The following is a 144,179-nucleotide window of genomic DNA, read 5'->3' as shown; positions in this document are numbered from 1 at the left end:
TTACACGACTTACAGTCCTGGTGTAATTGATGTTATGTAGATTCTACACCAGTCTGGAGACGTGAAACACGTTTAGACCAACAGTATGGTTTCTATAGTAACGCACACCCTGCGTATTCTTAGCTGAAAAACAAAACGATAAAAAACGTAAGTGTTCAATATTTATGGAAGGAGTCTCCAGTGTGAGTGTTTTATAACAGCGACATTTTAACCCTAATACCCAGAGTGCGCACTTGTGTGGAGTCCTGAGGGCGCGGGGAGCCTATCCCAGGAAATCACACACACACACACACACACACACACCATGGAGAAGCTGGAAACACCACTCAGCCGACAGTGCAAACTTCACTCACACACACACACACACACACTCCACACACACTCCTCACCCCGAGACGGGACTCGAACCCTGAACCCTGGAGGTCCATTTAATAATCCTATCACAGCTGTGAGTCGACGTCGGTGGGGTAATGGTGAGAAATTAAACCGTAAACTGATAAAAACAAACACATTTTAGGACCTGCTTTCCTAAAAGAGGTTGTTGTGGGCGGAGCTTGTGGCTGCACTTAAACAATTACGCAGCTGCTGAACATCAGGCGAAGGAGCAGCCGAGGTCATGTGTGTACAGCACTTAGCACTTAGCATCAATGGTTCCCAGACGTCGCAGGGATCTGATGGGTTTGAACAGATACCATACGGCTAGACTCGTATCTCTCCCTCACACACACACACACACACACACACACACACACATATACATAAAGGACCCCTGGGCTGCTTTTAGAGACAGTGTGGGAGTCAGAAATTTCTGTAAGTCTTTGATCCTGTCTGAACCCCCAGGGAGAGGGAGAGAGAGAGAGAGAGAGAGAGAGCGCTCGTTAAATGGGAATTTAATGCCTATTATCTCTCTAATCGCACCTCGCTGTCTGTGCACGGGACAGATTTACTCAGGCGTCGCTATTCACTAAAGAGTCTTTGTGAGTTTTCAGTGAGCGGAGAATAAACACTACAGCCAGGGCTACTTAAAAAAAAAAAAGAAGAAAAGACGGGTTCAATCACTACTAGGTATAAAATAAGACAAATAAAGCAGAGGTTTCGTAATTTGTGATAAATAATGTGATGAATGAGAGACACGTGATCATCATTACAGTGGATTTGTCACTGCTCGAGTCCCCTTGACTACAGCGTGCTCAGGACGCGGCTCCGCCAAATATCAGAGCTAACGGACGACAGCAGCGATGTTCTGGTTCTCCGACGATCATCATGCACAAGTTGACAAACGGTTTTGACATTTTCGGGGGTCGAGCTCATCAAAGGTTCTCCTGACCTCTCATATTTCTCCCCATGTGTTTTAGCACACTGACTTATGAAGGTCGGTGCTCCCTTGTGCTGCCATCCGCTGGCGTGTTATAGAACTAGTCTCAAACCTTTTTGATACCAGCTCGTATCAATAATATTAGACATTGTACGCACTAGACACTCTAATCTTCTCTTTGTGTCAAATGGCGTCTTGCAAATCAACTTCAAACACCTGCTACATGTTCATGGAGGGAAGGCAAATCACACAGTTATTTATAGGAGACAATATTACCGCTTCGGATGATACGCACTAATGTGGTAACGTAACGTAACGTTAGGCAGAAATGTAGCGACGTAGAACGAACAGAACTTTTGCTGTAGTGAAGTAAAAGTAAAACGTGGCTAAGAATAAAACTACTCTAAGTACCGAAATCAGTGACCTCCAACCTCTGGTGCGGCTGAATGGAATAAAATGAAACAGAATCTGATTCAGCCCGTGATTCACAGATCTAACGCAGTGGGATTAGAACCGACCCAAGAACGCCTGCAGGAAGAGCTCAGGATCGGGAGGTTCGAAACTGTTTGGTTTAAAACTTGAAGCTGAAATTTTTTACTCTGTAAAAACTCTTAACGATCGGTGCAGTCATCTTAATTAATATCTAATTTTAGAATCCAAGTATGACTAAGACAAACACACACACACACACACACGAATGTGTAATAAACGATCTTTCAACATGAATGGATGGATCCAAGTGGGAAAAATGCTGAAACCAGCACAGAATTCTGAGTTTGGAGAGCGTAGAGTAGATCCACGCCAAGGCACAAAGAGAGAAATAAAAAATAAAAAAATAGGGAAGGAGAGACAGAGAGAGAGAGAGACGAGGGAGAGAGACAGGGGAGAGAGAGAGACAGGTGAGAGAGAGAGAGAGAGACAGACAGAGACAGGGGAGAGAGAAACAGAGAGAGAAAGAGACAGGGGAAGAGAGAGAGACAGAGAGAGAAAGACAGAGACAGGGGAAGAGAGAGAGAGACAGGGGGAGAGAGAGACAAAGACAGGAGAAAGAGAAACAGAGAGAAAGAGAGACAGAGACAGGGAATAGAGAGACCAAGGGAGAGACAGGGGGAGAGAGAGACAGAGGGAGAGACAGGGGGGAAAGAGAGAGAGAGACAGATAGAGAAAGACAGGGGAGAGAGAGACAGGGGGAGATAGAGACAGAGAGAGAGAGACAGGGGAAGAGAGAGACATAGAGAGATAGACAGAGAGAGAGACAGGGAAAGAGAGAGACAGAGAGAGAGAGACAGAGAGAAAGAGGGGAGAGAGACAGAGAGAGAGACAGAGGAGAGAGAGAGAGAGACAGAGTGACAGGGGGAGAGAGAGACAGAGAGAGAGAGAGACAGGGAGAGAGAAACGGGGAGAGAAACAGGGGGAGAGAGAGACAGATAGAGAGACAGGGGGAGAGAGACGGGGGAGAGAGACAGAGGAGAGAGAGACAGGGGAGAGAGACAGGGGAGAGAGAGACAGGGGAGAGAGAGACAGAGAGAGAGAGAGAGAGAGAGAGACAGGGGGAGAGAGAGAGAGACAGGGGGAGAGAGAGACAGGAGAGAGAGACAGGGGAGAGAGAGACAGGGGGAGAGAGAGACAGAGGGGAGAGAGAGACAGGGGGAGAGAGAGACAGAGACAGAGAGAGAGAGAGAGACAGGGGGAGAGAGAGACAGGACAGAGAGACAGGGGGAGAGACAGACAGAGAGAGAGAGACAGAGAGAGAGAGACAGAGAGAGAGAGAGAGAGACAGGGGGAGAGACAGACAGAGAGAGAGAGACAGAGAGAGAGAGAGACAGGGGAGAGAGAGACAGGACAGAGAGGCAGGGGGAGAGAGAGAGAGAGAGAGACAGACAGGGAGTGAGAGACAGGGGGAGAGAGAGAGAGAGTAGCTGAGTCTGATACTCTGGTGTTCCTGTCTGATTAAACCCTCTGCCCCTCACACACGCGGCGTTCCGGAGAACGATGAGAATATTCCTGAAATGAAATTCTGTGAGATAAAAATCACGAGCGGATTTCTCAACGTTTTTGGCGGCGAGGGAAAACAAAAGAGACTTTTTTTTCTGTGCGTCGGGAGCGAGCGGAGATTGACAGATATGGCGGCCGACCAAGAAGGAGTGGGAGGAGAGAAAGAAACAGAAAGAAAGGCCAGATTAAGGAATATAAGAAGGAAAACAAACGACAAAGCAGCACTCAGAAAAGAAAGAAAGAATGTGAGAAAGAGAGACAGGAAGTCGTTCAATCATCCTGTTACATTAGCGCTCGTCCCACAGGCCCACTAAAGGGAGAATATAACCCAATTAGGGCCGAGCTGAGGGTCCCGCCGCACCGCGCCGCTCTGAGGGACAACAAAGATTAATGGAGTGGTGAAAGACAGTGTCACACGGGCCAGGAAAACAAAAGCGGGAGAGAATTACGGGACGCAGGAGCGGAGAGGAGGATCCTGGACATGTCCACAAGGTCACTGCGCTAATGGAGCGCACATGCTGGGGGAGGGGCGGAGAGGTAAAAAAATTCAAACACATAAAAAAAGAAAGAAAAAGAGGAAGAGGTGTCACGCTGAAGAAGGTTTCTCGCTCTGGATCACCAAACACACGCCATCACCGCGGCGTACGGCGCTCGCTAGGCAAGTGCAACACTTCACACCGCACAGATGTGTGAAACGCGACACCTCGTCCGTGCCGCGAAGCGTGAGGGAGGTGTCGCTCGCTCCAGCTCACGGAGCCCCGATTTACACTCCTGTGTGTGTGTGTGTGTGTGTGTGTGTGTGATGTACGGCGTTCACTGACGCAAACAAGTTTTGAACGTATCTGACGTAGCTTCTCTCTCATCGACATGAACGCGTGACTACGTCTGATCTGCACGCTTTGGATCACTTCTGCTCTTCTGTAGGACGGAGCGTAAACCCATGAAGACCTGGTTGAAGGAGATTTTCAGGAAGGTTTCCGGTTCCTTAAAGGTTCCTAAGTGAAAAACCCCAGATGAAGCGTCAGGATAAGGAACATGAACCTGTTGCTGTCTCGGGATCCTGGGGCGAAGCGCCGTGGTGTGGGTGTGGAGCCAGCGACGTCCTGTAGAGATCGCAATCTCACTCTTTCATTGTAAACTAAGGCCCGTGGGCTGCTCCAGTATAAATGTGTAATATTAATATTAATTTAAACGTCAGAACAATGTTTATATCCAGTCTGTATTTTAGAGTCATGGTGCTCGTTATTCTTAAACGTTATTTCCAGTTTATTTGTTTTGGACATTTCAAGGTTTTAATTAAAGGCGCAGTCAAACTAGTTGAGAAGTGATAAAGGGATAAACTCTGGGTTGTGGTTTCTAAATTAAACCAACTAAACTTATTTTTTTGTTTTTTTACGTAACATTACACATACGTAACATTTTCGTTTTGTTTAATGTGAAGGAAAAAACAAAACCCTTCTTTTATTTCCCTAATGTGACATCACATAGGAAGAGCTCCTCCCCCAGCATGTGGCTAATCTCTGATGTTCCCTGGAGGGGGCGTGGCTCAGTGGGAGCTCATTTACATAGACGTTAAAACTTAAGTACGGTGAAGTTTAAGTAGCTGGATGGTCACAAACTTAATTAATAGACTTGTTAGATTTGGAGGCAAGAAACATGGACGATGATGTGGAGTAAAGCTGTCCATGAGACACCATCTCACACACACACACACACACACACACACACAGCTCAAGATCTTCGATGAGCCGAGATGTAACTGGAGATCACTCATGTCTACACTACAGGAGCTCGAACCCCGGGTCAGAAGGAACCAGCTGTCAGATACTCGGCTTGACCTGACGTCCCCGCGGTGAAGGAAGCGCTCCCAGAATGCACTGCTCGCTTTAGAATTCCAGAGGTGATCCAGCTGTGTCTGTTTGCTAAACACTGTCTGTCCCTGTGATTCTGAGTGACAGGAGGAGATAAACTCACAGTGAGGAGACCACAGGCACTCGTCCACACCTGCGTACTTCACACACACACACACACACACACACACACACAAACGGGGTAAATATTTGTATGCAGGATGGGGTTCGGATCTCGGCCACACACTTGAGTGTTTTTCAGCGAGATCACAGGATGGAAATGAGGCGTGTAGCGATCGTTCTGCCAACTTCCTCTCAAAACCAAACACACACACACACACATATACAGATCTTTAGCGAGACGTGACATCATCGAGTGTCCTCACACACTTGAAAACACGAATACACACCAGGACCTGACGTTAAGTCACGTGGAATCTGAAGTTAAAAGATGAAATTCGTCTTAATATACAGCGACACCCTGAGCGTGACGGGACGACTGATAGTGTGTGTGTGTGTGTGTGTGTGTGTGTGTGTGTGTAAGCGCTCATCCGGCAGCAGCTTGCTCTCTACAGGCTTTAGAGAGGATTATAAGGGCTGCTTTTAACAGCTAGGCAGAATTTGCTGGTCTGAACCCTGAACCCTGAACCCTGAACCCGTATCCAGGAAAGCTGTAGAGATCGGTCCGTGCGACTCGAACCGCTCTTTCTCACCTCGCCCACGTGTCATCCTGTGGGACAGTGAGAAACACACCAGGGTTCGGGTCAAACACACACTCCAGTGTAACAGCAAGTGTGTAACAGGGCTGCTGTCTGTGTCTCAAAGGGAACCTTCAGAACCTTTAAGAGTCTTTTCAAATGATAAACCAGCGCGAAGGTTCGAGTGAAAGCAGGTCCTTAGTCGGGACTTCTGGTGGACAATGGGGACGGCGAGGACGAGAGAGAGCGAGTCAGTGAGTCACAGGAAAGAGGAAGTGAGTGTCAGACACACAATGACAGTAAGATGGATGTGAGACTTGTTTTGTATGCTAATGTGTGTGTGTGTGTGTGTGTGTGTGTGTGTGTGAGAGAGAGAGAATGTGAATGGACAGGAGGAATGGTGGGAGAGGATTCTGACTCGTCACTGATGAAGCTGCAGCTGAAGTAAAAACATCTCTGAGGTTCTGGAGCGTCTACGATTACCGTAAAAGCAAGAAGAATGAATACGACTAATCACAGTCAGAAACACACACACACACACACACACACACACACACACACAAAAGTCTCTGATCTCTCTTTGAGCTGCAAGCTATAAAAAATAGATTAGCTGTACACAACACACACACACACACAACACACACACACACACACACACACACACACACTCAGACACACATTTCTAATTTATTACTCACTTTTCCAAGACAATGACTAATTAACATTATTAATTATTATGCATATAAAATACTGTATATTATATACTAATATCTATATAATAATAATCTATAAAACCTGTATCGTATTAAATCACAAAACATTTGAGTTGTTTTTTTTTATAACGAGCGAAATCTCCTGAAGCAGCGTTATTTTAATTTAACATTAACGTTAAAATTTAAACATTAAAATTTTACATTTTTAACATTAAAAAATTATAAATGCTACAGCTTTAACTGGTTAATTTTCTTTTTTGTTTTTCAGAAGAAAACTAACGAATTTAGCTAAAGTTAATATTTTAAAACAAGACAGTTTGTTAGAAATCCAAAGTATCATAAAGTGTTTTATTATATAAATGTGTTCAGATATTCCACATGTATTATATTCTAAAACTCCATCAAATCAGATTCCTGATGTGTATCAATTATTAGTTATTAAAAGGCACTGTGGTTTTTAAACACTAAAAAAAAAAAATCAGTCATTTCATTAACTTTAACTTTAGTTTTCATAGACTTCCAATCACGCATCATGAAGATGTCTGGGGCTCTCAGCTCGGCTCTTTTGTTTCAAACCAGTCTATGCTGCAAAGATTTCGACATTAAGATGGATCGTATGTCGATTGCGATGTTTTTCAGGACAGCATCAGATCCTTTCGTGCTGATTTTAAGATTTATTTTAGCTGAAATATTCTGCCAAGACCTGGCAACCTGAGCGCAGCTATAAGGTCTGAGTGAAAGCAGATCCTTCCTCAGGGGTTTGTGTGTGCTGGAGTGAGATGCCTGCGTTCTCACCTGCCTCCAGAACACATCGGGGATCAATATACACACATTTACTAAACACACACACACACACACACACACACACTAGAAAACAGGTTCTTCAGATGATTACGATGGTTGACAGGCTGCAGGAGACATGTTGAAAGATTCTAATCACTGCTTTTACTTAATTCATCATCATCATCATCATCATCATCATCATCATCTACACAAGTAAATCACCCCGCTCAGCACAGCTCTGGAATCCTACAGTGATCAGTAAGATGTGGACACGTTATACACACTTCCTTTAAGTATAATTTCTCAGAGCCTCTGATTATTTTCACATAAACACGCAGTATTTATGAGCAGTGTAAACCCTAAGACACAATATCAAATGATATGATTATGATTTATCACAAAACACTAATCTGATATTTGATGATACAGTTTATATGATCCACATGTGACTCAGTTTACTCGGAATCTGAAGCAGGCCTACTGATGGAGTAGTAAATGATTAGATAAGATAAGATAAATCTTTATTCATCCGGAGGGAAACTGCAGTTCTGCAGCAGCTCAGACAAAAACACAGACTTAAACACAGACACTTAGGGTCGGGACAAACCGAAAGTCATTTACTGAACAAACTAGCCAAGTGAAAAGAATCTAAGGCGAATGTCAGGACTGCACAAGATACATTTAATATTCGGGAGTAACTATTAGATCGTTTTAGGGATGATATTACCGGATCTGAACCAAAATGTAAATGTTCAATCTAAATGTTTAACTAAAAATGTTGAACAGAAGTGAAGTTATGAGTAGTTTTTGCACCAGATTATAAACCTGCAAGTTTTTGACAGTGTACTGTGCATGTGTTAATCTGTGGGCGCGTCTTAAATCGACTGCTGGACAGAATTTACTGAATCTCCTGCAGTTCCTTAGATCTCTGTCTAAAGTTTAATCTGCACCATCAGTGAATCTAAATGTGGAGTAAAAGTGATGTTATGAACAGTTATGTGTGGGATTTAATAATCTACTGTAAAATAATCTACTAATGCGCTACTGTCTCAATGTAAACAAACACCTGCACCAATAGATATTAATTAGAAAAGATAAAGTGAATATTTTGACTGGGATTAGTTCATATTTTCACTTTGGCTGAAATAACAGCGCTGAAGTGGTATAAGTGAATTTTAACACGCTGGAGTGGTTTTAAGACAAAAAAAAAATACATCTTTATCTGATCTGATCATTTTGTAAAATGACATTTTTTAATAAATGAAGGGTTTGATGGTATTTGCAGACAGACACACCTGGGCTTCAACCTGGAATAATTATAACATCACTGATTACATACAGGCTGATCAGATTAATTATAGCTTTAACCTTTTAACTATTTCCACAAACACTCTTCACTAGTGAAAGGTATTTAAATTGTTACAGAAAAATCATCTGTTTACTAAAACAATCTGTTCCACATAAATAAATATCACAAAAATACAAAACTTTAACTTTGTTTCCTTAGGAGTAACTGTTCCTATATTACAGTAGTTATGTGGGTTAATTGCGGTAATGAATTAATTGGATATAATCACACACAGGGTTAATTGGGTATGAATTGGCTTCACACACACACACACACACACACACACACGTCAGGTGTAACAGCAGTAAGTGTGAGGTGGAGTGTACTGGATGTCGTACCTCTTGCTCGGGTCTCGGCTGACTGAGGTCCCGGTGTGGTGTGTGTACAGTCCCGGGCCCCAGGTCCCCGTCACACCGCACACACCACACAGCAGCAGCAGCAGCACGAGCGCGCGGCGGGAAGCGCACCAGCGGAGCGCGGGAACCGAGTCTGTGCGGCACGCGCTCATCACGGCGATCGCTCTCTCTCTCTCTCACACACACACACACACACACACCGGAACTGTTTCCCACACGGACTGTTCTTTCCCCCTTTTTGCTCTTTGTTTTAAACCCCGAGTTCAGACTGAGGGAAGAAAAACGAGAAGAGAAACAATAAAGTAACAGAGAGAAACAGAGAGAGAAACAGAGAGAAAGAGAGAGAGAAACAGAGAGAAACAGAGAGAGAAACAGGGAGGCGGCGAGTTTCGGCCCAAAATCCCCGAGAAAAGAAGCGAAAACGTGTGAAAGTTCCAGCAGCTCCTTCAGTTCTCACATCACCGGGACTTTAACACCAGGAGGGAGGCAGGACAGCAGCTTTATAGCGGCCGCTCAGTGTGTGTGTGTGTGTGTGTGTGTGAGAGAGAGAGAGAGAGAGAGAGAGAGAGTGTGTGAGAAAGAGTGTGTGAGTGAGAGGGAGAGAGGGAAAGTGTGTGTGTGAGAGAGAGAGTGTGTGTGAGAGAGAGAGAGAGAGAGAGAGTGTGTGTGAAAAAGAGTGTGTGAGTGAGAGGGAGAGAGAGTGTGTGAGTGAGAGGGAGAGAGGGAAAGTGTGTGTGTGTGTGAGAGAGAGAGAAAGGGTGTGTGTGTAAGAGAGAGAGTGTGTGTGTGCGTGTGTGTAAGAGAGGGAGAGTGTGTGTGTGTAAGAGAGAGTGTGTGTGTGTAAGAGTGGCCAAACACTCACACTTTTCTGACACTTTGCAATTGTGAGAATATCTAGCTGGTCCCCACAAGGACAACTTTTAGAATAAAAAGGTTTTTTTTAAATAAAAAATTAAAAAGAATAAAATTAATATTTCTCACCAGTTCTTAAGGTTACAATTTGATTCATGTAAAATATGGTATTAATAATAGGTTGGTAGGTCCTTATATATGTACATATGTAAAGAGGGGACTAAACAATTACTGACATTTTGGACTTTTATGAGGACATCTAGCTGCTTCCCACAGGGACAACTTTTAGAAAAAAAGATTAATAAATAAACAAAAATAAGTTTTTTTATATAAAACAATCAAAAAGAATGAAATAAATATTTCCCACAAATTATTAAGTTTAAGATTTTTTGTTCCTTAGCTGGCATTGGCACAAGGTTGCCCGCTGAGTCGATACACTGCTGTAGGTGACGGTGGATCTCAAATTTTGTTCACAAGCCTCTTCCAAGCTCACCATGAGGGGACTAGACTGTGGATCAAGTTTAAGGTTAGGTTAAGGGTTGATTTATGTGTAATGTGGCATTATTTACTAATAATCTTTACTAGGTCACAAGCATGTTAAGACGTGTGTGTGTGTGTGTGTGTCCTGGTGGGGACCAAACAATCAACCTTATCTGACACTTTGGGGTTTGTAAGGACATCTGGCTGGTCCCCACAAGGACACCTTTTAGAACAAAAAAAGCTTTTATATGAAAAATTTTTTAAAAGAATGAAAGAAATACTTTCTACCAATTATTAAGTTTAAGGTTTGATTTATGTGATGTACAGTATTTATTAATAGTAGGTTTAGTGTGTGTGTGTGTGTGTGTGTGTGTGTGTGTGTGTGTGATTCGTCAGCCAACGCCATTCCTTCACACGGCTTCTTCTCTAATCACCCACACACCCACACACACACACACACACACACACACACACACACACACAGTCCCCAGACTGCACAACTCCCCCACTAACACAATGTTAAATCACAGCACCGCAAACCTGCTGCCATGGCTGTGTTCCAAAAGCTGCAGTAAAGCGAGTCACACTCGTGTTTGGATCAATGTAGTTACACACAGTTATGTTGTACTACAGTTAGAGCGCTATATAAATGGCATTTAAACTCACTCAACAAAAACATTTGTAATGTATAACCTGTAAATAAATATATTGTATGCTGTATGTATTTGCATTAAAAAAATGTATTTAACATCTTGTCATATTGTCAGTGAAGCAGAGTTACTGTTTCTGATTATTAAACGTTGCATAGTTATTTTATTCCTCTTACATATACTAAAGTAATGCTAAATTAATTATTAGACATCACATCAGACATTTCATTCATGTAGAATTTCATGTTGGAGTGAGTGAGTAACTTACATAATAGCAGTTATAAAATAGTCGTTTCCTTACCAGCCTCTCTTTCATTTTCTTTCTTTAAGCAGAAACAAAACGATTATAAACTTCTTTTGTCCTGAAAATGTCAGAAAACATAAAATTACTGTTTTACGTCAGACTGTTACAGAGCGCTGCCACAGGAGACTCTTTCCATAAAACACTTGGACATCCCTGTGAATGAGCTGTTACTATAGAAACGATATGGGATTGGAATTAATAGAAAGCTGCACTAATGTCAGAGCTGCCACTATAGAAAATTATTCAACACCTTCTAAACAATCAGAAACCAGAGTTTAGCAGTGCTGCAGGAAACACAGGTTTGGGAATTTCTGTTACTGTAACTTTTATTTTTACATCTAGCTACATGGCTAAACAGATTTTCTAGCAATAATGTGATATATCAACTATAAACATATAGAATATAAAATGTTATCGCAATATAGTATACAACTATACGTCTCATCATTAAAAATTCTAATAAAAATACAGTTTTATATATATATATATATATATAACTAGAAATTTATATGAAAATTTATATATTTATGAAAGAAAATTCCAGATGTTTCTCCATCTTTCACAGGAAGTCCAACTCACCTGTTTTCAGCTTAAACTGCTCAGACTGACTGAAACGAACGAGGTTCAAGAATAAAGAACGAGTAAAATCCTAATCTGTTCCAATGATGACATCGAGCCTAAAATACGGCCCTGTTGATTCCCGAGCTGATACACACACGGGAGTCGGGCTGAGTGAAACATGCTGTTCGGTCTCAGAGCACGCCTCGAGTTTGATGGATAAACGACACAGTTTCTTTCCAAATTTAATCCGAGCGCTTATTTATGGACCTGTGTGGGTCGTTTAAAACAATTTTTCGCTGTTAAGGCTAACAATTTGGTTTATTGGGGTTCAGTTCTCAAAGGAGCAGAGAAATGCAATATACTCGTCAATCCACACTAAATCTGTAAAGCGACTCTGAATAGAAGAGATTAAATTCCTAACAACAAACAATTACAGCGTTACATCTTTATAACCGCTGAATGGCCCCCTGTAAAGCACACCTGAGTCAATGAACCTTAATGATTAGGTGTTGAAACAGGTCATAAAAACACTAATGGTTCTGGGAGAAGGTGTGTGTGTGTGTGTGTGTGGGTGTGTGTTGGGTGGGGGGGGGGGGGGGGGGGTTGTCTAACCTGCGAGTGAGCAAACGGTGTCTTATTAGTTCACCTGTGTGTGTGTGTGTGTGTGTGTGTGTGTGTTGATAGAACTGTGAAATCATTATTGTGTGAGTAGTTTGTGGAATGCAAAATTTTGGAAGACTGAATCATCAAACAAACATGTCAAATCGGAGAAATATGAAAAGTTGTCCTTTCGCCACTTGATTGAGTTCGTTGAGTCACACTACAGCCAGTCCAAGTCTCTTATTTACAAATGTGAGAAATACAGATGTGGTGAGCAAACAGCACAAATCCTAGTGTTTCCTGACTAGCAGGAGGGGCTCAGGGCTGGTTGGTCTCATGATTTCATGATGAGTCCTTTTAAACACAGAATCCTTAATCCACAGTTGGTCTTGAACTGTGTCAGTGCCAGTATCAGTTCCCCAAGAAACAAAAGATACATATTTGTAGAAAATAGGAATTCTTCTATTTCTTGCACATTTTTATGATTTTTTTAAATATTTAAATAAATGCGCATTTGGGAAAAACAATATGGTAACTTTACCTTGATTTGCACCATAACTTTGACAACAATAAAACATTTTAAAAAAATTGACCAAAGTAAAATATAGGTCTTGAATCCTATCTCTTGAATATCAAAATCATAGCTACAAAAAAAAACATTAAACTGGTTATAGTCTTTCTTTCACATGTCAAGCAAAATTTTGAACACACATATTGCTATATTTATTCATGTTTAAACGTTGGATTTTTTTTTGTTTGTTTATTTCTTTGTTTTAACGAAGAAGCTCTTTCATCACTAATTGTAATAAGGGTTAAATCCATAAAAGACAAGAATCTATAAACAAGAACAGGTTTCCTATTGAGCGAGGTTCCTCTAAACATTTCTTCCTCAAGCACCCCTTTTCCACCAAGGCAGTGGATCCAGTGGCCAACTTCGAACCAGTTCTTTGTTTTCAGACAGCCAGAAAAAAATAGTCCCATGGCAGCACTAACACTTTGATCGGCCAGAACAAAGAACCTCCTCCGTCAGGGGCTTTTGTCGCCGACATCTTTAAAAAATGGACTCAATATGCAACAGTATGAGCAGCTTAAATGCTTTCTAGTAATGATAAAGCCAGGAGAACTCCTCACAAAGCCATGTTGAAGTTCACCAGTGTTGTTGTTGTGCTTGCTGATAGGATTTTTTTTCTGCTAGCATTTTCTTCTTTTTTTTTTGCCACTAGCATTACTGCGAAAGTAGAAATATACACAGACGTATACAGTGATGTAATGACGTGACTGTTAGGTCTCAGGAGGTTCGCTATTAAACCGTCACTAGCACCAGACATGAACTAGCACCTGGTTCACTTTGGTGGAAAAGGGGTAATGATGTCTTGGAGAGATTTTCCTTGCCACTGTACAAAACTTTTTACTAATTTTTTCAATTTATATCCAGATGTTGTATTTCTGTACAGCTGCTCGTGTCAGTGTCCGCTGTTAAAAGCCCCACACAAAGAAAATTTTATTGCGTTAAATTAAATAATGAAATTTATAAACGTGTGTTTATAAACAGCTCTGTTAGCATTATTTTTTTTTTAGATCTTTGCTGGTTTCACGTCCAGACTGCAGACGACACGTGATAGACAGACATATAGACGAGTTTCCAGGCTGTAACATGTTGCTTAACTGTAAAATATTGCCTGTATTTGGTTGAATTGTATTGTATACATACGGTGTTTTTTCACTCTTTCCTCTGTTAAACGTGGAGTTTAGACAGAGAGAGAGAGAGACATGAGAAGTGTCTCTCTTGTGCCCAGTGAATAAAGTGTCCTGAAGGGTTTCTGAGCAAACACTCTGGAAAACCACATCACTGTGGTCCAACTCCAAGTTAAACACCTGCCCCTGCAGGCAGTCTAACCCGCCGAAGCTCTGTCTGCGCTCGTCTGACCGCTCTCTCTCTCTCTCTCTCTGGAGCTACAAATAAAACTTTAGTACCTCGTCTGGTGAGAAGAACAGCCGGATATCAGATGCCTGCACTGGGGAAAAATTTAATTTGTAAACATACAGACACAGATGTATAGTACATTTAACACACTTTTCGTTTTTATCTTGTTGTTGACTGCTGACTGCCCTTCCTGACGCAACCCTCCCATTGTATCCGGGCTTGGGACCAGCACTGCATCCAGTGGTTGGGGTTTGGCCACTGGCTGAGAATCAAACCCGGGCCTTCCAAATGGCAGGCGGAACACCTAGCACTGAGCTTTTAAATAGTGCATATACAAAATTTGAAAGCTACATGATTGCTAAATGAATAATTTGAATTGTTAGCTAGCTCACGCTCGTCCCAGTCGCTTAGCGACACTCTCTCGGAACTTCACACTGAGGGTCTTGTGTATTTGCCTTCCAACATTTTTCCAACGTTTCACTTAAAGGTATTAGGAATAAAAAAAACAACAACTTTCTAATCTTATCCCCAGTGTGTCTTTGAGTGATTTCGTCCGTGCAGTTTAATGAATAGTCCCATTGACTCGAGTTCGTCTGTGCGTAACAGAGTCGACCGCAGACCCTCATGACCAGGTAATAAAGGGTGCATGTGATCCTTGCACCTCGGCCCAGCAGTGCCAGTCGTTCTGAGCCAATCGAGGAAGAGGACGAGGAAATAGAGGCAGAGGGATGGAAGTGATGGGTGGATAATAATGTCCTGGGGGACTTGTGACATTTCAAGGTTCTTAGGTGCCAAGCCGAGTGCCAAATCCCTTTCTCTGGCGACTTATGATAATCTGAGGATCATTCCTGTCGAGCTGTGTGTCACCCCTCAGGTCCAGTTCCTCACTCGAGCACTCGCTGATCATTGTCTCCTCAGAGTTCACTGCGTCTTTGTGCCGCCGTTTCATTATCCCCGCCTTTCCTATTGAGTTACAGCTATAGCTTTTCTTTATAGCCTCATAAGCTGCTTGTGTACACTCACATATTTGCCCCGGTGACCTCCTCGGGGGCAGATTCAGGAGAGAGGAGGGAGGGTCACTAGGGCACTCGTTAGGCACTTGCTGGCACGTCTCCCCTCGTGTATAAATCAGCGTGGTGGGATTAGAGGAAACAGAGAGTGTTTGTAGTGAAATAAAGCCCCGACCCGACTGCTTCGACATGTGCAGATTGGAGCGTTTTTCTTTTTTTTGTTTTAACTTGGTAGCTAAAAGGAGCTAAGATTTGTCTCATAATTAGACCTTCCGAAGGCGACGGGTCGTTTGTCTACCTCGTTATTTCTGGGGGGTGTTGAATTGGCAGCTAATTTATCTCTCTAAAGCTACAGAATGACTTTGTTCGTCTGCCACGAACACAAAAGGCACCTTCTAAACTATATTAGTTATAAAGTCAACAAGAACAAAGAACAAACTGTTAAAACTGTTAAAAAAAAGATAAATAAATAATACATTTCCTGTAAGGAGTCTCCAGTTCCAGCTTGTTGTGACAGTTGGCGGTAACGGCGTAGCCTCATCAGGACAGAAGAGTTTACACTTCCTTGACCGTTAAAGAGTTTACACTTCCTTGACCGTTAACGTGACAAGCTGAGCTTATTAGTTTTGTCCTATTAGGGAATGAGCCTTTATAGCTGCTATAACATAAGAGGGAACATAAAAAAAACGACAGTGAGTCCAGGTTCATCATATCACCACTGCACTGTTGATTGAGTTCAGCACCACATGAAGCTGTGTGGGTCACGTGACTGAGTGAAAGGAGAAAACTGAAGGTGGACTTAAACCTCAGCTAAACAAAAGAAAAAATCAGAACATCTCCAGAAGTCAGAAACGCTAAAAAAAAGAAATTTTTTTTTTTGTTTTTTTACTGCTCTGTTCCTCAATAATAGATACGGATGGGAATTTTTCCACAGACTCCAAGCGCACAAGCTCCTGCAGTCAGGAAATATATTTTAAGTTCTATATGAACGTCCTGGATTCCTCCAGTGACCCGCGGGTTGTGCTTGAGCAAGCCGAAATATGGCAGATTCAAGTACAAACATATGGCCATCAAGCATAAATTACACAAACGCTCTCCGATTTAAAGTGCAACTCGAACAGCAGGTTCTTATGGGTCATGAGATCCATGGCACGCACACACACACACACACACACACACACATACACACAATACCGCTCTTATGGCTGACTGATGTTTCCTTTCTTTTCTGCAGGAAATGTGTAGCTGGAGAATACTCCCTTCAGGGGCAGAGGGAGAGAGAGAGAGTGTGATATATGTGGGAAGATTTGTAACTTATAATAAAAAATGCTTTGATTGTCTCACTTGCAGCCAATCGGGTTGCAAAGTCTTGACTTTTGGTCCGCATGAAACATTGGGAACTTTACCAAAGGTTTATTTTACAGCATCGTCAGGCTCCTCGTCTACCAGTTTCACTTGTAGTTGATAACGGTTCATGGAAGACACCTCACACACACACACACACATATACAAACTGACCAGCATAACATTAAACCTATTGATTTCCCCTTTTGCCACCAAAACAGCTCTGAGCCGGCAAGACCCGGACTGGACTAGCCCTCTGAAGGTGTGTGTGTGTGTGTGTGTGTGTGGTATCTGGTATCGATCGGATTGAGATCTCTAGAATGTGGAGGCGGAGTCAACACCTCAAACTCCTTGTCATGTTCCTCAAACCGTTCCTGAGCAGTGTGTGCAGTGTGTCGAAGCACATTATCCTGCTGAAAGACACCATTGCTATCAGGGAACACCATCTCCATGGTGGGAGAGTCAGAGTAACATCCACATAAATGGCAACCAAGGATTCCCAGGAGAACATCACCCAGCGCATCACACTGCCTCCACCAGCTCAACTTCTTCCCATAGGGCATCCTGGTGCCAAATCTTCCAAGGTAAACAACACATACACACATACACACCTGGCCGTCCACATGATGTAAAAGGACCAGGACACCTTCGTCCATTGCTCCGTGGTCCAGTGCTGATGTTCCCATGCTCATGTCAGTAGTGGACAGGGGTCAGCATTGGTACTCTGATAGCCAGAATTATTATTTTCAACTATTTGTACTTACAATAGCTCCTCCTAGAGAATTTTGTTAGGTCCTGACCAATAAGACCTGCTGTTTGGCGCTGTAACGAGGTAATCAATGCTGTTCACTTCACTGTAAGTGGTTTCAATGTTATGGCTGATCGGTGTATTCATACACTTTCTGAGTGAAACACAATCTGCAGAAATAATTTAAGGATTGTAATTAAAAGAACACAAAGCAGGCCCTCTGTTCCCTCGGAGCGTGGTCATCTCCCTCTGATCTCGGAGGTCTCGCTGAAATGTCATGTGGAATCAAGCACACAGAGGACTTAATAAAGAGCTCTGTCTTGGGAGATTGAACATAGGAGATGCTGGACAGGCCCGAGTTCTGGCTCACGTTCAGAATGAGAACCGCAGCTAGGACAGGCGCTTGTTTTTGACGCCACCGACTGGTGAGACACTGACGGTGCATGTGGCAAACGTTTAAAGTTCATCCACAAACTGATATCACAGACTTATTAGGTATTATTATTAAACACAAATTAAGGTGCTTGACTATAAATGAAAAAGTCCAGCCTAGGAAGTGTGTAGTTCTACACTGGAGAGAAGGCTGGAGAAAAAGTTTGCTGATATAAATCAGAAATCGGTGGAAATGTTCAAACACTACTTGGGGAGGAAATGGTTAGCATTTATTTATTTGTTTGTTTATTTTTCTATAACAGCTGCTTTATTCTAGTCTGTGGGCTTAGAGCCTATCACAGGAGACCTAGGCGGGGTACACACTGGGCAGGGTGCAAATCCATCGCAGGGCACACACACACACTCACACCCGCTCATTCACACTACGGGCAACTTGAGAAAGCAAAGATTATTAACCTGCATGTCTTTGGACTGTGGGAGGAAACCGGAGTACCCGGAGGAAACCCACCAAGCACTGGGAGAACATGCAAACTCCACACACGTGTGTGTGTGTGTGTGTGTGTGTGTGTGTGTGTGTGGAGAGAAGGCTAGCTTTTGAAAAGTTCATGCCTTGACACATGAGCACCTGGCTGTGTGTCCACTCCCCAGAGACAACAACGACATCTAAACGGTTATTCTAAAGAGAATTTACAGCTCGTCATTTATTACAACCTACCACCATCTAGTGGCCAGAAATGACCAATAAAAGGAAATAACTAAATGTAATGTAAGTCATGAACAAATTAAACAGTGAAGTCAGTGTCATTTAACTACATAAATGATTGTTGTGATGTGAGTGCAAAAGTATGTACGCTTTAAATAATGGTCTTGAAAATAAAGAAATGTTTGTAAAGTTTAATAGCGTTTATGCTTATCTGCAATATACAGTATGTAGTTTCCACCAGAAATTCCATTAAACACAAATCGATTAATGCAATTCCGTAAAGCAGGAAAATTGATTAAAAAATACAATGAGGTCTGGGAATTGTTTTGTTTTATAGTAGCTCAATAAGTTATATTTTCCAGTTTTCAGTACCATTGTTAAACTGTAACTTTTTTAAAACTTTGTTAAATGTTAAATAGTTTAAACTTTGATATGTTTTGACCCCAGCTTCCTAACTGGGAAATCATTTCACTGGTCTGTAAAATACACATATAACATATTATTGAATCTAGGTAGAACAAAGTAGACTTAGATGGGACAAATAGCTTTCTGTGTTTGCGCTGTTTCTTACAACCAACCGCTTCATATCACTGTGCATAAAAGTGTTTATGTAGTCTTTACTGACAGCTCTTTACATGTTCTTGTTTTTTCACCTATTTTTAGAAATGGATGACAAACCAACATTCGTCTCCCTGTCTGGGTCCTCCCAAAGCAATCTTCATGCCAGCCCTCGAGCTGTTCGTGTGGTCAGAGAGGCAATAAACCACCCCAGTGCTGTAAGAGATGTGGACAGGGATGTTGATGATAACCAGCTGGTGGGCTTTGATGTGTACAGCTCCTGTATTGCTTCAGCCGGCACAACCGCAACCTCATTAGCTGCTGTTTCATTATCTCTATCGACTCAGAGAAAGAGAAAGGCCACGTCAAGTACATGTCTGTTTGACCCAGATAATAGTTTTTAACAAATAGGAAACAGTAACTGAAGAGACTTTTATTGTGCCTATAGGTTCCTTGGGGGATGTTTCAGGTGAGCGTCTGTTTTAAACAGCTCTGTACCTTCTGCTTCATCTACTTTACTTAAGATAAGGTAAAATAAGTGTGGTATATTAAAGTTCTGTTTCTGTTCTGCTTTTCCTTCATCTTTTGTGGCAGAGAAATCCTTTTACTCCTCTACTTCCCGTGATCCTCCTGCTTCCAAACTGGCTGCCCCACGAGCTACGGTTTGTCTTCTGCTAATCATTCTTTGATACCTAACCGTTGGTGAGCTAAAAAAACTTGTCTGATTCATATAAGAAGAAAAAGTATTGTGTTGTTTCAGATCCTCCTGCCTGAAACCTGGAGGAAAAACCTTCCTCCAGAGCAGCATGAGTGGATCTTTTTGTGAGGGACGGATCAGGGATGCCGGACCTGGCTCAGGGGGTGCGGGTGGTTGTACCTCCCACCTGGTCCACTGCCAGTTTACAAACAGGGTACCCCTACCTCTAACACTGTTTTCCAGCAGCCCTTCTTCTTCTGGGCGCCATGCTCCATATGGAAGTACCAGCTCAAGTGTCAAGACTGTGGGCATAAACTGATGCCCTGCGGCATCTACAAAACCTTCCGCAAAGTCTTGGAAATAGACGACTGGTACCTCATGGCCACTGAACACCTGGAGTGAATTATATTATATAAAGAGTCCACTCGGCACTCTTCCCCAATAATGTGACTTTTACACTTCCATTAAGTTATAACACTCCCAATGTGAAAAATGCACTTTCTTCCACAGCTGTGTGAAAAAGGTAGCCGCCTGGTCAGGATGTGTGAGGAAACAGCTGGACATTGACCACCAGCAAATCTTGCCAGCAGTTCTGACTTACATGTATGCGTCACACAGTGACCAGTGTAGTTACTGTCACATTCATCAGCAACGTATCACTGTTTAGATGCGTGGCGTCCGTTTAACGGTACAAGTGGCTTTGTGCTGCAGGTTGTCGTACGACGTGAAGCTTCTGGGTCAAATAATGGGGCCAGATCTGGGCAGAAGCATTAAGGACCTTCACTCTTTTTTCATCAAGCTGCACACAAAAAAGTGGAAAAGGCGCATAACATGCTTTGTGAATACCTGCTTGCGGTCTGCAGTCAAAGGAGACCAGCTACCTACTCTTCTACCGATGCCAAAGATGGAGCCAGTACCCAGTATCGCCTAGCTGCCCTTCAGCAGGATTGCTGAGCTGAGAGCAAAGGTGACATCGACCTTTGGCTCCATTCTGAAGATGGGCTCTAACAAGAAGTTAAGATGTTTTGACTCAACAACGCTCAGTGCATAACCATTGTGGCAACGAGCTGGGTGAGGTGCTGATGACTGTCTTGATTGAAGCTGAGTGTTACAGGCTGGTGGACATAGCAAGGGGTCTGCAGGAGCGGCATCAACGAGCTGGGAGAGACCCTCTACTGGTCCTCTCTGTGTACAGGGGCTGCTGCAGGAGGGATGTGGGGATCTGCACTGCAGCTGATCTGTTCCACACGTGGCCAAAGTTGTCAGTCAGACTCGACACCTGGCTATTTATCAGCAGACTAGCGGTGGGTGTGACATCAGAAGGCCACCGTGTCTACAGTACCTGGACTTCATTTACTGTCTGTCCAACTGCATCTTCGAGTGGGACTCAGAGGACATCTCCCACTTGAAGATGACCAATGAGTTGGAACAATCCAGAAGGAGGGGCATTGCCCAATTTAGGGAGGAGTCCAGGCACTGTTGCCGCCACACACGCGAGGTGTAGGAGACTAAACGTCTCATTGATGGGCTGTTGGAGGCTTTCATGGGGGCCACTGACACTATGAACATCCTGAACCAGAACCGGATAAAGGAGACCTAGAGGACCCAGAGGACACATGAGGCCTGTATTCAGGTACAACTGCTTTCTTTCTATCTGTAGCTACAGTAAATCTACAAGTTTCCATAGAACTAAAATCCTAAGATGTTAACAACAAAGGTCCATAATCCCTAAAATATTCCTCTCATCATAGCTTCAAGGATCCATTGGGTTTAGAACTGTATACCAGGACCAGCCAGGTGACCAAGGATGAACAAAGGAGTGCACAGGCAGGACCAGGACCTTTTCAAGATAGTGAGAGGAGGAAGAACTGAACTATTTTCTGTGGGATCACACTGATTGAAAGCTTTTCACAGCCACTGGAGTACACGGGTAAGAAAACCAATTAGGAGAGGGGGATAAAGTAGGACACTCTATTGCTTTAGTCTGAGGGATAATTAGACTTTCATGTATAAACCAAAAAGACAGGGAAATGTCACTCGATTTAGTGGTTCAGTGGTTCCTCTGTTAGGACAGATGGACATAGACCAAATATGGACCAAAAATGTCTCATCCACTGTTTTAATCAGGACAGGTTTTGATTGTTGTTAAATAACACGAAAAATCATCAGCATCTCCTGATCATTTATCATTTTCTCCAGAAAAGCTGATCGGGGTCTGCTACCTGACGCCCAGACCGGCCATAAACTTCAGGACTTCTCAGATGACCAGGTTGAGCCCGATGGCAATGAGGAGCCAACCTCCGTGTGGGAGGAGGAGGAAGAGGAGCTGATGACAGACAACTTGGAAGAGGGCATTGACTGGGTATTTGACAATATCTTCCTCGATAGTTTGGATTTGCCTCAGCAGCCGCCACCTCAGTCATTGCGTTCTAGCCAGACTAATGGAGTCAGCAGCTCCGCGGTTTGTACTGTCCAATTTTTTTTTATAATCTGGTTTTAATTGTTTGATCAGTAAGTTATGATCTGATGTGTGACTTCCATTACCTTGTGCAGATCCATAGTGAGGCAGCACAAACCCTTCTGCCAGTGAGGGAGAGACCAGGGGCGACCCAGCCTGCTCCCAGCAATGAACAGTCACCACTGAATGAAGAGGAGGACAAGGAGGAGAAACCCACTACTTGGCCATCCTGGACTTCTGCTGCTTCAATTCCCTCTTTGAGGACACCTTCAACTCCCTCCTCGAGGACACGCTACCAGTTAAGGAAGAGGTGAAGGAGGAGATTCACATCGATTTGCAATGCTGGGGTTCTGGCAATGCCATGTCTGCTGCCACCACCTTCTTCTTCGAGGACCTGTCACTTCTTAAGCAAGAGTTGGAAGACAAATCCCACTGCTTGTCCATCCTAGGCTTCTGTTGATGTCATCAATCCTGGCGGAGCTGGGACTCAAACCGCCTATCTTCCAATCGTATCTTAGAGCCTCAACACACTGAGCCACCACTACCCCAGCCTGACTGCCCAGCAGAGAGGACCAGGTTGAATCAGCAGGTAAGGCATACTTATTTCCACCTGTTTGAGCTTAATTGGTTAATTAATCAGTTAATTAGTAAGTGTCTGCAAGAGAGAGATCCATTGTCCTGAGAGAGCTCAGCTGAGACAGTAATGTGGTGGTGGTGTGTGGTGTGTGTGTGTGTGTGTATACGCATGAGTGAGTGAGGATAAAATTACTGAAAGTAAAAGGCAAATAAAAACATCCGGAGATCGCTAGTTCGATTCCCGGGTGATGCTGTACCCTCTAGAGAGCCTACAGAGAGCTGATTGGCCGAGCTCTCTCAGAGGAGAGGGACCTCTCGTACTTAGTGCTCCATTAATCACAGCTCTGCGCCAATCTGGGGAGTCAGTGAGCTCATGCAAGAGTAAAGAGCGTGTAGCGCTGTTCTCCGAGTGTGTTACGCCGCCCCTAATGGTGCGTGAATTAGCAGTTCGAAAAGATGCGGTCGGCTGGCGTCACGTGGTTCGGGGGAAACGTTGGTCGGGTCTCCCGACTGAGTGGTAGTAGTAGCCTTAATGTGGGAGCCCCCTAGCGACGGGGAGGAATTGGACACGACTAAATTAGGGAAACCCACCCTCGCCAAAAAAAAAAAAAAAGGTTTTTGTCAAATTAACCTGGTTCCAACACGGCTCTCCACCAAACTACAGGGGTGCTTAATACGCTCCAAATCCATTTAGTGACCAATGTCATTATTAAAACTCAAATGTCCTGACACTTAACCAACCCAAATCTCTATACAAATAGAAGAGGTAACTACTCATTTCTGTTTCCTGTACATGCTGCGTCGGTATAATTAGGATTCTTCCTGAACGTTATCCTTCATCAAAACAAGATTAGGTTATTGACCCTTCACCTTGTGCAGAGAAATATTTCGGTATAATTTCCAGCTTCAGACACAAATGAGTAGCGGTGAATCCCACGCTCCATGCTTGCTGTCTTGCTGTGCGATCTTATATCTGTTATATCTTTTCTGTTCCCAGGTACAAAAGTATTCATACCCTTTGAACTTTTCCCCCACATTTCTTTCCACACTTTATAATTACAGTATGTGCCACTTTGTGTTGGTCTATCACATAAAATAAAATAAGAATTTTAAAAAAAATACATTTACTTGTGGTTGTATCATGACAGAATATGGAAAAGTTCAGGGGGTATAAAAACTTTTGCAAGGCACTGTAAACTGTAATAAACAGATTCTAAAAAAAAGTGATGGCACCCATCATTTCTTTAGAATATAAATCTTAAAGCTTTTAGTCTTATTTCTCCAGCATTTGAAAGTATCGTGTTTTTGTTTTGCAAAAATTACAAAATTAACCATCAAGAGAAGAAAACAAATCCCAATATGAAACAGATAAATAAAATCAACATTTTGGTCACATTTATTTTTTATTTTTAATCATAATTTATTTCTTACAGTGTGTCATTCTTCTGTTTAAGCCCACCCCAGTGCTCGGTGTTAGGGAAAAGTTCAGATAGAACGGAAAAACAGAGACTCGCTCCGTTTAGGATGCGTTTAAAATTATTTTAGTTACATATCTTTTGCGTTTCTTTCACGTGGCAATTCATATATCGCCTCACCTGACTGTGAGATTTTTAAAAATATTTTTTACATTTGAGATGGTAAAATGTTAACATTCCACTATAATCCTACAGGTGGCGCGCAAAACTATTCACACACTGACAGGCAGCACAGCATCCTGTGTGGTAGGAAAGGATTATTTGTTAATTTTGTTCAGAAGTGTAACAGAATCTAAAAAAATAATAACATATCTCATAAATTATGAGATGTTTATAAAATTGTGATACAAACACAATCGGCATAGAAACTTCATAATCGGCATCGTGATAAGATGATATCGACAGGTCCTGGTGATTCCCCTCTCTTGTGTTTGGTGGGTTTATGTTTAAAAAGAAAACCCAGTGATGAAGAGAAGCTCAGTCAGCATTGAGACAGAGACACACTCCCTGTAGGACCCAGTGAGAATGGTGTTTGGTGGTGAAAAGGTCGGCTTCGAAAACCAGGCCGACGCCCATGGCGTTCCTCCTCATGGACGTTGTGTAGACCGGCGTTCTCAGTGTGTTCTGGAGAAGACACATCAAAAAAGGTGTTAACATGTGCGGTGAAACTCAGCAACTAAATCATAATCGACTTCTTTTTTTTTCTCCCTGATTTTCTCCCTAATTTGGTCGTGTCCAATTTCTCCCCGTCACTAGGGGGCCCCCACATTAAGGCTACTACGACCACTTAGTCGGGAGGGCCGAAGACTATCACGTGTTTCCTCCGAACCACGTGACACCAGCCAACTGAATATTTTCGAGCTCACAGACGCCCCTGATTGGCTGTAGAGCCGTGATTCATGTGGGAGCACGAAGTACCTCTCATCCCTCCCCTCTAAAGAGCTCGGCCAATCAGCTCTCTCTAGACCTCCGGCTGCGAGAGGTTACAGCATCACCCGGGAATCGAACTCGCGATCTCCGAATGATAGGACGAGCACTTTACCACTGCGCCACTCGGAGGTCTAATCGACTTCTTCTGGAGGCTTGTGAGCGGAGCTTTGGTATGAGTTCAGTTAGTGATGTCACTATTAAAGTTCAACAATACTGCAGTGCAAATTACGATTAAATGATACAATGGAACATTTCAAGGACTTTTTTACTCACAGAGTAAATGTGCACTAATGCTGCGGTGGACTGAGAACAAACTCGTAAACTCAGGAGACACTCGTCAAGCCAGAGTTCAGCAAGTAAGACCAAATCAACATCAGCATCAGCAGGGAGCTTTACAGGACTTACTCCTTATACAGACTTGTGTATCTTTTAGATCAATCAGCATCGAGACACATTGACCTGTTAAACCTGTAGTACTGCAGGAGGAGGTTTATAAGGTTTATAAGGTGTTTATAGGCTGTTGTGTCGCTCTTACCTGCAGTTTAAGGCGATGAGCCTCGATGGGGATCACCTTGAGGATAGGAAGCGACACCACCAGGGATTTGGGTTTGCTGCGCACCAGACAGGCCTGCCCTATTTCCCAGTCTGCTCCTTCCAGATACAGACCACATACATAACAACCTAACACACACACACACATACATGCATTAGTACATAGTCAGTGTGTAACTGTATATTATATTCCGATCATGTGTTATACCAGTTTACTTCCCACGTTTGATTTATCTGTATTAAAATCTATCGTCTGTCCTGTGAGTCCCAGTATCATCCAAAGCTTTTAGTAACTATGCGTCTGGTTATGTGTGTGTGTGTGTGTGTGTGTGTGTGTGTGTGTGTGTTCTCTCACCCTGATCCGGCCTCTCCGTCACCTCCTCCTCGTTCTTGTACTGAGTGACCTGTGTGTACAGAGTGGAGCGGTCCAGCGGCCAGCCGTTTTTCCTGCATGTGGACTGAACCAGCGCCGTCAGGTACGACTCGGGGATGTGTAACCCTGACAGCCACATCACTACGGGCTCATCTTTATCCACCTACACATCACACACACACATTAAACACAGTTTGAAATCTTGCATGGCTGCCACCTCACCCACCCACGCCCAGTGGCTTAGGGACATCATGTCCTGTTTGTCCCTGGAGAGGATTCATTACTAAATATATAATTCAGGTTTGGAATTTTACCACATTTGGGTTTTTTTTTTTCTTTTCCACCATCTTTATTTTTCTCTTTTTAATATTTTATTCCTCTTTCTTTGTGTACAAAACCCAGACTTCCAGCTCCATGTTTTTCTTTCTTGTTTTCTTCTCGATTTTTCTTATAGAATATACAAATGTAACCTTAGTTCCTCCACACACTATATATTTTTTTTTATTATTTTAAGTTTTACTGCATTAATATGTTATTTATTATGAGTGTACTGTATATATTATAAGGTATTTATTTATGTGTTTTTAATTTAGAATTGAAAATCACTCACTCATTGTCATTACCGCTTTATCATTTTATAATAATTATCTTTATTATTCAGGGTCACGGGGGCGGAGCCTATCCCAGAAGGATTAGGGCACGAGGCGGGGTACATCCTGGACAGGGCACCAATTCATCGCAGGGCACACACACATACATACACACACTCACACACTCATTCACACACTATGGGCAATTCGGGACGACAATTAGCTTAACCTACATGTCTTTGACCTGTGGGAGAAAACCGGAAACCCACCAAGCACGGGGAGAACATGCAAACTCCATGTACACAGAGACGGGAATCTAACCCCGACCCTGGAGGTGCGAGGCGACAGTGCTAACCACTACACCACCGTGCTGCCGGATTGATTATTATTTCATTATAATTTACAGCTCATTATTATTTTGTCTGTATTCCTGCATGTGTGACATTTGATTTTTTTGGTAGTGTTGCTCATGTTAAGAGGAACTAGGAGGAAAATCCCGGTCTTCCAGGGGGACAGGTGAGAGTGTGACACGGTGTAAGAGAAGCACATGGAGAAAGTTTATATATCGTCCTGCCGTTTGGCTGAATAAAATAAGTTGTTGAAACTCAACTGTAGCCGCTTATTACCCACAGAGAGCCAGAGAGACTGGAGAAGTTAGTAGAACGTTGGGTTACACAAGTGTGAATTGAAACGCACACTACACGTTTACTTTGTATGTTATTTCTCTCGTTAAAAATTTGTAAAAATATTGTTGCATGTTGCTCAACTGTGTGGCTAATTTACAACTAAACTTAACACATCAAATAATATATATTTTTTCTTATTATATTTAACATAAGTGATCTGTGAAGCCAAAATTCATACCACGTGCAATTTAAGCATCATAAAGAAAAAGTTCAGCTAAAACTAATCTGAACACGTTTTCTGCGTGAGCTTTTTGAAAAGCTCAGAGGCAGACTGGGATGAGAATCGAGTCGTACCCATGAGCTATACTGATCGTAACGTCTTCTGAAGTGGATCATCCAGTTGCCCAGAGATTTGAGGGTGTCCGGGGCAAGTTTCCTCCAGATAGCTGGGATCTGACCGTTGAACAGCGCTCGGGCCACTTCGTCCAGCTCGCTGCTCATCCCCACCTCACCGGCTAGTGCCTGAGACACACACACACACACACACACACACACACACACACCAAGATTAGAACACTTAACCACCATCTCAGACATTTCAGTCTGGTATCTATTGTATTTTTCTCTCTCTGTCTCTCTCTCTTACCCTCTGCAGTTCGGCGAGTGAGCGACTCATGCGTACGATGAGTCTGTTGAAGCGCTCCAGTTCCTGCAGCAGCACCACGGTGGTGGGCGACACTTCCAGGCCAAACTTCTTCCGGATCACGTCCAGGTCGAACGGCTTGGGCAGCTTGTTCTGGATGTCTCGAGCCACCTGCGAGATGTACTCGTCTCTGCTGATTCCACCACCAGTGTCACCTGCACCAGAGAAACACACACACACACACACACACACTCCGTCCTTTACAAAGATCCTAAATAACCAAAACTAGTTTTGTCTAATTAATCAAAGCATTAAACTAAAAAGCGAACAGCTACGAGATAAATTATTTAAAAACAACAACCTTAAAAAACTGAAAATGTTATTCCCCAAGGGTCCATATTGGGCCCTATGTTGTTTTCTTTGTATATGCTCCCTTTGAGGGAAAATTTTAAAAAGCACAACATCTTCTTTCATTGTTATGTGGATGATGTACAAATTTATTTGCCTTTCAAAATAAATGACAAAGCTTCATTTTTGTCGTTACATAACTGCCAGAGAGATTTAAAAATATGGTTGGATCAGAACTTTCTTTGTCTTAACGAAAATAAGACTGAGATTGTTATGTTTGGTCGTCCTGGTGATCTGGGTGCTTGTGTAGATGCACTTGATGATTAAGGAATGTATATTCATCCAGGAATCTCGGTGTGATTTTTGATGGTGCTTTTAAATTTGATAAACAGATTAGTTTTGTTATAAAAGCCAGTTTTTTTTAACTGAGACTGTTGGCGAAACTCAAGCCCAACCATCCGTGTAAGGAGTTTAAAAGTGTAATTCATGCTTTTATAATGTCAAGACTGGACTGTTGTAACTCTTGATATGTAGGATTGGATCAGTCATCTCTTCAGTGTTTGCAGTTGGTTCAGAATGCAGCTGCTCGGCTCTTAACTGGGACTAGAAAGCGTGAGATTCCCCCTGTTTTAGCTCCACTACACTGGTCTCCTGTCCGTTTCAGGATTGAGTTTAAGATTTTGTTATTTGTTTTTAAGATTTTAAATAGGTTGGCGCCTGTATATTTATCAGAGCTTTTACATATCCGCACTCCCGTTAAAGCACTCAGGTCGTCTAATCAGGTGCTCCTGGATGTTCCGAAGGCCAGATTGGAAAATAAAGGTGAGCGAGCTTTATTTTTCTTAGAGTGTTGAAATTTTTAAGTCATTACTTAGGACACACTTATATTATTTGGCTTTTATTTTTTACTGAGTTGAGATATTGAGACATTTTGACAACTTTTTTAGTGTGATCTTCTTCTTTGGCATTGTGAAGCACTTTGGTCAACCACGGTTGTTTTTTTAAATGTGCCATATAAATAAACTAAACTAAATAAGTATGAGACTGTGAACTTATGTATGTCTTTTACAAGAGCCAACAGTAAAGCACAACAGAATCACTGTCTCACTGTTACTTCTGGTTCTGCAGGTGCTACGACAGTTAGCGTGTGGATGTACGTACCTGTTTGCGGCTGGAGCTCTATGAGATGCGTCCACATGTCCCGGGCGGCCTGAGTGTAGTACCCGATCTCGGCGTTGGGGTGAAGCCCGAACACCTCCGGCGTGTTCGCGAGAGGAAGGGACTCGATTTCGTCTGCAATACACACGCAGAGCTTCAGTTTCTGAAAGCATGTGAATGATTTTATTATTTCTGAAGTACCAGTTGCCTTCTACAAACCGGCGTAGACCTCCTTTGGTCCGTCCGACGGGATTTTATAATCGACTTCGTCGTTGTGGAAGAAGTGAAAAGGCTGGTAGGTGTCGAAGATGAAATCTCCCAGATACTCGTCCATGTAGACAGTCAGGATCCTGCGATCGAAGCTGTCGATCACCCTGCCACCGTACATCACCTGGGTCGAGGTCATGTTTATTCGTCAGAAAATAAACAAATTCACGTAATAACTTAAAAAATGGTGGAAAATTCCAGCACAGTAACAGAAATGCATTTAAATCAGGCGAAAATAACGATTTCATCAATATACAAATAAAACAAAGCCTTCATTACACATCCCTATCTCTGTAAAAATAAAAATAAAAGTGTTGCATAATTCTAATTTGCATACTGCACCCTGATAGGCTCTAATATTTTATGATGCAATAACAGTTTTTAGGTTTTGCCCAGGCTGAGGTCCGTATATACAGTATACACATGTATATAGGTAAATTATTATTATTATTTTGCAAAATAAACCCACCGTCGCTATGAACTTTTTTTAATAGGTAGAAATGACAATGACATATTTAATGCTTTAGATCTTCTGGAGCACTTTCTTATCCAATTTAAAGCATGATGTCACAAACATAATAATAAAACAAAGAAAAGAGAGTTCATTGGGGGAAAAAAAAACAGTCCAAATGTGGAAAAAGAAGAGAAAGGAAACCCATGTACAGTGTAAATAAACACACATAATTCTACATCCTATAAACATACACACATACACATGCAGATATAAATTAGATTTTTATACTATGATGCGTTACTGTATATTACGCCCTAGATGTGATATCATGTCCTGTTTATTTCAGTAGTGCCTCACCTCTCCGATCAGGTACTTGAGACTGCCCCATGGGATCATCTCGTCACCTTGAGCGTGAGCTTTGGTCAGGTAGGTGTTCAGGATCTCCAGACACACCTGAAAAAAAAACAAAAAACAATAAGCATGAACTGCACGAAACCTACTGTATGATCAGTCTGCTATTTTCAAATCATTTTTAAAAAGTTGAAACGTTAAACGCTCTGCCTCGTGTGTTTACCTGGAAGTCAGACTCGTTGAAGTCGTACGCGATGTTCCAGCCAATCTTGCCGTACTTGCGTCTCTCCTGCACCACGGCGTGGAAGAAGGCCAGCACGTAGACCAGGCTGCGGAAGGCCGGGTGAGGGCAGCTCGTCAGCGTCTCCGGCGGGATCTTAAAGTACGTGGCTCTCATGTTCAGCTTCAGCCCGTTCGGGGGCTCCGTCACCACCTGAAATGTACAGGTTTAATTTGCGCTGTAATTTTCAAATTGAAGCAGCTTTACAGATTTCAGATTTACATCCCTAATGAACAATGTGTAATGGAATCTCTAATTAAATATGTCTGCTAGAACAATATTAAAAACACCAGAACATGAGCGAGCACTGTTTAAATATCACAATAGCGGTGTAATGGACCTTGAGGGATTTCTGCAGGATGCCGATGGGGAAGTCTCTGATGGGGTCAGTGGTGAGCCACAGCCGGAAGTCTGGGTGAGGATTCGTGATTCTCTCCAGAGATTTCTCCAGCTCCTTCAGCCACTTCACTAACAGATGACAGTTCTGGAGCATCAGCCACTGACCTCTGTACACCGCCGTCTCTAGAAGCTGCAGTGCAACCTGGGAAACGGAGAAGAAATGTAAAGTAACCCACTTACAAACTTAGAAAGTTACCATTCTGTCAGAGTCAGTCCCTATTACATTATTATATTTCTGTAAGTGTGTGTGTGTGTGTGTACCATCTCCTGTCCTTGTCCCATGGCGAGGAACTTAAGCTTGTTGGTCCCGAACCCGGAGCGCTCAGCCAGCTTCATCAGATCGGTGGCAGGCTCACAGCCGGGACTCAGGATAAACACGATGGGGGAGTTCGGAGTGCTCTGCTCAAATATCGCCTCGAAACTGATCACTGGAGGCTGCACGAACCTGAAACACAGAGAGACAAAATAGAATTAAAACAAAGTCAATATTTATATAGAATACAATTACAGTGAAACCTCGGATTGCGAGTAACGCGGTTTACGAGTGTTCTGTAAGACGAGCAAAGATTTTTAATACATTTTGACAAGTCTTGGTTTACGAGTACCGAGTATCATGTATCACGCATGCGCTTCTTGTTTTGACGCTGAGCATCACGTGATCACAACTGAGCCAATGGTTTTGGTCTCTCTTGCACTGCGGAATTGTGGGTAATCGTCTCCCCTGCGCATCTCTTACTGGTATAATCAACATCCGTGTACGCGTGTACTGTTTACTATAACACTGTGACCGTGTGTGTGTGTGCGCGTGTAAAACATATTTTATTTTGTGTCTGTATGCGTGTGTGTACAGTACTCTATCTCTCTGCTCTACACAGAAACACTGCTCTGTCACGATTCTTTTTAAAGGTAAAGTGCAGGTTAATTTGTTTTATTTTTATTTTACAGCAGTGATTCCGTTAGTGTGTCGCTTAATCGAGTGTCTTTAGATAGAGTTTATTTTTTGTGTTTAGTGTTTCCGTTGTGTGTGTGAAAAGAGTGGAAGAAGAGAAACTGTAAGACGAAAGGGAGATTTACACACACACACACACACACACACACACAGCGCCTGTGCACACAAACAGAAACACTTATCTGTCAGGATTTTTTTTATTAAAGGTAAAGTTCAGGTTAATGTGTTTTATTTTTACTTTATATTTTGTATTAATAATTTGTATATATTATTTTTTTTTCGGGCTGTAGAATGAATAATTTGACTTTCCATTATTTCTTATCGTATAAGTCTATTTGATTCACTGTATTTTAATTTTTATCCATTCCGGAGTTCTTAAGGTGAAATTTGGCATTGTGAAACGCATTGTTTCATAGGAAATAATGTAAATGCAAATATTAGCATTATATTAAATATTAGCAATATTACCTATTTACAACACTATAATCATATTTTTTCATATAAAAACAATAAAAACATTACAAAAGACATGTAAATAAAGTAAAATATAAAATTAACAGACATTAAACCTCACTTAACTTTATGATTTTTTTAGGTAGCGGCCATTTTTAAAAACCAAACTGAAAGCGGCTCCCTTTTCTTCTTGCTACCGTATTTGCTAACATTCTTGGGACCCGTGGTGCTGATGTAAGACCCATGGATCTTACACAAAATGCAAAAAAAATCCACACTTCGCTTAGCTTTACACTGTCAGAGTGACACTTTCATCTTACTTCTCTCCCATGGTGATGGTGACGTAGTCGCTGACGGCGCGGTACACTCGGTCCACCCTGAAGCAGCGCAGAAGCAGAAGTTTCTGGAAATCTGTCAGACTGTCTCCGTACTTCATGGGGAACTGTGCCTGCTCTGGGGCATCCATGTCATACCACTGATAAAACAAAAGGGGAAACACACTGTCGAGTCACCAGCTGCAACATCTGTCTGTGTGTAAGTGTGTGTGTGTGAGAGATTAACATCAAACCCACATCCTTCCATTCCGTCGGATTCTTCTCGATGTCGGCGATCAGTGAGCCGAACTCTGTTAGGAAAAGTTCAGTCAGACGCACGATATCCTCCCAGCCCTGATCCGGCAGCCACGCGCACGGCTTCTTCCTCTTACTCTTCTCAAGCGAGAGGTTCCCTACGTCATGCGGAAAGACGAAGAGTTATTGGTGATCACATCCTCTCCAGAGTACGGATAGATCGCATGAGCTTTGTCAGTGTGTCACCTTTAAGGAAGAAGTCGAGCTCTTCCTGAGGGACACGACCCTCCGCCTGCTCGATCTTCACGGTCATGTTGAAGGAGAAGAGCAGCTTGTGTCTTTCAAACAGACCTGGAAAGTAAAAATTAAATAACAGTGACAACTTTTTACTTTCATATGGTAACACAGTGAACCTTGAATGGATAAGTATGCAGAAGGTGTTTACCGGTGCAGCCGTAATTGTAGATGTTGAGTGTGAGTGTGTTCATGATGTTTTCCAGCCTATTGCTCAGGACACAGTCTGGAAGAGATTTACGCAGTGAGAAGTCAAACACCTCGAGGAAGGAGGCGAGAGAGTACTGGTACATGCTGTTCACAAGCGCCATCTCAGCCAGGGTGAAGAACAGGATGGCGCCGCGTTTAGCCGCCGGACGGTAGCCATCGCGCAGTTTATCGATGTCTGCTGATGTGTGTTCGGCCTGCTTTAGTTTCTCAAACACCTGGTGGGATCACATAAATAAATGAATATGCTGCTCTAACTGTTTGGCTGTTTTCGCTTTCCCACATCACACCCAAATTGCATTTACGGTAATGAAGAAAAGCTCAGCTCACTTCGTGTTTGTGGTTTAATCGCACTGTGTTTTACTAGCATGAAATTATGTTTTCCCCCCCGAGAGTTCAAGCATGTGATGAGGTCGTACCTCGCCGGCTTTGGATTTGGTTTCATCGAGTGTGTGGACGAGCTCGACGTTGTCCAGCATGTTGCCCGTGGACGTGGTGAGCTCTCGGAGAAGAGAGTCCTCCAGGTCCTTGAGCAGACTTTTGTTTCTGCTCGTCTCCTGGATCAGACGCTCCCTCTGTTCCTCCAGCTCCTTTCGCTCGAAGGCCACGATGACACTCAGCAGCTGGTCCTCCAGACCCTTTAGTGTAACTGATCACACACAAACCATAACACAATCACAACGCAAGTCAGAAAAATACATTAACGTAATAAACTGACTGAGCGACTCATTAAGCTGTATTTAGAATTAATCTCTGGATTAGACACATCGATATTCAGACTTTTAATAAAACCTACAGACTTAAGGACTATTTAGGGGTTACGTGAGAGTGAAGCACGTAGGGGTGAAGTTTATCGCTCTCTCTCTTTCTCTTACCAGTGTAGTTGATGACCATGGCTTTCCCAAACACCGCTGGTGAGTATCTGGGATTTGCCAGTTTGGTGTTGAGGTAGAGTTTAAAGTTGGGGTCATATTCGACCTCCTTGTCTCCCAGCACGATGACCTGCCGTCCCTCGGCTCCTTTTACATTCTTCTCCAGGACGTTGTCGATGACAGGGTCGATGTACTCATCCACGTCTTGAAACAGGAAAGGAAGTCCAAATTTGATGGCCATCTCCAACTGCTTCAGGAAATCTGGATCGTTAAAGGAGGAGATCTGCGAATAGAAATGTTTTTTTTATTGGCACCAAAAACCATCACTGCTAAAGCTAATTACTCAGACATGAAAAAAAGCACAGAAGTCGCTGATGTTCCAGTTGGTTTCTTTGTGTGGCAATGTAATCGGTTCTTTGTTCACTTGATCACACACACATCTACAGACAGACAGACAGAAACTCCGTCCCATACCCTCACCCTCGGCATATGAGTGCGTCCTCTTTTGCTGGGGCATAGGGTCTGTTCACGTGCACATCGAGCAACAGATTCTCTCCATCCTGGAGATATACAGCGGTACCTCGGCATCTGAACACCCAAACTTGCGAATTTTCGCCTTAAAAACTAAAATTTTGTAAGAAATTTGTCTCTGCACATTTCCGGCATACAAGATACAGGAGCCGTTCAAAACCTGTTTTGTCAGTAAAAAGCCAAGCGAAGTGAGTTTACATTTTAATTTTTTTGCATTTTGTGTAAGATTTAGTAAAGATGCAGCACCACGGGTCCCGAGAATGTTATTAGGGACGGTAGCAAGAAGAAAAAAAAGCCGTTTTGGTTTTTAAAGCAGTCGGTGCAGAGAGGAATCATAAATTAAGGTTAAATGAGGTTTAATGTCTATTTATTTCATAGTTTACTTCATTGACATATCTTTTTTAAATGTTTTAATTGTTTTTATATGCCAAAGTATGATTATAGTGTTGGAAATTGGTAATATTGGTAATATTTTTGTGTGACTGGAACGGATTATCTGCATTTACATTATTTCTTATGAGACAATGCGTTTTGTGATATGAAATTTCGCCTTAAGAACGGATTCAATTCGTATCCCAAGGTACCGTTGTATCCATTGATCCAGCTCAATTGCGACTTGCTCAAGGGTTCAACAACAACGGCAGCCCCGGCAGCGCCCGGGGGCTCAAACCAGGGACCTCCTGATCAGCAGTCCAACACCCATGCCCACGCTCTTGCTGAGTGAGCCTTGATTTAATGCTAACAACCAAGATAACCTACTTTATTTTTAACACTATTAAATTTTCAAACTATTATTTTTTAACAAACGAACAAAAAAAAATCTACTTTTAGGTTTTTATGGAAGCTACAGTATAAGTTAACTGATTTATATCAGCGGAAAACTATTAAATTAAGTAAAATACGAACACTATTAGATCTATCTTAAAATCCCACACAGCAGCATGATGTCTCTCTTAGGAACGTTACCAGACCTTCAGGTTATTTTTCTCCTCCTTCTTCTTGATCCAGTTCAGCGCTTGCTGTTGAGGGTCGATGCACATAGGGAAGCGGCTGGCTCTCGTGGTCAGGATGCCGTTCTGCACCGACAGCTCATCCGGAGGGAGACCTTCTGACCCCCATCTACAGCCACACAAACACGACGGTGGTTTAGACCCAGAAAACAGAAAAGTTTTTTTTTAATTCTCTGTAACATCTCATACGTACCTGCTGATCTCGACCTCGTCGGTAAGCAGATTCTCGAGTCGGAAGGGTTGGCTCATAGGGATGCCCCTCTCCAGTACGTCCTTCTGCCACACCGCGTACACCATCTCGTCTCGGAAGTCCCAGCTGAAGGCTCCCTCGTAGCTCAGGAAGGCGGCGCAGCACAGGCAGTCCCCGAGCAGACGCACTCGCCTCTCCTTCAGCTCCACCAGGTCCTCGGTCCAGCTGCAGGAAAACAAATTTTCTCACTGAATACTTGTTTCAATGAAGCAGAGTTACAGCACGTCCTGAAGTGTTGAGTTCCTCTCAGACTGATTATTTATTACTTTTCTTCACGTTACAGCACCTGTAAACACCTCACCGCACTCTCTTTTCTGAGCTGCTGCTAGAGAAAATTAATCAACACTTTTTTCATTTCTTCCTAATCAGAATCCAGGATTCAAAAGCACTGTGCAGGACGTGCATGTAGCGGACATCTTTTTTAAAATGTAAGATTGTTTCTGACCGTTTGTTCTCCGATCCGAGTCCCGAGATGAGTTTGTCGGCGGCGATGAGTCTCCGCTCCATGAGTTCAGCCTCTGTTTGCAGCTGCTGCTTCTCCGTCATGGCGTCGTTGTATTTCTGCCCCAAAGCGCCCAGCTCTGTCTGGATCTGCTGAAGCTCTTTCTGGATCAGTTCCAGCTCGCGCTTGCTCTGGAAGAAGTTCTTCTCCAAATTAGCCACCTGGAAAAAAGGTCAGTGTTAATTGCCGTAGGACAAAACTGCAAAACTCGCGAAATAAAACATGCATAATATATCTACTAATCTACATCCAGAGCCATCCGCAAGCAAGTGATGGAAAAGGCTTTTCTCGATATTTCAGTATAGTTTGCAGTAAAGCTGTAGCAGAAACATAGAAGTTGGTTAAACCTTCTGTCTCTTGGGTTTAATCTCTCGGGCCACGTCGCAGTAACCCGTGACAGCCTCAACGAATTTCAGCATTCCCGAGCCGGCCTTGCTGATGGCCTGCATCTCCTCGAATGATGTGTTCAGGGACTTCAGGAAGCCTGACGAGAAGAGGAGACACCATGAAGAGTGTTTGTCATCATAACAGTTGCTGTTAGAGGAAAATGATCAACTTTGGGTAACATTTTCGTCACATTTCCAGCTTTCGTGACATTTCAACAGCATGACACAGAGTGCTTTATAGAATGTTACAAACCTCCAGTAACAACACAAATGTTTTCAGTCACCTCCTCTTCATGGTGTGTACTTTCACCTTCATGCTTTTTAAAAATAATCAGGGAAATTGAGTTTGCTTTGTATCGCAGCACGTCTCACCTCGGACCGTTTTGACCTGCCCTGTGCTGATGGCGTCGCAGTCCATCTCCATGAGCGAGCGCAGGAAGTTAGCCTCTGACATCATGGCCTTAGCCGTCTTCCAGCTGATATCTTTGTACCCGCGCAGGACCAGGATGCACTCACACACCGACTGCACCTGCTTCGGGGGCTTGGCGAAGGATCTGCACAACACGGGCCAGGAGACAGGAAATATTCAGACGAGTCTCGACTATGAGACCCTCATAAGACTCAGTGTGATGTTCGAGTCTTTTCAGTGATTCGCGTCATCTCGGCTTGGACTCACCTGATCTCAGTGACGTCGGACTTGTCCAGATTCTGCAGAGCGGTGCGAGCTGCTTCCAGCGCGGGCATAGCTTCCTCCAGAGACTTCTCGGCATCGGCTTTCTCCACAGAGATCACTTTATTCTGCTCTGCGATCTCCATGGCCTTCTTCTCAGCCAGCACCTTCTTCTCCTCAGCTTCATTAAGAACACACGAGTTAGCATGATCCTAATTACACCCAATATCTAATATATATATAATAATTTCAGATTCAGGATAAAAATCTTGGTGTTTTCTGTATGTTGACACTGACCAACTTTGGTGTTGGTTGTGATCTCCTCAAGCAAGATCTCGCAAGCGGACGACTTCTCGGCCAAAACCACTTTCTGTTCGGCTAGCTTCTCGTTGAGCTCGGCAAGCTGCACACTGGCCTCCTCCAATTTATCCAAACCTCCTTCCAGACGCTTACACAGGGCTATAGTGCGCACAGACACAAACACACACACACAGAAAGATTTAGCACACAGCAGAAAGTTTTAAACCCAAAGCTGTGGGCTCGAGCTACCTTTAAAGGGGAATGTTTTTTTTACAAGAATAAATTACATGTCTAAAACTGAATAATCCGTTTCCTCGAACCCGTTTGTCAGGCATTACTTTATTTTTTAAGTAAGTGATTATTTTAAAATTGTGATTAATCATGATAAATCAGAGATTATGACTGTAATTAACTAGATTACCATTTTTAATCGATTGACAGTACGGATTTAAACACACACACACGTGTAAGCTGTGTACTCACCGAGGATGTACTTGTCCTTGTCCTGCAGTAGGTTCGAGTAGGTGCTGATGAAGTCCAGGTAGTTTTTAGGGGTGACGAAGTTACTGCGCCGCAGCTTCTGCTGGAAAAGCTTGCTGTACACACCCACCGAGTTGTGCACCATACACACGTGACCTATCACCTCCTCGGTATGGGCTTTGGGTATCATCGGGCTCTCGCCTGGAACACAAGACGGACACGATGAAAAGATAATCCCATACTGATAACCCTCTACAGGTCATGCTGTACAATCACTCTTTTGTCAATTCTCTCCACTGGGGTTCTACTGAGGGTGAGTCAAAAATCATTTGCACTTTGGCTAAATTTTAGAAAAGACAAATACATATTTTTTTGACATAATCTCCTTGTTTTTCGAGATATACATTGTTCGTCTGTTCCCAAGCTTTCGTATTCCCTCATTAAAAATTGTTTACGGCTGAGCTGCGAGTCACAAATGCACTGCGGTCTTCATTTCTTCATCAGAAGTGAATCTCCGTCCTCGTAGTTCTGCTTTCAGGAGACCGAACAGGTGGAAGTCTGATAGAGCGAGATGAGGACTATAAAGAGGATGCTTTAACACCTCAGACTGTCGACAGTGTTTGCCGGAGATCAGGGCGCCCTCGTTACCGGTCCTCTGTGCTTAATCTGAAGTTTAGTCTTCAGCTCTTCAATAAGCATCTCACTGTAACGAGCACTGTTGATTGTTGAACCTTTTTCATGGTGATATTCCAATACTTCTGGCCCTTGAGAAACCTTTTTCTCATTCGGTGATGGGGTTTCCTTCAACACCGTTTACTTAGTGATGAATCTGTGTCTCATCACCAGTAATGATTCTCTTTAAGAAACTTTCACCTTCCACAGAGTATCACACTGTGTTCACAGATATCCAAACACTTCTGTTTATTCTCTTCCGTGGGTTGTTTTAGGCAGGTACACCACACAAATCACTGTATGCTACTCTTCTTTGCTTTGCTCTTCCGTGCAAGTCACACTGGGGCATTTTTTGAATGTTACAAATAAACTGATCTAACACATGACTGGGGCGCTGATGAGACAGAAGTTTTATTATAACTGGTGTGCGGATAAATTTTGACCCACCCTAGTAATATCAAATAAACCACTCCCTATTGTGCAATTATAGAAAAATAAGCAGCGTTGGTATGGTAACAGTAACTGTATACTCATAAATCTTTTTATAGATGTTAAAGACTTACCCAAGAAAGACTCTGCGACTGCATGTAGAGCCTGAGGAGGCCACGGGAGGAACCAATCAATACCGGTATTATTCACCAGGCCTGAACAACAAACACACACAATCATTAAGATGTTCAGTCACTCTGTTACATAAATGCGGGACAACAGGAGTCAGGAAAACGTCTCTCCTAAGACGATAAAGTGAACAGGTGATACCACAAGTGTTCAGGAATAAAAGTCTTTACAGGCCTTAGAGGATCATAAATTAAAGGGAAAGTACACATTTATATTATGTTACTTTCATAGACTACAGCTTTCGAACATCGGATTGGGACAACTGAGGCATCTGGATCAATGGAGAATGGCTTCACTGCTTTCTATTCACCGATGGCATCATCCTGTTTGCGTACAATGTACAGACTGCCAGGTCGATCCTTCAAGAACTTAATGACTCTAGTGAATCAACAGGAACAAAACCCAGCCATTGAAGAACAACTGATGCACCAGTGGAACAACTACACCAGCAAGCCAAACTATCAATTTTGCCAACAAATACGTTTACCTAAACCAACAAGTCACCTACAGCCACAAAATCAATGATGAGATCCGCAAACGACATAGTGGAGCGAGAAACAGCTTTAAGAACATAAGAGAAATCTACATGAAAACGAAATGTCAACTCTGAAACTCCACCTTGCAACTTGCACTTAAGTACAGCTGTGAAACATGGACTATGCGAAAAACAGAAGAGAAGAAGGAACAGGCGACGCAGAAAGCGATGAAACAGTGAATCTCGAAGACCTGACTCAGAACCAAGAAGAACAGCAAACCAAATTCAAGGAAGATGCCAGAGAGCGGAAACTCAGATGGGCTGGGCAAGTGAAACGACAAGACGACACCCGTTGGACCACTCGGGCAACAATCTAGTGGCCCAACCACAAGGACGCCTCCGGACTGCTGGAGTGTAAAAGGCGTTTGGGAAAAAACAGAAATCGTGAACCTTTCAGAAGGCGGCTGAAGGACCTCCTCCACCATAACAGTGGATGAACCGGATCTTTAGAAATCAGAAATGGAGAACATTCATGAACATACTTTTGAGTGAACCTGACCGTTTTTGTTACTTCTCTAAAATCCTGACTCGTACTAAATATTGTGTAGATTTCAGCATTGTGAATTGAGGGCGTGTAGACTTTGAGTACGTTTATCTCTTTCTTGTACACCTTCTACACCGCCTCCCTTCTTACCCGGAAAGTTCCTGCAGCGAGTCCGGAGGACGTCCCCTACAGGAGACATGCCCAGGACGATGTGCAGGTTGTTGGCGCTCTTGTTCACAAAGTACTGCCACACGCTGTCTTTGGACGGCCCCGAGCCCATCTTCATAGCCTCGTCGCGGACCTGATTCAGGATCGAGTCCTTCTCGTCATCAGGGAACAGCGCTGGAACCATTCCTGCACGCACAGAATGGTACGAGGTCACATTTCTCCATAGCGGCACATCTTAAGATTACTTCAGTCTGCTTTATCTGTGATTTATTTTTCTCTAAAGCAGCATGCATCTATAGGAAGCAATCTTCAAATCTTATTTTTCAGAAAAAATGTTTAATCGTATGGGTGTGTGATTGATTGTGTGGGTGGGTCCTTAAGACCATAGATCATAATGGGCAGATGAGCATGAAAAGATACTAGATACTATGAAAATTGATATTTGATAATATGGAATAATACTATAAATAAATTAGAGCATATCTGAGTGGACGTGTCTCTTTAAAAGCAACGAAAGCATCTTTTTGTGAACAGAATGTGGATGTGTCCTTACAGCGAAACCTTGAAGTGCGAGTAAGATTTTTAATAAATTCTGATTAACTAGCAAAAAAAAACAAAGCAAGAAAAACAAGCAAGTCTTGGTTAACGAGTACCGAGTATCATGTATCACGCATGCGCTTCTTGTTCTGACGCAGAGCATTACGTGATCACAACTGAGCCAACGTTTTTTGTCTCTCTCGTGCGCTGCGTAATTGTGGGTAATCGTCTGGGTCTTAGTGCGCGTCTCTTACTGGTACAATCAACATTCGTGCACACATTTTCTCCCTCAGCCTGTCGTTATGTGTGTGCGCGCGTAATTTAACACCGTGCTGGTTTACACATTCTCTCTCTCTCTCTCTCTCTCGCCTTTAGTGTATGTGTGTTTGTAAACCGGCATGGTGTCAAATTACGTGCATGCACACACATAACGACAGACACAAACAGCGCCTGCGCTTACTATATTTTGTATTAATAATTTTTATGTATTTCTTTTGGGCTGTGGAAGGAATAAGTTGAGTTTCCATTATTTCTTAAGGGAAAATTCGATTTGGTTTACGAGCGTTTCGGAATATAAGCCACTTCTGGAACAAATTATGCTCGTAATCCAAGGTTCCACTGTATATTTATATACAGAAGGCTCTGAGTAGGTGTGTCTTTGAACTTGTTCATGGGACTGGAATAAAGCATCTCTAAGTGGGTGTGTCTTTAAGATACTTGGGTGTGTCTTTAAGATATGGTACTGCAGATGTGTTTTTTAGTCTGTGTATGGTAATAGTAATACCTTAGTATGTTTGAGATCTTACAACCATAAATGGTAAAGTGGGCGTGACCAGGTTGCATCTCTAAATAAGCATTTGTAATATAGAAATAAAAGCAGCTCCGATTTTGTCTCTTTAAAAACATGGGTGCGCAAGTGTAAAAATAGTTTTTAAATAGTGGTCATATAAATGTTTATTGTCCAGAGGTATAACATAACGCACCTGACGTTAGCATGTTGTTGATGAGCTCCAGGAAGCCCTCCTCGGCCACATGAGCGTCGGTAAACAGGAACACGGTTTTCTTATTCTCGATGCCCAGCTTTAAGTAAAGAGTCTTTAGATCTTCACGGAAGTGAGACTCTGAGTATCCTCGACTCAACACAATCTCAAACACCTACAACCAAAAGAAAAATATAAAATAGTGTTATGTAAATAAATAGTGTAATGCTAGCAGTACTACTGTGATGCTTTAATGAGAAGAATGCATTACCTCGCATCCTGCGGTGAAAGCAGCCAGTTTGGTTAAGGACTGTTTCCCAGACCCTCCGACTCCCACTAACAGGGTGTGGCCACGGTCCATCCTGATGATGCGATGGATTCTGGTCAGGTGGTCGAGCGCGTCGTCAAAGAGCACCAGGTTCATTTTAGTCTTGGTCTCGTTGTACTCCTCGAGGATCTCCTGTAATTCAAATCCAGAACAGAACAACAGTGAAGATGATGCAGTTCCAGGTGTTTAAGAACCAGAGGTATACTTTAGGAGTTCACCTGATGCCAGTACCTGGAAAAGAGCCTTGCAGGCATCGTAATCCTGGATGTCCTCGTAGACTCTGGGCTCAAACTCGGAAAGGGCCGTTCTGTAGTCTCCGAACAGGATCGGGTCTCTCATCGCTGACTCCACATCAGAATTGTAATGCTCCTCTATTAGGGCTTTAATATATCCCTGGACCTGAGAACAATAATGAGCACAGATTAATAACCGAGTCTAGCTTGAATGAGATGTACACTGGTACTTCAGGCAATGTTTTAAAAATTTTGTAAGAAATTTGTCTTGGCATGCAAAGCATTTTGGCATACGAGCAGGCGAACCGAGGCGAACCGAACACCAGCTTGCAGCTACTTTGTGTGAACACGTACGTACAGGAGCAGTTCAAAACTTGTTTTGCGTCAATGGAAAACCAAAGGAAGCGAGTTTCCATATATTTTGTGGTTTTTTTTGCATTTTGTGCCAAGAGTTAGTCAAGACGTAGCACCAAGAGTTAGTCAAGAATGTAATCAAAGACGGTAGCAAGAAGAAAAGGGAGCCGATTTCAGTTTGGTTTTTAAAGCAGTCGGTGCCAAGAGGCATCATAAATTAAGGTTAAGTGAGGTTTAATGTCTATTTATTTCCTATTTTACTTAATTTACTTTTCTAAATGTTTTTATTTTTTAATATGCAAAAATATGATTATAGTGTTAGAATTGGGTAATATTGGTAATACGGGTAGTATAAGAGCACTCACGAGAGCTTTGTCGGTTTCGTTGATGAGCCTGTCGTGGAACACCCTCAGACACTCGTTCCTCCAGACCCGCACAAACTGAGAGACCGCCAGGAACCTGCAACGAGTCGTGATCAGAAACGACGAAATAAATAACAGAATGACGTTTCTGACCGAGTGACGAGTGTACGAACCTCTCTGCGTTCGTCAGGGTCAGGCCGTTATACACCCTGGACAGATCCCTCAGGTTAAAGATGTAGTGGAACTTAGAGGGAGTTGGTGGCAAGTCTTTAATGATGGAGTTGTACAAGTTCAGTGTGCAGGAGGTCAGTGTGTCACAGATGTTCTGAATATTTTCATCAAACGCCTTTGAAAAAACAACAGAATCTGTGAGATAAATAGTAGAAACAACACACTTATACAGTACACATCATGCTAATTATGTTTATTTATCAACACTTTCTGGAGAAGTAAATTATTATTTCTGCTCCTTATTCCACAGCACTGTTGAAATCTGTGGAACATTGATGGAAGGAGTCTCCAGTGTCAGAGATTAGTAACAGTCTGAGGTGAAGCTGTAACTTGAATTTTTTTACATCTTCAAAAAACTGAGAAGGTTAAGCTTGTACTTTCAATGTATGTATAAAAAAAGGATATAAAGTATAATGTGCCGTTCTAACCGTAAAATGAGTATTTGTATATTCTAAAACAAGAGGAATGAAACAGTTTGTACAGCATGAGAAGTGCAACAGCGACTGCTCGATATGAACGCATGCGTCTCTCACCCTGGTGTGGCCCTTCAGGATGGAGCAGTAGATGAGATGGAGTGATTCCTCCTCAGGAAACGGGACGTTAAACACACTGAAGAGGGAGATGAAACGAGGATCCACCTCGTTACGGCCTCCTCCTGCTTTCCCCATGGCTGCGATGAAGCCCATGTCCTTCAGCATCTTGCAGTTGAGTTCTTTGCCCCGGTCGTATATCCCGCCCCTGTCCAACAGCAGCTTCAGCAGCGCTATGGGCTGCTGCGTGCCGTAATCATCCACCTGTGAGACAAAGACACAAAAGTAATGTAATATAATATAATAGAAGGTAAAATGCATTATGTAGACAATGAGCAATCGAGATTAGGGTCCATCTGTAAAATCGCACTGGAATCAGATTTGAAGATAAAACGCTTTCGGTATTGGCACTATTTCTCTCCCAGATACATTCAGCTGCAGTGTGTTTGTGCACACTCTAGTACACCTGCAGTGACGTGCACGTATAGACTTACGCGTGGCATGTTAAGGTCATCCATAAACACCAGCAGCCTCTTGCCCATGGGAGGGCCGTAGGTGTCCTTTGTCCTTTTCTCAACGCTGGCCTCCAGGATCCTCTGGACGTCCATGGACGTGGTTCTTGATGAGAAATTGATGGTCAGAATCATCTGGAAAACCAAAAAAAAATGTCATGTTCTGAGATGGTAGAGCTGAAGATGCTTTGGGAGTGACAAGAATGGACAGGATTAGGGTACAGTATATTAGAGGTACAGTGCAGTTACTGTAGGACAGTTTGGGGACAACAGAAGGTGAATGTTAGAGGTGGAGCTGCCAGGCAGGAGGAGAAGATGGAAGCCTAAGATGAGGTTCATAGATGTGTTGAGGAAGGACATACAGGAGGTTGGAGTGACAAAGGAACATGAGGGAGACAAAGTTAGATGGAGACAAATGGAGACCCCTAACAGGAGCAGCCATGAGAAGGTGAAGAAGAGGAGGAAATCCGGTCATGTAAGGACTACGGCGTAGTGGACGATGTTTGTGTGACTTACTGTCGTGTCGGTGTCCAGATTGGCGAGGAAGTTCTGCGTGGTGGCAGTTTTCGATGTTCCAGACTCTCCAACCAGCACCACGGGCCTCTTCACCTTCACCATCTGATCCAACAGCCAGTTGGTGCGCGTGGTGTCGACGGTGGGCACTGAGAGAGACGAGTGCAGAATAGTACGGAGAATTAATTATAAACCAAAAATGTCTGGCTGTGCCAAACCATCACTTAAAGCAAAACCAAGTGAAACACAGAAGGAACCAAAAACATTATGATAAACACCCGTTAAAACTGAGACTTTAATTTTACCGAGAATGTCGATGAATTTCATGTCAGGGTTGTGGTTGTATCTGGGGACCAGCGCCCTCCAGGGAGTCCACTTCTTTGTGCTCGGATTGAAGTGATAGTCATAGAGAGTTGGCAGAAAACCTGATATATACAGACAGATACTGAATAAGACAGAAGTGCAATATTTAATCTATACAGAATAGAGCCAAGATAAAAGTATTGTGTTTAGAAAGTTTTTCTAAGCTATTTCACTCACCTTCCTTCCTTTCATTTGGCCCTTATTTTATTAATTTCCTTTTCTCTACATTTTCTTTTCCTTCACGTTTGTGATTCTTCGTCTTTTATTTTCAATTTCATAATCTATTTTTTTATAGATTTATTCCTTCATTCTTTCTTTTCCTCTGTCTTCCCAAGTAATCTTTTCCTCAAATTTCAGCTTTTTCCTGATTTATACAGCGATTTATCCCACTGCATACTAACATCGACCTCATAAATTTTGGCCTTTAGAACTGAAATTTTTCATGAAATTTGCCTTGGCACGTGAAGCATTTTCAGCATACGGGTGAACGACTCGAGCCGAACTGAATGCCGGCTAAGTTGTGGTTACGTTTAAAACTTATTTGCATTAGTGGAAAGCCAACCGAAGCGAGTTTACATATTTTTTGTGGGCTTTTTTTTACATTTTGTGTAAGATTTACAGTAGTGAAGATACAGCACCATAGATGTCAAGAAGGTTATCAAGGATGGAAGCAAGAAGAAAAGGGAGCCAGTTTCAGTTTGGTTTTTAAAGCAGCCAGTGCCAAGGGGAATCATAAATAAAGGTTAAGTGAGGTTTAATCTTTATTCATTCTTTTCTAAATGTTTTGTTTGTTTTTACATGCAAAAATGTTATTATAGTGTTGGAAATTGGTAATATTGGTAATATTCTCAGGTGGCTGGAACAGATTATCTGTATTTACATTATTTTCTATGGGACAATGTGTTTCACAATACAAAATTTCACCTTAAGAATTCGCCCCCAGAACGGATTAAATTCATATTTTAAATTACCACTGTATTAGCTTTTTCAAAATGGCATTTTATATTTATTTTCAAGTTTTTTTTACTGTTTTACTTTTCTGGAAATAATTACACACCATAAAACACAGAACACAAAAGGTATATTTTCCAAAATTACCAGGTAGGTCTCCAGGGCCGGCGAGCGGTGTCTCAGTGTGGACAGAGGTGAGGTTGGACAGCCTCTTAATAAAGTCATCAAATTTCTTGCGGCCGCTCTCTAACAGCGTAGCTCCAAGCGAGCAGTACAGAGCCTCAAGAAAGAAACTCTCCAGCTCGTCGAAGGAGTACTCTTCCAGTTCTAGCAAAGCGTCCAACACTGTCGACAACTGCACCACCTGTGGAGGACCATCGAGGTAGAGCAACAATCAGCTGGGTTTAAAGGCATTTAGCATGAATTTAAATATACACAATGATCTGCTAATACATGTAAACAGCTCAGAAATAAAATTATTTGGTGAAGAATGTAATCGCCTCACCATGTTAAGATCAGTCTGTGGGACAATTGTCTTCATTTTCTCTCCTTGCCTTCCATCTACAACTCCCTCCACTATCATGTCTATGGTGCTGGGAACATATTTCTTAAAAAGCTTGTTCAGACCGTCTTGCTCCTGTGAACGGAACTGTGATTAATATCTTATAACCCAACACAGAGGAAAAAAAAGTTACAGTGCCGTTACCACATTGCCCGTCTGCCTCTTACCCTCACGGGTCTACTGTTCACCCATTTCTCCCAGTAGGGGGTGAAGCGAAGATTTTTGGGGTCCACGAACACCATTCCACTGCGAGACACGGTGGCCGGAGAGGCATACTGAAGATCCCCCACCTGAAAGCAAACACTCTGGGTAAAATCTCATCTCACTCTCATGATCGTTACGTGTTCTTATTCAAACACTTCCTACAAAAACATTAAGGACGGAATTTCAGCTGAAACTCTAACACTGCATTCATTATGAAACCCACTGACTGTCATTACCTCAAACAGGAGAGCGCAGTGATTCTGCAGACGGATCCTCTCTCCGTTAGCGAGTGTCAGCAGCTTGTTGTCGTCCATCACGGAGTTCATGTTCTCCACCCATAAAGCATCTACATCCCCATCAAACAGGATGTACCTGTGCAGGGAAATCAATGTTAAATATAGTTGCATGCAACGATGGTCAGGCTCAAGCACCTGCGCCATCACCGCCCGGGTGCGTCAGAAAGACAGTAGGCACAATGAGCACATGCATTTAAGGGGGAAGTACCAATACCATTATGACATAATATATTTTATAACTATATAGCGTATATACAGTAACTACAGAAGTTATTAGCCATTTTTTGCCATAAGTTTAAGGCCTTGCCACAGCTGAACCATTTGAGATTTTAAAAATCCCTTCACAATTTTGGATCCACAATGCCTTGAGATAATATAGGCCCAGTTTGGTGGTGATCATTTAAATCCCCTAGGAGGAGTACATCAAATTTCATTCAGTGTGTTTTGCAAACAACCCGCAATAAATGGCCTCCTGTGAAGTATAGCGAAAGGTGTTTAGCTCCATGAGATCTAAATGTGTACCGAGTTTGTAAGTGTGTATGAGCCATCTGTGACGGCCCTGGGTCACACACAGGATGATTGATAATAAAAAATAACAAATAAATAAATAAATAAATATAAAAAACAGATAATAATAGATCTTAGTTGCAAGTTCTTCTTGGCAGAATCTTTTGTGCTAATAGCAAATTATTTGCTATGGTTGTTTAGAGTTGTAACAAAATGAAAATATTTTTACAATTTATAAATATTTATAATTTATAAAATCATTATCTATATTTATAAAATCATATTGTGATAATATCATATTGACCGATCTCCACCGATCCCATAAAAAATGACAAATTTTAAATACTAATACAACAAAAAAAAGAAAAAGAAAAAACAGACTAACGTGCTGATATACGTATAAGAAGATGATAAGGATTAAAACAAATTCTGCCTTTTATTATCAATCTTCTTCGTTAACGTTTGCAGAAACTGAACTTTACCTTCTCTCCCTTTTGTCTGTAGGTTTGTTAATGTCCCGAAAGATGTTGGACAGAATACCGTCGGTCCAGTCTCGAGTGTCGGGATCCAGAATGCCGTAGAGCTCGATCACGCTCATGGCTTTAGGGTTCAGTGTGTACAGTTTGGTTGTGAGCCCCAGCCTGCATGGCACACGGACAGAATAAGCATTTTTTAGACATTCGAAAAGAAAATACTTACTACAAGGTATGTAGACTGACATTTATGAGACACAGACCTAGTCTGGGCTTGGCACAGAGTATTAATAATCACGGATTTGCCCCCTCCTGTGGGTCCCACCACCATGGTAGTGTGTCTGGTCATCATGGTCTCGTACATCTGGACCACTTTATCCACCTGCAGCCAACAACGAATAAAAAAACAATAAACTCATCAGTGCAATTCAACAATAATAATTATAGTCATTCATAAAGAACAATCTCCTGTGAGATAACTTTACATGGAGGTACCTGATTGGGCAGAAGAATGTATTTATTCTCGTTCAGAGTGGCCTCTACAGAATCGTTGAAGTCGGGGTAGCGCACACGTGGGCAGTCCAGTCCTGGGAACAGGTCTGAGATCAGTCCCAGGAACAAAGGAACATCCTCAAAGACAAATTTTGGCAGGTTCATGTCTCTTAGAGCTCTCATCAGCACCACATCCTGAGATAGAAAGAGAGAAAGATGGAGAGAGACACAGAGAAGCAGGGGGTGAATATGTATATGTGTTAGGTACAATTTAGCATAAAGTTTTAAAGGAAGTGAGATGTTCTGTTTGGGAAGCACAAGTGTCACCTCGCTGAGGTCAGCAGATCCTCTCTTCAGCTCTCCCGCCATTACTAATACAGATTTGAGCGCTCGCAGCCCGAAATCATAGTGAGACTGTTTGGACAGCTGTTCTCGTGCCAGCTTATACAGCACCGTCATCTTCTTCGCCAGCACCTGCGAGAAAACCACACTGAAGGAATCAGATCGACCTTTACATTCGCTTGGGTAATCTGATCACGTTTACATGCACATAGTAATCAGACATGTTTCCAAGTCCAAGTAAACCTCGGATTGCGAGTAACGCGGTTTGCGAGCGTTCCGCAACACGGGCAAAGTTTTTTAAATAAATTTTGACTTGGAAAACGAACAAATCTTGGTTTACGACCACCGAGTATCATGTATGACACATGCGCTTCTTGTTTTGACGCCGAGCGTCACGTGATCACAACCAAGCCAACAGTTTTTCTCTTTCTTGTGCTGCAGAATTGTGGTTAATCGTCACCCATTCTGGGTCTTAGTGCGCGTTTTTACTGGTATAATCAACATCTGTGTGCACGTGTACTGTTTACTATAACACTGTGACCACGTGTGTGTATAACATTTTATTTTGTATCTGTATGCGTGTGTGTACAGCGCGCGTGTAAAGCAAAAGCAAGTCTCATTAGAGAGGTTAAAGATCCATTTTCTCTCTGTATTAGCCTGCTCTTTGTGTCTGTGTGCGTGCGCCGTTGGACACCGTGCCTCACACACACACACACACACACACACCCCTCCTACTTTCGCCTTCACACACACACACACACACACACTCTTTCTCTCTGCTCTACACAGAAACACTGCTCTGTCGCGATTCTTTTCGAAGGTAAAGTTTAGGTTCATTTGTTTTATTTTTACTTTACAGCAGTGATTCCGTTAGAGTGTCGCTTAATCGAGTGTCATTGGAGAGATTTCTTGTTTATTTTTCCAATAAAATAGTGTTTCCGTTGTGTGCGCGTGTGTGTGAAAAGAGTGGAGGAAGGGTAACTGTGTAAGACGAGAGAGGGGAGAGGGGAGCTTACTTTAGTTTCACACACACACACACAGCGCCTGCGCGCACAAACGGAAACACTAATCTGTCTGAATTTATTTTGGGGTTTTTTTTTAAAGGTAAAGTACAGGGTAATTTGTTTTTACTTTATATTTTGTATTAATTATTTTATATATATATATTTTTTTATTTTTATTTTATTTTATAATACTTATTTCTTTGGGCTGTGGAACGAATAATCTAAGGTTCCATTATTTCTTATGGGGGAATTAAATTTGGTTTACGAGTGTTTTGAATACGAGCCTGCTTCCGTAACGAATCATGCTCGTAATCCAAGGTTCCACTGTATGCAGTGTTTTTTCAGGGGACATCACTCAGTATTCGGGACAAACTTTTGTATAATATACCAGACCCTGAGATGATCACCTTGGCCAGGAGGAAGCCCTCTGAGAACAGCATGATCTCGCAGATCAGCTGGAGGTCAGGGACGATGGCCACCACTGGTCGGAACAGGGCCTTCACCGACTCGGGCAACTCGGTTCGGCCTGCGTAGCCCGGGTTCATGGTGATGAAGATCCCCATTCGTGCATCCAGACTGATCTCCTGACCTCCAAACTGGAAACAAGTCAAGATCCGGTAAATAAGCACAGGATTACAATTAAAACCCTGTGGCTCTGAAAGATTTAAAAATGGAAAGATGATGTCACTTACGTGGAACCTCTTGAGCTGTAGCATGAGGGCGTTGCGGATAGTGTGGATCTGGGAGGAGATGACGGACAGCACAGAGGCTTCGATGCGGTTGAACTCGTCGAAGCAGCCCCAGGCTCCACATTGAGCCAAGCCAGAGAAAATCTTCCCAACCGCCTAGAGAGGAAAAGCAAGCATGTAGCTCATTATCTTCTTAAAACTTTTAGATATAGCTTTATGAAGTGTTTATTTTTCCTTATTTGGTCTTGTCAATTCCAGTCTTTCTCTCCCTGTGACTTATTTCGAACTCTGACGTATACATGTATCACTATTATTTATTAGAAACTCTGTCTAATATAATTTTCGTCTAAAAATATAAGCCTGTGTAAAATGTTTAAAGTGTGAAACTTACCATGTAGTCCATCCCCTCCCCGCAGTTAGTGACCACACAGAGCAGACCCAAAGCCTTGGCCAGGTCTTTAGTGGATTCGGTTTTTCCTGTACCTGCAGGTCCTGCTGGTGCTCCGCCAAGGTACATGGAGAGCGCCTAAAGACACAGTTACACATTAGACTCACTTCATCTTCATTTGTTTTGTGTGTGTGTGTGTGTGTGTATATACCTGTGTGAGTGTGAGGTAGATGCGGTCGGTGAGGGGGGTGATGACCAGCCTGCCGTTCAGACCCATGTACTCGTATCCATAGGAGAACTGAGCCGAACACTGATTGACGAACAGATCGTCTCCTTCTTTGAGCCAATAAAATCTCAGCTGACTCTCCCACTCGAACTCACGCACGTCTGTGATACTGCAGGACCACGAAACCGTCGATCAAGATAGGGAAAAAATCTCACCCAGTATCTACACTGCTACATCTCATTACATAACGATGTCCTACCTGTCCCTGACAAAGCTGTCCACGATGTCTCTGGCGTGGACGTCTATGATTAGCACGGTGTTGAGTTTGCGGCGGTCGTTCCTCGATAAAGGCTGCGTGATGCGCTTGACCAGGTCATCAATCTGCCCGTGCATCTTCTTGGCGTAATTTTTGAGGGCCTGCTTGTCTCCTGCCTGCACCTTGAAGAAAACGTCCTCTACCTCCCACGTCCACCACACCTGGTTTCCGGCCAGCACGACCATGCCCTGGTAGTCCAGCATCCAGTCCACCCTGAGGTACAAGCAACAACACAAAAGGTTTACGTTTGCCCCAAATGTGACTTCTGTAATAAAAAAAAACCTACTTTTTTAATGGCAAGTTGTTTTTAACTTAGAAGGGTGGGTTAAAAGTCCAAATTTAACGTTTACTAGTAAAAATGTAATAATAGGTATAATTTCTATTTGTAGAAGTTACTTTAATATACTGTACACTATATTGGCAAAATTATTGGCTTTCCTGCCTTCGCAAGCGTATAAACTTGAGTAACATCCAACATAATCCATGGGGTTTAATACGATGCCGCCCTTTGAAGCTATAACAGCTTCAGCTCTTCTGTGAAGGCTTTCCACAGGGTTTAGGAGTGTGTTTATGGGAATTTTTGACCGTTTTTCCAGAAGTACATTTGTGAGTTCGGACAGTGATACTGGACGAGAAGTCCTGGCCCGCAGTCTCCGCTCTAATTCATTCTAAAGGTGTTCTATCGGATAAAGGTCAGGACGGTCAAGTTCTTCCACACCAAACTCGCTCACCCATGTCTTCATGGACCTTGCTATGTGCACTGGTGCCCAGTATGTTATAACAGGAAGGGGTCGTCCCCAAAATGTTCCCACAAAGTTGGAAGTATGAAATTGTCCAAAATGTCTTGGTGTGCCAAAGTATTAAGAGTTCCTTTTACTGAAACTAAGAGCCCGCGACCAACTCCTGAAAACCAACCACACACCAGATCCAACAAGACTGAGCACCGCAACCAGATAAGACACCTTTGGGATGAATTAGGGCGGAGACTGCAAGCCAGGCCTTCTCGTCCAACATCAGTGTCCTGACCTCACACATGCGCTTCTGGAAAAATGGTTAGAACACACTCCTAAACCTTGTGGAAAGCCTTTGCAGAGGAGTTAAAGCTGTTATAGCTGCAAAGGGATTAAACCCCACGGATTGGATATTACTCAAGTTCATATGCAGTTGAAAGCAGGTGAGGCAATATCTGAAACTCACTTATGTTAATGTTGAATTAATGTTGTATTATAAAATGCCATAATCTGTCATAAACTAGTTTATCATGCATTTCTTATTTCAACACTGGACATTGATAATACAGTACAAATAACCTGAGTATTTTAAAATTGTCATTCATCATGATAGCTACAGTTAATTACAGACTATGACTGGGATTAACTACATTCAATTCTTTAATCAATTAACAGGATTATCTCTTGTTTGTGTGTTCACATTTGTAGCGATCTTTTTCATTTTATTAAAGCACAATGTTTTGTTTTCTGTTATCAAGAAAAAATGCAAGTGATCCCAATTAAATTTTTTCAGCATTTAGTAAATAATAGTGATATAACTTGTATTGATATAATCTGATATAACCAGTGATATAACTAATATTTATAGAAATATAAAAGTCAGTAATTTTGCAACTGGATGTGTACCGCACCAAGACCACCGTTTTCAACAAAATAAAATAGTCAGTGTGACCTTGACTTGTTCTTTTCGTAGTTGAACACGGCCTCCTTGGTGATGAGCCTGTTGGTCCTCCTCATCTCCAGCAGAACAGTCGTCATCCATTCCTCCACTCGTCCTTCGGTTGGGATGGACTGCCTGAACTCCATCGCCTCTCCTTCTGCAGACACCATGGCGCCTACCACCGACTCTCCGCTTGTCCCCGCGTCAAAGCGCAATGAGGCGATATTGTCGTACATCTGCAGGATGAAACCAGAGTTATTTGTCTTTACAATTCTTGTTTACAGCTGAACTTTCACTCAAGGGGTGAAACACACGCCATTGCAACGTTTTTCGCGAAGATTTTGGGGGCTCGCTCATATTTATCCCACACAAAACTACAGCAATGTGATGATGTTCCTAAAAATTCCACACCCAAACGCTGTCCCCCTACCTTGATCATGTGCTCCTGGACGCAGGTCGGCTCGCTGCTGCCCAGGATGCTGAGCAGCTCGTCGTCGGAAATGAAAAAGAACCTGGGGAAGGCGTTCCGTTTGGAGTCCAGGTAGTCGTTCAGACTCTTCTGGCAGCGCTCCAAACCCTCGCTCAGGTTCTGCAGGTCCGACAGCCGATTCGGTACCAGACAGCACTTCTTAATACTCAGGTCCTTCATCGTTTCTGACATGATCTGATAGCAAACATGACACATAAGCAATCTTATAACTTATTCCTCGTCTTTTACACTAAATGATGCCTGAATCAATGGGTGTTTAGTATATTCATAAAAAAGCAAAAACTAAACAAATAAAATGTAAAAACAGTTTACCTTTTGAAACACTCCGTCAATATCGTCAAATTTCCTGGCCTCCTCGGGCAGCTGAGAGCGAATGTCACCTCCAATAAAGATGCTCTCCAAGTACATCCACTTCCTCTGGACCACTATCCACACCTGGACAGTTTGAGATTATACATCAGTGAAAGAACTTACATTAAATATTATTTGCATCATTAACAATAAAGCTGTACTTTTACAGACAGAATTAAAGAATAAATCTGGCATTAAAGATACATGAACTATATAATTTGGTATTAGGGAAAAACAACAGTAAAATTTACACAATGAAAAAAATATACAATTTTAATTCTAAAAAAGATTATTATAAGGATAATAATTATTTGAACATTTAAATAAAATAGTAAAAAATGGAAAAATTGCAATTTACAATTTACTAAAAGGACTTACTATCAGAAATATGATTCATTTAGTCAAATCTGCACAAAAAAAAAATTCTTGGCATGTGAAATATTCAACTCTGTCTATAATTTTTTAAAATAAGTTTACAACAAAGAATTACACAATTATTAAGCTTATTTCTAGACAAAAACTGAAAATTCTCTTCTTGTTTCGGCTGATAATTTGCTTTTTTCAAGAAATAAATTCCAAAAAACCATTAAAATTATCGTTAATAGACCAAAACATACTACACTTGCAATTTTACTGACTACCTTAATGATTTTATATTTCTTTGTTGTAAACTTATTTTAACAATGTATAGATATATTTGGCTGAGTTGAAGAATATTTGACTTGCTAAGATGCAGAGCTGCTGTGTCCTGACCTCGATGACCTCGCTGATGAGCGACAGGTTCTTCTCCCACTCCTGGATGACGGGCAGGAACGGCCCGACGAAGCGGCTCCCCGCCATGCTCTGCAGGTTCATGGCGTTATCGTCCAGGTTCTGCAGGATCTCGTCGACGGAACCCAGGATGAAACCTCGCTCCTGCATGCCTTTGACGTACCGCTGCATGGTGAACTTCATGTTTTCCCACGTGCTCACCACATCCTTCACACCCTGTAGAAAACAAATACAGAGAAAAAGAAAAACAAATCTTTAAGATCCACAGATCTTAGACAGAAGCTTAGACAGGATCTGGGTGTGTCGAAACTTCTAGACCTTCTCTATGCTCAGCTCTTTGACGGCTGTGGTGACGATCTCTCCGATGACGTCAGCGTATTTGTGGAGCTCCATGGCGAACATGTTCTCCAGCGTGAAGGTGCCCGTGGTCATATCAAAGCTAGTTCCTGTTTGCACCATCAGCTCGTTCCAGTGCCTGAGACAAACAAACAGTATTAAAGTCAACACTAAGATTAACATCTAGAAGTACTAACCTTTTCAAAATATTCTGCAGGTCTAACCTCTCTCTCAGAGCCTCGTTCTTCAGGTCCACCAGCAGCGGCAGAGAGTCTTTGAACTCTTTCAGATGTCCCTCCAGGAATACGGCCACCGAAAGTGCTCTCGCGTCTCTAGGAAGCTTTCTGAGGTCCTTAATAAAACCGTCTATGCCGTCCTGAAGGAGCTGGATGTCCAGGTCCACCCACAGGGTCTGAGACCACTTTGCCTTAGCAGCCTGAAAAAAAAAAAACCATGCACAAGTTTAATCCGATTCTTTCAAAGTACGAATGTACAGACGGTTGTGCAGGATGGACCGACTGACCTTCTGTTCTTCGTAGATTTGATAGATCCGCCTCAGACCCCGCATGTCCTGCTGGATTTTCAACAGTTCTGGGTACGAGGTGATGGGAAGGTCAAACAGTTTCTCAGCGTTGACCAGCTCCTGACGGCCCGCGTCTATCTTAGCCAGATCTGCCTCATAAGCATTCATAACAGCCAGGCCTGAAGAGGCAGGAAAAGAGGCAGAATTAATGTTAGTTTACACAAGATTTCATAGATAATAAAGATATAAAGATGAGACACAGAAAAACACTCTGGAGAGGTCTCTGGTTGACCTACTAAGGCGCTAATTCACATATTTTTTACAGGTCAGTGGTTTATACTCTGTTCTAAAAGATGCATTAAGTACAGTAAAGTAAAGACTTTTCCCCTGAAGTGACAACCTAAACCAAAGCTTTTTGGAGATTTTTTGCATTATTGCACATTTAACTTTGTAAAGTTTTTACTATTAATTGTAACACCTGCGGTTCATCAGTGTAAACTATTGCATGCAATCTCTAGTGCTTAACTACATTGCATTGACTCTCTTTACTGTTTTGGGCCAAAAAAAAAACCTTTACAAAATTCCTGAAAATGCGTGAGTACCTTTCTCCATGTTGTCTCCGACAGCTCCTGGTCCATGCATGCTAAAACTCTCAGCAAAGACGGACAGCTCCTGTTTATAGTCCTCTATCTGTTTCAGGGTGATCTGACCGGATACAAGTTCATAGATTAGAATGAATAATCTTACAACTCTATAACCAGTGCCGTACAATGTTTACTCTATTTATAGTCATGATAATACAGCCGGGGGCCAAAAGTTTTGCGAATGACACAAATACAAGTTCTCACCCAGTCTGCTGCTTCAGTATTTTTACAGTAGATCTTTCTGAAAGATGTTACTTTTGTACACTGAAGTATAATTACTACATTTTTGTAGTATAAATATTAAAGCATAAATGTTAAAGGCTTTTATTAACAAATACATTAAGTTCATGCGTAGAGTCAATATTTGCAGTGTTGATCTTCTTTATCAAGACCTCAGTGAAAAATTTAATTTTTGTACAGAATCATATAAACACTATTTTTCGTTTTTTTAAAATATGCATACACATTTATATTTTTATCAGATAAAAAAAAAACACACTGGCTAAATAGAATTTCATCCCCTTTTATGTCTGTAGTGTCTGTAACTTTTGATTTCAAATACTTCAATGATCTTAACTGTTATTCAGATAAAACTTGGCCAATTTGAACAGACATAAAACTGAAAAACTGTATTATTCTAAAATGCAAGATTGTTATTGTAACATGAATTTGACATGGTTACGGACACTACAGATTTTTTGGGGGTGTTAAACTCCTGAATTTGACACTTAATGCTTTAATTTAAGCAAGATTTTTTACAGGCCATGTGGTCCCAGAAGTTCACAGCAATTTTAGTATCAATACTTAATAAAAAAATGTACAAATGTACTACTCTCCAATAGCTGAAGTTAGCAACTGGAATATTTTTTTCAAGGAAACAAGATGTTTTGTTTCCAGAGCCACTTAGTTATGACGTCATCATGCTTGAGAAGGCATTGTTCGTCACCAAACTGTTCTTGGATGGTTGTTGCTTGTGAAAGATGTTTTTGTACCGTTCTTTGTTCATGTGTTCTTAGGCTAAAAAGGATCGACACTGCAAATACTATTCAAAATAGACTCTTTGCATTAACTTGATTGTCAATAAAAGACTTTGACTCTTATGAAAAGCTTGTAATTATACTTAAAACACTAAGGTCTAAAAACACTAAAGCAGCAGACTAAAAAATTTATATTTGTGTCATTCTCAAAACTTTTGGCCCCCGGCTGTGCAGGATTATTTCAGAGAGCTCACTTTGGTGAAGGTCTTCTTGACTTTGCCCAGGGAGCGATCCACACGTTGGGCCTCAGTGGACAAATCTTTCCACAGAGTCTGGATGTTCGCTACCAGCTGCAGTTCTTCCTCTGCAACCTGTGTGGTAAATAAATCTGATCAATGCAGCATCTTTTTTATTTTAAACAAACAATTATCTCTAGATGAGAATCGGTGAAGCTCACTTTTAATTTATACAAGGCCAGGGTCCTGTATCTCTCCTGGATGTCGCTGTTTCTCATCTCCACGCTCAGAGACATGTCCCGGATGTTGGAGATGATGGTGAGGATGAACTTAAGGTTTTCCAATGTGTCAGGAGCTCTCTCCAGGTTTTCGGACATTTGCTGTTCAGCAGTGAAAAAAATGCTCTTATTAAACCTAGTCAGGTTTAATTCAGTTTAAGTCAAGACCATTTACTTAGTGAGTGTTTTCTAGTTCATCAGAAAGCTCTTGAAGTGTCCTGAATTGCACACTATTGTACTAAACAATGCAATGTGTTACTGGACGTAGCCTGTGATAACTCAAACTAAATCATTCACCTGGAACTCGTTGCGCATGGCGTGTAACTCCTCCCGAGCCGAGTCGTTTAAGAGCTTGCCCAGCGTAGCGATCCAGGTCTGAGTGATCTCCAGGATGGTGCACTTCAGCGGCCTCTGGTTCAACCTGATGATGTGAACATCCTTCACCTGTTGCTGCTGTTCCACATCCTGAAGGAGCTGCAAATAATACTGCAGCTTATCCTCATAAGCCACGCATGACGGCTTCGTTGCGGCGAAGTTCTCCAGCTCGGTAGCCGCGTCAGTTTTCCACAGAGGCTGGTAGGAGATCCAACGATGCAGATAGTGGGCGACGGAGCTGAGAAGCTGCTGTGTGCTCTGGGATATGGCCATGGCGCACTCATCCACTTCGGGCAGCTGGGACACGTCGCTGAAGAAACTGAAGACGATGGGCTCTTCCTTACCGTCCACGATCTGCGGAGGACACTCGATACAGGTGCCATGCATCCAGCGGACGAAATGCTACAGGGTTCAGAGTTAATGGAATTATGTGCATAATAAGGCCAATCGATTAAAAGTTTGATTCTAGTTTATCACTGTCATAGTCTATAATTAATCATGATTAATCACAATTTTAAAATACTCAGATTTTACTTCTATCATAAATGTGCAATGTTGGAATAAAGAAATGTGTGACAAACTGGTTAGAGGAAACAGTTAATTCAGTTTTATAATATCTCAAACACTAACATTTAACAAAAGTTCAATCACAATCTTTTGAATGGGACCATCGCTGCATGCAATGGCTGGGTCGTATGGGGTCTGGCAACCCACTGATGGGAAGGGCTCCAATCCGGATCCTCAGATCCAAAAATCAACAACCTGGGGCCTTAGCCATCAGAGCCACCGCTCCCACAGCTTACATTTAATCTGTTCTTGTGACAATAGCTCTCCTTAAATGAGGCTCAAGCACACAGCTTTGGTTTTATCCAAACTTCCATGGCCGTTAAACGCGCTGTTATTTCACACAGCCGGATAACGTGCAGCGATTATGGGAGGCCATTAGGGTCAAACTTAGTCACATGATTCATTTGCGTTAAAGAATCAAATTGTGTTAAAATGTCTGGATTAATCACGTGTTAACGAGCCCTAAATAATAATAATATTAATAATTAACAGCTGAGAAGAGCTGAGAGATTACCTTGGTGCTCTCCACACAGTCCTTTACACACTGCATGATCAGCTTGTGCACTTCACTTTTGCTGGGCTGCAGCACGATATGAGCAGCTGAGAAGACGGCCTCGACCTCAAACAGCGGGGTCGACCCCAGCAGCGCGGAGTTAAACTCCTGCAGGTTCCTTGAAACACACACACACACACACACACACACAAACAACAGTATTATTATCCTTGTACATAATTCTACTTTGGAAATTCCACTTTCTAGGAACATAGTTAATGTCATTAACATCAGGCTCACTTTAAAAACATGCAACAAACTTCAAAAAAATTAAAAAAATTAACAATGTTGAAATCAATTATAAAATCTATGTAATATAGCTGATATAACCTTCTTAGTGTGTGAGTTCATAATCATACTAACCATAAAATATAATAATAGTAAGGAAATTAAATTTTATGAATTGAAATAAAAATTAACATGACATAAGAAAAGCAAACTTAGAAAATTCAGTCACATCGGACTGAACTATTGCTAAAATGGTACAGGTGTTTAGTGTGTAACTACAGGTACTGTAAATACAGTTTGTTCCCTACTTATGAATGAGTTCTGTTCCGGAAACGCGCGTTCATAAGTCGGATTTGTTCTTAAGTCTGACAAAGTTAGTCTTATACGGCCTAGCCATGAATATACAATGTAAAGCATACTAATCCACTTGACTAAATCTATTAAATAAATCTTACACATGTAAAATGTAACAGTGTTGTCTCTGCGCCTTTAAATCATGAGGGGAATCCCGGACACCATTTTATCTCAGAGCCGTTTTCCACTGTATTGGACTGTGAATTCTGTCTCATTGAGAATTTTTCCAAATTAGAATTATTCGCCATCAAGACAGCTTTACGGGACAGACATTTTCTATCATTAACCCCTACATACTCTCCAGATAAACGAGGAGCCATACAGTAGTATCTCACTCACCAGACAAAACAATGCAACAGACAGACGGACAGATAACCTGAGATACTCTAAACTCTAAACTAATTCAATGAAACTGACATGACTTTTCACACTATTCTGTTTAAGCGACATGTAAAAATATAATCTTTTAAATAACAAATTTATCCTTCAGTACTCACCTCAGCACCATCTTGGTGAGAGAGTCAAACACCCTGCGCTCCCAGTAAGCGTAGTACTGGGCCATGTGCTCAGCCTTGTTGCTGCTGGTTTGCACAGTCAGACACTCCATCTTGGTGAGCAGAGGCGTGATGGCCAAGTATCTCTTACTCAGCAGGAGAACATCTTTGGCTCGTTGTTTTTCCACCATGTCGCAGAACTCTTTCAGTCCTTTAAACCGAAAACACCCTTCAGTCTTTTGACCACAAACACCTGCTCGATCATATCTGTTGATGAAGGTTAAGCGTGAATGATAGTGTGAGCGACTCATTACCTGGCAGTTCTCCTGCACTTTCTGTCACAGGGGATTTAAACAGGTTGACTGACTCGAAGGCCTGAAGGCTGGCCTCGATGTCCTTTTCTTCGTCCTGAATTTGGTTCAGCAGGGACCCGAAATGTGAGATGGCGCTTTTGGCTTTGATGATGAAGTCTGGTAAGCCTGCAGCAGGATGTGGAGGATAAAAAAAAACGCCTCTCTGTGGCTACGTACACATTTTTGTGATTCTTCTGATCAGATCTATAACAACATTTATGAATGTGACAGATGGACCGGATCCGAGCGTAAACTCTCACTCGAACCTGTGAAGAAGCTCGCCAAAGTGACTTGAGTTTGAATCGACCAGATAAGCTAAAGATTAGCTTAATGAGATACACCTTATTACATTCTTATTACATTAATGCACATGAGGGGAGGTAATGATGTGACTGAAGTTACCCAGAGAGGTCAAGGTTACTCGTTTAGCTCCAATGGACATCACAGTCTGCAGTTCCTGTAACAGCGGGGCCATCAGGATGAACTCTGCGTCCTTCAGGCGCTCCATCTCAGATTGGTAGTGTTCTGTTAAGTACTTTAGTTCGTCCAGGTGTCTATAGGAAAAACATGCTCAGTGTAATAAAGACTTATAAACCAATGACTAATTATTACATATACAGTAAGGACAGGGCGGAAAACATTGATAAAATTATGGGCATCTAACAATTAAAGCACCTCCGCAAGTTAAATAATTAGCATAAAAAAACGATCAGTGGTGGCATTGGACTATACTGATTGCAAAGTTCCAGGTTCCAATCACAGGACCACCAAGGTTCTGGCCCTTGAGTGAGGCCCCTAACCCCTCAACTGCTCAGATGCATAATTAGATATAAAGGAGACTTAGGGCATGAAGCGTGGTACATCCTGGACAGGGTGCCAATCCATTGCACACACACACACATACACACTCATTTACACACTACGGGCAATTTGGAAACTCCAATTAGCATAACCTGCATATCTTTTGTCTGTGGGAGGAAACCGGAGTACCCAGAGGAAACCCACCAAGCACGGGGAGAACATGCAAACTCCATGCACACGGAGACAGGATTTGAACCCGGACCCTGGAGATGCGAGCCGACGGTACTAACCACTATACCATTATGTATATAATGTATACAGCATCACCATGTTCAAGCTAAAAAATCAATAAACAAAGCAAAATGATTTGCCCTTTCTCGCTCTCACTAAAAACTCATTCTATGACTCTGCAGAAGATAATAGAGAATTTTTGCACATTTTGTTTAAAAAGTCCTACCTCAAGAGCTTCTCCTGGAGCACAACCACTCGTCTGATCTGTTCAGGTATAGTGTAGCCCTGCTGCTCAAAGACCCGCGTCTCAGTGAAGAGCATCTCCAGCTCCCAGCCGAAGTTCACCCTGAACCTCAACCTCCTCGCCTGGTCCAGGTCCTAAAACACCAAAATACAGTCACACCACAGCGCCAAACTCGTCATTTATTCAACAGTCGTGCAGACTAAATAAACATTTATTTCCTGTTCAGTTTGTGTTGACGACAGCGACATGTGCATTTCCATTAAGGAAAGCACTAAGCTTACAAAGACGTTAAAGGGAATTTCGTAAACACACATACACATTTATATTTTTATCTTTTTATCATATAAAGAAACACATTTGATAAATCTCGTGCCTTTTTATGTTTGTAGTGTCCGTAACTTTTTTTTATTCAAATCTTTCAATGAACTTAACCTCCATTCAGTTGAAACTTGCGCAATGTAGATTTCACATGAAAATATATAAGCCTAAAAAAGTGAATTATGCTAAAGGGAAAAATAGTTAAGCTATTGTAATCTGAATGTGACATGGTTACGGACACTACAGAATCGTTGCTTATTAAGCTTTTACCAAAAAACTATAGTCATATGCTTCGCGAACTCGCGATCCCCGAAAGTCGTATCTATTTCAGCAAGTCATATAGTGGTTGCATCAAACTGTCAGGCGGTGGTGCTGCACGTAATCCTGCTCCTCAATCCAGTCGACATGCAGGAAGAGCACGCTTCATCTCATGCACTTGGACTGGATAACCAATCTGTGGGTCTGTGAGGTTCGTACCTCCGGCTGCATGGCGTCTGCGGCGATTTCCTCAGAGCCGTCCAACATGAGCAGGACTTTTCTCTTCATGAGCTCGTCCAGCATCTGCATCATATCCTCGCTCCAGCATTGGTGTTTACCAATCTCATAGTCTCGCATGCTCTGGCCCACTTCCAGATACTTAGCTTTTGCCTGTCACACACACACACACACCAGGTGTAAGCTTATTAATATTGTAGAAACAGACACAAAATACAAACCATGTTTATGGGTTCAGCTTACAGCCATGCCCTGTTCGCTCTCCAGCATGTCCGGCATCTTCTGGAAGTGTAGGAAGGTCTGTTTTATCTTGAGGAACAGAAAGTGAACCCAGGAGATCGCCCCTGTCACAGGGGACTGGTCCTTATTCAGGGGCGGATTGTCTTTGTTCTCGACAAACATTGTGTTTATGAGGTCCACCTAAAAATGTTAAACCAGTAAGAACAAGGTTAAAACTTCGGATCATAATGGCTCGACTTCTTACGTTGCAACAAGTATAGTCAATATCTGAGACAGGAGGTCTAAGGAGGAAGTGCTGGATCGTGTGCATCGCTTATCTAGCTAGGTTTGTTTTGGGGAAATCTACAAAACCAAACTTTCTCACTTTTGTTGTTTTTATACAAAACACAGTATTGGTGCTATTTTTTTTTTATGGTATACAGATGTATTACAGAAATATTTTTATGTAATACAGAACATATTTGTGCCAAAGAAGCTACTGTACTTCATAGGTTTATGCAACATGGAAGCAACCAATATTTTTTTCCTAAATTTTTTTTTAAGCTGCTAACTTTTAGAGAGATGATTTTATATGTGCCCCAAAAATAGCAATTTTTTCAGCATTATACTATCTCACTTCAAACAATAATCATTTAAAATGCTAATTATTTATATTTCTTCATGGATTCTAAGAAACTTATCATCTGTAAAAGTTCTTACATAGATCAAAGCATTCCGTGCAAAATATGATTTCTTTCTTCAAAAAAATCTGTAGTGTCTGTAACCATGTTAAATTCCTGTTGCAATAGCTTAACAATTTAGCATTTTAGGATAGTACACTTTTTCACCTTTATGTCTTTTCATGTGAAATCTAAATTGGCTCTAAATCTGAATCTAAATCTGATTTGTATTTAAAAAGTTACAGAAACTAAAATATATAAGGGCATGAAATTGTATTTAGCGAATGTGTTACTTTTTATCGGATAGAAATATAAATGTGTATGCATATTTACAAAAGAACGAAGAATAGACACTTTTTAGCACGATACCATGTTGTTGCCGAGTGCATTTATATGTGTGATACATGACACGCATTTGATGCCTTTAAAGCCAGATGTTTCAGATGTTTCCGCACCTCTCTGCAGTACTGGGTCAGAATGTCACTGAACTTCATCATCAACTGGTTGTTGAGCGCTTCTCTGGAGCGGACGTGCTTGAAATTCATCAGCATGTCGAAGGCCACAGAGGCCGAGCGCAGGTTCTTGAAGGACTGGTTGATGAAGAGAATGGCTTCACCTTCAATAGCCTGGAACAGCAGGGAGGCAACAAGGTGATGCGAGCAGAAACAAAAAGACGGATCCGTTCATACGGAAAAACTAATCATGACCTTACCTGAACGCTCCTCTGGAAGTTCTCGATGACCTTTTTCCAATCTTCCTTCTTGTGAATGTCGAAGGGGTCAAAGTCCAGCTCCTCGATGGGCACCACCAGGCTGTCCACCCTCCGCATCACGTCGTCAACACGCTCGGGCTGGCCTGTTACTTCCTTCATCTCTGCCCCAAAGATTTTAGGAAAGTCTTCCAGGGTCTGTCGGTTCAGAAGATTAACACTCCAAGGTCAAGGAAGGAAATTAATTGACATATTTTGATTAAAAAAATTACGTGCATTCGATATACAGCTCAAGTTGGTTAACAGTTGTATGATGCTAAACTGCCAGTCTTATTAGGTAGCTATAAATTGTCACTTTAAGAATCATAGAACAGTTAAATTAATGTTTATTTCAAGCTGATCGAACCTGCAGGAGGTCGTACAAGTCCTGACAGACTGAAGCCATGTAGTCTGTCTTCTCAAAGAGCCTTTGGCGGTCGAACTCCCAGCGCGATTCCCTGTCAGATTTTTCGATAGCTTCTCGAACAGCAAAGTAGGTGGACTTCCAGTGCTCTAGAACATTTTTGGCATCTACAACTTTGTTCTTGGCCGCATTACGGTCACCTCTACAGGAACAGGACATGAAGTACTTTCACTTTTTTTTAAAGAATAACAAAATAAAATAAAAATCCCATGCATGTAAAAAAAAGAATACAAAAACTAAAACTGTCTATATTGTACTGCTTCATCCACTAGGCATCTTTGCACCATCCAGAACTTATGTTTATTATTGCACTACTGTACATCCCCATATTTATTCTGTATATCTTTATTTGAGCAGTTATCATCTTGACATCTCTTATGCACTGCACAGGTTTGCCCAGTTATACTGTATATTAGAATATTTGTTGTTTGTCTTTCAGTTGTCACCATCTAAGGGTCCGGACAAGAACTTGGCACAGGTTTTACACCGGAGGCCCTTCCTGACGGATCCCTCCCATTTTATCCGGGCTTGATTAGCAACTGAGCTTGTTTAGCATTTAAGCTCTATCGTGCCAACTCACTTGAAAAGCGTGTGGATGTCTACGATATGAGCGACACGCTCATATAGCTGCCAGACGATGCGGTCCATCAGGGCCGTCATGCGCTCGTCAGTGTTGTAGTAGCTGGACATGATCCATATCATCTTCAGCCCCCTCATCAGCAGCGCAATGTTGTAATAGATCGTGTTCAAGTCCACCGACGTGGCCAGAAGCTGGTGTGAAATATAAACACGATTAACGTGAGACACATAAAACACGATTAATGCAGGAGCACTGAACATCCAAGGATCAGTTACCGTGTAACAGACCTCCTTTATAAACCCAATGATATCATTAAGGTAATTAATACAATTCCATTTCTGGAGAAAATCCAACCTTACCACTCTGACTACTGTAGATGCTAAAGTACATTTAAAAATGTTAAGCCTGTGCTAGAAAATACTTTCTGAGATTTTTTTTTTTTGTTTACAGAATTTCACAAATTGAACACTTCCAAGCCAACATAGGCAACTTATTTTAAGCGTTTTGCAGATGTTCTCCATGAATTGAAAACTCTGCTGCAACACTCCTGCATTACATTCTGACTCACCTTAAAGTACCTCTCCACGGTACTGAGGAAGCACACGTTCTCTTTGGCCTCCTTGTGAAAATTGTTCAGTTTTGTTATAGTCTCAAGTAGGTGTGGCAGGGGGACCAGGTTGGCTTGGCTCATTAACTTTAGAATTGTCTTTGTCATTGGGAGTTTGAGCTGTTCGCACAGACCACTCAGTGCATCCGCACGCCCACGCCAAAGCTCCAACTCTGCCAGTGGACCAGGGGACTGGGGATCAGAGACAAACATCAGCAGTAAATTTGTGTTTCTGAAGAAAGAATGAAGAAAGAATGAAGAAAAAAGGAAAGTGTGGTAAGGTAGAGGACCTGTGACTGCTTCTCTCTCTGCTCTCCGAGGAAGACAGTGAGCTGGGTTTGCCAGTTCATGACACACTGCTCCAGCTTTTCTACTACGTGCCAGCTGGACAGCAGGGTCTTTACATCCTGGTCCAGGTCCAGCTCAGGGATGTACAGAGTATTTGTATCTGCGGCTGAAAATTACAGAAACAACAAAACCCCAAAAATGTCCATAATTACTATACAGTATAATTACTCTCAGGACTGTAACTGAGTTGATGAAATTTTTTTAACTGACTCTGTAGCTGCTGCTGGGTTCTGTCCACAAGGTCCAGGTACTTATGGGAGTGGCTAAGGAGCTCGTCTCGAGTTGGACCTGTGCCGGTGGGTTCAGTTGGTTGTGCCTGAACTTCAGTTTCCTCCTCAGCTCTTGCATCACTGACATCAGAGCTCAGCACCTCCTGCTGTTGGCCTTCACTTGTGAGCTTTGTCTGGTCCACTGACAGCAGCGGCATGTACACCTGTCAATCAAAGCAAAATTAAAACTAACAATATAACTTGAAAGTGGCTGCCCAAAGCCCCTGACTACCTTAAGTCACTTACTATCCCCCTGTGCCCAAAGCCCCATGCTGCCTAAAGCCCCATACTGCTTAAAGTTTCTTACTGCCTAGAACCCCAGACAGCCCAAAGCCCCAAGCTGCCTAAAGCCCCTTACTGACCAAAGTCCTCTACTGATCAAAGCCCCACGACCCCTAAAGCCCCTTACTGACCAAAGCCCCTTACTGACCAAAGCCCCTTACTGACCAAAGCCCCCTACTGACCAAAGCCCCATGATCCCTAAAGCCCCATGATCCCTAAAGCCCCATGATCCCTAAAGCCCCTTACTGCCCAAAGCTCCCTACTGCCCAAAGCCCCTTACTGACCAAAGCCCCCTACTGACCAAAGCCCCATGATCCCTAAAGCCCCTTACTGCCCAAAGCCCCTTACTGCCCAAAGCCCCTTATTGCCCAAAGCCCCCTACTGACCAAAGCCCCTTACTACCTATAGCGCCTCAGTGCCCAAACCTCTTAACTACCCAAAGCCCCTGACTGCCCAAAGACCCTTACCACCTAAAGCCCCTCAGTGCCTTAAACCTCTGGCTGCCTAAGCCCCTTACTGTCCAAAGCCCCATGATCCCTAAAGCCCCTTACTACCCAAAGCCCCTGACTGCGTAAAGCCCATTTAGCTTTTATTTGCTTGTTCGTTTTATCCAGTCACTCACCTGCTGAAAGACATCTGTGAACGTCAGGAGTTGATGACGGTTCAGCATGCCGATCTCCAGCAGCTGGGGCAACAATTCATTTGCCTCGTTTATATCTGTTAGCTCAGGGATTATCTCTGAAACACACAAACAGCATTGAACTTCATTACTAATTGTTTTTATCTTTAAACCAAATGTTAAATGTTGTTTTATTATTATATTTTATTATTATTATTATTATTATTATTATTATTATTATCATCCCACTGACCATTGGTGTTCCTCAGGAAGTAGAGCACATTGGAGCTTATGAACCTCTCTGGGATTCGGTCCAGAGCCACATGCAGCTCCACATGGTACACTGTCTGTATTTCAACTCTCTGATATGGAGAACAGGAATAGCACAAGGTCCAGTAAGTAACAGATCAGCAAAGACAAAATGCTAAAATGGCTATTATTAAAAAGACATATTGGTAGATGTAGTGATTGGGATATTTAAGCAATACCACAATTGTCCCTTTAATACCCAGCAGACATTAGTGTGTGCTGTTAAACACTAGACCCAGAGAGCAAATGCAGAAAATCCAGTCTTACTGGTTCTGAGGTTCCCTGGGTGGAAGGGTCCTCCTTAGAGCACAGACCGTCCCTGCTGAGGCCTTCCGGTAACTTTGGTCTGTTTGTTATCTCTTCTGTTGGACAGGAATGGGCGGAGACAAAAGAAAAGAAACACAATATGAGAAAATAAAACTGCTTGAGAATTATGGACAATTTACAAACCTGTGTAGCTACAGTATCTCTTATTTTACTGTCACTCAGTAACCATAACAACGCTAGTATTTGGCTACAGAATCAGTATATCGTACTCTCAAGTTTATCTTACCCTCTGTAGGAGATCTCTCTCCCTCTGTGATGGGATTCTCGATCTGGGAGACAGAACTCGCCTCGGCTTCGTCCTCCTCAGGATCTGGAGGTTCCTTGGGCTTTTCTGATGAAACAATCAAATTATATCAAATTATATCAAATAAGTACTCAGGAACTTTGGGCCGAGATATAGGCCCGTTAATATTTACACAGAATGTCAAAAATAAAATCAACATATGCATCTATCTATAAAACTTAAGTGACATTTTATTAATGCATAATTCAAACTTTACAATTATGTTCTTTTAATAGTTCCATGATAATAAAGTCGGAGCACCCTGAGACACAGTGACATTTTACAAACTAGCACATGCGTGCATATTTATAAGCTTGTATTTCATTTGCATGTTTACTCTAATTTTGATACTTGGTTTCTTGTTTCACTGTTTAGTCTCGTGTACACAGGTGCTCTTGGTGAGGGTCCTACTTATTATTGATATTTAAGTTTTGTCTAGTTAATCAGACTTTGTTTTCACATCTGTTCTGTTTGTTTAATTACTGTTTAAGCTGTTGTGTGATGAGCATCGCCGCTCTGTTTTCTGTTTTGGTTATTGTTCTAGTTTAAATGTCTTAACTTCTGCAATTATGCCAGCATATAAACATACCTGACTATCAGCTAGTGCTGGCTACTGAATTACCATATTTAACTCTCTAAATCAGCTGTAAATGACTGCCTTTGTGGCTGTTTTCTCTGTCACTGTCTGTAGTTTCTTACCCTCTGTGGGAGATCTCTCTCCTTCTGAGATGGGATTCTCGATCCGGGAGACACCAGATGATCTCACTTCGTCTTCGCCCTCCTCAGAATCTGATGATTCCTTTGACTTTTCTGATGAAACAATCAGATTAAATAAGTACTCAGGGACTTTGGTCTGGGATGTAGGCGCGTATATATTTACACAATATGTAAAAGATTATATACAGTATAGTTCTTTCCCTCTTAATTATTTAATCCTGACATAAACTAAGTGTTTTTTTTAAAAAAAAAAACGTTATTATTATAAATATTACGTGAAGAATATCATAAACAATTATATATATAAGCCTTAGCCACTGCATCATCTGTAGTACAGATGTTACACATGTTTATCATGTCTGCATTGCTATGCACAAAAATCATTCGCTATTTCCAAACATACCCTAAACATTATATAAATAAATAAATAAATAAATAAATAACATTACAGAATGCCTGTAAAGAAAGCAGCATACAACAAGACAGATCAGTTTTCAGACAAAAACAAACAAACAAAAAAACCTTAATGTAGTCTCATGGGTTTTGCATGAAAACAGAAAGGAGCAGGCCAGAGGAACTCATGTTCTCCAGCACGCTCAGTAAAACCTAACAGCTGTTTCACTTACATTGCTGTGCAAAAGTCTTGGGCACATACAGAAAACATCCGCAAGTAAATATGCTTTCGAAAACATTTTCACATAAAGAAACTTCTCAATAAAGTCATTAAAGAGTAATGAAATAAACACACAAATCAATATTTAGTGCGAAAACAATTTGCTTAAAAATAGTCAGTAGTTTAAAATAAGGATGTGTGCAGTTTTGTAAGTAAAATCGACAATGTTTATTTTATTATTCTTTAGTGCTCTTTGTAGAAGTTTTTATTTTATGTTGAAATATTTTCAAAGGCATTTTTGCTTATGGTATTTTTTGTACGTGTACACAACACTGTAAGAAAAACAGCTGGTAGGTTTTACTGAGCATGCTGGAGAGTACCAGTCTTAGGTAATGGAAAAGTCTTAGGCACTGAATTATCTGTAGGACCATCCATCCATCCATCCATCCATCCATCCATCCATCTTGGAGCTTCTATAGTCCAGCTAGGTAACGTCACCATTGTATTTATTCCCATTTTTACAACTGTGGTAGGACCACCGGTCAACATTCATTCACACATGAACTCATTTCATAACATTAGGGACGATTTGGGAACGCCAGTTAACCCAATGCCTGTCTTTGGAAACTGGAGTACCCAGAGGAGACCCCCCAAGCAATCTCCATGCACACACACAGACCCGAGGTGGGAATCTAACCCGGATCCGGGAGGTGTGAGACGACCGTGCTAATGTATGTTTGTACATAATAATGCAGATATGATGAACATATATAAGAAAAATGTGTACTATAGATAACACAGCACCTACGTCTTGAGCGCAGTGTAATACCTGTAGTAATGATCAGCTCCACTTCTTCCTTGTGGATCTTCTTGTAAAACAGCAGTACTGAAGTGGACTCCTCCTCAGAGACCTGGTTTAAGAACTGGAGGATTTTCCTCTTCTCCTCTCCATCTCCGCGCCTCAGCAGCTCCTCGAAGCAGCCGGGCTCGTGCAGTTGAAGAGACGCGTGAACGCGCTCTCGGATCCACTGCAGCCGCGCGTCGTCTCGATCCGTCTCCCCCTCGCTTTCACACATGGTCCCTACAGGCAGGGGGACAGCGGCACGGCGCGGCTCACTAGCGTTCACACTGGTACACTGTTACACCACGTCAATCACAACTCAGGATACACAGGTGCTTTAATGGCATGATAAATATTTTTATTTTGCCAAAGTTTAGATGTAGAGAGTAAAAAAAATAAAAATAAAAATAGATAAATAAATGAAAAAAAGGACAGAAGATAAACAAAAGAAAACCCAGAATAGTATAAAAACAGTAATAATAAATAAATGTATATGAAATAAAAGAGTACAGAGATTTAGTTGTGATATTAAACAGAACTCACACAGTGTGTACAGACATTAAACTCACACTGGGCTCAGTTACAGCCCTGAGGGAGGATAAGGTCAGGAACCCTACTGCAATTTACCCTGATTATTCAGGTGCGTTAATTATGACGTCATTAATTAACAGCCAATTAATGATACAGGCGGCAAAGTAAAACAAAACACAAAGATTTTAAAATATATATATTAATAAATTGCTGTAAAAACCTCATTACATACTGAAACACGGCTCCTTTAGCTCAAGTGGCTAACACCACAGCTGAGCCTGAAAGTTTGCCGCTGCCATGGCAACCGCACGCGCGCGCTCGCGTGACAGCTTTGGCCCGCTCCGCGCGCGCGCGCGCACCGCGTGGTGTCAAAATAAAAGTCCTAATTCTGATCTGTACAAAAAAAAAAAAAAACTAAAAAAAAAAAGGTTATACAGTCTTTAGAAATAATAATAATAATAATAACAATAATACATACATACATACATACATACATACATAAAGGAGTAAATAAATGAAGAAATAAATAGGATTTTAGGAATATGTCGTAATTTACATTTGTTCATTCAATCACTCGTCATCTACACCATTTCATTCTGTATAGAGTCACGGTGGCCTGGATCACATCCCAGGATTCGATTTAGCATCCACTGCTTACCAAAGTTATGTCATGCTAATAGTTAAAGTTACTTAAATAAAAAACAGGGTGCTAAGCCATCGCACACACACACACACACACACACACACACACACCACAGGCAATTTGGGAATGGCAGTTATCCTAATGCATGTCTTTGAAGCATCTGTGGGAGGAAACCAGAGTACCCAGATGAAACCCAACAAGCACAGGGAGAATGGAGGGAATCGAACCCTCAATGCTGGAGGTGCAAGGCGACAGTGCTAACCACTACATCACCGTGCCACTTGGTTGTAATGTATGTACAGTATGTTGTTGTAAGTCTTTCATCTGCTCCATCGAGGGGTCGCCACAGCGGACCATCCCATCCGCCCGACATCTTGGCACGGGTTTCATACAGGATGCCTTTCGTGACACAACCCTCCCATTTTATCTGAACTTGGGACCGGCACTGCATCCAGTGGCTGGGGTTCGGGCACTGAGTGGGAATTGAGCGTTCTGCATGGCAGGCGAGAAAGCTACCACTGAGCCTCGTAATGTATAAAATAATACCCAATACAAAAGTTTCAGTAGAACAGGAGTACAGTAATATTTTAAGGAAGAAAGTTATTAAAGGAGAGAAGCTATAAAATCATAACGTGGCTATGAATGGAAAAAAGTTACAGCATTTTATGTATAAAGTAAGATCGTGAGTTTTAGAAATGAACAAAGGACACTAAGGCTTCTCACCTTTTTTTTTCATTTTACAATGTGAATAGTGAGCGTCACTTATTCAGTCCACAGATGCAGTTCTGTTTCAGCAGTTCATGTTGAGAAAAGTTTAAAATTTCGATTAACTTTAAGCATTTTTTTTTATTTAAGTTTTTTATTTAAGTAACTTTAACTATTAGCATGACATAACTTTGGTAAGCAGTGGATGCTAAATGGTATACAAAATAGAGTTAAGGATTTCTTGCCCACGTAATTTAGTTTGCTATACAGTGGTGCAAACTTAATGCACATAGATACCGAGACATACTTATGTCTTTTGTTTTTAAAAAAAAGAATGTAATTTGTGTGCATTCCTTGTGTGTTCATGAAATTACGGCCAGTTAGCCTGTTCATAAGTTTGTAAGTTTATAGGTTTAAGGGTAAATTCCTAGTTATTCCTAGTAATTTCGTTCAGTACTTTAAAAGGAAAAACCATGACTTTCATACTGTTACACCCTTACAATTATGTATCGTTCATCTATTTGTTATTCATTTCCCGGGAAAAGTCCCAGTGAGGGGCAAGAGCTCTCCTTCCTGGAAAGCGTGTCTAAGATAGCGGCACACTGTCGTCTAACATCGTTAAACATTCTCAATCAATCAACAAAGCAAAGATTTCCAGAAAATAAAAATATTTATTTTCAGAACCAACAATTTATCAACTCAATCTCAATTCTTCTGGAAAGAGGAAACAAAATGATCTTAAAATCCACAGAGAAATGAATATAAGCGCTTTAGGAAAAAAAAAAAAACACCAACTATACAACAAAACCTGGATTAATTACATTCAATAAATAAACTAAAATTTTGAAGTGGAATGGATCAAGAATCACTCTCTCTCCCTGTCTCTCACACATACACACACAATCATTACAGCTGTGTTTAAAGAAAACTATTAAGAAAAAGGAGTGAAGGAACTGATCAGACGCAAGATGTAGAAAATGTTTGTGTAAATTTAGTTTTTGCGTGTTAATACTTCAGGGCCAATAAAATAAATTCCAAACACAAGTTTATATTTTGGCAAATAAAGAAAGGATACAGATGTGGTTTAATTAAAACTGATGACTGCCTTATGTTTAAAGATATACTTAAACTGATAGACGTGTGTTAAACAAATATTCCGGTTAGCATAAAGTTGGCTAAAGCTAACAAACCCTGACGCTATGCTCTTAGTACATCAGCAACGAGTTTTGTAGTGTTTTAGTCAAAAATGTTAACTCTTACAAAAATTTATGCAAGTCATATAAACCACTGGAAAAGCATTGTGTTTTTCAAGCTAACAAAATATCACTGGTGTTCAACACCAACCATCTTCCAGCACGAACCCAAATACTAATAGCACAGTCGCAGAAAAATACATATAAAAATAGACTTGGGTCTTTAAACGCCACGTCTCAAATGTACAGTTCACCTCAGAGAAACAGGCCACATGCGGTCAAAATGTAAAAACTGTGTCTGGAAAGTTGGAAACTGTACCTGATACACAGATCAACATCAGCTAGCATAATAGCTAAATCTAACAACTTAGCTAGCTGGAACTTAGGCACATCTGAAAAGAGAAAATGTCAAGGTAAGAACGAGACAAAAGTCTTAAGAATATCAACATTTTCCTCAAATATGTTTAGTTGTTGTTGTTGGTCTTTCGGCTGTTCACAGCAAGAGGTCGCCACTGCAGACCATCTAGAACATGCAAGTTTTATGGCCTTACTGGCGCAACCCTCCAATTTTATCCAAACTTGGGAAACCAAAAGGGGACTCAAAATAACACTAAAATTACAACGTAATTACCCCTAGCATGGATGCTAAACGAACCAAACGTTCTTTTAATCATTTACGACTTTCAAAGACTTTTGAAGAACTGTATAAAAGTCATATGTTTGCTGCGTTTACGAAAAGATTTGACGCTATGACACGTAACGAGACTCTCAATACAGTGAAACCTAGCAAAATTTTAGCTAGCGATCGATGCTAAGTGTAAATACAGTGTAGTTTTAACTGTACCAATCTTTTCACTAACACTTCTGAAGTTAATGTGGATTTTCCTGAGGGTTATGTTTCATTAATTTTGTTACCTTGACTAAGACTTACATTGTTCTCATAAAAAACTTAGACTTCACCCTTAGCTAGCTGACTAGCAACACACAGTTCACAGATGCAGTTCTGTTTTAGCAGGTCATGTTGAGAAAAGTTTACAATTTCTGTTAACTTTAAGCATTTTTTTTATTTAAGTTTTTTATTTAAGTAACTTTAACTATTAGAATGACTTAACTTTGGTACGCAGTGAATGCTAACTGGAATTACAAAATACCATTACGGTTAAGGATTTTTTATTACCCAATTTTCTGAATTCTGAGTACTAATTAGCCTATAACAGCTGCCACGCTTCTTGAAAATAACAAAAACTACACTTCGAACTAGCTGCTACGTGAACGCTAACGCTAATTCCACCATAGCTACGTCTAACTAAGGTCTCGTTTTTAGTCATATGGAATCTTTTCCAGTCAGTTGATGCTAAGTGTAATATACAGTAGGTGTAATTTTAATTAAATGGAGGCTTTTCTTAAAAGTATCAACAAATCTGAGGGAAATGTTGATATCCTGAACATTATGAGATAATTTCACCATCAATATCACTTCACCTTATTCACTGTATTAAAACAAATGAGCTAGCTAAATATGTTTGACTTAGTAATTAGCTACGTTTATGAGGCACTGTTGGGTAACAGTGTTCACATACACACTGTTTTATTTATTGAGAAAAATAAAAATATAATCCGCACGTTATATACAGCATACAGCGAAGATCTGACAAACATTCGGAGTGTGAACTCTATAAAAGTAGCCGCTAAAAAATGGGTTAAACTGCTGCCTTTGGGTGTGTGTGTGCGTGCATGTGACTTGAATGGTGTGTGTGTGTGGAATATCAATGTAATAAATAAGAAATGTTTATGAATCATTTCTTCTGCCGGGATATTCCTTTTATGCGATCACTGCCATCTGATGTGATCCAGGCAGACAATCTCTCAGAAAAATGCTAATTAAACATACAAACAGTGTATGGATGCTCGCTTTTTTTGTTTTTTTTATTTCCCCCAATGTTCGAAAGATGGAGGGAACTTTCAGGCAGGCCGGACGCCGTCGAGAGGCGGTGATTAAAACAAACTCTACAAGAGGAAACCTCGTTCACAGTCTCATTATTTGGCTGATCTTTTAAGGCAGTCAGTGCACCACTCTGTATACGAACACGTACAGTAAAAGGAAACATTCTACAGCATCGAGGCTCGATCTGATCCAGAAGTACTCCGGCTCCTCTGAGCAGCAAGGGTCACAGTGTTCAGAGCAATCCGTCGCCCTCGAAGCTCATGTGTAGCAAAGAGAAGGCGAACGGCGAAAACTTGGTTCCAGCACCGCTGTAGAACTTATTCTGAAACTCCACCCTGAGAAAGAGAGAGAGAGAGAGAGAGAGAGAGAAAACAAATTAAAATAAACGCAGCATGAAAATCTACATATGTAATCAATATTCCTGAGTAGGGTTGCAACTATTTCGCACCGATATCTAAACACGTTATCAATAATTAGTTTATCACTGAGAAGCACATTTTTTCTCCTTCACAGCAAAACATAACAAGAGTACTGAAAATACAACATCTGATACCGTACATCACCTGAACTGCAAGTTTGCCCTCTAGTGGTGAACAAGTGAATATGTATGTGAATGACATGCTGAGAAACATGATGCAAAACAAACATTATCAATAAATACGTTTTTAATAGGTTAAATTCTTCTTGAATATTGATTAATCGAATTAATTAGCCTACTTCTCAGTTATAAACTACAGATGAGCAGACGGACATTGTTTTTAACACTGACTATCTTTGTATTAATTTTAAAATGTAGTTTGCCCATCTTTGTTTGTGAATAAATGCACATACATCAAACAAACATGTTTCATGCATGTATTATGTGAAAATAGCGTTTTTTTCTATGATTATATATATTTTTTTACACTGACCAGTGGAGGCGCAGTGCGTGCAGGAAAGCGGAGAGTCCCTCCATCACTAACAGGATGAAGATGGTCAGGACGGCGAAGAAGCCGAATACAGGGATGAGGAGCAGCACTCCAGCGCCGTTGTCTACACGCAGCCCAACACGCATCACCATCGCCCACAGCACCTCCGACAGCTCTGAACACACATTGATGATGTCATCACTCAACACACACACACCCACACACCAAACATTTGCTGGTTACTATTCTCCAAGGAGCATTTTATCAAAGCCAGTTTAGCTACTGGTATTATTCTAAGGGTAGCAGAAGGAAACCGGAAAACATTGAAAAAACCCATGAAGACAAATGTGAAATTCCACAGCCTGGTTCAGAATCGAACCCGCGACCCTGGAGGTGTGGAAAATTTGACTCTGGTCGAAATGTCAATTTTTATGATAAGAAAAACACGCAAACAGGCTTTGGGGATCGATCACAGACAGGAAGGAGTGTTTAGGAGGGCTGTAGATGGACTCACGTGCATGTGCCAGACTCAAGGCCCACAGGCGGAGGTAGGACGCGGTGTTGGAGATGCAGCCCAGGCAATACTCAATAGTGTGTATTGACTGGTGCAGGAACACGTCTGCAAAATCGAACTGGATTGAAAAAAAAAAAAAAAAGTTCGGCTCTGTGTGCAAGTCTAATCACTACCAACTAACTAGCATTAATGTTAGCAAAATTAACAATTTTGTTACACAAATAATCAATCAGCTATGAGGAGCGCCCCCTAGCCCACAGGTCCGGTTAATGCTGCTCATGAGCAAGTGGGTTTACCTCTTCTGATTGGCCGTCTGAACTGCTGGAGTGACTGTCCAGGCTGGTGCCCTCTTCTAAATCTTGGGCGCGCATGAGTGAGATCTCCTCATCGCTGCTGCGCCGTACACGCTCATATCCCTGCACACACACACACACACACGAATCCCTACGAATTAGTTATGAATCAGATTAATAAATCAGAAGGTCAAAAACACAACCAAAGGAACAAACACTTAAGCTGCTTGCAATTACACATGTCTACCAGAGAGGCCGCCAAATTCCCCCCAAAACTACACAACAAAAATTTGGCCTGAAAAACACAAATCCATTTCTTATTTTATCGTGCATAAATATTGGAATGTATACACTTGACACTTAAGTTTTTATTTTAAAAAATAGTTTACTATTAATGCTGTGGGCGTGACCTATCCATGTTACATGCTCACCCTGTACATGCCCAGGCGATTCCTGCCCTTGTGAAGCCAGTAGAGGTAGAGCGGCTTCCCCAACAGCAGCACAGGAACACTGAGAAGAGCGATGAGTAACAGAAACACCTGCAGTCCTGTCTGAAATACACAAACACACACTCTCAACATTATTCTAAAACATTCCCAGAGAGCTTTTGATTGGATGATCATGAGGTTGTGTGTCTTCTTCCCTCCCTCCCTCCCTCTCTCGCGCTCGCTCACTCACTCACTCACTCACTCACTCACCTGTCCCGTGTAAAGCGGCTGTCCCGGGCCTCCCTGCATGAGGAACATGTTAATGAAGTGGATGAGGATGCTGGGAGCTCGCTGAGAGTCTCTCGCCGTGAAGGACAGCCACTTGTAGACGATCATGAAGACCAGGTAGCCGAAGAGACAGAGCAGGAAGAGCAGCTCGGGCAGGAATACCAGGTAGAGGTTGAATTTTCTCCTGAAGTGTCTGAGAAGAAAATGAGGGATGGTGTTAGGGACTAACGAGCAACAGAGCTCCTCTATTAACATCATAAACTTGATTATTATATTTACGTATAAAGGAAAAAAAAGGCTTTAGAGCTGGTTAAACGGAAACGTTGTTAAACGGAAACACCACGCACTGCACCACGTTCCCTCCGATCCTCCAGCACTGCTCGCCTCATCCCACCATCTCTCAGGGATCGAGGGCGACATTCATCCAGGCTCTTTTCTGTTCTAGCACCTAGGTGGTGGAATGAACTTCCTCTAGATGTCCGTACATCAGAGACTTTGACTATCTTTAAACGACGACTCAAGACGCATCTGTTTCTCCAGTACTTGGACTAACCCCCCCCCCAAAAAAAAAAAAAAAAAAAAAAAAAAAAAAACTCTTCTCAGTTGTGTTGGACTAATGGTACTTAGTTATTAACCTAGTTAACCCAGTGTAAGTATGTATCCAATGTTGTAAACAATCAAGCACTTTTTTTGTAAGTCGCTCTGGATAAGAGCGTCTGCCAAATGCCTAAATGGAAACGTTTTATCGCAGAAGTCAGAACTCGGCAGCGCACTCGTTGACTCACAGGTGGTTAAAGACGCCCAGGACGACGCCGAAGCTCATGTGAACAATCCCCAAAATCACTGACATCTTCATCTTATAGGAGTTCAGGAACGTCAGCCGGTTTGATGCGAGGTTCCAAATCTAAAACAAACAAACAAACAAACACAATACTTTACAATTCTGTTTACTAAAACAAGGACTTTACATCTTTTTCTTTTTTTTTAATGAAATGATTTAAAGAGTGCTTAATCAAGTCCTGTACTGATGCTCGAGGTTGCTATAGTGTTGCTAGGTGATAAACTGGGGTATCCCAGGTGGTTGTTACAATGTTGTGTAATCAGTGTGGGAACACAGACACTTACCGGATCAATGCCGAAAGGGTACGGCCCGTTAAAGACGCCGGTGACATTCGGGTCGAGTGTGAGGAAACTGTTGGAGCCCAGTGTGTCGTTCCTGTAACACCAACGCAAAAACATTAGCACATGCCCCTTTGAACTTTAACCTAAACCTTTAAGTACAGAAAATAAATTTAAATGCTAAAAATGCGTAAAAAAAAAAAAAAAAAAAAAAGTAGGACATAGAGGACAAAAATTAAATATGCCTGAAATAAAATAATTTACAATTCTATGCAAAAAAGAAAAAGAAAAAAAAGAAATATAGATTTTATAAAATTAAGCTCTATTTTTCTATTTCTTATTAAAAACACTACAACCACCGAAACAATTTAAACGAGTTAACTAAAATGGAAAACAAATAATTTACTCAAATATTGTAACTTTAACAAAACCAAAAAGTCAATTAATTTCATTTTTTAAATTGCTTAAAAATATTGACAATATTTAAAAATGGCAAAATTTAACCCTTTTTCTTTATTATTTAGATATAAAATGAATATATAAAAAAAAACATTGTAACAATTTTACCAATTATTTCTTTTTTTTTTACATTTAAATGCTTTAAAATTACTAACATCAAGAAACTGAGATGACGCCTTTCCAAATAAATGTACAAATAAGGAAAGTTAAATTTCACTATAGTATAATTAATTATTACATTTGAGAGAACTCTACCCTGTAAGACCACAGACCTGAGGTCAGAATAATCTGAAGTGTAATTGTGTGTGAGGTGGAAATGAACGCTGTGGAAACCAAAGTAACAGGATCGTCTTTTGTATAATACTTTAAATAAAAGTGAAAAGTCTGGTTGGATTCTTTCTTAACGTCAGCTGAAGTACGAGACTCACTTCCACGGTCCGTGGTCGAACATGGCCTTGACGCTCCACCCCGAGCCGAACATGTTTAGAGACTTGGAGAAACAGTCGTTATAGATGAACCCGGTGTAGACGGAGAAAATCCCCATCAACAGGATGATGTAGCGGCCCTCGAAAAACGTGCTCAAGAACTGAAACAAAGAAAAAGAGCAACGCATCAGGCCGAGATGGGGAGTGTCTCTTGATGGATGAATATTATTATTATTATTATTATTATAATAAGGTAAATATGTAGTTATGTAGTTAATATGTTTTTCCTTTTTAAACCAATGTTCAAGAGTAATTTTTTTCTCTTTGATTTTGAGTAAATATCTGTACTCTTTCATTTTATACACATATTATTGATATTATTATATATTCTTATTCTGTCTATTATATCATTACTCTTTCTATACTATTGATTTTTTTTTTTCTACTGTTAATTTCTTGAGACTTATTTTTCTAAGTTTTGGCAATATGAATGTAAATATTCGCCATGTTAATAAAGCACCTTTCAATCTTAAAGATAGACAGACAGATATAGATAGACAGAGACTTTATTGATCCTGGAGGAATTTCCAGGAAAAAAAAAAATTAAAAGCTACAACGTTAAAATGTTAGCGCACCTCATTCCTGGTTTTCGTCAGTCTGCGGTCCTTCTCGTACAGAACCATCCAGAAGGCGAAGAGGGACATGATGAGCCCGTGGCCAAGGTCTCCGAACATCACAGCGAACAGGAAGGGAAACGTGATGATGGTGTACGGAGCTGTGAGACAAGAGGACACGAGGACACATGAGCCTGGAGGTCCAACTAACCAGATCCCACTCTGAAAAAGTGTCTTAAAACTTCTAGTTTTACATTTACTAGGATCTTAAAGAATTATAGAAATGACAAAAGTCCATAAAACAAAAAAGGTCCCGTAGGGAACAACTGACATTATGTCAACAAACACACTCACGTTTAAACCCAATTCATATTTTATAATGTTTTAATATGGTATTAATTCCGTTACCAGATTTTAAATATATTTTAAATCCATTGATGATGTCATGCTGTGAACAGCTCATTGTATCAGAGATCAGAAGTGCTGATCATTAATGCACTCTATCTATCTATCTATCTATCTATCTTTTTAATTATTTTAAAGGTCAGATATAATAATTCTTCTTAAACAACTTTGCTCAAGAGAACTCCGATCCTGTATACTCACGCAAGTGCTTTAAGGTCACCATGACATCCAGAATATTTAGCGACAGAAAAGTTAAAATGCAACTAAGAGCCGAAGAAGCCTAGGTTAGCCTTTAGCTAACTGATATTTAGACCTTAAAAAGGACTGGGTTAGCTCATAAAGTTCATAAACGTTTTCCTAAGCCGTATTAACTGCCTAATTGTGCACAATTCAAACGTGCTCAGCACTTCAGCGTCAAAATTCGTTATCATAATTCGTAATTAATTTTCCTGCCTCTAATTGGTCTCAGATTTTTTTTGCAATACATCATAATCGAATTGTGACCAGGAGTATAAACAATTCATCATCATAGGAGATCAAATGTGCAAATGAAGACCATTAATAACTTCTTCTAAGGAATCTGAGTATCAAGAAACATAACAGCCATACTGAGAAAATTGTTGGGAGCGGGGCGAACAAACAAAGAAATAACAATACTGGAAGCTTTGGTTTTGAGGTTTCCTCCTGTGGTACGGCGCGTCACCGCCCTGACCCACCTGGGTTCACCTCCCGGTAACAGCCCACTCCGTAAGCGTCCACTATGTTCTGAAAGCCGGAGGTGAACTTGTTGGTGCGTATGAGCGTGGGCGGAGTGTCGTTACTGGGAATGCGATTGACGAAAGACGGAACGGTTGCGCCACTTTTCCTCTGAAAATAGACACACAGGAAATCGAGTCAAGATGAGCAACAGTGTCGGCGCTGACAAGGAGAAAAAAAACAAGACAGTAAAACAGACCTCACTACTTTCGCATCTCATCACAACACTAATGAATACTGAAACACTTCATGTCTTAATACACGAGTCTGTGACTGAAACTAATATAAGAAAAGATGGCTGGTTAGTCGTGCACACGTGTTTCTTTTCTTTAAGCTGGAGATGTTTAACTAGCTGGCGGTTGTCTTATATTTATCATTTTTCTCGTAACTGTGATTAGTCCAAAGTTTTTGGCGATATCACAAAAACAATTTTTTCCCCATTTTTGTTGCTTTGTTAACAAACGTCTTTTCTAAAGCAATAAATGATATAAATACTGTATACAGCTGTACCGCAATTCCGCATTGTTGTTGTTTTTGTTTTGTTTTTTACAAAATTTCAGTTCTTAAGACAAAAGTTCTTAAGTTTAATTTCTAAGTTCATGTGCTGAGGCACCACTGTATCATCGAACAACAGAAGTGAAATATTAACGCTGGGGTAAATATAAATAATAAGATTATGGAACTATTCTATTATTTATAAACAACTGTAAATGTGTTTGTTGCCGTTTAATTTTGTATCTAAACTTGTTTTCCTTCTTCTTTCCAGAGTACAAATTTGCTGATTTGATTTGAGTTTTGCGTGATGGTTTCGAACCCCGCCCAGCCTCTTGAGACTCACCGATCCGTCCTCTAGCGCCCTCCGCAGGGCAGGCAGGTCGTTAACGGGGCACCACACCTCAGCGATCAGGCACTTGTTGGTGACGTCGAAGCTGCACAGGTTGAGGATGTGGTAGATGGCCTTCATCTTCTTCACCTGGATCACCCAGGGGTACACAGACTCCGACGCCTTGATCAGCACCTGCCTCAGGTAGTCCTCCGTCTGCTGGAGAACCTACGGGCGGGGCAAGTGGTTACGCTGGAAACCTGGATATCAGCTGTCGTGCTCAATATCAGAACCAAGAATCAAAACTTAAAGTTATAAACTCGAATCCACTTAAAAATCTAAAAATGTAGGACTTTCCTGAGAAATGTTTTTGGTCGTCAGTATTTTCTGAAGTTTGGGGCAAATTTTTAATTAAATTTTTTTTTTTTTAATGTCCAGAAATTTTATTTGATACTATGATGGTTTATGAGAATTTACAAGCAAATTTACTCAGTTTACAAAGAAATAAAGTGTGTGTGTGTGTGTGTGTAAGAGCGAGTTGTCACATGCAAAGCTAAGACTTTTAACACAACACCAGATCAAATAACTCTGCAGAGACTAGCGTGCACTTTCACACACACACACACACACACACCCTCTCTCTCTCCCACACCACGAGGCTCGGTCACATGCTGCATCACATGCTCTCAGTACACACTGAGGAAGAGATACTTACACACACTGAGGTTAAACTATTTTATCTTTATTTGATCTATTTTGAGTGTCAGGTGGCCGTGAGCCAATCAGAGCCCGGCGTCGGCGGTAATAAGGCGGGCTGAACTCACCGTGTGCAGGTCCTGGATTCGTGTGCGGAGACCCTCGACCACGTCGTTCCTCTCCTCGTTGCTGTTGGGGTACGGGTACAGGTGGCAGTGGTAGCTGAGGAGGAAACACTGCGTGAATATAAACAACCGAAGTAACACTCGGTGGACGTGTTGATGTGTTCCTGCGCTACAGGACGAATAAAACACTCGGGGGACGTTTAAAGAGAGTCGTTACCAGTCGCAGATCTTCTTGACTTTCTGCCCGATCTGATCGCCCCAGTATGAGATGAGGAAGACGGAACTGCGCGTGGACTCGCCCTGTCCGGGACAAAACAATAAACACACACACACACACACACACACACAGAGAGAAACATCACCATGCCAGAATTATTATGAGCTCCCTTATACGTTTTTTATTTTTACGCTGTTTGATTTCTCAGAAAGAAATAAAACAGGACGTCCTTTTCACATGTAAATGTCACGTGACTGGAGCTCGTTATAATATCTGATTAAAAGCTGAAAAGTACCAGATACAAACAAGTAGGACGATGACGGTCATGTGACTTTTACATGCTTTAGGAATATATTTCAGTTTCTTGCAGAAGTAGCACATCACAGACGTTACGCATCGACTTACTTTTATACGTCTGCGTCGTGTTTATATTATATATTTTTACAATCCCAAAAATCGTTTTCTGTCTTGCAGTTGATGAACAAGTCTAAAAATCTCAGCAAAGTCAAAAAAAAAAATTAAATAACAACGACGACACCACCACCATGATATACTGTGTGTCTAATAAGTCCAGCATCGCAAAAGGTGGAATAAAATAAAAACCCGACAAACAATCTTTAAAAAAAAAAAAAAAAAAAAAACCTGCTGGTTACAATCTGTAAAAATATACAAATACACATTAACGTTTACTGCTGAACTCCCTATGTTTATTACAAACACTACACTTAATATGTGTCATGGTGCACATGTTTACAACTACAAACATAACATTTATACTTTAATGGTTTATTTTTAATCTATAATTCATACATCTACGTTTTTAAATAAACTCTAAAATGTGCGTGATTTAGGTTTGCTAATTTGTTGACTTATTTTATTTTAAATATAATTATTTAAATGTATTTATTTATTATTTTTGTTTTTCTTTCCTAAATAATCAGAAAGTTAATAATAATAATAATAATAATAATATTGGTATAATCATAACATATGGTTTATAAAAAATATTAATATTTTTTCCACAGTCATGTTATTAAAAATACACACAGAAATTCAACATGACTTACATTTTTAATACAAATTAAAATAATTTTTACTGAATTATTTATTGAATTTCAGGTTTAATGTGTTACTTGTCTTTATTATTTTATTCCTGCTGAACTCTACAGTAGTGAAGATAATAATAAACACTACGACGGCCCCATTATGGTGATTATAAACCATCACCATTAGATGTTGAACCTCGAGCTTCTCTCAGTTGTGAGCTCAGCTGGGACACACAGGATGGGATTTAAATGCAAATGTGCACACACACACACACACACACACACACACAGGATTTGAATGCTGAATACGTTTCCTCGTGATCATGATGCCACACCACTCAGGGTGAGGTTAAGACCACAGAAACAGACGTGTGTGTGTGTGTGTGAGAGAGAGAGAGAGAGGGACTGACCGTGATCGGGTCCTCCAGGCTCTCCTGGATCTCGGCGTAGCTGAGGATGGTGTAGCCTTTACACACTCGCCACAGCATGTGTTCGAACGCCTCGATCTTCACACTCGGGATCAGACCTGAGATAAACCTGAGGGGGGCAGGGGGGGAGGGGGGCAGGGGGGGGGGCGGCACACACACACACACACTCATCTTTAGATAGAATAAACAGCCCATAATTACAGAACTTTATATATCAGATAAATCTGAGATATATGTAAAATATATAAACTGTTATAGAATTGTATACGTTCCATAAAGCAAAATCTTTGTATATTAAAAATATTATATAATAAAACATATTAAAAAAGGGTAATAAGGGTATTTTGTGTGATAAGTACTTTTTTTCTTGATGTAAAACATGCAGTAGTCATTTATAAGATTACATTTAAAATAGTTTACTAATATTTTTTTAAATTTAAGATTACATATGTTTCATAATTTAAAAACCAGGTGTTTCTATTAATTTAAAACTCATCCAACAATGATTTGTTTTATAAAGTTATGATTTTGATTCATATTGTAAAATATGCCAGTTGTATATTTTAGAATGTTACTATGTATATATATATATATAGAGAGAGAGAGAGAGAGAGAGAGACAGAGAGAGAAAGAGACAGAGAGACAGAGACACAGAGAGACAGAGACAGAGAGACACAGAGACAGAGAGAGACAGGGAGCGCTGTGTCACACTCTGAGACAGGAACCTTTCTGTTTCTCCTCGGCTCACTGCTTTATCTCAAATCAGTGCACACTCAGGTTGTTTGTTTGTGTGTGTGTGTGTGTGTGTGTGTGTGTGTGTGTGTATACACCCCTCACCCGAGCTTGGCCCCGAGCCGCTGCATGCTGGCGTAGTCCATCGCTGAGTCTTTCTCCAGGAAAGGGAACTCTTCGTACTGAGCCCGCACTGTCTCTCTCTGCTTACACAACACACACACACACACACACACACACACACACACACTTTAAGTGAGACATACACCCATTACGTGTTTATGAAAAAAAAAATTTAAAAGAAAAGAAGGAAATACAGAGAAAAGAAACAGAAGAAAGATCAAAAGAAAGTGATGATGTAGTGAGATGTGACACGACAGCTAGCAGCTGGAGCTAGCGTACAAGCTACGAGAAGCTAGTTACAGTGAGAGTCTGTGTTGTGCTAGCGTTAGCATTAGAGAGCGGTTTGTAGTTTGCGTGCGCAAAGCCGTGTGTATTAAATACAACAGGTTGTGTATTTGTGAGCGTGATGCATGTGTGTCTCTGTGGGCGGGGCTGTGGGCGGGGCTAAGACGCACCTCGACCGTGCGGTGCACGAAGTTGCGCGTGATGCGTAGCATGTGTGAATACTCGGTCAGTTCCAGAATATTCTTCTGCAGCTTCTCTTTGTTCCTCATGACCTCACTGAACTCCAGCTCCAGCCGCTGAAGTTGCTCCTGAAAACACACACACACACACGCGCGCACACACACGCACACACACGCACACACACGCACACACACGCACACACACACAAACATAAATATATATATGCGTATATTCAAACTCAGGGTTTAAACAAGCCAATTAGATTTTGTCCCTTATGTGATGTCATAAAAGAAGAGCCCCTCCCCCTTGTGTGTGAGAGGACTCTGAGGTGTAAAAAATAACGGGGTATTTCAGCTGGGGCATTAAAACACACATTCACACTTCAGGGGAGCTCTGAGACGTGTTTAAGAAATAGGAAAATACGGGACCTTTAATTAAATTTTTTTGTTGTTGAATTAATTTTATTTCACACAAACTTAAAGATTTGATTGGACGTTAATCAGACACTCGTTCAAAGGCAGTAAGAAAAACTGGGTTGGAAAAACAATCACACATTAACACCCTAGTCAATGAACGTGTGTGTGTGTGTGTGTGTGTGTGTGAATGCAGCTCTGTAATCCTACCATAATTCCCATCATATGTTTGGGCAGTGGGGCCACAGGGTTCACCTCACCCTCGGGCGGAGCAATATCGGCTCTCTTGATCTCTCTCAGAAGATATCCTGTGATCACACACACACACACACACACACACACACACACACACACACACAATGACTTAACAAAAAATCCAACAAGCTAGATGTTTCCTAAAGCCTGAGTGCTCCCAAGTCCTGAGCTCTGATTGGTCGTTAGGTGTTGATTAAATCTTTATGTTAATAGGTTATTGTTTCTATGGCAACAGATAAAAAAACAATTATGATTGATTTATACATTGATTAATCATTGATTAACCCTTACCACCGATTGATTTGTACAACAGATTAACAGGACAGGAAATGACAGCAGGAAAAAAAAGACACACACACGGTTAAATTTCCTATCTTTTTCTAACATTTATTGTTATGTTACAGGAGCGCCTGTGATTAATTACACAATGTACACTAACAACTGCTGGGTATAAATGCAACACAACAGATAACAGAGGAAAAAAAATACAAAAAAAAAAGTGACAAACTAAAATGCACAAACGTTTAAAAAAAAAAAACATGCTGAATCCTTATTAATTAACACAATTGAAGGTGGGGTGGGGTTTATTTGATACGTTAACCCAATACGAATGTGTAATAAACAAACAAATACGTTTATATATGAAATTAACAAACATTCTAAAAAAACTTAAATTTGTTTCAAAAACAAACAAACAAAAACCCTTTAATGGACACAAATATACTGTATAACACAAGAATAAGAACAAATCTACCTTTGGAGTTTGTAATTAATATTTAATAACAGTGTGTTGTTTTTAATAAGAAACTTTTATGACATTAACAAAGGCTGTAGAGCCGCGGGACGCTCTTTGAAGACGAGACGGCTGAGACAATTCACACACTTCTGTCACGTGAAGCGAGTGTTTCCTTTGTGCGCGCAGTTAAAGTGTGTGCTGTAAATAGGGTTCGGCTAAAAGCACGAGCTGAGCAGAGAGACGTGTTGGGCGTGCGGGGCGTGAGCGCGGCCTGAGGCTCGTTTGCATACACTCGGGAGACGTGAGAGGATCATAACCTGCATCAGTGTGGAGCAGGAACCGCTTCAGGATTAAAAACATTAAAGTCCTGATGAAGCGCGTCTCACTTTCTTTTTTTTTTTTTTTTAAGGTTTATTACCGTCACCATTTGTTCAGGTTATTTACACGCCTACTTGTTTTTCTTACGTATTTACTGCAACACCTGCAGCATAAATGTTGAAAGATGTATTAATACATTAAAGATTTACTTATTTATTCATGGATATGGACTGTTAAGGTTTTATAGGTAATTACAGTGACAATTTGTTTTTATGAACCACCTTATTTTATTGTATTTCACGAGGTGTGTTCGAGTCAATCCAGGAATTGTGATGAAATCTCTGCTGAATATGAACTGTACACACACTCATTCACCAGCACCACTCGCACAATACAGGAACTCAGCTGGGAGTTATAGCCACGCCCCCTGTACAGTCCTGACCCTCGCTCCAGGACATTTCCATTAAAGGAGTTCCTGGGAGGCCGGCGTGTCAAACATGAATCAAACAGTTTGATCAGAGAACTTTCTCTCTTGATGGTGTCCAAGCATAAGTGAAACACTAGAATAAGAGCATTAGTGTATCAGGGGATTATATAGAGAAATAAAGGGAGTTTTTACTCTTAGAACTGTGCAATGTACAATAGAAAGTCTTGGTTTGACTCGAACGCCGCTTATATTTTATATATCTAAATGTACTTATAAAAAATAGTGAGAATGTTACTACAGTGACCAAAAGGTTTGCTTTTAAATGTAATTTGTTATTAAAATAATGAAGACAACTGATTACAAAAAACATTATAGTAATGTTTAATGTAACTCACTGCTAAAATTAAAGCTAAATTTATTTTGAATGTAATTTCATTTGTTATGTATTATTTTAAATAATTTTACTACGTTTAATATTTATACAACATACTGTATTTAATTTAAAATTATTTTTTATTAGTCCTAATTTTTCCATCAATAAATTAAAACAGAATGACATTTTCATTATAAACAAATCAATCTAGATTTAAGAAAAATTCACCCTAAAGTTGTTTATAACCTCACTCACAGGTGCTTATTCTTTATAACAAATAACTTAGCGACATTACCCAGAATCCTCTCCATTTCCTCTGATCTCTTGATCTCGTTGACGAACTTGCGCTGGAAGGAGTTCACATTTGGGTTGAGCTGAAACAAAACGTTACAGGATTACAGTTTGAACCACCCGAGAGTATCACAAATCAAAATGCAAAAAGTCAATTAAAAGGTTTAAAGCGGCAGTATGGAACATTTCAAGGTGTGTGTGTGTGTGTGTGTGGTGAACTGCATTCAGCTTCATGGACGAGGAACTCAAATCTAAGGCAATATACACAACTGCAGTACGGAAACATTCAATTAAGATTTTATTTTGGAAAACTATGAGTTTGAGGGTGGTCAGGGGCGGAGCTAAAAAAACAGCCCTGAGATGGGTGGGGTGGGCGTGGCTAAGACTAGTGGTGTGGCTCAGAGTGATGGATCGCGGTAGGGCTTGAACTAGGCTAACACCATCCGTTATTAAACATTAAACGGACCCGAGTCGACGAGTACAGAATTACAGCTGAGACATTAAACCCAAGTGGAAAAGTGCAACATAATAAAAACAGAAAACCTAAAACGATTACATTAAGACAACATAATAGCACAAGGAGCGATTGGTGCGTTTTAGAACAGGATGTAAAAAGCAGACACAGAGGCCCTGAAATGTGTTTAAAAAAATAACACTGCTGCTTTAAAGTAAAAAAAAAAAGTTAGTGGAAAAACAATACTTAAAACTATTATCAGACATTTAGAGGAAATCACATATTGTAACACAAATTTAAGAGAAAAATAATATTTAAAACGTGTTATTTAAAACGCAACCCTGAACCTACTGACTGACATTTTTTAATTGAATAATTTTTTTTTACATTTAAATAATAAAAAAAAGTGTGAGCAAATCCCTGAAACTACTAACTTAATTAAAGAAAAACAACACACAGCTGCTTTAGGGATTTTTATATGTATACACAAAGGAATAAAAGCTTTAACCCTGAATTTATCCACAAACGTACGGAAAGTTACATACTGCTGCTTTAAGGAAAGTGATGAGTAAAAATACAATACAAGCAGAAACTCTGAAACTATTTACATTAGTTATTTACATAGAAATCTACTGCATATTTCTGCCTTGACTGAAAAACAAAAGAGTGAGACAGCGAAGGCAAAAACCCAAACGCTGTAGTCACAAGGGCGTGGAAGATTACTGCAGTTTTAAGGAAAAATACCAGAAGCAAAAAGCATAAAAATGTTGATAGGGGTTTGGAAAAACTGCACATATACGAGGAAACAGAATTACAAAGTGCAAGGAGAAAGATAAGGAAATGACATACTGCTGGTACACAAAACAAGTACAAACAGAAACAATGAAAAGGTTATCAAAGTTTGAGATCAAAAAAGTCACATATTGCTGCTTTAAAGTGAGAAGGACAAACTAGTGGGGGGAAAAAAAGAAAAAAAAACTGCTGAGATTAAGGAAATTGAAAGACCCTGAAACATGTAGAGCCTGAGATCTAGAAAAGTTACATATTGCTTCTTTAAAGTGCTAAGGATGACCTGGTGAAAAATAAAAAAAATAATTAATTAAAAAATCTTTATGGAAAGGCGCCGAGTCGTAATGGAAAATGATAAGACCCTGAAACCTGTATGGGTAGATTGCTAGAAAAGTTACAAACCGCTGCTTTAAGGTGGAAAGGATGAGCTTTAAGGATTTTTTTATTATTATTTTTTGTTTATTAATAAACCTGTGTGGACAGGCGCTAAGATGTTCAGGAAAATGATAAGACCCTGAAACCTGAGTGCTAGAAAAGTTGCATACCGCTGCTTTAAGGTGGAAAGGATGAGCTTTAAGGATTTTTTTACTATTATTTTTTGTTTATTAATAAACCTGTGTGGACAGGCGCTAAGATGTTCAGGAAAATGATAAGACCCTGAAACCTGAGTGCTAGAAAAGTTGCATACTGCTGCTTTAAGGTGGAAAGGATGAGCTTTAAGGATTTTTTTACTATTATTTTTTGTTTATTAATAAACCTGTGTGGACAGGCGCTGAGATGTTCAGGAAAATGATAAGACCCTGAAACCTGAGTGCTAGAAAAGTTGCATACCGCTGCTTTAAGGTGGGAAGAATGAGCTTTGAAAATTTATTTATTTATTTTTTAAACCTGTGTGGACAGGCGCTGAGACCTTAAGAAAAATATTAAGACCCTGAAACCTGAGTGCTAGAAAAGTTGCATATTGCTGCTTTAAGGTGTGAAGAATGAGCTTAGAGGACTTAATTATTTATTATTTTTTTTATTAAACCTGTGAGGACAGGCGCTGAGATGTTCCGGAAAATGATAAGACGCCGAAAGGTGTGCGGCTAGAAAAGTTACACATCGCTGCTTTAAGGGAAAGATGATGATGATAATGATGATGAACTTAAGTTGGTGCCTGAGTGAAGCTCGCGCTGAAACTTTGACGTCACTACACACTGACACATGACAAGCGGACCCTGAGTGGAGTGAGAGATTATTAACGTGTAACCTAATGAGTAACTAAAGCGAGTAAAGTGCTGAAAGCCTCCTCACATCTCTGAACTCGACCAGCCCGAGCTCCCCGAGCTCACTGAGGCACTCGTACGCCGAGCCGGACTGCAGGAACAGCTGGGCCAGGCACACCTCCTCACTGCGGAACACCGAGCCCATACCGGAACCGGAACCACCACCAGCAGTCCCTCACACGGTCTCACGAGCTCACTCCTCTCAGCTTCTCCTCACACTCACAAAGTCCGTGTATCAGAGTTCCGGGAGAACCGGGACAACGCGCAGATCTCAACCCCGGCTAGCCTCGCCACTTTAGCTCTGACGTCACGCGGCGACGTGTCTTCCTTCCTTATGTTCGGAGAGCGTTCTGCCCTCCCTTACGCTATGATTGGTTAATACAAATAAGTGGCAACTCATCTAACCAATCGGCGTGCGTCTCACAATATGGTTAGCCATTCGCGGCAAGAAGAAGGCGGGATATATTTCCCGGAACACACATATAACGCGATTATTCGCAGGAATTTGAGTATCGGTATTTGTATTTTTTTTTAAGTTGTAATAAAAATAATAACAAAATAAACGACTCGGATTAATTTATAACCAAAACGCTTCATAGAGTTCAATTCGACTTGAAAGCTAGCAGACAAGTTTTTTCAGCGGTATGCTAGTCGTTGGCTTGCAACAAGGCTGGCTGTGTTCCAATTCCTATTTAAGAGCACTTGTTTCATATGTACGACACGTAACTGTTGCGTGCCCTATCTAGTACTAGTGCGCATTTCAATATGGTACCGAGCCCTAGTTTTAACAAAGGTTGAATAGTGTATTATTCAATAGAAATCATAATAAATTAGTTTTAAAACCTTTAACATTTAATATTTACAGATTTGTTAAAATATTGAGCTTAGCTTTATTGAAATAGCATGTTTTAAAATAATGCAGATAAATTAATAAATAAAATAACCCGGAAGTGATTTTTCCAAAATAAAGGTCTGTCTTAAGCCTTATATAAACTTTATAATATTTTTTTGTTTAGATTATTATTTTTTGCTTAAATTTACAGCACGGAAACAAAAAAAAAGTCCATTTAAAAATATATATATTTTTAAAAATACAAAAGTGATTTAGTGTGTAATTATTGCGCATATTTAGTTAGACACGTGGTTTAGTGTGAAAAGAAGATGGCAGCCTGCATGTGTGTGTGCAAACAGCTGTACTGATCCTGTTTGTTATCATTTCCATCCTTATAACAGTTATTACTGCAGTACACTTTAACACAGGTGAGTGAGGACTCTTGGGTTTTATGTTGTAAGTGTATAATATAACATGTTTTGGTAGATGATGATTCCTGTGCTGTTATTGTAGTAAGACTAAAATGCACATTTATGTGTCAACATGTAAAAACAACATCAACAACAAACCCTGCAGTTCAGTCCAGCACTCAGGTGGTTATGGCGGACGTGAGCGCCGACTCCTCCGTCCCGAACGACGCCCCAATCCCTGCGGAAGAGTCCGGCATCCAGCCTGAGACGAAACAGGAGGACGAACCTGCGTCAGAAAGTAAGAACGAAGGAGAGGAACGCAAGGAACGCAGCAACTCTGATGTCTACCGCTACATCAAGGAGGATCTGTTCACCTCCGAGATCTTCAAGGTGGAGATCCAGAACCTGCCCAAGTACATCGGCTTCAACGACCTGAAGAAGTTCCTGACCAAACACGGGCTGAACCCACACAAGATCAAGCTGATGGGGAAGCAGAACTGCGCCTTCGTCACCTTCAAAAACCAGGTTCTGTTTGATTCACGTCTTTAGATCGTAGCCTTTATTAACAACATGGGTTTTAATAAACTGTGTGTGTGTGTGTGTGCAGGAGGACAGGGACAAGGCCATGAAGCTTGTCCACGGTGTGCACTGGAAGGGGAAGGTCCTGAGCGTACGACTGGCCAAGCCCAAAGCCGACCCCCTCCTCAGGAAGCGCAGGCAGGACGAAGAGGCGGCGGACGGAGGACAGCCCGCGTCCAAACGTCCTGCCGAGGGACACGACGGCGCCGAGGACGAACCTCTATCCGTCCAGATTGCCAACGCGGTCACGCCGCTGTGGCAGGTCCCGTACCAAGAGCAGCTCCAGAGGAAGGAGCGGGAGGTGGAGGCAGTCCTGCACACGCTCACACGGTCTCACTTCAGTCTCACTTCTATTAGACTTTAATCATCTGCTGCTCTTTATTCTTTAAATATAAAACAATTCAGAATAAAGCGTCGTGAATTCTGCATAAAAATAATAAACAAACAGAACATAACATTCCCCTGATTTAAATGGATTTTATTACTAAAAATGTAAACATGTTTAATTTATAAATTATAGAAATAACAGTGACTAAAAATCATGAATTAAAAAAGGAAAAACAAATAATAAAGCTATTACACTGAATGTTTAACTAGTAACAATTAACTTAAAATTAAAGATTTAAAAATAAAATCATGATAACTTGCTTCGAAAAGTAATTGTTTTGAAATTAAATAAGCTTGTTAGTTTATTAATAATTAAATGTTAAATAAATATAAAAGATGTAACATTAAAATGTATTTTAAAATAACACATTTAAATTAAACAATAAGCAATTCTATATACATAAAATATAATTTACATTAATATAATATATATTAAGATAATATAAACTTAATATACGCTTTAACTTTAACTAGTATTTTATATTTAAAATGAATGCAATATTTTTTATCTTAATAGAAAAGTAATAAATAATAAATGTAATCACAAGATGAATAAAGCAATATTATATGTTTACAAGAAATATATATTTTTGTCTGAAATTTTTGTCAAAAAATATATATTTTTAAAATGTAAATAAATAAAAATAAAGATCACTACTTTTAAAAATGCATGTAACTGTTAAAATATAGTCAAATAGGTTTAAAAAATAAGTTTAAAAATTACTTTTCAATAAATCCTGATGAGCCTGAAAGCTGAAATTGGTTTTATTTGTAAATAAAAACTGATAAGAAATAAATGCTGTGGTTTAATTATATTAAATACTAATAATTGCTCAAATCAAATTGAAGTCTTTAATCTGCTCTATTAATGATTTAATAAACCAAACAAAAATCATAAAAAAACAACTCATTAATAGTTCATGAATCAAAATCTGTTTTGTCTGCTCTGATTCCTGTGTGTGTGTGTGTGTGTGTGTGTGTGTGTGTGTGTGTGTGTGTAGGGAGATAGGGAACAGTAATAAAGCCATGCTGCCGTGGCTGTTTGTGCAGAAGGAGAAGAACAGAGGTGTGTGTTGTCCCCTCGAACCCATCAGACCCTCACCAGTGCAGGTAACAGCTGACTGATCATCACACACACACACACACACACACTCGCCTGCTTTCCTAACACAAAGACGTGTGTGTGTGTGTGTGTGCGGTGCAGACGGAGTACAGGAACAAGTGTGAGTTTGTGATCGGCGCCGGAGCCGACGGAGAGGACAAGACGGTGGGGTTTCGCTTGGGGAAGTATAAAGGAGGCTCGTGCGCCGTGGTGAGTCCCTCAGACACCGTCCACGTCCCTGCAGGGGCCAAGCGCGTTGTCCTCGCCTTCCAGAACTACATCAGGTCTTTATCTCACACAAGCTCTTTAAAGCTGCATTAAAAACAACACACACTGATGCAGACATTAACCAGTGTATACTCTGTGTGTGTGTGTGTGTGTGTGTGTGTGTACAGGACGACCCCGTATGACGTGTACAGTCCAGAGACGTATGAAGGTCACTGGAGGCAGCTTACGGTCCGCACCAGCAGAACCGGAGAGATCATGGCCATCGTCTTCTTCCATCCACAGGTCTCACACACACACTCACACACACACACTCAAGATTTTTACTTTTACACGTCTGAATACAATAAAATAGTTAAAGAATAAACTGACAAACGTTTTTATTATAATCACAAACTGCTCCGTCGTTTATTAACAAATATTTAAAAAAGTTCAGATTTAGGATTTTAATCATCTCATAAAAATGTTTAAATTGGTTTTAAATCTTTACAATTTGTTGGATTATTTTTTATGATTTTTCCCTCTTCTTTTTATAAATAAAAGCTAATTATTATTTATTATAATTCTATAATAATAATCAAATGTTATTGTTTTGGTGATGAAAAAAAAGGATTTTTATTTAATTTAATATTTATTTTTTACATCTCAGATAGTAATTATTTATTATTATAGTATAAAATTATATAAAATAAATAATTCTAAAATGTATAATTGTAATAAATTATAATTAGATATTATTAAAGGAGAATAATAAAAACATAATCAAGCAAATAATTATCATAAAAAATATTATTAAGTAAGTAGGATGTAACATTTTGGAAAACAAGAGGCTTCATTAAACCTTTAATACGAAGAAAAAGATGTTTTTGAACTCATCTGATTGGCTGTTAAACATATTACACTCACACACTGATATATTCTGTCGTCTGTGTTAGAGAACATGTTAAGTTTCTGAAGTTATTTGGTGATGATTAATGATTTTCTGCTGCCGTAGAAACTGTCGGAGGACGAGCTGGCGTCTCTGAAGGAGTCCCTGAGACACTACTTTACAGATGGAGACGGGAAGGACAGCGGAGTGACGTCTCTGCACTTTGTGAGAATGGGACAGAGGTGAAAATTCTTTCCTAGAACGTACAGGGGTGATGGTGACGGTGACAGACACTCGTCAGCTGTGTGCATGTCTTCGTGTGTCTTTGTGTGTATAATGATGTCCTGTTGTGGAGCAGGACGTCTGCAGGGACGGATGATTTGGCCTGTGAGCAGGTGGCCGGTGAGGCGTGGATCCACGAGGAGCTGCTCGGCCTCAGGTTCCGCGTGTCTCCTCACTCCTTCTTCCAGGTAAACGTCCAACTCCTTACTACATGAGCGAGTGATGAACTCTGTACAGACACTGAAACAGCCGGTTTGGAATTGGAGCGAGACACGCGTACTTGTAGGAATAACGGAGATGTACAGGGACGAGTGTGCGGCTATTCTTTCATTCTGGTGTCACGTTATTACACACGTCTTCTTGGGATTGCTGTTCATTAGGGTGTCGGCCAGTTATGCCTCGGACCTTATGGTGCTGATTCAGGACGTCTGGGTTGATTGTTGTGTCTCTCTCTGCACAGACGAACACTCTGGCAGCAGAGGTTCTGTACTCGTCTGTAGGTGAGTGGGCTCAGCTCGACCGGGACAGCACCGTGCTGGATGTGTGCTGTGGGACAGGAACCATCGGCATCTCTCTGGCCAAGGTACACACACCGTGACTGACACACACACTCTCACTAATAACAGCACTCTGTGTAGAATCGTACGCTGAATCCCAATAATTCAGTATAACAGTAACAGATTCATTAGTAACAGGGTGCCAATATATTTATTTCTTTTTGTTTGTACTGAAGTTTCCAACTTGGACATAAAGCTTAAAGAAGTTTCTGCTTTCTCTCTTCTGTTTTTTTTTTTTTTTCTCTCTCTTCCTTATGAGTAATATATAACATTTCTATATATATATATGTGTGTGTGTGTGTGTGTGTGTGTGTGTTAGCGAGTGAGGAAGGTGATAGGAATCGAGTTGTGTCAGGAGGCGGTGGAGGACGCTAAAGTGAACGCACAAGCTAACGGTAACGTGATTGAGCTCGTCATGTTGGATAACAAGGGTCCGGGAATTCACTTTTAAAACTGTGTGTGTGTGTGTGTGTGTGTGTCAGGGTTGACCAACGTGGAGTTTCACTGTGGTAAAGCGGAGGACATTTTCCCCACCATACTCAACGCTGTTGTGTCTCCTAACGTTACTGCTATTGTCGATCCTCCAAGAGCGGGACTGCGTAAGAACTACAGATCATCATCATCATCATCATCATCAAAAACACACCAAGTGTATAATTAAGAGTCATATGTAACGAGTAAAACGCTCTTTATAGTAAAAACTTAGCACATCGTCACTGATTATTTTCCCACAGCAGCCTTTATATTCCAGTCTCTCAGTTATTGACTTTTTATTTAATTTAAAAACATTTTGAAATCTTAAAATCCATTTTAAACAGCCAGTACAGCCCTGAGCTGTAAGTGCGCCCTCTTGTGGTGTACAAGTTAACAGAAATGTGAGCGAAGGAGAAATATGATGTAATACATTTATATCTATATTCAGAATGTTTAAACACAATTTGTATATTTTGCAATGTCCTTGATGATTCGATTTCATTTCTGTCCAGATTCCAAGGTGATTTTGGCGATCAGACGGGCGGAGCATCTGAAGCGGCTGGTGTACGTCGCCTGTAACGCCAAAGCGGCCATGAACAACTTCATCGAGTCAGTAAACACTCATCAGTGTTCATTTACTGTACAGGGTTACCCATAATGCACTGCTGCTTGTCTGTATGATCAAAAGTGTTAATAAGCAAGTGCACTTTTTCTGCGACGTGTCGATGCGACGCAGCCCAATAATTCGACACTTCTTTTTTCCTTTTTTGGGTGAGACTGTGGATAACAGTAATAGTTTAAAAAAATTATAATAATGTATGAAATCACGCATCTCAAATTTTTAAACATCAGACATTTTAATACAAATTGCAGTTTCGATTTCCCTTTACACAGTGCTGTGAAAAAGTATTTGCCCCTTCCTGATTTTTAAATAAAAAATGTACTCCATATTTGATGATTGAGATCATCAAAGAAACTTTAATATTACACTAAGATAACCTGAGTAAATACAAAATACAGCTTTTAAATGATGATTTCATTTATAAAGTGGGGGGATAAAAAGTTGCCCAAACCCACCTGGTGAAAAAAGTAAGTGGTTGTGCCGCCCTTGACATCAACAAATGCAATTAAAAATGTTTTGATGCAAAAAGAAAGAAAGTAATAAATAAAGCAGGAAGAGAGCGAATACTTTTTCACATCACCTGTAAATGTTAAATAAACCTTATAAAAATATTTTTATATAACATAATAATGTTTTACTTGTAATGAATAAAACCTAAATAAAGTAATACTTATTGTAAGTATCATAAATGTGATATAACGCAGGTACTGTACACACCATAAGAGAAGTAAATATAAGTAAATAACTTTAGTAAACGTTGTAAATGCTATAAGTATAGTGAATATCTTGATTTTAATAAATGTCACATATATATATATATATATATATATATAGTAAACATGTAAGTGTAGTAAATGTTATCATCAATATTATAAGTATAATAAATGTGAGCCTTGGAAATCTTGTTTTGCAAGATGAGCAAAAAGAGTTCTATTGTTTCCTGTACTTGGTCTATTTTTCTATGAATATGTCCAGGTTGTGGAACAAATTGTCCAGGTTTCCATCATTTCTTATGGGGGAAATTCGCTTTGATATATAAGTGTTTTGATATACGAGCACACTTCCAGAATGCATTAGTCTGGCAGTCCAAAGTTCAATTGTATAGTAAATATGTCTCAAGTGCTCATATCCCTGATATACTGTGAGAAAAGCATCTGGTAAATATAATTTTATTGTGGTAAACTGTTAAATCACCCAGCTTCAGTATTTAACTCATTCATTTAACTTTTTTATATTTTAACTTTTGCAGGACAGGTGAAGTTACTATCAGCACTAATCTCTTATCGTTTGTCCCTCCCCCTAGTCTCTGTAGAGCTCCATCTAACCGTGTTCGCGGTGCGCCGTTCCGCCCGGTGCGAGCGATGGCCGTGGACTTGTTCCCTCAGACCATGCACTGTGAGACCATCCTGCTGTTCGAGAGGGTCGACTACGGATCCAGCACCAACAACGCCGAGAACTGAAGCTAATGCTAGCGGTTTCTCACAAGTCTCGCTAATAACGAGCAGCTCATAACATTCTAAAGGCAAAGTTATTTTTTAAAACCTTTAAAAAGTGCAAACACAATCCTGTTTTCTGATCCATAAATTAGCTCCGCCTTTTTTTTCATTTTCACTTGTGTAAAAGTTGTACAGTCTCAGTGAAGGCATTTGCGTTTTTATTACAATAATTAAGATACATATTGCCGCTTTAATTTTCTGACTGTACATTGAAAACTGAAACGACTCACAAATAAAGAATGACAAACATCTGGTTACGGTCATGACACATTTATTCATTTGCATAAAGAAATCACCGTTATTTAGCGATTATCAAAGTCACATAATGAATTCAGTTTTAATGTTTTTATTTTTAGGCAGCGTTGTTTCAAACCGAAAAAAGAAATGAAATAAACAACAGCGTGGGTGAAAAGGTTGCTCGTGATTTTCTTCACAGTGAACAAACACACACACGGGACAAGTAGTGAAGCGTAGATGTGATGAAGGAAAAGCAGCAGCAGCACGTTCTCGAAGCGGCGGCGGCATCTTTGTGCTCACACACAGTAAACATTCAGATAAAGCAAAAAGGAAAAAACACTTCGCAATAACTGCTGGAACAACAGTGTGTAGTTTTTTTTTTTTCCCCCTTCATGTCTCCATATATACGCAAAAAAATCCCACAGAGAAATGTTTAACAGAAATATCTTAAAGTGATCTACAACTATAAAACTGCATAAGACGTTAAGCTTTGGTTCGTATCTTCTCTATACACTTTATAGTCGTCTTTTTTTTTTTTTTTTAAACAAGGTACATTGGCTACCTTTTTGTCTTTTCCGTTTTCAGAAATAAGTAAATGCATACAGTCACAATGCAGTAAAAAAAGTACTAAACACACACACTTTACATTCGAGTCGCTGAACTTAAACTCATGCTGGAAACAGCAGATTATATTCTCACTCCACAGCAAATACACGACTAGGTAGCTTCAACTTAGTTTCCTACGTGAGAAATGGCACAGAACGCAAGCGCTGATCTCTCGGATCTTTATTATTATTATTATTATTGTCATCTCTACTTCTTTAAACTCTTTAAAAAGTCTTTCAGTAAGAGAAGCACACCACTCTCCAAGCCCTTGTGCTTGTGGTTCCTCTGCAGTGCTAAAGGCTAAAAGGAAAAGCAAGATCCTTGGTTCGAGCAGCACTTGTTTCTCGCTGATATGTGATAATCCTGCCAAAACTAACAAAAACTAAACATAAGCTCATGGCACGCTCTGGTCTCAGACTGAAGGAGAAGAAAGCGGTGGCTGTTCAGTCTTGAACAACCTGAACACGTTGTTCCTCATATCAGCTCATATGAACAATATTTTAAACTAACGAGATGGACTAGAACCACCTGATTTTTATTGTTTTAATTAGAGCCAGCCGCTGCACTACAGGAGGAAATTATCTCTGGCCCGAGCTGAATGTTGGTCGTGATCAGTTTTTCCACTCAATGATCATTTGAGAATTGGCTCGAATTTATACTTCTAATGGGTTTTATTTAGGACTAAACCCCAGTGTCCTGTGTACTGGGTTGTGACCCCCGGATGGACGTCACAAACGCCCCTGACCCCAAACCTTCACCTCTTTTGTAAACGACAAATCTATTATTTATACACATCATGACGGAACAATTCATTTAGATCAGCAAACGTATAAACGTAGCACACAAGTGAGTAAAAAGCAAACATATCCCCCCTGCGCTTGGTTTCCTGTGTTGATTAAAAGCGTTGACGGACTTTACATCCCAGACATTTGTTTCCCATCAGGTCGAACTCTACTTAAAAAAGAAAAAAGAAAAAAAGAGAAAGTAAAACTTTCTGCTGTAGTTATGACCTGCGTCTCAGATCCGTTTCTTGATCTACCAAACCGGTGCACAGAAACAGAGCGTGCAGGAGTCAGGAGACACTAAGGCAGTGATTTGGACACCATGCTGAGTGTTCGCTGCACTATGTGAGTGTAGTGTATCTGGATGTGAAAAAAAAAAAAAAAAACTGAATTCCGAACCAGTTACCTGTACTTTCAGATTTAGTCTATCTTCAATAGTTTCAATAAATAATGAACTAAAAAAAGGAAAAAAACCAGCAGGAGAAGAACACCTCGTGATCTTCTATCAGTTTGGGGAAAACCTGACAGTTGTGTGGATTATTTAACTCTCTATAACTTTTGAATGTTTTTAATTTGGTTTGATAAGAACTAAAGTTACGCTTGATCAGGACACAGCACGGTGTGTTCACGCTTCCATTCTCCCTCATACGAGCTTGCTACTTTAAAAAAAAAAAAAGAAGAAAAAATGATCACGTAAAGCAATTAAATTGTGCAGGCAAGAAAGCTCGTCTGTACTTCTTTTAAAGCTCATATTGATCAAGGTTTGTTTTGCTTTGATAGTTTTGGCCACACCCCTCTCACGCACAACGTTCAGGACGTCCCTCATGTTCGCTCATAGACTTTATTTTACAATAAGCAGCTCGTAATATTCTGCTTTTACTCCTGGCAGGCTTAGGAGTCTTACTCTCTCCAGTCGCACACTTTTCTTTTAAAACCAACAACACATGATTTAAAGTAACTTGAAACAGTTAACGAAAAAAATTAAAAAATGGGTGGGGCTACTACGTGGCGTCACTTATTATCAGAACTTTAATGGACACTTTCAGTGGTCCATTTTATCAGATTCATTTTAATTGAAGGGGGGGAGGGAGGAAAAAAAAGAAACAAAAAACTTTTTAAAATCAGTTTTTTGAGGAACAAGTGCACGCTGATGCAAAAGGTGTAGAGGTTGGCAGATCAGAGGGCTCGCTCTCCCGCCCTTATTTAAAAAAAAAAAATTGAAATTTGAGTGTCGCTTAAATTTAAGAAAATAAAAATAATTCACATCGTACCATCGTACAGCTCTCTTGACTCCTGGGGGGAACCAGCCGAAGTCTGTACTATTTTTTGTTTTCATATACAAATATGGAATGAAATGTCCAACAGGAAAACCTTTATTAAATCAAATCAACTATAATTATATATTATTAATAATAATAATAATAATAATAATTAAAAAAGCAGCCACGACGTTTAAAATTCACAAACGTGAGCATTCAGACACCACGTGGTTACTTGCTTCATGAATAGGAAAATACGTGACAGGTTTCGTATATAAAGAATGCATCAGGACGTGTACGATGACGTTTCGTCTCGTCAACCGTTAGTGCATCGGATTAGATTAGATTCGGATTGAACGGAGGTTCGGGGCAAACTGAACCCTCGTGTCGGTGACGAATCGGAGCTGGTATTGCCTTTATCGCGCTGACTGCATAATTTATTCACGTGTGACCTTCAGATGAGGTGACCTTCAGTGCCTTTTTTTTTTTTTTTTTTTTTTAAGTATAGATATGGATCTTCAGTACGAGTGAGCGGGTCGGCGAAGGTTTCGCTAGACGTCGACGGTGCACAGGGGCTCGCTGCCGGGCTGAGCCGACTCCACCACCGTCATTTTGGGCTTTTTTCTCGTCTCCTCCTGGGAACAGAAACATAAAGGAGAAGTTTATTTTTTTTTTATATGGATCGTCATCGTTTTTATCAGTTTATTGTGACAGGGTGGGGAGGGGGAGGGGGCGTGGTTATGTAGAGAGCAGATGTTAGTGATGTGGCGTGTGTGAGAATGTGAATGTGTGTTTAGACGGCTAGACCATTGTCATGGCTGTACTAAGAAAACAACCACAGCTGCCTGGTGCTGGAAAGAAGTGGAGGGTGCCAATACTTTGTGTAAGGGTAAATGTGTGGGTCTTACCCTCTCTTTAGCCAGTTTCCTCATCTCCTCCTGGAGTTTGTTCAGAATGTGGAGGTTGGGTTTGTTCTTTTTGGCGTACTGCTGCAGCTCGATCACGCTCTTGTCGGAATTTTCCTTTTAAAAACAAACAAACAAAAAAATAGAAATCACACACACACGCACGTATGTCTCCCAATTTATTCTATACGTTCACAGATTTGTCTGATACCTTTTTCACCATCTTGTTGTTCTCTCTGCCGTACATGCGCAGGAGAGAGCCCCAGTTCTTCACGTGAGGGTGCAACATCTGGAGAATCTTCTGAGACGCCAGCTGTTTACCCACTCTCTTGTTTTTACCTTCAGAGAGCAAACCATGTTGCATTATAATCATGTTGAATCAGAATCTTTAAAAAAAAATAATAAACTGCTGTGTGTCGTGGTGTTATAGGGAAAATAATCAACTACAGTGTGGCGTGATGAGGAATAAAAACGTCAGTGTTAGAGAAGATTAATCAGCTGCGTGGTAAAGACCGTGACTCCTCCTCTTCATTCGTCTCAATTGACACGTCATACTGTTAGTCCACGTTATTTCTAACGTTATAGTAGCTATAAACATCCGTTCCCTCAACAGACTCTGTTTTATACTCCCTGAAAAAGACAAAACAGCAAACAACCCTGAACCTGCTCTGTCCTGAAGATGGCGATTTTTAAAACTGGAACTGGAGACTCCTTCCATACCTTCCAAGTTAAACAAACCTTTTCCTTTTTACATAAAACCCCACAATATGGATAAAATAAGGTGTCAAAATGATGACATTAAAACAATCCTGCGGCTAGAAAATTAAGCAACACCGTCCGACCAATCGGACTTGAGAACACCGTGGCGTTCGCCGTTTGTCATCGTTTCACTTCTGGCTAAATCTGTGAAGCTCTTCACCACGTCTATTTATAAATAGCATCGTTACTATGACAACTCAGGACCAGGAATTCTAAAAACAATTCGTACAGGTGGCTGAAGACGAGGCCACAGCGATCGACACCTTCTGACCAATCAGAATCCAGCAATCTAAATCATTTCCCTACACAGAAATGAAGGAGCCGTCTCACTCGAGACAGTGCAGACGTCTGTGTGAACACTTACACCACCCGCGCACGCTGTGTTTCCCGCACGTCATCACGTACTCGCTCTTCTGGTTCTTCCCCGGGATGACCTCGAACTTGATGCTGGTGTCTCCCATCCCATGATTTCTGTAGCCGCACAGGAAAAAAATTATAAACAGCTCCACTCTCCGAGAATATATAAAATTTCAACTCCGGAGTAACGTCCTACCTCTTAAGGCACTCGTGAAGGATCTGGTAAGGTGACAGTAAGCCTGCTTTGTTGGTCAGTTCATACACTCGCGAGTCTTCAATACTGATATGGTTAAAATACTGAGGAGGAAACGTGAACAGCTGATCAGAACTTTTACATAGAGATTAAATAAACAGCGTGGGCACGGGGTAGGGGTGGGGCTCGGCGTCTGCGTACCTCTAGTTCGTCTCCTTCGACTGGCTTCTCCTCAGCCGTCTGCTTCACGAAGTCAGGGATGAGGATCTCCAGTGTGGCTCGAGCTGCATCACAGAGACCAGGACAAAAACTCAGCATACAGGAAAAGAACAACCCTCACGTGTGTCAAGTGGAACAGTGGTTTTATTCCTCTTAAGGAATAAAATTAGTCCTATTACTCTTAAGCCATAGCGATTTGTCCAGACATTACACACTTTAAATTATCATATAATAAAATGTATCTTTTTATTTAATGTTGTGAAATTAGTTTAGCTCCTGTACGTTCTTATGTTATAGCAGCTATAAACATTTAGCCTCTCATTTAATCTCTCTTAAAAGGTAAGAACAACTTTAGAACCATCCTTAAAGAAAATTCAACATAATAGTGTATCTGCTGTGTGAGTTTCTGTTACTATAGAAACGGTAACCTATTAAAAAAAAAAAAAAGGATGCAGTAACGCTAGTGGTGCTGTTTTACAAAATCAAAGCAAATCAATCAACAGTGCTATAGTGTGGCACAAGGAAGAAAAATAAATAAATCTAAAAGCATAAACAATGGAATATTTGCACTCTTAACAGAAAAGCCCTTACAGCGCAAAGTACATCAACAATGTTGAGCATGTTTTGTGTTCGTCTGCTTCGCTTGTACTAATACATCTCGAGTGGATGAATAATAAAAAAAAATATATATAGAAAAATAAAATACCAGCTTTATTCTTGGCGAGTTTTTTGCTACTCGCTGTTCCCGTGCCGTACGTGACTCCGTCTATAATAACCGAAGCTCCGAAGGGTTCACTTGGGTTTTCTGAAGGGGAAAAATAATAATAAAGAATAATCCAGACGTTAGCACTTTGCACAAACTACACAAACGGTAATGGTGCAATCACACACACACACACACACACACACACTTACCACATTCAAAAAAGTTGTAAACTGGTCGGACCTTGAGTACGCGTTGCATATATTCATGTAGGATGCAAACCTCTGACTTTCCATTAGGGTTGATGACGAACTCTAAAAGTAGACGACATGAAGACAGCGATATGAGTGTCTTGCAAAAGTATTGACCCCCAGCACTGCATCACTACTCATCGAAAGTGTGAAGCACGGTGATGGTAGTGTCATGATCTTATAATCTCGGATGATCTCGGCAATGGACAATGGAATGGCTTAAACCCCAAACGTGTGTTAGGTCAAAGTGCAGACCTCAATCTAATTACAAATCTGGTGTAAGATGTGATTATGATTTCTGTGTCAATCAAACATTAAATCAATCCCTGAAAAACGAACCTAACTAACCCCAGAGCTTCCTTTTCACCTTTCTTGGTGGGCGCGTCCTGCACCGAGAGCGTGATGAGCTTCTGATTGGCTGGGAGGATGGGCCTCTCTGACTCCGCCTGCTTCCTCTTCATGTCCCTGTTGAACTGGCGTCGCTCCGCCCACGTGCGGAACTTCTTCACCGTCACTTGCTCGAAGTCGAAGCGCTTCTCCAGGTAGCCGCGAAACTCCTCGATGTCTGGAGGGAAGCAGAAGGTTGTGTCACATCACGTAATCCAAAATCAGAAACCAGGCTAAAAGGGATGAAGTAAAAGCTCACGGGTCCATTCAACAACACTGCGTACGTGATATCTTCATCACTTACCAACAGACTCATCCTTGCACACCTCCACCTTGGCTTTGACCTGCCCCAGTGCCCCCTGCGCCATCTCGCCCCCGTGGCCTTCTTTTCCCTCGGGCTGGTTGTCCATCGTGTCCGGGCTGGACCCCTCACATGTCCCCTCAGGAGCGGTGGAGTCGGGCTCTTCGGTTCTCTCCTGAGGTTCTCCCTCCTCGCCGAGTTTTACGGGAGATACGTTGGGCGTCACTTCTCCATTCTGCTCCCGCTCTTCATGCTCCTTCATCTTCTTGTAGTGCAAACAGGGGATGCTACTGGTAGGAGGATCGTGTTTCTGCAACACACATGCATTTTAAAGGAGAAAGAAAAAGGAGAAAAAGGTTTTTGAAAGTTTTAGCACCCTACAGTTTTAATCGAATCTGTCGTTCTTATGACGCGGCGTGTACCCTGATGCTTCCAGTCCCAAGGAAGTACGGTCTGGACCAGGTAACGACTCGGGTCTCCCGGTGGAGGTAGACTGGAATGCCGGAGTTATGGAATGTCATGATCCACCCGTCAGGAAGAGGCTCTGTAGGTGGGCGCCCTCGACCTGCAACCGAGAACGCAAAACGCTTCATCTTTAACACTTATTTTACTTGCACACATGTACAATTACGCTATGATTTATAATCAGACTGTATACTAGAGGGAGAGAGAGAGAGAAAGAAACTTACTCTTGAGAACAGTCTTTATTTTGGTGATCATGGGCTGGACCCCCTGCTCCGTGTCAGACTGATGATCGCTGTCTGCTGCATATTTATCCTCAGCCAGGCGCATCTTCTTGGGCACCGGCATGCCTTCCTCTAGCAGCGCATCAACATCATTGTCAAAGTCGTCCTGAAAAAGTAGAGCCGTTAGAGACGATCACGGAGTGGAGCCGGCGTGTGCTCGGGGCACACCGGGGCAAAAAACAAATAATGTACAGGTAATCCCCGACTTACGAATGAGTTCCATCAAAGGAGCATGTTTCTAAGTCGGTTTTGCTTTTAAGTCCGACAAAGTGAGTCTTGTACACGAATATACAATATAAAGCATACCAATCCACTTGACTAAATCTCTGGCCCCTTTCCCCACACTGACAATATGTGGCCAAAACCATAACCATGCCTAAGGAAATGAATCTCACACACGTCAAATGTAAGTGCGTCATCTCTGCATCTTTAAATCGAGATGGCAATCCAGGATGTCATTTTGTCTCAGAGCTGTTTTCCACTGTATTGGACTGTGAACTCTGCTTTGATAAGGATTTTCTGAAATTAGGGTTATTCACCATCAGCTTTACAGGACAGACATTTCCATCATCGTGCTCCCGGACTGATTCGTTGAAACTGGTGAGGTAAATGTTGACCACCTCCGAGTGGCGCAGTGGTAAAGTCCAAAGATCGCTGGTTCGGTTCCCGGGTGATGCTGTTACCCCTCACAGCCGGAGGTCTAAAAAGAGCTCTCTCAGCGGGGAGGGATGAGAAGTACTTAGTGCTCCCACATTAATCACAGCTCTACGCCATTCGGGGAGTCTGTGAGCTCGTGCACGCGGAGGGAGCAGATACCCCGACAGCGCGTAAGCGAGCAGTTCGAAAAAAAGAGGTCGGCTGGTGTCACGTGGTTCAGAGGACACCATAGTAGTAGCCTTAATGTGGGAGCCCCCCCTAGTGACGGGAAGGAATTGGACACGACTAATCAGGGGGGAAAAAAATATACAAAATATTGACTGCAGTGTATTTTTTTTGTACAATACTTGTGATGTACAATGAGCTTGTGATTTGTTCGCATCTATGAATGTTCATAGAACCGTGGTCCGTTCGTATCTGCAAAAAATTCGTACCTCGGGTGTTTGTAAGTCGGGGACAACCTATACATGATCACAATTTACAATCCATCCGGAGTTTGCAGAACTGACGTCAGTAAGGTTTTTGACGTGGTTATGACCACTAGGGGGCAGAATTAAATGTGAAATTCATTTACAAAAAAGGAAAAAACTTATTAAAGAAAAACTTTAAAGCTGCGTCTTCAACGCTGAATAAGAAAATGGAAAAAGATGTTAATAATTTAGAACAAGGTTAGTCTAAAATGTGTCTCCTAACATACTTCTCAAAACATGTATAACATTTTAAAGTACACCCCTTGCGCACTTTGACTCTTTTAAGATTTAGATTTTCCTAATTTTTTAATAAATAGATAAAAAAAATCTCATCCTTCAGCAAGAAGAACGTCATTAAACATGACAGTTGCGTAATAAAACACACACACACACACACCTCGTAGGAGTAAACGTGGTCCTCGTCGTTGGCCTGCTGCTGCTGCACAATCATCTCGGGCGTGTACTCGTTCTCCTCGCCGTCCTCCGCCTCCAGAAAGTTCTCGCTAAAGTCCTCCAGCTCGTCCAGCACGGCGAACTCCACCTTGTTCTCCTGTTCAGCCTCGGTTTCTACACTCGTGTCCCCCTGCCCCGTCCCCTCTCCCGCACTACCTCCTTGCACGTTTCCGTTCTCTATCTCCTGCTCATCTATCTGACCCTGTCCTGTGTACAGCACCTTCCTGTCTTTGCCCTTGCTGCTGCCGGCGTCTCCTCCGAAGCTGATGCTGATCTTAACGTCTCGGAGGAGTCTAAGGTCAGGGAGGAAGGAGGTGACGGGGGTAGCGTGACGCCCGGTGCCTGGGCACGGGTCGCCATGCGACGCATGAACGCTAAAAGCGGACGAGCCCTTGGTGAGGAGCGGAACGTCAGCATCGTCAGCCGGCGCGAGCGAGGGTCCATCACCGCCGGAGCTAACGTCCATTTCCTCGGCGTCACTGGACGTTTGCAGGGGAGGTGGTGGAGGAGCTTTACATTTACCGCTTCCTGACATTTCGTCATCAGGAGGCTCCAGTGGGAGAGGAGGCACAAACTCACTGACATCCATCATCCAATTATTAAAATTGACAATAATAATAATAATAATAATAATAATAATACGTATAAATATAACAACTAACCCTGCTTTAAAAGAAAAGAAATCTGCCTATCTTAGCTGCTAAGTGCTAAAAATTAATCAAAGCCCAAAGACACACCTAAAACACACCAGACAGATGTATACACTCGGTTGCTTGAGCACGCTAAGCCGACTACATTGTTCTTTTCATTAATGTAGACAGCTTTTTAGAAATCACTGTCTCAATTATTGGAAATCACAATGCATTCAGCTTAAACCTTTGCCCACGTCTAAACTCGGTCCATCCTCGGAAACGGCGGCAAACTGAGGACACAAGAAATAAAGGGCGATAAAATGTGTTAAAAAAATAAAAAGACATTAGACAGTCCATTGTAACATTTACACAATTATAAAACCTGATATTAAAAAGTTTACGCTACTCATAATCCCTGCTGGTTTACTTATTTCCCAAAAATGCAGATTCCTTTTAACTGAAATACCACCACTAACTATTTTATTTTACTTACAAGTCACAAACTAACCTATGAACATTTTTAATACATTATATTTTTCTTTGTTGTTCATTATTCACCTCCATAAAAAAACAACACTTTACATTAAGTAAAATTACCACAGAAGCAACTTTACCATTTACAAAATAGTCATAAAACAAACACATCCTGCTCATTTCAGCACCATCATCCCTCCACTTGCAAACCTAGCATGAACCTAGCTCGGGGTGCGTCCAAAATCGCGCCTTCCCTCAATAAGTACACTTACATTATTTGAAATATAACGGTTTACACATGCTACGAAGGGCGCAGTGAATATACATTAGGTAGCCATTTGGGACTCGGCCACACACTAACCAACAGGCAAAGATGCACGACTCGAATTTGACGTTAAAATAAACACATATCGGACAAACTGATAACCAACATCGTATTAAACAAACTCTGGGGGAATATACCAACCTGTCTGACAAAGAATTATGTGAAAACTCTTCATTAAATAGCGTTAATTCTTGTTTTTTTCCAGAGTACGCCGCCCGCCCCCTCCTGCTCTCGCCGCCATGTTATAACGTTCTCAGCGCTGTAACGCCTTGCACCCGCCTCTTTGCCGGTGTCTCCACAGCGCGGATTGGCTGACTCGGGTTTTTTTTTTGGTAGATGGTGGTGATTGGTTGACTCTTTTCGCTGTTTCGTAGTGATTGGCTGCTTCTTCTGAGGCGACTGGATGTAGTCCCCGCCCTCCAAGGCATACTTTATTGACTTTATATGGAGGTGACTTCATTTCCAAATCAAAGGGAACAAATAGACCCAAAAAAAGACCCAATTAATAACGACATTAAAAAGATAAACAAGTAAACAAGTTATTAATAGACATAAGTTGTCTCTCAGACTGTCACCAGGTCCAAAATATGAGGCAATTTATTAATGCTAACTATACTGTTGGCAACACTGTGGCGTGGTGGTTAGCGATGTGGCCTCGCACCACCAGGGTTCGGGTTCGATTCCCACCCTAGGGTCTGTGTGCATGGAGCTTGCATGTTCTCCTTGTGTTTGGTGGGTTTCCTCTGGGTACTCTGGTTTCCTCCCAGTCTAAAGACATGCAGATTAGGCTAACTGACAGTTGTGTAGTGTGTTAATACGCGGGTGAGTGTTGACCGGAGGTCCCACCGCGGTGGTGAAAAAGACAAACAATACAATAGTAATCAGCATTGGCCTCCACGGTCCCTAGTTGGATTATAGAGGTTCCTAGTTGGATGGATGAAACTATATTGTTAATATGGAGTCTGTTAGGGTGTCATTAACACTTTTAGTGTTTATTTTAATAGTCTGAAATATGTGCTGATTTAATATCAAATTCTGTGAAAATAAAGAAACACTGAACCTGTAAAGTATTTCTGAAAATCTAGTCGGGAGTAGTGACTGTGTTTCAGAGTAACACGTCTGCGACAGAGTGATGAAAGTAAAATATAATGAAAGGGAAATTACATTCACTTCACTTATTTGCCTTTTAGCACGTAACATTTCCTGCATGTCACTGATGACAATGATAGATTTAGTTTGTACTGTTTTTCATATCAAAGCAAACAGACAATTACTATTGTGAAATTACTTTTAGTAGCATCTGTGATTGACAGTGATTGTTCAACTGGGCAGGAACTCCTCTCTGTGTACTCCACCATAAAAAGAGTAAGTTGGCTAGTGAGGAAGTAAGTGTAAGAGTAGAAGACAATGTTAAAAGTCTTTTAGAATGGGGAGTCACTGATCAGGGGAGGGAGTATTTAATGTTGCTTTTTTATTTTTTGAAAAGACAGGATTGGAAAGTTGGCTTTAAAGGTGAGGAGAGAGAGATCTGTAGGTAAAGGTGATGCAACTTACAGAACTCCAGCTAAAGATGCTGAATGGTACTAAAGCAGATGAAGGGTTCGAGACAGAACAAGTCAAGACAAGATCAGGAAAGAAAGCATTCAAGGTTTTTAAGGAAGGCTGGAAAATCATCTTTAATTCAATTCAATTTTATTTGTATAGATACGCTTTTAACAATTGTCATTGGCGCAAAGCAGTTTTACACAATCAAAAGAATTATTTAGGTTTGTATGAAATGTGAATGTGTATGAATCAAAATGGTCAGATAGTCCCTGGTGAACAAGACGAAAGCGACAGTGGCAAGGAAAAACTCCCTGAGATTGTAATAGGAAGAAACCTTGAGAGGAACCAGACTCAACAGGGAACCCATCCTCATCTGGGTGACACAGAGAGCAGGAATTGATCTGCATTCATACTGTGTGTTAGTGGGCAGGCAGTTCAGTATAACAGTTGATGTTAATTGATGTTAATATGGAGTCCAGGTAGTTATTAGAGACTCAGGTAGACCTGTAGGGAATTCCAGTCCTGAACTATCGAGCGACTGCAGCCGAGTCAAGTCCTCAGAGAAACAGCTGTCAGCATCAGTCGAGGCCAGAACCGTCTTCATGATGGGGTGAACCCGTCCCCAGACGGACACCGAACGCATCCCAAAGAGACACACGGGGCATCCATGTGACAAGATCTCCAACTAGAAGCGGGGCACCAGGATGGGTCAGACAGGTCCGGAGGGCAGAGGGAGTCTGGATCACTGGCAGCTCAGGAACGACATGTGTAGCTCGACAGAGAGAGGGAAAGAGAGAGAGAGGGTGTGAGAGAGAACAGGAGAGGGGAGAGCAGAAGAGGAAAGATAACAGTTAGTTATGGTCACAGTCATATAATGTGATTGTATATTTATTGTAGAGTGCAAGCAGAGACTCCGGCAGGACTAACTATGACAGCATAACTAAAAGGGAGAGCCAGAAGGAAACACAGACATGAGGGGGAACTGAGATGTAAAGCATCCAATCACCTCACTGTCATCTTTAAGAGGCCGGGAAGATCAGGGAGAGTGGGATGTACTGTTAGCGGTAAGGAAACCAACTGGATGTAACTACTTATGCAAAAAAGAAGAAGAAGAAGAAGCTGGCTATTGTTTTCCAATCTGTTTAATCTTTGTGAATAGTACTTTTTAGTAAAATAGTCTAGGATTGTCAATCTCATTCTAGGTAACAGGGCACATTACCCAATTTTAAGTGGAAAAAAGAAAAAAAAAAAAAAAACAAATCAAACAAAAAATAAATAAACAATTAAATAAAAGAATATTATTCCTCCCACAGTCCAAAGACATGCAGGTTAGGCTAATTGGCGTTCCCAAATTGCCCGTAGTGTGTGAATGAGTGTGTGAGTGTCTGTGTGTGTGCGCCCTACGATGGATTGGCACCCTGTCCAGAGTGTACCCTGCTTCATGCCCTAAGCCTCCTGGGATAGGCTCCGCCCCCCCACAACCCTAAATACAGGATAAAGCGGTATAGATGATAATAATATAAGAATATTATATTTACAGTTTAGTTTAATGTGTTCATTAGTTGATGTTTTTTATGAATGCTTATGAGTGCTTTCCTAGCACATTTCTACTTTTATTTTTAGTTCTATTTTTTCCTAGTTTAATTTAATTTTTTTATTTAATTTCTATCGTATTCTTTTATTTATATTTATTTCTTATTTGTAAACTTTAATTCTCTTTTAGGGTCAATGGCAGTCGTATAATGCATTTCACTACATTTTGTACTGTGTATGTTTGTGTATGTGACAAATAAAATTTGAATTTGAATTTGATTTGAATTTGAATGCTGCAAATAAAAGTTATGATTGCGTATGTGTTCATCTGCGTTGCCATTAAACCCTTAAAGTGTTTATACATTCTCATACTTTGTAGTCTGCTGGAGCTTGCTTTGTGCACAGTGTCATGTCTATCTTCTTCTTTGTTGTTTAACGCCGCGCCACATGGAGGTCTCATTCAACCCTCGTTTTCCCAGCCTCTTAAAGGCCATTTTCCAGACCAGGCTTAAATGCTTCGTTCCCTGATCTTGTCTTGACTTGTTCTGTGTCTTAAACTCTTTGTCTGCTTTATCCTGCACTTCCACACACTCTTTCTTCTCGACACGTTCCCTCTCAGTACCTCTTTTAAGTCGACCTGCTATTCCAGTCTTATTCTTAAAAACATTGAATACTTCCTCCCTGATCAGTGACCCCCCCCCCCCAATCTAAACGACTCTTATCATTGCCTTTCACTCACCTGTTACGTCACCCCTAGCCTTCTCCTGCATATCCATCCATCCATCCCGCTCTTATTTGATGTGACGTTATCCTCCAATCCGCTAGTTGGCGACACATAAAGATTCGCGCACCCGAAATCTCGCGAGAACGAATACTGCAACGTCATAACGATGTTTCTGGAGTAACGTTAGAGGAAGTTATTCCAGTAATTTCTCTTTAACGGAAACCAAAAGAAATTTCTCGAACTCAGCTCTGCGCTTTGTAATACACATTTAGATAAGTATTCGGTGAGGTTTGGAAGCTTTTTGTCCAACATGATGTCGGATGATGACCAGCCTAAGACGTTGTAAGTATATCGGACTAATTAGCATAAAAGTGAACTAGCATTCATGCTAGCTGACTAGCTCGGTACCTGGTCACGCTGTAGCGGAGAATCATTAGCGTTAGCATTAGCCACTGACTTGGAATCGAACCAATTGTCTCTGGTTAAGATTTTTAGACATGATGATGATTGGTATTGAAAATATAAATATTTTTGCTAAAAATAAACAAAATAAAATAGTGAAGTAAATTGTTGTTTAATTTTTGAAATGAGCTTCATCTAGTTAGCATGCTAATTAGCGCAGTGAAGCCGGGGAAGATAATGTAGCCAACTAGCAAACTTTTTTTTTTCTTAAGTCAGATTTATTAATTCGATTGATTGTCGGTAGTTTTTACACCGTATAACATTATAAAATAAAATCTGCGTTTTGTTTGTGTTTTTTTTATGTGCTTCACTATTACCACAAATCTAGCCGGCTGTTTGAGTTTTTGTGCCGTCAGCTAACCGGCTAGATCCGGTTTCTGTGCCGTTAGCCCTCGCGCTCGGGGTTCTGCTTTTTCAAAAGGGTTAAAGTAAGGCTAATGGGGTTTATACAGGGGGTAACACACGGGGTAACGTGGGGCAGGTCGGCGTGGAGCGGGGTGGAGGTGCGGCCGCGACTAGCCGGGGGTTTGAGTGAAAACGTGGCAGCAGCAGCAGTCAGGGCTGTGTGTGTGGCCTGGAGCATGGAGGGAGACTCGAATCAAGAGCTCAAGCACACGATCATCCGCCTTATATACGTGATTAAATGCTTTAAACTATTCCTTCTGCCTTTTTTTTTTTTGTCTCTAGTTAAAATCAAAGCCTCATGGATTATTAATGGGGAGCAAATATAGGGCGTTAGACACAAACAAGGCGGTACAGATATTTAAAAAAATGCATATTGTAGATGCAGCTTAACTGCATCTCCCATTCTCCCCCCCAAAAGTTAATGCATTAAAAAAAAAAAAACTTTTTTGGAGGGTTAGTACACACGCCTCACATTCTTTTCCTCTCCCTCAGTGTATGTCCTTACATGTTCCCTTTGTTTGTAGAAATCATGTCCGTTTCCTCCCGATCGTTAATTTCCAAAAAGGTTTCGAGATTAGTGGGGAAAAAAATAAAACTACTCATTTACACAGGTTTATTTCCCATCTCTTTGCCAAGATGTTAACTTTCCAAAGTTTATTTCAAGATATTCCAAGCACATGAACACATGCAAACATCACATTGGTAAAAAATTATGAAGACTGCAACCCGGTTTCTAACTCCTCAGCTCTCTGAACGACTTGGTGAATAATAAATTTCCTTCCTGGCAATCATTCATCCATTGGAAAAATGAGTCATCCTATGTTCATTGAGAAATCTCTAGAGGACATCTTGGTCAAACTTGGTGTTTTTAAGAGAGGCTCAGGGATATAGCGTGGATGGATCGCGTCGTCCTGCATGTTTGTTCGCGTTTCATTTTGTGTCATCTCTTTCCTCAAATGTGTATCGCTGCCACGGGTCTGAAGTGAGCGAGCATTTGGATGTAAAAGTTTTGTTTGTTTTGTTTGATGTCATCGTGTTGTGTTAAAGTCGAACAGTACATCATAAATTAATAAATTGTAGAAATCAAATTGTTCCCCCTGCCTTTTCTTCATATTGAATGATGTAGATTGAATGAAAGAAATTCGGTAAATTTTTTTACCGTAACAGGCTACAAAGTACCTAAAGATACAATTTAAAAAATGTCAATTTTAGCAGCAACCTCATTTCCCCTTTTGTCTGTTTTAATCACTCAGCATCAGCAGTATACCAATCACCGGCCTGATCATTTGTCATCATCTGCCCATGTTTTTAACTGGTTTATGCCGTAAGTTAGATGTTTATGATCAAATGATTCATAGATCACTGTGTGGCTTAACAAACAAAAAAAATATTTCTCTGAAACCGCTTAGGGACTGGGCTGAAAAGAACATGGAGAACTATTTCTCAAGACTAAAAAAAAATAACAAAAACAAGAAAGTGTGGAGCTTTAGAAGCACAATTTGAAGAAATGGTCGTCAAGACTTTTGCACAGTGCTGTGTATACAATCCTTCCTTGACATTCTGTTTCAAAACCACTTATTATAAGGAAATGCGTTTCTCAAACCAGACAAACAAACAGACAAAAAACTTGCATATATTTTTTTCTTATCTTATTGTTTTTTTTCTTCCTCCTTCCAAAGGTACGTCGGCAACCTCTCCAGGGACGTGACGGAGGCTCTCATCATGCAGGTGTTTACCCAGATCGGACCCTGCAAGAGCTGCAAAATGATCATCGATGTGAGTGCACACACCCCATTGTAAACTTTGGGGCGGAGCTAGAAATAAGAGAGGGACACTTATTTAATCAAACACGTTGTTTTCTCATCAACTTTGATCTCACTTCGTTGAACTCCAAATCGAACAGTGCACTTCAGAGTCATTACAGTGGAGCACAGGATTACTTTAGCAGATGTTTCTTGAAGAATTCTGGCCCAATTGTAGCTTTTCTTTTTTTTGAACTTTTTTTTTTTCTCCTTGTATTTCAGACTGCAGGAAACGACCCGTACTGCTTTGTGGAGTTCTTTGAGCACATGCACGCCGCTGCTGCCCTGGCCGCCATGAACGGACGCAAAATATTAGGAAAGGTAATGCGAACTACCAAAGACTGGCCACCACATTATTTATTTTTTTGTCTCCCTTTGTTGTTTTCCTTTGATTCCTCTTCAACAGGTAAGTAAAGTGGACTTACCTAAAAACAAGAAAAAAAATAACAAAACCCAGTCCTAATTTGGGGGTGTCCTTACATTTGCACTTGGACATTTGTTCGCTAATGAAATAAGCGTGGTTAAATGTGCGACTTAGAGCGCAGCGACACGTGAATGTTGCAATACAAATTCAGTATGGTGATATCGTTTTAGGTGGTCCTTGGTGATACCTGTCTCTAATAATTATCGCATTCTCTTCTGCGTGGACTCTGATTTAAAACGTGTTCGTCACTTTACTTTTATTCTTCATGTTTGTTTTGTCTCTTTCCTTTCAGCTGTGTATGTCAGACATGTTTCTAACTCGAATGTTAGTCATGCGACTTGTTTGCCTATTAACAAGGCTCCCTTTTTTTTTTTTTTTTTTTTTTACCTTGAATCTTGTAAGGGTTTAAAGAGCCAGACATTTGGTCTGATGCTTTGAGGTGAAATATAAGCAGAGGACGTCTTTAAACACTGAAATCAAAGCGCGTAGGCGGAGCCTCGACGGCTCCAATCGGCCCAGGCGTGTTGAGTGTTTGACGTTTGTGTCTATAGTGATTCATACCTGTGGTATTAATGATGAGTGTGTGTGAGATCACGAACGCTTGCTTTGTATGCATGTCTACACATACACATGTATTTTGCCGACTCATCTCGTCGTTGTGAACCACCGATTTAACGTTCCTCTGCCAGACCACACCTCATCTTGTATACCAGCCCGCCTTCTTTACTACTTCTTCCGCAATGCCTTAGCAAAAATATATTCAGAGCAAGTATTTTATCCTCAACAGGTAATGAAGGGGCGTTTGAGGAGTAGTACACGTTAATGTCACTCTGTTGTAAGTCTCTAGACCTTTTTACTCCGCAGAAATGATTTCTTTTTAAACAAAAAATTAGATTTGTAAAATAAAGTTAACAATTTGAGTGACACAGGAACTGTTTCTCTTGCTTATAAAGAGTTCTTTTTGTTTTCTTCTTCATTAGTCTGTTTCCGTTCTCAGTAAATTTAAGAAGGATTACCAGCTGTGATTTTGAGGGACTTGATGTTCTTTTTGTTTGTGTGTTACTCACAGGACATGAAAGTGAACTGGGCCTCAATGCCAAGCAGCCAGAAGAAAGACACAAGCAGTAAGTATTAATGCCTCCTCATTAACCTCAAGTCAGAATATTTTAGTTTTAGCTTCCCAATTCCCGCTTGTTCTGCATGACCTATTCGATAATTATCCATTAATTACAAGCGAACATTTTTGCTTTATCAGCGTTTATTGTTCACAAAACAAGATAGTTCTTGTTCTCATTTCTGTTACAGTCCTGATGTCTGAAAACTTCAATGTAGGCCATTAAAAAGTGACCGTGACACTAGAGACTCCTTTCTTAAACGTTTAACATCATTTTGAACACTAACAGTTTTGTATAAACGTATTTACCTTTTCTAAATACGTTTATAGGGGGAACATTTCTAGTTGATAGAAACTTTATCCCACTCTTTAGTATGGAGTTCAGTTTTTGACCAGTCATAATGGAGGAGCCGTGATGTAAACGTATTTCAGCTCTTGTTAACTCTGTGTCTCCCCTCATGCAGATCATTTCCATGTCTTTGTCGGCGACCTGAGCCCAGAAATCTCCACAGAGGACGTCAGAGCCGCCTTCGCTCCATTTGGAAAAATATCGTAAGTTTTTCTTGTTTAAAATTCAAGTTTTTCTTTTCCCGTCTCTGAACGTGCGTATTTAACACCTTAGTGAGGTGATGTGTGTACAAACCAGTTTAGTAAACCTCTTCAGAAATCAGATTGAGATTGATGTATGGTTTGGATGTTTGTTGTGTGCAGCGATGCTCGTGTGGTAAAAGACCTGGCTACTGGGAAGTCTAAGGGCTATGGGTTTATCTCCTTCATTAACAAATGGGTAAGAATGCCCGTGTATGTCTTACACATAATTAATATATATGTACATGCACAAGTATACTGTATGTGCATTCATTCCTAATAACATCAGAGTTTCCTGTGTAATTTATGATGATTGACAGGATGCGGAGAACGCCATCCAGCAGATGAACGGCCAGTGGCTGGGAGGCAGGCAGATCAGAACCAACTGGGCCACCAGGAAGCCTCCTGCACCCAAGTCCAACCCCGAGAGTCAGTCTGGTAGTCAGTTAGAAACACTTTTCTCCTGCCTTTACACACTTTAACTCTAATTCAGTATCAGCATTCCTCTGACACCCTGTCTTGTCTCTCGTCTAATAGCAGGCAACACCAAACACCTGTCCTACGATGAGGTGCTGAATCAGTCAAGCCCCAGTAACTGCACTGTGTACTGCGGAGGGGTCACTTCCGGCCTCTCAGGTGCGTGTGTGTGTGAAGCTACTCTACCTTCTCTGTCTTAAAGAAACTTTTTACATTTTTAACATTTTAGATTCCTAAACAAGCCCCCCCCCCAATCACTGATGCATCCCTGTAAATGAGCTGTTGCCATAGAAACGATGCCATATTCAGACGAGTGCATTAATACCGTAGAAACCTGGGATTAAACTGATTTAAAAAGGCTTGGAAATAATACAAAGTAAAAAAAAGATTTTTATAGTTGGGGCCAATAAACATTTATGCTAACATATAGAGGTGCACAATCAAGTTTGTGATTAGTCAGTCCTCAATACTAAATTATTTAGTTTAACTTATCCTGTAAGAAGTATAGCTGTTTAAGAGAAGTTAAAAAGTTAATACCTAAAAGTCTCATAAAATCTATTAATATATTATTTAGCGTGCACGCCAATGGTGTAGATAAAGCTGTATTAGATCTGACGTGTGACCTCACTTCCCCTGTTCCTCTACTTCAGATCAGCTGATGAGGCAGACTTTCTCTCCATTTGGACAGATCATGGAGATCAGGGTCTTCCCGGATAAAGGCTACTCATTCGTGAGGTGAGTCGTATTTTCAGAGAAAAAAAATCTTATTGCATTGATTAATAATGATTGAGGAGTGGAAATTAAGGTAATCACCTGGCTGCTGGAGCCATAATCCTTATTTACAGTACATTTTTGTAAGATAATGAGTTCTCGGTTCACGCTCCCGCAACTTTCTGTGGTTTCTTATAATTATAAACCTGTATGAGTGAATAAACATCTTCTCTACGCGCAGGTTCGATTCTCACGAGAGCGCAGCCCACGCCATAGTGTCTGTGAACGGGACGTGCATCGAAGGCCACACGGTCAAGTGCTACTGGGGGAAAGAAACCGCAGACATGAGGGCCATGCAGCAGATGGCCATGCCCCAGGTATGAGCATCAGTTTAGTGTAACAGGAAGGTGTGAGAGAGTGAGACAGACTAGTGGAAAATTAGGAAGGAAATGTGATAGGTCTGGTGCTCTCTGGTTGTTTTGTAGTGTTGTGACATGTTTGTAGTCATGTAGCATTTGATTTTGTCCAAAAAAAATCATCATATAAATGATCCATTATGCACACTAAATATCAATAAATATGCACGACCCTTAATTAATACTTCAAAATCAAAACTTAAAAAAAAAAAAAAATAATAAATTAAAGAAAATGTGTAAAAGGAACATGGTGTACAGTACAAGACAGACAGAGTGAGATAAAACCAAATAAATAATCCAAAAAATGATGCACAAGTCTCCTCAGTACATAAATGTGAAAATGTTAAAAACGCTAAATGTTTAAAAGGTTAGGTACGCTTTTAACCCAAAGAGTTGACCCTTATGTCAAAATTTAAATCGATTCAATGAAGCTGATCTTGTACTACTAAAAGGAAATGCATTTCAAATGCACAATAGCTCTTCTGCTTTAATCGTGACTGTGGGACACTTGAACAGAGTGGATCAGTAGACCGTAGAGCCTTAAAAACAAACAGTAGCATTTTTAAAATCAATTCTGTACTTGACCAGAAGCCAACGAATAGATGCCAAGTCTGGTGAAATATTAACTCTTAACCTTGCCTAGAAATTTTGGATGAGTTGAAAATAGTAGAGTGAAGACTGACAAGCTCCCATACACAGAATTGCAAAAGTTGAGGCGGGATGTAATAAACATTGTATTAATAAACCATAATATTTGGTTTCCGTTCAGGCAAAGCATAGCAAACTAGTAAAGCTACTCTTTACAATGGAGGTTTTGTGCAACAAATCTTAACAGCTGAGTCAAAGTTTTTTTTTTTATGCAGTTAGGAAGGTTAGAAAGAAAAGTGGCTCAAGTTGTAACCCGTGTTTGAGTACGCTCAAAAGGGGACAAAAATGACCACATCAGACTTGTCTTCGTTCAGCTGGAGAAACTTGTTTGCCAGCCAATCGAAAAGGGTGTATAGGTTACAAAGGGAGATATATCCAGGTGTCATCTGTTTAACACTGATGCGGCATGCCATGATGTTACACAGTGGACAATATAAAGGAAACAAAACTGCGCCCAAAATGGAACCTTGAGAATTTCATAGGCAACAGGAGCTGAAAATTTTGAAAATAATTTTAAAAAATTTAAAAAGAGCTGATGGGTAGGACAGAAACAACCATTCTAAAGCCTTACCCTGGAGCCCCACCTTGACATTTAAGTGGTGGTAAAAAATATTCTGGTTAATATTATTAAAAGCAGCAGTAAGATAAGATTGTAAGCAGCATAACTAAAGTGGCACAAGAGCCCGTGTCAATTAAGCGCTTTATATTATTAGTCGCTTTCAAAAGAGCCGACTCTGTACTGTGACCAGCCCTAAAGCCTGACCTGAACTTATCCACAATGTCTCTTTCACTTAGTTGTGAAGACAGCTGAGAGTATTCAGTTTTATTTATACAGTGTTTTTAACAATGCTCATTGACACAAAGCGGGGTAGACTGCTTTCTCTAACGTTTACTCACAGTTTCAGCATCAGCGTGTAGGTATTAAGTGACAGTTTGGGCTTTTCTGATGAGAGGTGTGTTTTAAAATGGAAAGGTAAAGATCTAGTAGAGATTAATGATGGTATGGACAACAACATTCCAAACCTTTTGGTGTATGTCAGTGACGTTACTGTAACACTGCGTTCTCTCCTTGTTTGACAGTCTTCACACAGTTCTGCAGTACATCCAATAATTTTAAAATTTTTACCACCATCTTCTGATTGGTCTGAGAAAAAGATTAGATGGATTTATGTTAATTTTATTTATTCTCATGAAGGGGTGTGCAAAGCTTTTACCGTACTTTGATCAGAGCTCTGTAATGTTAATAATTAGTGTTTAATTATGTGTTGCACTAATTTGCCCAACTTGCTATTGCTGATGCTCTTTTAAATGTTTGAATAAACTAACTTTCTCTCTCCCCTTTCTTCCCTTATGTCTCTTTCTCCATATTTCTTTCTTGTCTGCTCTTCTCCCCTTCTCATTCTCTTCTCTCTTTTTTTATATATCTTCGTCCCCCTTTAATTTGTTTCCTCTTTTCTTATCTTTTATCTTTTTCTTTTGTTTCGCTGTCTTTTTATCCCTGTTTTCTCTTCTTCTTCTCGCTCTCCCTTTCTCTCTTCAGCAGAGTAACCCGGCCTACGCGGCCCAGCCGTACGGACAGTGGGGTCAGTCTTACGGTAATGGCCAGCAGATGGGGCAATACATCCCTAACGGCTGGCAGATGCCGACGTACGGAGTGTACGGTCAGGCCTGGAACCAGCAGGGCTACAAGTAAGTACACCAGCACGCCGTCCGCCACACCCTCCTCCTCATCCTCCTCCTCACGTACCCCAACCCAGGAGGGCAGAACTACGCCAGCGGGACGGACCATTCCATCAGGAAACGGGGTGGTGGCTGCGGACTCCCACCCCATGTACAGCGTATTCGGATCATTAGCCCACCCTCGCCACCTGCTTTTTGTCTTCTTTTTTTTTTCCTCCCTCCCCCCGGGATTTTTCCCCACTTCATCTTGTAGTTTGGACTGATTTAAAAAAATATATAATACATGTCAGTCTTTTTAAAAATGTCTCCTTTTGGTTCATTTGCCTTTTTTTTTTGTTTATTTTTTTGTAATTATTAATCTCCCCAGTCTGTAGTCTGACTCCCAGATTTCAGTAGTTCTAGTTAAGTAGTGTTGAGAAACGTCGCGACCCCCCACCCCGTGCACCATTTTGTGAAAAAATTTTTCCCTCTGAATTATAATTTTCATTTGTTATTATGGACACACTGCAGCTCGACATGATTGTTGATTTTTTTTTTTTCTTTCTTTTTTTTCCTCTTCTTCTTCTTCTTTCTTTTATTCACAGTCTGGTAATTTTGTAAAAAAAAAATCTCTATATATAAATATAAATAAAACAAAGTAGAGGCGGTTTCCTCAGTGGCCTTGACATGCACTTGAAGTTCCCAAAACTTCTTGTGAAATAATATTGTTCTTAATTTCTCCAGCTTTTAACAAAATTCATTACTACACGTTAAGCACCACTGTTTTTGTCCTTCTTAAATTTATTTTTTTTCCTTTCTGCGATTAGAAATTTTTATAAAAGATGCCACATTGTGGATATTTCATTATAATGTACAATGCTTATGTTAAGCTCTGATGTTTAAATGTCCTTCTCTTGATCTTGTTTTTGTTTTTTGTTTTTGTTAAGTACATCTGTATAATTATATATATATTTATATATAATTATAATTGAAAATCATGGTTCCTTACGATGAAAATAAGGTTTGGGTTAGGACACCAGAGTGCTGTACGCTGTGTAAAGGTATTTTTGTAATTCTGTCGTCTTATGTTTAACGCTTGTAAATTGGGATTTGTTTCACCATCGTGTAAATCGTTTCAGGCGATCTCTAGCCGCTCTCTTTTCTGCGTCTGGAGTTTAGAGTTATATAGACTTGCCATTTTAAACGTTTTCTCTTTTTCCCTCTCAATTCCTTTCCATTTTTTTGTTTCACGAGCAAACGCGTCACTGTGTTGATTTTACAAGCCAAAGACGAGGATCGCCGTCAGATCTCCCGAGCCCTCTCTCTTTTATCAACGCAACCACTGTAGGTGTATCGAGAAACAGGAAGTCCTCTTCTCCTGCTTTTTCCACTTCCTGCCACAGAGCCGAGCTGTAGATGGTCATATCGGAGGGGTGTGTGTGTGTGTGTGTATAATGTTTTTCCATCAGTGTGTTCCTATTTAGTCATCTTTGTCCTTTAAAGAGAAGAGCTTAAGTAATTAAATAAATCTGATCTTTTTTTTTTTCTTTTTTCCAGTGTGTTATTTTTTTTTAATATCCACTTGTTTTTGCTAATGAATAAAATACTCTGCTTTCTAGAAATTGAAATTTTATTTTGTAAAAAGCTGAAGAAAAATGTACTGTTCGTCTTGGATTTTCTGGGTTTTTCCTTTTCTCATTCCGTTTTTTTTCTTTCTTTTTTTTTCTTCTCAAATTCTTTTAGAGGGACATTTAATTTCGTGTAAATAACTTGTTATCCATTAATATGATAACCATTAAAAGGCTGTTCCAGTATTCTGAGACTCTGAGAAGTTAAAATCATGGCTGTTTGTGTCTTTTATTTTTTTTTCTTTTTCTTTTTTTTTCTTCTAAAATTTGTCTTTTTTTTTCTTTTTTTAAGAAAAATATCCCTGAGGGTACAGACAAGCAAAAAATAAAATGAATGAATAAATAAACAAATTAATTGGATTTGTTTTTGATTAAACACTATTATGAAGAGTGAAAAAGTCAGGGTGAAGAAAATATATATGTATGTGCATTATATTTGAGTCCGGTGTGTAGAAGTAAGTGTTATAATTATTTTAAGGATTTGTTTGATGGTCTGTCTTGGAAAGTTAACTAATAGCGGCAGCCATCTTTCTAAGCGCTCCTGTGTTCAAAAAAAGAAAGACAAAGTGAGCTGCCGAAAAAGGTTCGTGTTTGTCTTGTGCCGGTGGGAAAGAAATTACGCAGTATGCTTCTTGGGTAGCACCTGTTGTATTAAAAGTAATTCCAGTATTAAATTTATATATATATTTTAACTTTTATTTATTCAATTGTTACTTTATAATGCTAAACTTGAAATACTTTTCTACGTTCCTCTTAAGTGTGTTTTTTTTGGGATAAAAGTATTGGTTCACTTATAACCAGACTACAGTGGAACCTTAAATTACGAGCATAATTCATTCTGGATGCGGGCTCCTATTCCAAAATGTTCGTAAACCAAATTTAATTTTCCCATAAGAAATATAAAAACTCAAATTATTCGTTTCATGGCCCAAACAATAAATACATAATTCATATAAAGTAAAAATAAAACAAATGAACCTGCACTTTACCTTAAAAAAGTGTTTCCATTTGTGTGTGCAGGCGCTGTGTGTGTGAGAATCCAGAGTAAGGAGCCCCTCCCCCTCTTCCTCTTCTCGTCTTACACAGTTACCCTTTCTCCACTCTTTTCACACACGCGCACACAAAGGAAACACTGTTTTATCGGAAATATAAACAAGAAATCTCTAATGACACTCGATTGAGTGACACACTAACGGAATCACTGCTGTAAAGTAAAAATAAAACATTAACCTGCACTTTACCTTTGAAAAGAACCGTGACAGAGCAGTGTTTCTGTGTAGAACAGAGTGAAAGTTGTGTGTGTCTGTGAAGGCGAAAGTAGGAGGAGTCCGTGTGTGTGGTACGGTGTCCAATAACGTGCAGAAAGAGCAGGCTAAGCTTTGGGGAGAGAAAGAAAATGAATCTTTAACCTCTCTAATGAAACTTGCTTTACACGATCTCTGTACACACGCATACAGACAAAATAAAATGTTTTATACACAAACACCCACGTGGTCACAGTGTTATAGTAGGCAGTACACGCGTGCACGGATGGTGATTATACCAGTAAGAGATGCGCACTAAGACCCAGCAGGGGAGACGATTACCCACAATTCCAAAACAGAAAAACCGTTGGTTCAGTTGTGATCACGTGATGCTCGGCGTTAAAACAAGAAGCATAGGCGTGATACAGGATACTCTTTTTTGACTCGTTTTCCAAGTCAAAATTTATTACAAATATTTGCTCGTCTCGCAAACCATGTTACTTGCAATCCGAGGTTTCACTGTAAATCAAAAATAATTATACACCAGTTAGATCAGACCAAGGTGTTCCACAAATGATGATAACAGACAGTAACGGCACTGTGAGGTGTAACTCTGTGTATGAGTGGGCGTGTCCCAGGTGTTGTCCAGTGGTTAATGACACTAACTGTGTGTCTCAGCGTGGGTAAGAGTAGGTCTGTACGGTCCGCAGTCCTTCTGAATCGCCTCTGAACCGTCCGCGTCGTTCTGTTCACCGCTAACACTTAGCTTAGCTGAATCCCAAATCCCTCTCTAAACCCTGATCAAGGGCACTACTTAGTGTATGGAACAAGGGAACAATTGAACAATCAACCCTACGAGATTTCTATTTAACACTATTTGAGATTCAATCCCAGAACCTGGAAGTTAATGTGGAGCTGATATTCTAAAGTGTAAATATACAGTAAATCTGGTGAGTTTCTCAGGACTGTCCACCACCTGCATGGTTTATTCTCCTCACCTTCTGACTACAGAGTACCGCTAAGAGTTTAACACCACTCTCACCTCCTGTTTATTACACTAAACGCCGCTCGCTAACTGCCAGTCGCCAGCTTCACCAGGTGCGAGAGGATATTTGTCGGCGGTTAAATAAAGAAAAAAATTATAATCTGTTGATCATAAAAAGTGTTAGTGGAACTGTTGTATACAAGCCATATCACACTCGAGGTCGTGCTGTTGTGCTGAATATCAGCACGGCTGTGATACTCAGGCTGTGCTCTCCTGCCCACGACCTAAAATGTTGATTTTTAAGAATTTAATGTTTAGAGTTTAAATAGTGTTTCTTTGTTTTTAGTTTTATGTAAGCTCACTTGTTTAAATTCTTTTCAAAGTTGTAACTGTTCCTTTTCTCGGTATTAATGACACATTGGGTGCTTTTGATTACGGTGGTGTTTGGTTTGTTGCTATATCAATTCAAGCGTAGAGGAAAGCAAAACCATTGCTAATGTCTTTAAATAAAAAGGCGCGGTGGCGTTGCTTTGAAGTAAGCGATTGCGTAATGAGGCGCTCCGTGGCTGAGGGGCATTTTAGTGAATAAAACCTGCACCAAACTGGTGTGACAGGTGATGATGTAGAGTAATAGACAGTCTGCCTCGTCCTTCATTATACTTCTTTCGTTATCCTGGTTTAGACTCGCCGAGTGTGCAGAGTGACATAATATCACATTCTCAGTGTAAGTTAATTAAAATCTAAGACATTTTTAGACCACTCTATACACTGTTTTGATAATTCGTGCAAACTTTCAAAGAAATTAATGACTTTAGCCACAATGGAAAGAACCAGTGAGTGTAAACGCTAGCGAGTCGTATCGTGCTCCCCCTCCCCCCCCCCCCCCCAACTGTAGGAAAGTGTGTGAAAGCGAGTCCACTTCAGAACTGATCACTTCTACACACACACACACACACACACACACACCTTATAACACTTTCATAGCTAACAAAATCCCTTATAATAATAATAATAATAATAATAATAATAATCATTTTTCTGCGTATCACTGAGTACTCAGATTAATTGTCATGGAATTAATTACAAACATAATTGTAAAGTTTGCATTATGCACTTGTAGAAAAAGGCATGTACATCCACCCATACACTCCCAGTCAAAAATCTGGACACACCTTCTAACTCTACACTGTAAAACAAAACGTACGGCGTCCAAAATACACAATAACCTCATTTGAACAGTTAATATTCTGAAATAAATAAATAAATAAATAAAGAAGACTTGATTTATTAACAGCTAAACTGTTCATTTAAATTATTAAATTAGTTAACGGTCTGAAGTTTACCCTTTTTATGAACGTATCATAACAAAATATTTGATCCGTCTCCTTGGAAAGCCTTGGTTTGGGCCGTCAGGGGCTTCGGGCCGTCATAATGATATAAGTTTTGATGTTGCTTTGATTGACAGGTGTACCTGCTGCTGCTGTCAGTGGACCAGACGAAGCTCATAAGTGAAGGCCAGCAGCAGGAGGTGATGAGCTCTGACGTCAGTGATGCAAGAGCTGAGGAGGAAACTGAAGTTCAGACACAACCAACCGAACCCACCGGCACAGGTCCAACCCGAGACGAGCTCCTGAACCACTCCCGTAAGTACCTGGACCTTGTGGACAGAACCCGGCAGCAGCTACAGAGTCAGTTTAGTTCAGGGTGCAGGGTAGATCTGTGGTCATGCTGTATGTTAGGAGGCTAGAGGGTCAGTACAACAGTGAATGTGTTTCACTTATATTAATACAACATTCACTTTTGCTGTTGGAGGCTCGGGTACAAAACAGTTTGGACTGTAGGAATTTTGTACTGGTTACCATGTTAACCATCACACCTTAATCGACGCGTGTTCCTCAGAACACACTGAGCACGCCGGTCTACACAACAAAGTAACCCTTATGCCCTTGCCGAAAAATTCCAGTTTGTCAGTAAAAAAACAACAACTATGTATAACAATGTAATGATGTATTCTTTTAATAAATATTTTCCTTAATGACATAATTATGTATTTTTGTCATATTTCTTGACATATTTCTTTTTATTTACGTTTTTAGTAATTATCATATTATCTTTTTATTGTCAAAGTAACAGCTTTATTCTTGAAAACCTATTATTATTTTCGTTGCTTAGGTCCCCAGTGGCCACCAGAGGGCGCGCAAGAACACCTGAACTGTAACACGGGTTTCGGTTTAGCGCTCCTAGCGGCGAACATGTGGAACTACATTTAGCGTGCACAAAACCTTTGGGAAGGCACAAGCCAAATTTAGAGAGCGCACAGGAGGAGGTTTGTAATAGCAGTGTCAGGTCTGAGTGTGAGGGAGGACGGAATCCTGAGTGTAACAGGTTATCTGAGCTCATGTTTGTCCCTCTGACGCCGCCTGTCTGTGAAAGCAGGAAGCAGCGCGTCACATATGTCAACTTGACCCGGAATGGAAGCGCCATCCTGTTCTGCTTTCAAAATAAAAGCTGAGGCTGTTATTTTTTTAATCAACCACCAGATGGAGACAGAGAGCAGGATATAATTTTTTATCCTTGTTTTTTAATATTCACCTTAAAAACAAAAGTTATTATAACCTCATTTAAAGTTTTTTTCTTTTTTTAATTTACAAATCATTTTACCAGAGAAAGTACTCAAGTGAAAGTACAAGTACAACTTTTTAACTCAAGTGGAAGTACCAACTATGTGCTCTAAAATTTACTTTATGTAAAAATGTCCAAGTCCTTCACAATAAACTGATTGTCCCTGATGTCTATCTGGCCGAGTTACTGATAAACAGTATTTTAAAGTGTGTTAAAACAAATTAAAGTTTACATTGTTAACGCCTTTCATTCCTTCTGTAGCTTAGCCAGTAGTCTATATAATTAAACATGTACATACTGCAAGTTTATAGAATACAGTAGGTTTTAAGCTCCATAATTACAAAAAATGATTTTAAACACAAAGCAAACGTGCAAGGGTTCTTTTGCGCAGTGTGTTAGCTAGTAACAAGTGTGCGGGTTCGAGACGCTTGAAAAAGGATCCAGAAGAATCTACAGCCCAGAGACCAAGTGGGCGGGATCTGTCAACCATCAAGGACTTTGGTGCGCTAATCAATCTGCAATTTCACAATGGCCTGCCAGTCATTTCTGTAACACTAGGACTGGTGCAATTGTTTTATTCCTGTCCGCGCTGCGTGGGGTGAAGCTCAGGTCGCGCTATGGTGTGAGTGACAGCATGAACACTCACGAGAATCGATACGCTTTTGTGTGATCATCATCTCTATTTAACATGTAGGGAGTAAAAGTACAGGACTTTCATCGGAAACATGCAGTGAGTCGAAGTCAAAAGTCTTGCAGTAGTACAGTGAGAGAGAAGTTGCTGGTTGGGTTTACTGTGATCTGATCTGTCTCCACGTGGATCGAAATGATAATCAAGTGATACTGAGACGTGCTGACTTCAGATACACTATAAGAATAACTTTGAGCAGCTCTATAACGACTGAATAACCATCGCCTACATCACAATGGATCAGAGACGTTATTGGTGGAGGCCGTGTGCCTCGAGGTTCAGCCGTTTGGCTTTGGACTGATTTCAGGATTGTTCTGTGCACCTGTGCATTTAATAAAGTACACCGTACTGTTGAGCAGCAAATATCTACCACCACCACCACCAACACCACCTCCACCACCTCCACCACACGCCTGCGCTGATCGGAGACCTCGTGCCCTCCGGTTAGAGGACCAACACCTTCTGACCAATCAGGATCCAGAACGTCTCAGCTTCTGCTGCCTGCAGGTGGAGCTGTTGGACAGCTGTTAGCTGTTAGGAGCTGTATCTAGTGTCTTACCCTCTCTCTCTTTCACACACACACACACACTCTTTTCATGAGCTGAGGAGTTTATCAGGTGTGTTTATCAGGTGCAGAACCACACACTCCACTCGACTGTACAGTACGGTTGCAGGAGTGATGAACAGTATCTAAACACGCAAACATATACACACACTTGTCACGTTTGTGTCCATGACTGAGCAAACTTTTATTTTGCTAAATAATTAGACAGCTAGCTGATACACGTTAGCATGCTGTAACTGGCATCGTGCTAATCGGAGGCCATTAGTTGTGTCGACACTTTTCCTATAATCAACGCCTACATGCATGTAGCACACCCTTACCTGCTAATGTTAGATATATAGTTGCTATGGTAACGATATTAAACTATTTAAAGTGTTTTTTAGGTATGGATTATCATTTTTTGGTTGCCAGTGATATTCTAAATGGTTGGTTTCTGTTTGTTGTCATGGTAACATTGTATCAGGGCACATATTTAAGAATAATATAGAAATAATATAGCAAAATATTTCCCCATTCTTTAAGGTTTACATCTCACATTAAGGGGGAAGTTTGTGTTGCATATTGCTTGTACAGTTTATAGTGCTCAGATTTTAGAGTTCTCTTTTTATCGAAACTTCCCTGTCTAATATCTGGTTTGGGGGCAGGGCTTATTTCTGGCCCAGAAAAAAAAAACAATTATTTATATATTTTTTTAATCCAAGAATAGTTAAAGAGAAAGAGAGAGATCATGTGTATAGAAAATAACACACTGCACCTTTACGTAATATTGTTTTGTTTAAATATAAACTGTATAGTATATAGAGATACAAGATATTCTATGCATAACTATAGTGTGTGTGTGTGTGTGTGTGTGTGTGTGTGTGTGTTTTGCAGAAGGTCCATCAGTGTGCTGCTTTACAGGTGAGATCCTGAGATGTTCAATCTGATCCAGGATCCGCTCTCTACGTCTCTAAGTTACTCACCATAACCCCGAGGTTGTGTTTGAGAGAAGAACAGGGACGCTTTCTAACGCTGCTATTTTGAGATCTCGATTAAACCTGCACTAGTGCACTTTAACTTGATCTACTGGGTCTTTGATCTGGTTAAATGTTCTATGATCACTCTGATACCACAGCAATTTGCCATCCGTTACAGTTTATTATTAATTAAGGGCTAAATGATGCTTTTGTGTAAACGTGTGCACACTGACATTACGCACAATCAATCCCACAATGCATTGCAGCATGATGCCATGTCACAAGCCTTATAGGAGAGTTGGTTAGAGAGAGAAAAAGTGTGTGAATGGGGAAAGAGCGTGTGTGTGTGTGTGTGTATGGACTGACACGGTGATAAATGAATCCTTTTCCCCAGCCAGCCTGACTCTGCCCAACATTAATACTGATCCTGCTAGAGAGAGAGCGAGAGAGAGAGAGAGAGAGAGAGAGAGAGAGAGATGTCAGGAGATGAGTTACAGAGCACATTAGAGTTGATACAAAGATCCTTCCTCCTGTCTCCAGCATCAGTTTTCTAAAACTAAACCTGCAATGCCTTGTGTGTGTTTATGTGTGTGTGTGTGTGTGTGTCCATATATGGATGGATCACCTAAAAATATAGACTGTGCACAAGGGTTTACAGGATATTTTTACACAAGCCACACCTCCTTCACTAAGATTGACAAGTACACAGGCCAGACCTCCTTCACTGAGACAGACAGGTACATTTGCATTTAGGCATTAAAAAAAAATCTCATTACACATCTGAGCAGTTGAGGGTTAAGGGCCTTGCTCAAGGGCCCAACAGCGGCGACTTGGTGGTTGTGGGGTTTGAACCTGGGATCTTCCGAACCGTAGTCCAATGCCTTAACCACTGAGCTACCCCTGGCCCACACACACCACTCTGAGACTGACAGGTGCACAGGCCACACCTCCTAGCTGAGACTGTAATATACAGGCCACACCTGCTAACTGAGACTGACGGATACGTTTACATGTATTTACATTTAGGCATTTGGCAAACGCTTTTATGCAGAGCGACTTACAGAGATACACAGGCCACACCTTCTTCACTGAGACTGATTGGTACATGAGCCACACCTTCTAACAGATATAATATTGTAAAATAAATGTTTACACTGAATTTAAAAATTATAGATTAAACTGACATAATTTAATTAAAAAATAAAAAATGTGTACAGAAATATTTGGAGAAAATCCTAAAAACTAAGATATATAACAAAGAAATGTATAAACATATATATAACTTTAATTGTGTTTATTGTGTTAGCAAATTAGAAAAAATATTTTACCCGAATGAATAGCATTTAAACAGATATGTACCACATCACCAAGATTCCAGTCAGTATAATAACTGAAAAAAACAACATAAACAACCTCAATTACAGTGGAACCTTGGATTACGAGCTTAATTCAAAGTAAATCGAAGCAAATCTCCCTGCAAGAAATAATGGAAACTCAAATTATTCGTTCCATAGCGTCGAAAAATAAATACATCTAAATAATTCATACAAAATATAAAGTAAAAATAAAACTAATTAAGCTACATTTTACCAGTAAAAAAAGTTCAAATAAATCCCAACAGATAAGTGTTTGCGTTTATGTGTGCAGGCGCTGTGTGTGTGTGTGTTTGTTTATTTGTGTATGTGTGTGAAGTAAGAGAAGAAATCAGCCTGTAAAGGGGCACGGTGTCAAATTGTGTGTGCGCACACATAACGACAGAGAGGGAGAAAATGGATCCTTAACTTCTTTAACGATACTTTCTTTTACCTTACGCATGCGCACACAGGTGGTAAAAGAAACAATACACGTGTGCTGTACACACACGCTTACAAACACAAAATAAAATATGTTTTACGCGCACACACGTGGTCACAGTGTTATAGTTAACAGTACATGCGTGCACGGATGTTGATTATACCAGTAAGAGATGTGCACTAAGACTCAGCAGAGGAGACGATTACCCACAATTCCGCAGCGCAAGAGAGAGAGAAATCATTGGCTCAGTTATGATCACATGACGCTTAACGTCAAAACCGCATGTGTGATACATGATACTCAGTACTCGTAAACCAAGACCTGTTCGTTTTCCAAGTCAAAATTTATTAAAAATCTTTGCTCGTCTTGCGGAACACTCGCAAACCGTGTTACTCGCAATCCGAGGTTTCACTGTAACTATTTTATGTACATAAAGAAAGGAAAATTCCAGAACTTCCAAAAGCCATCAAATAAATATGTTTTTATTTGCAACTGGTAGGAGTTACAGGTGTGTGTGTGGGTGTGTGTGTGTGTGTGTGCGCGTGTACACGCCAGCTGTCAGAAAATAAACTCATTACACTGATTAACCTTGACGTGCCCAATGTGGTCGCCAGCAGCAGCTCACCTCTAATGATACAATTAATCCTTAATTAAGACACACTGTCTAACGTGTGTGTGTGTGTGTGTGTTTCACCAGTGCACTAATTACATTAAATGGCTGATCAAATTTGGCTCTGATGTGCTACACATCACCTGCGACACCTCTGAAGCACACACACACACACACACACACACTGTAGCTGCACTCTGTTCTCGATCTTTCCATCACTTTAGCTTAGCGTTTAGCTCAAACTGGCAGCAGATTTTAATATCTGTTGGTAGCTAAGCAGCACGTTAGCGTCTAAAAAAAAAAAAGCTAACTACGTCATTTAAACCAAGTAAAACCTTCTGACAAACTTTAAATTATTGCTAGCTAGCTTTCTAAACTTTTTTTAGTTAGTATGAGCTAACCTGACAGGATTTAGGAGAGGATTTCTAAAACAGATTTATACATTTTGATGCTAATCGCTTTTGATGTTAACACGCTGGTTGACCTCGACTAATCTGACAGGCATGTGTGAGAATTTAAAATGCGTATAATCTTTACTGATCATGCTAACTGCTAGCATTAGAGGATGTTTTTATGTCATATTTATAAGGATTCATGTTAGTTTCTGTTATTGTGGCTAGTTAGCATCAGCTAACATGACAGGACACCTGAATGTAAGGCATATCAAAACTATTCATGCTAGCTGGTTAGCTTACATGAGCTAATCTGAGCGGATTTAAAAGTGTGTGTGTGAGTGAGTGTGACAGGAACAGTGATAGATAGATGTCAGTGTGTGTCAGTGCAGTGTGACTGTGAGCGCTGACAGGTTTGTCTTCCTGTCAGTCACCTTTCCACACACACACACACACACACACACACACACACACACACACACACACACACACTTTATATCTCAGAATACCCCCCCCCCCTCTCTCTTGGTCTGTCTTTCATTCTCTGTCTCTGTCTCTCACACTTTCTTTCGCATTCTCTTTTTCATCATCTATCTATTCTTCCTCGTGTGTACACTTTCCTCTCTCTTTTCTGCCTCTTTTCTCTCTTTCATACTCTTCTGTGTCATTTTCCCTTTTGTTTGTCATTCTCTCTTATCTTTCTCTACTTCTGTTTTTTAAGTATTCCTGCCTAAACATTCTATCATTCCTATACACACTCTCTTTTTGTCAGAACATGTGTGTGTGTGTGTGTTCTGTCATCCCCACCTCATCAGAGTGTGTATGAGTGCATGCCGCAGTGTGTTTATGCAGTTTGTCTTTAAAAAAGATTAGGTGTGTGAATAGGAATCCAGAACAATACTAGACAGATGCCTGCACGTGTGCGTGTGTGTGTATATATATGTGTTGTGTGTGTGTGTGTGTGAGTGAGAGATGTGTGATGATCTGATGACAGTTTTATGGTTGAGGATAGAGAGGGAAACAGGAAGAGTGGAGTGAGGCCAAATAAAAGAAAGAAGGCGAGCTGGATGGAGATAAAAGGAAGACAAGAGAAGAGAGAGATGACAGACGTGAGGATGATAACAAGGAACATGCTTCCCACACACATGTATCAGAACACCACACACACACACACACACACACACACACACACACTGAGCTCCAAATATTTGAACAGGCTCATAGGCAGGAGAAAGTGTCTAATGCCTTGTTCACAACTGCTCTTAAGAAGAAAGACAGAAGAAGAAGAAACATCTGTCTGTAGCGAGTCCCTCACACCTGGTGTTGTGATTGCTCAACGCATCTCCAGTGTCCACGTCTCATCGGATTCCATATACCTATTCTGCTGGACGTTTATTAGATCGGTCTTCCTCTGTATTGATTTTCTCATCTGTTCTCAAAGACACGCCCATCAGTTTTATAGACACACCCATCTGTTATCATAGACACGCCCATCTGTTTTCATAGACACACTCATCTGTTATCATATACACACCTGTTTGTTCTCCAAAGACACACATCTTTTTTTCATAAACATGCCCATCCATTCTCATTGACACGCCCATCTGTTTTTATAGACACGCCCATCTGTTTTTATAGACACACCTATCTGTTTGCATAAACACACCCATTTGTTATCACAGACACACCCATCTGTTCTAAATGACAAGCCCATAGATTATCAATGACACGCCCATTTTTTAAAAAGACGCCCATGTTTTAAAAAGACGCATATCTGTTCTGAATAACAAGCCCGTAGGTTATCAATGACACGCCCATCCATTCGAAATGACACGCCCTTTTGTTCTCGAAGACACACCCATGTGTTTTCATAGACACGCCCAGCTGTACTAACACCCATCTGTTTTTAATAAACACTCCCATCTGTTATCATTGACACACCCATCTGTTCTGAATGGCACGCCCATCTGTTCTTGATGCCACCCCCATCTGTTCCAGATAACTTTGGAGGATTAGTTATTAGTAGATTATCAATAACACACCCATCTTTTCTAACAGACACACCCATCTGTTTTTAATTAACAAACTCATCTGTTCTAAATGACACGCCCACCTGTCCTAAATAACATGCTCATCTAAATGTTCTAAATGATGGAACTCTGTTCTTAATGTCACACCTATCTGTTCCAAATTATACAGGCATCTTTTCTAATACCTCTATCTCACCTATGCGGTTTCGCGCGGTGGCAATAAGTACGATTCATCATGATTCACCACGAGTTTTTGGCGCTGTGAGTGCATTTCCATCTTTCCGCGCGAAAAATGAAACGTTTAATTCTTTTGCCGGTCCTCGCGCAAGCTTGCGGTCCTTACAGAACTTCGCGGAACGTCGGCGGGCAATCGCAGCGACTCACGGTGCCTTACTCCGCATCTCACCGTGAGTCCAACCGCAGAGGTGAGATAGGGGTATAAATGACACACCCAACTGCCTTAATGACACGCCCACCGCCTTTCCTCTAAATGTCCTCCACACAATGATTGGTCACTGTGACATCAAGAAGTTGCCTTTGAAATCCCCAAATCTGAGAAAAGCATCTCCAAGTGTGTCTGTACAATCATGCACAGTATTTTGCAAATTCATTTACATTTTATCAAAGTGTTCACTTCCCTGGTGTATGCAAACGTTCGGAACTCTCTGTACAATCGTACACAGTATTTTGGTTCACTTATCTAGCTAGGTCAGAGGTGAGGAGGTGTGTGTTTGCGTTTGTACATGGGTGTGTGTGTATGTGGGTTAGTGTGTATGAGTGTGTACGTGGGTGAGGGTGTATGGTTTGGGAACAAAGCTTACCGTACTACTAGATGTGGGTGCCGTGTCCTGAGGGCAACTTCTTGTCAATCAAACTGATATGAGTCATTTTACTTATCTGGCTTTCACACACACACACACACATACACACACACACACACACACACACACACAGATGAAGAGGGAGATGCCCCATGTTTTCAGGTTGAAACAGGTATGAGTGTGTAACAGGTGGGTGGCCTTGTATGAATGTGTGTGTGTGTGTGTGTGTGTGTGTCCTATGTATTAGTACAAAGGTGTGTGATTTTAAAGGTGGGCGGTTTTAAGAGGTTGTGTGTGTATGTCAACAACTCTGTCAAAACAACCACCCAACCATCAGGTGATCAGCACACACACACACACACACACAAACACTACATGCTAGTACAAGCCACAGAGTGCAAGAAGTCAAGATAAAATGCAAAATAAGGGTCGATTTGTGGCACACGTTTGACTCCAAAAATATTGGCACTTTACTTAAAACTACGACACTTATTAAGATATACAGTATATATTTTTGGCCCAACCGTTGCATTGGCAAAATATAACGAAAGACAAATATAAATAGGGCACATACACAGTGATTGAGGGGAACAGATCTGAACAAGCAGAAAGCAAGAACTCAGGTGGAACAGAGAGTAAACCCAAAGGACAAAGACACCTGAGACATAATCCCAGATTATAAAGACAAAATAAAGGCAGCGGTTTGGGACTAGACAGGTCAAGAACCAGGAAGTATGAAACGGTGCAAGGAAAGGGAAGAAGTGGACTCTAACGAGAGAACAATTGAGCGACAGGTGCACACCCTCACGAAGGTGTGTGTCCAGGACGTACCTGGACAGGTACTGAAACAGGAAATCGGAAAGGAACCCCAGAGATAAGCACAGCCTACAGTGTGCATGAATGCTGTCGATTTGTTTTTCACAGTTTTGTTGCATGAAATCCCGTTTTCTTTCCATTAACCTCCTCAATCTTCCTCACTTCTTTATTCACATCTTTTCCACACATTTCTCTCATTCGTTCTTCCCCTTGTTCTGGAAGACGATTTATTTCTCCTCCTCGATCTTCCTCCTTCCCGTAATCTCTCCTGCACCCGCTATTAATTTGTCTCTTCATCCTTCCAATCCTGCCCTCCCTCCCTCCCTCCCTCCCTCTCTCTCTCTCTCTCTCTCTCTTTCTCTGGTGTTCGTGTTAGTCCTGATTGAAGGACGCAGTGTGTGTGAGGTGAAAGCTCTCATCTCCTGCAGTGATCTATGGTCCTGCTGCTCCTCCCTACAGCCCCATTACGGCCTGATTAATCCGCCTGCTCGCCTCAATAATTCATCCTCTAAAGAAAAAAAAGGTCTCCTCTGAGACGGAGAGAGAGAGAGGGAAGAAAGGATAGAGTGAACTGGCAAAGAAAGAGGTGTACGTGTAAAAATGTTTGCAGGTAATAAAATAAAACAACCCGAGCTTTAAAAACAAATCAAGGGTTTCGCATTAGCGTAGTTGCGTAACAGTACATGAAAATGGACTACGCCAGGTTCCGTAGCTCTCATTCTTCTTCATTTAAGCTATGCCCTGAGTTTTTTCCCTCCCTCGAGATATCGCGTTTAGCTTTATAGTTTCGGAAATCGTGTTTATCCAGAGTGACTGAAGGTGGAAGAGAATGCGAAGGTGCTGCAAAAGTGCTGCAGTAGGAAAACAAGTGTGTTGGCCGTTCTCTTTTCCTAAACAGAGCAAGAAAGCGGATGTCTTGTCTTGGTTTAACCAGAGCTGCGGTTGTTTACAGGACGATTTTAGAGCTCTGTCCATTTCCGTGTGTCATGTTTGATAGATGCATTTGTGCGTAGCGATGTTTTGACATGCCACCTGAGATCTCTTAACACTACATACACTCGAGCCGTTTCGATGAAAGACATTCCACAGGTTTAGTTTTGCACGAACGTTGATTATCGGTACACGCGAGCATGTGGCAAGGCGCCGATGGTGAGAACCTGTGTGTGTGTGTGTCTGTGTGTGTATGTGGGAGATAGTTAGTTGGTGGAATCAGAGATGTTATCGGAGTCACCTTGGGAGATAAGACCTAAAGAGTGGCTTGGTTTTTATACAGACGAGCACGGTGTACGTGCACCATAGCCAGTCACCCAGCACATATGTTTTTCTGTGTGTTTATGTGTGTGTGTGTGTGTGTGTGTGTAGCAAGTTGTCAGGGTTGTCTGTTTTTTCCCACACTTTTCTGCGTAGGAATTCGATGTGGGCCGATCAAACAAGAAAGAAAGAAAGAAAGAAAGGAGATTTTTTTCTCTCTTTCCACTGCTCGTCACACTGAGTTGATCCGTCGTGGCATACATCATGTGAGCGGCATGGCCTGGGGAAACACGGGGCAATTATGGTAATAAATAATAATAGGATTGGCTACACGACATCATGAGTGATGGGGCCTCTCAGATCTCATTTACATCGCATTTCTGCCGCAATCATCGGCCCGCTCTAATGCAGAGCCGAGCAAATGAGCCCTTTTCTGAGGATTGGGCAATTTATGTCGAAGCGACTGGCACGGGAAGCCAGTCTATAAATCATGTTGAAACACATGCACCCAATGACAGCTAAATCAACACAGAGTAATTGCCTTGAGATGGGCTGGAACTGGAGCTGGCTGGACACGGAAAACCAGAGAGAGAAAGAGAGAGAGAGAGAGAGAGAGAGAATAAATAAGAGAACATGAGAGAGGTATTGTGCAGCATGCAGGCGGTACGGGTACATGCGGGTGTTGTGTTTTTAACCTGTTCACGACACCGCGTTTAAACACTTTTTCACATGCAACAGTTATTAAGTAGCGAATTTGGCTTTGATGGAGCTCCTACTTTGATCAGGACTTTCTCACACAGTCCAGGACAGTTCGGTGAGAGAACACACACAAGCGTAGTGCTCCTGCTCGGCCAACAGGGGGAGGAAATCAAATCTACCATGTGCGATCATAGAGTTAACAATAAAACAATGAATATAGGAAGCCTTGACCTTTAGCAAAAAAAATCCCCTGGGTAATGCCTGGGCTATACATAATATTTCTACAATGTTATCCCCTGCCGCAATCTAAAAACACGCATTTTTAGATTCCGCTCAGAATCTGAGATCAAAATGAACCCGTTGGACGATAGTGTAACTTGTTATCAGGCCTCCATCCAGATTGAGTTTTCTGCATTTCCTTCACATGATGATGTTGAGCCGCAAATATTTGACATGTTCAGCGTAGGTACAGTTTTCAATCAAGCAAATGGCTGCATTTGTGAGGACTTTCCTTTAACAATAATGGTTAAGCTAAATAATTACATTCCAAGTGAAGAGTAACCATAACTCTTAACTTCTGCAACGAGATGGAAATGTTTAGCCTCTCGTTTTTAAGGATTAAATAAAGGAAAAAAATCACTGCTTTATTTAACTGCTGCTTATTGTATTGTTTTACTTGAACACTGGATTTTACGAGGTCCAGGTAATTGTGAGTACATTTGACATTCTCCTATCATTATAAGGACCTTTAGGGCCTCACAAATACCTCATTTCCACTACACTGGTGCTGGTGCCAGGTGCCCGGAACCACCGAGAACCGGCCCGCATTTACACTAGACAGGAGCTCAGCGGGAGCTGCATGATAATACGTCACAGGCCACGCCCACTAAACAGAAACGATCATGGCCGAAGTCAATTTACTGGTTATTCTCCAAACTAGGATGAAAATGTATTTCAGTATCCAAAGGCAGTTTATTCGACGTGTTATAACCGCTGAAAGTCTTTCTTCATTTTTTTTAGCTTATTCACTATTTGGTCGGTTGTTCGTATGAAGCCTGCGACTATTAGTTCTTCTCTTATTTCCTCATACACTTTTTTTCTTAAAGCACTTTCCAATTTCTGCTGAATCTCGATGAATGTCCAAATTGCTAAAAGGGTTTTTGTTTCGTCCGCGCTCCACATTAACGGACTTTGGGTCTCCGCCATTTTTTTTAACGCTCCCTATAACTCCGCCCACCGCTCGTGACGTCACGGGTTCTCACAACTAGACCAGCAGAGTTTAGGGGCTGGTTCGGTGCTTATTTTAGGGCACACACAAACAACAACTTTGAACTATTTTTAAAGTTCAGGGCCTTTTAAGGACATTTGTTATGTTCCCTATCATTGTGAGGTCCATACTTGTAGGTCCTCACATAGTGCTAAACACATGTACAAACACTCTCACAATATCACACAACAATTTTAACAGGTTTTTGAGGACCGTGTGATTATAAGGGCATTTGACATGCTACTGTTATTGTGAGGACCTTACATGTGGATCCTCATAAAGTGATAAATATCTGTTCACAGATGTCAGATTTAAATTTTACTTAAACACTGGATTTGATGTGGTTCGGGTGATTGTGAGGACATTTGACATACTCCTATCATTATAAGGACCTTTAGACTTTTAGGTCCTCACAGTGTGTATACACATACTTATACACACTACAACAACAACTTCCTTAGGATACTTAGTATACTAAATACTTTGTTTTGTAAGGACCAGGGGTTTTAAGAACATTTGACATGCTTCTATCATTGTGAGGACTTTAATGTTAGTAATTTTAAGTTTTTATAAAGGGCTCCATTTTTATACAGACACACACACACCTACACACACACACACACACAGATCAGAAGTTAAGTTACTCACATAAAAATCATTTTCATTATGTCCGGACAAAGGACATTTAACACGATCCTATCACTGTGAGGACCTTTGGCCATTTTAGCTTTCCGTACAGGGGAGACTACATACACACACACAAACACACACACACACACACACACATACACACACACTGCAATCATGCACACACAGAGAACAGATTTAGGACTCACTGAATGAGTGCTTTAGTGCCTCTTAGCTGCTGAATGACTGTGTCTTTGTGTGTCACTCAGGAGTGTGTATGTGTGTTTGTGTGTGAGAGAGAGAGAGAGAGAGAGTGAGAGAGAGAGAAAGAGTGCAATGATACATTGCAAACACCAGGTTGTCCATCATCATTCATTACCTTGACAAGGAGAGAGATTAATATCCACGGGGTCAACACGGGGCATGTACACACACACACACACACACACACACACACACACATTAAAAAACCCTAGTACTGTGACTGTATAGTGTCAGAAGGCTGCAGTAAGATGTGAAGAGACCTGATTAAACTGTGTTTAAACCTCAGCTCGGTTTATTTTCTTGAATTTTTACGCTCTTTTATTTACTCGTTTCGAGTTACGCAGCTTTCACCAGGGCGTTTTTTCTCGCTCCACTGCTGCTGCCAAAGACACCACGACTCTCTTCTTTCCCTCTCTTGCTCATTCACTTCAGTTGTAATGGGGAATTAAGTCGTACAAGACGGGGAAACCTGCAGGAAACACCATCCAGCAACCTTTGGAAAACTTGGAGGTTGTTGTTCATTTAAACGATTAAAAATACAAAGAACATGTTTGTTAATTTTTAAACAATTTTAAACGGTTTAGCGTATACCGTACAGCTCCATATTCAGAATGTAGTTTAAATCTAATAATATATACACATTTCTAGCTGAAAAAATTATGTTAGCTCAAAATGTTTTGTTTGTTCATTAAAAAAACACACAGATCGGCGTAAGCTATAAGGTTTATACAATAAATCTGTACACAATATAACATTATGCAGATGTTATTAGTTTTTTAAATAACCAGCTGCCTAGTTA

General features: G+C 40.9%; 6 protein-coding genes across 11 annotated transcripts in view; 2 read left to right on the top strand and 4 right to left on the bottom strand.

Moving 5' to 3' along the window:
- emid1 (EMI domain containing 1) overlaps window positions 1-9,400 on the bottom strand; it is a 72,837-nt gene extending 63,437 nt beyond the window's left edge. For both annotated transcript variants that reach the window (XM_053480910.1, XM_053480909.1), the window contains exon 1: window positions 9,041-9,400. In XM_053480910.1, the coding sequence (XP_053336885.1) occupies window positions 9,041-9,210 (170 nt within the window). In that variant the 5' untranslated portion in view covers window positions 9,211-9,400. The remainder of the gene's footprint in view (window positions 1-9,040) is intronic.
- Window positions 9,401-24,542: 15,142 nt separating this feature from the next.
- dnah10 (dynein axonemal heavy chain 10) lies at window positions 24,543-72,096 on the bottom strand. The gene is made up of 79 exons (XM_053480657.1): window positions 71,850-72,096; window positions 69,634-69,738; window positions 69,309-69,439; window positions 69,025-69,133; window positions 68,775-68,890; window positions 67,812-68,034; window positions 67,544-67,701; window positions 67,215-67,445; window positions 66,647-66,837; window positions 66,010-66,208; window positions 65,607-65,801; window positions 65,350-65,520; window positions 64,239-64,415; window positions 63,978-64,148; window positions 63,165-63,316; window positions 62,309-62,460; window positions 61,868-62,032; window positions 61,557-61,764; window positions 60,439-60,595; window positions 59,280-59,759; window positions 58,926-59,084; window positions 58,723-58,839; window positions 57,450-57,552; window positions 56,848-57,026; window positions 56,549-56,760; window positions 56,307-56,463; window positions 55,971-56,204; window positions 55,179-55,301; window positions 54,807-55,040; window positions 54,389-54,612; window positions 52,649-52,918; window positions 52,375-52,558; window positions 52,167-52,301; window positions 51,779-51,931; window positions 51,494-51,682; window positions 50,068-50,214; window positions 49,744-49,935; window positions 49,512-49,630; window positions 49,258-49,416; window positions 48,209-48,344; window positions 47,936-48,058; window positions 47,712-47,843; window positions 47,354-47,570; window positions 46,198-46,317; window positions 45,896-46,041; window positions 45,362-45,514; window positions 44,871-45,131; window positions 44,280-44,452; window positions 44,110-44,203; window positions 43,389-43,556; window positions 43,101-43,289; window positions 42,833-43,004; window positions 41,295-41,498; window positions 40,071-40,151; window positions 38,839-39,036; window positions 38,353-38,514; window positions 38,062-38,236; window positions 37,758-37,939; window positions 37,347-37,483; window positions 36,943-37,160; window positions 36,441-36,662; window positions 36,209-36,356; window positions 34,710-34,989; window positions 34,254-34,483; window positions 33,779-34,052; window positions 33,580-33,684; window positions 33,337-33,491; window positions 33,085-33,239; window positions 31,624-31,807; window positions 31,304-31,504; window positions 30,907-31,116; window positions 30,690-30,785; window positions 29,831-30,002; window positions 29,615-29,746; window positions 28,109-28,320; window positions 27,817-27,984; window positions 26,229-26,409; window positions 25,857-26,002; window positions 24,543-25,015 (listed from the first exon to the last, which is right to left on the bottom strand). Exons 1-79 carry the CDS (start codon window positions 72,094-72,096, stop codon window positions 24,869-24,871), a joined length of 13,887 nt encoding a protein of 4,628 aa, XP_053336632.1. The 3' UTR covers window positions 24,543-24,868.
- A 4,194-nt stretch (window positions 72,097-76,290) lies between these two features.
- atp6v0a2b (ATPase H+ transporting V0 subunit a2b) lies at window positions 76,291-93,572 on the bottom strand. Its single transcript, XM_053480900.1, has 20 exons — window positions 93,092-93,572; window positions 90,560-90,638; window positions 88,366-88,463; window positions 87,733-87,870; window positions 87,260-87,357; window positions 86,405-86,531; window positions 84,949-85,031; window positions 84,735-84,828; window positions 83,926-84,138; window positions 83,048-83,198; window positions 81,948-82,087; window positions 81,316-81,473; window positions 80,435-80,525; window positions 80,095-80,213; window positions 79,292-79,502; window positions 79,025-79,144; window positions 78,597-78,716; window positions 78,301-78,418; window positions 77,790-77,961; window positions 76,291-77,213 (listed from the first exon to the last, which is right to left on the bottom strand). Exons 1-20 carry the CDS (start codon window positions 93,206-93,208, stop codon window positions 77,111-77,113), a joined length of 2,550 nt encoding a protein of 849 aa, XP_053336875.1. The 5' UTR covers window positions 93,209-93,572; the 3' UTR covers window positions 76,291-77,110.
- Window positions 93,573-94,180: 608 nt separating this feature from the next.
- On the top strand, window positions 94,181-100,981 carry trmt2a (tRNA methyltransferase 2 homolog A). The gene is made up of 13 exons (XM_053481633.1): window positions 94,181-94,323; window positions 94,472-94,830; window positions 94,913-95,214; window positions 96,273-96,381; window positions 96,476-96,657; window positions 96,769-96,883; window positions 97,593-97,708; window positions 97,825-97,936; window positions 98,209-98,331; window positions 98,625-98,700; window positions 98,788-98,904; window positions 99,292-99,388; window positions 100,705-100,981. Exons 2-13 carry the CDS (start codon window positions 94,495-94,497, stop codon window positions 100,859-100,861), a joined length of 1,842 nt encoding a protein of 613 aa, XP_053337608.1. The 5' UTR covers window positions 94,181-94,323; window positions 94,472-94,494; the 3' UTR covers window positions 100,862-100,981.
- Window positions 100,982-103,877: 2,896 nt separating this feature from the next.
- Window positions 103,878-111,866, bottom strand: dgcr8 (DGCR8 microprocessor complex subunit). Its single transcript, XM_053481715.1, has 14 exons — window positions 111,755-111,866; window positions 110,127-111,104; window positions 108,546-108,708; window positions 108,279-108,421; window positions 107,860-108,166; window positions 107,536-107,733; window positions 107,130-107,231; window positions 106,921-107,019; window positions 106,197-106,279; window positions 105,999-106,099; window positions 105,810-105,916; window positions 104,898-105,025; window positions 104,690-104,803; window positions 103,878-104,416 (listed from the first exon to the last, which is right to left on the bottom strand). The coding sequence occupies exons 2-14, from the start codon at window positions 110,772-110,774 to the stop codon at window positions 104,333-104,335; spliced, it is 2,277 nt and encodes a 758-aa protein (XP_053337690.1). The 5' UTR covers window positions 110,775-111,104; window positions 111,755-111,866; the 3' UTR covers window positions 103,878-104,332.
- Window positions 111,867-115,574: 3,708 nt separating this feature from the next.
- Window positions 115,575-125,959, top strand: tia1l (cytotoxic granule-associated RNA binding protein 1, like). Of its 5 annotated transcripts, none has more exons than XM_053481376.1 (11): window positions 115,575-115,757; window positions 117,962-118,058; window positions 118,307-118,405; window positions 119,578-119,632; window positions 120,087-120,174; window positions 120,334-120,409; window positions 120,531-120,639; window positions 120,748-120,846; window positions 121,338-121,422; window positions 121,640-121,775; window positions 124,006-125,959. In XM_053481376.1, the coding sequence occupies exons 1-11, from the start codon at window positions 115,726-115,728 to the stop codon at window positions 124,153-124,155; spliced, it is 1,026 nt and encodes a 341-aa protein (XP_053337351.1). In that variant the 5' UTR covers window positions 115,575-115,725; the 3' UTR covers window positions 124,156-125,959. The 5 variants fall into 5 exon arrangements, with proteins under 5 accessions (XP_053337351.1, XP_053337350.1, XP_053337348.1 ...); XM_053481375.1 differs by having other exon boundaries at window positions 124,003-125,959; XM_053481373.1 differs by having other exon boundaries at window positions 120,531-120,648; window positions 124,003-125,959.
- Window positions 125,960-144,179: the final 18,220 nt, after the last annotated feature.

This window comes from Clarias gariepinus, chromosome 21, assembly GCF_024256425.1.
Source record: "Clarias gariepinus isolate MV-2021 ecotype Netherlands chromosome 21, CGAR_prim_01v2, whole genome shotgun sequence".
NCBI classification, from domain to species: domain Eukaryota; kingdom Metazoa; phylum Chordata; class Actinopteri; order Siluriformes; family Clariidae; genus Clarias; species Clarias gariepinus.
The sequence above is the reverse complement of the archived record's forward strand: the minus strand, read 5'-3'. Positions and strand labels throughout refer to the sequence as shown.

Excerpts from the sequence above, each read along its gene's own strand:
- dnah10 (XM_053480657.1), bottom strand. The coding sequence starts at position 72,096 with ATGTGTGAAAGCGAGGGGGAGACGGATCGAGACGACGCGCGGCTGCAG. Across the intron at positions 65,802-66,009 it reads ACTTGTACGACCTCCTGCAG|ACCCTGGAAGACTTTCCTAA; the intron begins GTTCGATCAGCT and ends CTGAACCGACAG. Across the intron at positions 62,033-62,308 it reads AGTAACCTTGACCTCTCTGG|GCTTACCAGACTTCATCATC; the intron begins GTAACTTCAGTC and ends ATCCTGCTGCAG.
- atp6v0a2b (XM_053480900.1), bottom strand. The coding sequence starts at position 93,208 with ATGGGCTCGGTGTTCCGCAGTGAGGAGGTGTGCCTGGCCCAGCTGTTC. Across the intron at positions 82,088-83,047 it reads TTACCGGGAGGTGAACCCAG|CTCCGTACACCATCATCACG; the intron begins GTGGGTCAGGGC and ends CTTGTCTCACAG. Across the intron at positions 77,962-78,300 it reads CTTGAGTCTGGCACATGCAC|AGCTGTCGGAGGTGCTGTGG; the intron begins GTGAGTCCATCT and ends ATGTGTGTTCAG.
- trmt2a (XM_053481633.1), top strand. The coding sequence starts at position 94,495 with ATGGCGGACGTGAGCGCCGACTCCTCCGTCCCGAACGACGCCCCAATC. Across the intron at positions 98,332-98,624 it reads TCGGCATCTCTCTGGCCAAG|CGAGTGAGGAAGGTGATAGG; the intron begins GTACACACACCG and ends TGTGTGTGTTAG. Across the intron at positions 98,701-98,787 it reads AGTGAACGCACAAGCTAACG|GGTTGACCAACGTGGAGTTT; the intron begins GTAACGTGATTG and ends TGTGTGTGTCAG.
- dgcr8 (XM_053481715.1), bottom strand. The coding sequence starts at position 110,774 with ATGATGGATGTCAGTGAGTTTGTGCCTCCTCTCCCACTGGAGCCTCCT. Across the intron at positions 105,917-105,998 it reads CTTCACGAGTGCCTTAAGAG|AAATCATGGGATGGGAGACA; the intron begins GTAGGACGTTAC and ends GTGCGGCTACAG. Across the intron at positions 104,804-104,897 it reads ACAACAAGATGGTGAAAAAG|GAAAATTCCGACAAGAGCGT; the intron begins GTATCAGACAAA and ends TGTTTTTAAAAG.
- tia1l (XM_053481372.1), top strand. The coding sequence starts at position 115,726 with ATGATGTCGGATGATGACCAGCCTAAGACGTT. Across the intron at positions 118,406-119,577 it reads GACGCAAAATATTAGGAAAG|GACATGAAAGTGAACTGGGC; the intron begins GTAATGCGAACT and ends TGTTACTCACAG. Across the intron at positions 120,652-120,747 it reads CCCCGAGAGTCAGTCTGGTA|CAGGCAACACCAAACACCTG; the intron begins GTCAGTTAGAAA and ends CTCGTCTAATAG.